General features: G+C 41.4%; 5 protein-coding genes across 9 annotated transcripts; 2 read left to right on the forward strand and 3 right to left on the reverse strand.

Moving 5' to 3' along the window:
* The first annotated feature begins 5,146 nt into the window (after nucleotides 1-5,146).
* On the forward strand, nucleotides 5,147-15,397 carry LOC100194723 (thioredoxin-dependent peroxide reductase, mitochondrial). Its single transcript, XM_014154251.3, has 7 exons — nucleotides 5,147-5,394; nucleotides 9,535-9,646; nucleotides 9,775-9,916; nucleotides 10,131-10,266; nucleotides 11,489-11,592; nucleotides 14,873-15,038; nucleotides 15,124-15,397. Exons 1-7 carry the CDS (start codon nucleotides 5,359-5,361, stop codon nucleotides 15,175-15,177), a joined length of 750 nt encoding a protein of 249 aa, XP_014009726.1. The 5' UTR covers nucleotides 5,147-5,358; the 3' UTR covers nucleotides 15,178-15,397.
* A 282-nt stretch (nucleotides 15,398-15,679) lies between these two features.
* Nucleotides 15,680-30,515, reverse strand: LOC106576812 (transmembrane 9 superfamily member 3). The gene is made up of 15 exons (XM_014154250.3): nucleotides 30,214-30,515; nucleotides 28,810-29,005; nucleotides 28,477-28,599; nucleotides 22,881-23,041; nucleotides 22,596-22,673; nucleotides 22,267-22,398; nucleotides 21,928-22,094; nucleotides 21,692-21,786; nucleotides 21,242-21,372; nucleotides 20,897-21,036; nucleotides 20,614-20,682; nucleotides 19,113-19,259; nucleotides 18,749-18,832; nucleotides 17,500-17,576; nucleotides 15,680-17,320 (listed from the first exon to the last, which is right to left on the reverse strand). The coding sequence occupies exons 1-15, from the start codon at nucleotides 30,304-30,306 to the stop codon at nucleotides 17,253-17,255; spliced, it is 1,761 nt and encodes a 586-aa protein (XP_014009725.1). The 5' UTR covers nucleotides 30,307-30,515; the 3' UTR covers nucleotides 15,680-17,252.
* Nucleotides 30,516-36,315: 5,800 nt separating this feature from the next.
* LOC106576811 (lysophosphatidylserine lipase ABHD12) lies at nucleotides 36,316-51,750 on the reverse strand. 2 transcript variants are annotated; one of them, XM_014154247.3, is made up of 14 exons: nucleotides 51,458-51,740; nucleotides 48,613-48,782; nucleotides 46,156-46,283; nucleotides 45,950-46,055; nucleotides 45,619-45,738; nucleotides 45,512-45,542; nucleotides 45,371-45,416; nucleotides 44,870-44,999; nucleotides 40,026-40,063; nucleotides 39,807-39,886; nucleotides 39,603-39,685; nucleotides 37,779-37,857; nucleotides 37,464-37,588; nucleotides 36,316-37,310 (listed from the first exon to the last, which is right to left on the reverse strand). In XM_014154247.3, exons 2-14 carry the CDS (start codon nucleotides 48,762-48,764, stop codon nucleotides 37,283-37,285), a joined length of 1,146 nt encoding a protein of 381 aa, XP_014009722.2. In that variant the 5' UTR covers nucleotides 48,765-48,782; nucleotides 51,458-51,740; the 3' UTR covers nucleotides 36,316-37,282. The 2 variants fall into 2 exon arrangements, with proteins under 2 accessions (XP_014009722.2, XP_014009723.2); XM_014154248.3 differs by lacking the exon at nucleotides 48,613-48,782 and having other exon boundaries at nucleotides 51,458-51,750.
* A 9,381-nt stretch (nucleotides 51,751-61,131) lies between these two features.
* On the reverse strand, nucleotides 61,132-72,805 carry LOC106576810 (molybdenum cofactor sulfurase). Of its 2 annotated transcripts, none has more exons than XM_014154245.3 (16): nucleotides 72,431-72,805; nucleotides 72,084-72,173; nucleotides 69,491-69,557; nucleotides 68,715-69,359; nucleotides 68,487-68,563; nucleotides 68,007-68,206; nucleotides 67,691-67,807; nucleotides 67,178-67,573; nucleotides 66,767-66,929; nucleotides 66,544-66,631; nucleotides 63,756-63,880; nucleotides 63,462-63,558; nucleotides 63,116-63,254; nucleotides 62,913-63,017; nucleotides 62,475-62,560; nucleotides 61,132-61,990 (listed from the first exon to the last, which is right to left on the reverse strand). In XM_014154245.3, the coding sequence occupies exons 1-16, from the start codon at nucleotides 72,573-72,575 to the stop codon at nucleotides 61,972-61,974; spliced, it is 2,559 nt and encodes an 852-aa protein (XP_014009720.3). In that variant the 5' UTR covers nucleotides 72,576-72,805; the 3' UTR covers nucleotides 61,132-61,971. The 2 variants fall into 2 exon arrangements, with proteins under 2 accessions (XP_014009720.3, XP_082820826.1); XM_082964700.1 differs by having other exon boundaries at nucleotides 62,464-62,560.
* Nucleotides 72,806-109,192: 36,387 nt separating this feature from the next.
* Nucleotides 109,193-120,551, forward strand: LOC106576809 (poly(rC)-binding protein 3). Of its 3 annotated transcripts, XM_014154242.3 has the most exons (13): nucleotides 109,199-109,750; nucleotides 111,005-111,047; nucleotides 112,337-112,459; nucleotides 112,591-112,647; nucleotides 112,801-112,917; nucleotides 113,147-113,278; nucleotides 113,920-114,048; nucleotides 114,300-114,407; nucleotides 115,528-115,569; nucleotides 116,035-116,110; nucleotides 116,791-116,843; nucleotides 117,227-117,396; nucleotides 117,916-120,551. In XM_014154242.3, exons 3-13 carry the CDS (start codon nucleotides 112,382-112,384, stop codon nucleotides 118,274-118,276), a joined length of 1,323 nt encoding a protein of 440 aa, XP_014009717.3. In that variant the 5' UTR covers nucleotides 109,199-109,750; nucleotides 111,005-111,047; nucleotides 112,337-112,381; the 3' UTR covers nucleotides 118,277-120,551. The 3 variants fall into 3 exon arrangements, with proteins under 3 accessions (XP_045556673.2, XP_082820827.1, XP_014009717.3); XM_045700717.2 differs by lacking the exon at nucleotides 113,920-114,048 and having other exon boundaries at nucleotides 109,193-109,750; XM_082964701.1 differs by lacking the exon at nucleotides 115,528-115,569 and having other exon boundaries at nucleotides 109,196-109,750.
* The last annotated feature ends 5,435 nt before the right edge of the window (nucleotides 120,552-125,986 follow it).

Consider the following 125,986-nt stretch of genomic DNA (forward strand, 5'->3'; position numbering starts at 1 on the left):
CATTTTTGATCCTGAATGAAAGCTGAAAATAAGTAATTTATAGACCCCTATGTTTGGGCCAAATCAAGGCTGGTCCAGACCGGACAAAATCTCAATCTAACATGGACGTCTATGATTGGTTCAGATTTCATCCGGACCGGACCAACAACCAATGTCGGTGAATGTGGAAATCAAGTCCAGAACTGCACCAAAAAAAGATGTCCAAAAGGCGTCGGTCTGTGCTTAATGAGGTGTAGTCTATAGTGTTGCATGAAATGGAATTTTATGAATGTCCATCTATGGTACCAGTCAAGAGTTTGGACACACCTACTCATTCAAGGGTTTTTCTTTATTTTTACTATTTTCTACATTGTAGAATAATAGTGACGACATCAAAATGATGAAATAACACATATAGAATCATGTAGTAACCAAAAAAGTGCTAAACAAATAAAAATATATGTTATATTTAATATTCTTCAAAGTAGCCAACCTTTGCACACTCTTGGCATTCTCTCAACCAGCTTTATGACGTAATCACCTGGAATGCATTTCAATTAACAGGTGTGCCTTGTTAAAAGTTAATTTGTGGAATTTCTTTCCTTCTTTATGTATTTGAGCCAATCAGTTGTGTTGTGACAATCCAGGGGTGGTATACAGAAGATACCCCTATTTGGTTAAAGACCAAGTCCATATTATGGCAACAACGGCTCAAATAAACAAAGAGAAATTACAGTCTATCATTACTTGAAGACATGAAGGTCAGTCAATCCAGGAAAATGTTAAGAATTTTGAAAGTTTCTTGAAGTGCAGTCGCAAAAACCACCAAGCGCTGATGAAACTGGCTCTCATGAGGACCGCCCAGAGTCAGTCGCGGTTCTAGCTTGGGGGAACCCCACGGAGCCATACATTTGTGTTGGAACAACACAAACAAATAACATTTAAAATTATATAAATATAAAAATATATACAAAAATAAGACTCATAAATATCAAAAATAAGTAACAAAGACAAATAGAAACAAATTGTAGTATATAAATACAAATAAAAAAGAGAATCGAATTATTACACTATTACCCTATTGCTAAGAAAAAACACACAAATAAAACTAAATTGCACAAATTGTAACGGCTGTCATCGTAATGAGACCAAAATGCAAGCGGGATGTGGATACTCATCTTTTTAATGTAAAGAATGAAGCAAACACGGAAATACAATAAACAATAACGACTCACGACAGGCTAACAGGCTATACATACAAAAATAATAGCAGTGCTAGCGCAACAACCCACAAACCCAAGTGAAAAACACACACCTAATATATGACTCCCAATCTGGAACAACGATAACCAGCTGTCCCTGATCGGGAGCCACACAGACCAACATAGAAACATACAACCCAGAACAAACATACACAGACATCTTCTGCCACGTCCTGACCAAAATACTACACAACTACACCCTCTGCTGGTCAGGACGTGACACAAATCATATATCAAACAAATACACAAATAGAATAACACACTTATAAAGCAGAGAACCTGATTATTACACTATGCACTTCAAACAAGAAACACACAAACTAAATTGCACAACTGCCATCTAAACCCTGACCTTTCTTGCCTTCCTTGATGCAAAGTCATCAATTACATCATCATAAGAAATCTGCCCAGCAATTGCATGGTTAATACTGATGACAGCAAGGCCACTAAGGCGTTCCTGTGACATGGTGGACCTGAGGTAGGGTTTGATGAGCTTCAGCTTCGAAAAGCTCCTCTCTGCTTCAGCTACGGTCACTGAAAGAGTAAGACAAATTCTGAGAGCAGTCCACAAATTTGGATACATTTCTGAGAGCTCCCTTTCATGTATAAATATCAGCAGCTCAAGCAGGGTCATTGTCTTCGATGGCAAGTCAGGAAAGTTCTTCAGTTCCTGTGCAAGCTCTCTGCCATCCAAGTCTGAGTGTTCTTTATAGTGCAGTGTCATACTAAGGGCCTCACATTGTTCTGTCAGCTCCTCATTTGAGAGACTTTGGAAGGTTGACAGCACTCCAAACTTCTTTCCCACATGTTCCAATGGGGAAAATCTTTCCTGAAGGGCTGTTGTAGCATCAACAACGACATTGAAAAATGTCACCTCCAGCTTCTTCAGGGCATCACTCAAAGGCTCATCAAGTGATTCGTATGAAAGTGTTGCTTTGTGGACCTCAGACTTTTTTGTTGTAGAACGGCCGCTACATTCATACCCTCGCAAATATCCTTGGCTGACGTTTGTGCAGCCATAAAGCCCTGTAGTTGCTGAGACCTCTCTTTGTCTTTCTGAGAAGACTGACAGCAACATCCACATGCATACTGGGAGACTGCATCAGCTTGCTCACATGTTGGATCTGGCTCAAGATGTTATACCACACCACTGTACAGATGCTGAAGCGGTATGATCCCACCTCCTCTGACAAGGACTGAGCCTCAATCTTCATCACAGGGTCTTTGATTTGATCCCTCACCTCAATCAGCGACTCTCTCACCGCTGCTGCCTGATACCTCAGTGGCTCGACACTCTTAACTTTACTCTCCCACATCTTCAAAGTGATGTCCACATGTTTTTTCAGGATGGCCCATCGCTGTGTGGAGGCTGAGAACAAGATGTACAGTTTGTGTAAGATGCCAAAGTAACCTGTGGCATTGACAGAACTTTTAGCAGCATCAGCCACAACCAGGTTCAATGTGGATTCATTTGGATTCATTTACATTTTAGTCATTTAGCAGACACTCTTATCCAGAGCAACTTACAGTAGTGAATGCATACATTTCAATTCATTTCATACATTTTTTATTTTTTTTGTATTTTTTTTATCCGTACTGGCCCCCCATGGGAATCAAACCCACAACCCTGGCGTTGCAAACACCATTGCAAACACCGTGCTCTACCAACTGAGCCACAGGGAGGCTCCAGGAGTCGTTTCCAGGAGTCTGGCTTGGACGCCTTTGTTTTTGCCTCTCATGTTGGCCCCATTATCACAAGACTGTCCTCTGCAGTCCTCAAAAGGAATTTTTAGCTCCTCTAATCTTTTGAGAATCAGCGATGCCAAATGTTGGCCCATCCTCTGACTCCAAAAGCCCCATACAATGTTCCTTTATGGGGGGCTTCTCCTTCAGTGACACAATTCTAATCACAACTGACAACTGTGGCTGACATCTAATTGTTTGTGTTTCTGCTGGTCAGAGGGAGCAGGTGCTCCGCGTTAAATGAATGACGCATCGATGACGAACCTTTGTGCATCACTGGGGCCAAGCTTCCTGCCATCCAGGACCTCTATATCAGGCGGTGTCAGAGGAAGGCCCTAAAAATTGTCAAAGACTCCAGCCACCCTAGTCATAGACTGTTCTCTCTGCTACCGCACGGCAAGTGGTACCGGAGCGCCAAGTCGAGGTCCAAGAGGCTTCTTAACAGCTTCTACCCCCAAGCTATAAGACTCCTGAAAAAGCTAATCAAAGGGCTACCCAGACCCCTCTTTTACGCTGCTGCTACTCTTTGTTTATAATCTATAGTCACATTAACATAGTCACATTAACTCTACCTACATGTACATATTACGTCAGCTACCTCTACTAACCGGTGCCCCCGCACATTGACTCTGTACCGGTACCCTCTGTATATAGCCTCACTGTTATTTTACTGCTGCTGCTGAATTATTTGTTACTTTTATTTTCAATTTTTTACTTAACACTTATTTATTTTTCTTAACTTCTTAAAGCATTGTTGGTTAAGGTCTTGTAAGTAAGCATTTCACTGTAAGGTCTACACCTGTTCTATTTGGCGCATGTGACAAATAAAATTTGATTTGAAGATATGTGAATTGTTTCGCTCTCAAGAAAAGGGCGCCATTGAAAGGAGTGATTACTGGGGTAGCGGTAAATGTGAACGTTGACTGAATGGGAAGATTCCCGGTGTTTGTGATTCTCATCGTTTGGTGCAACACAGACAGGGTGGTGTTAGAAACAGAAGAGTCGTTGCCTGTTCTTTTGAGTTTTGATGTTGAGTCTTTGCCCGACAAAGTGATGTTAGGATATATAAGTTATACATTGTTTTTACAGGTGTCAAGCGTATGGGCATGTGGCAGCAGTGTGGTTCCAAGGTGTGAGAATTGTGCAGAAGGGCACGAGACAAAGGAATGTGTAGCATTTTGGAAAGTAGTGGTATGTGTTAATTGTAGGGGTGCCCATGGAGCTGGAGATCAGAAATGTCCAGTGCGAGAGAGGCAGGTTGAGGTTTCCAGGGTTAGAGTAGTGCAGAAGTTGTCAAATGCTGAGGCAGTGAAGAAAGATGGGTCAAGGGATCCCAAGGGGAGTAATAGATCTGTACCAGTACAGAGGGAAAGGGAGATACCTAGTCAGTTGTACAACTGAATCCCTTCAACTGAAATGTGTCTTCAGCATTTAACCCAACTCCTCTGAATCAGAGTGGTGCAGGGGCTGCCTTAATCAACATCCACGTCTTCAGCACCCGGGGAACAGTGGGTTAACTGCCTTGCTCATGGCCAGAACGACAGATTTTTACCTTGAAGCTCAGGGACTCGATCCAGCAACCTTTCAGTTACTGGCCCAACACTCTAACCACTAGACTATAAGCCAACAGGTGCTATATGCTTCAGTAAGATTGGATTGTTTGCATTTTATAGCAATGATTATCAACTGTGCTGCATGGATGGAATGTAAGTCGCAGAACATTTTGGTTGTGGCGGCAGCTGCAGAGGTATTTGGGTGTATGAAACTTGACGTCAGAAGAGTTACAGGGTGTGTTGAGTGGTGGTGTCCCGTCCTTTCACGCTGTTGGCATGAAGTAGGACTAGATAGATTTAAATAGTGGAGCAGGGTGGTGGGTTTTTAGTGAGTGTTGGGTTAGATGGTAGTGTATTTGTTGATTTATTTTAATTGTAAAACTTTTTTTAAGGCAAAGTATAAGGAAGTTATATTCCAGTCTGGTAGGTGGAAGTAATGCAACATTTATTGAATGCCAGCCACCGTTCAACCTAATCAAAGAAGAAGAAGAAGAAGAAGAAGAAGAAGAAACAGCAGCAGCTCACATGGCAGGGGCGTGTTTGCCATGTTCATGACAGCCTGCGAGCTGAGCGCTGCGCAGATTGCCAAGCGTGATCAACAAAATCAAGACATTTGCAGAAACTGGCGAAAAAACCACAGCATACTATTTCTCTGCAATATGTTTATTTTTTTTTAATATATATATATATATATATTCAAAAAGCCAATTTTACAAGGGATTGCAAATGTGTTTTACCTAGCTACATAAGTTAACTGCCATTACGCAGCCTACCTGCGCAAACCATTTGTATGACGCCCTAAAGCAACGTCATAATACAAGATGGCAGCCACCGTTGGGAGACTACTAAAGACCTCTGTAAGTTCATTTAAAAATATATGTTCATGTTACCAGTAGTAAATGCAAACTGTATAATGGCAATTTATAATTTCGTTGAGCAATATAAATTGGCAATGCGAATTGTAAGAAGAGTTGCAATGTGCCTCATCTGAGAGCTTGACCGCAACGTCACTGTGACTGCGTGACCGTCTTCAGAACAGATCCCTCTGCTCAAAGGCTTAGCAGCTAATGCCAAATTAAGTAAAAACTCTAAATATACAATCATTTGTTATACTAAGTGTCTAATGCTCTTCAGCGCCAATAACAGTTGTCACGATGTGCAATCTATCTCTCTTGCCCTCTTTAACGTCAGTGTTAATTTTGGCCCTCTTAAAACAAATGTTATTTAGTCTAGTCTTATTCGATTTGACCAATATATATATATATATATATATATATATATCTCATTAAGTCTTAGGGCCATTTTTTGGCATTTGAATAATGATTTAATCTAGGTATTTTCAAAATCACAAACAGTGGGCCATTTTAGTCAACTAAATGCCCTTTAATATTTGTCACATTTTCACATCACATTTGTATTGCCTCGTTAACCTATAGTAAACACACAGTGCCTTCAGAAAGTATTCACATCCCTTCACTTTTTCCACATTTTGTTGTGTTATAGCATGAATTTAAAATGGATTAAATTCAGATTTTTTTTTGTCAATGCCCTTCACACAATACCTCATAATGTCAATGTGGAATTATGTTTATTAAATTTACAAATGAATAAAAATGAATCTTAAATGTCTTAAGTCAATAAGTATTCAACTAATTTGTTATGGCAAGCCTTAATAAATTCAGGAGTAAACATTTGCTTAACAAGTCACATAATAAGTTGCATGGACTCACTCTGTGTGCAATAATAGTGTTTAACATGATTTTTTAATGACTACTTAATCTCTGTACCCCACACATACAATTATCTGTAAGGTCCCTCAGTCGAGCAGTGAATTTCAAACACATATTTAACCACAAAGACAAGGGAGGTTTTCCAATGCCTCCCAATGAAGGGCACCTATTGGTAGATTGGTAAAATTTTAAAAGCAGACATTGAATATCCCTTTGAGCATGGTGAAGTTATTATAGTGAACAAAAATGCGACAATTTCAAAGATTTTACTGGGTTACAGTTCAAATAAGGAAATCAGTTAATTTAAATAAATTCATTAGGCCCTAGTCTATGTATTTCAAATAACTGAGAATACAGATATGCATCTGTTGGTTGCATCTTTATAAAAAAATAAGTAGGGAAGTGGATCAGAAAACCAGTCAGTATTTGGTGTGTCCACCATTTGCCTCATGCATAGCGACATATTTTTTGCATAGCGTTGATCAGGCTGTTGATTGTGGAATGTTGTCTGTTCGTCCACACGACACCATACACGTGGTCTGCGGTTGTGTGGCCGGTTGGACGTACTTCCAAATTCCCGAAAACAATGTTGAAGGCGGCTTATGTTAGAGAAATTAACATTACATTTCTGGCAACAGCTCTGGTGGACATTTCTACAGTCAGCATGCCATTGCATGCTTCCTCAACTTGAGATATCTGTGGCATTGTGTTGTGTGACACAACTGCACATTTTAGAGTGGCCTTTTATTGTCCCCAGCACAAGGTGCACCTGTGTAATGATCATGCAGTTTAATCAGCTTCTTGATATGCCAAACCTGTCAGGTGGATGGATTATCTTGTCAAAGGAGAAATGCTCACTAACAGGGATGTAAACCAATATGTTCCCAATTTCAGAGAAATACGTTTTTTTGTGTGTATTGAACATTTCTGGGATCTTTAATTTCAGCTCATGAAACATGGGACCAACACTTTACATGTTGTGTTAATATTTTAACTGTAATTAAACTTTGGATGGTGTATCAATACACCCAGTCACTACAAAGATACAGACTTCTTTCCTAAATCAGTTGCCGGAGAGGAAGGAAACTACTCAGGGATTTCACCATGAGGCCAATGGTGACTTTAAAACACGTACAGAGTTTAATGGCTGTGATAGGAGAAAACTGAGTATGGATCAACAACATTTTAGTTACTCCACAATACTAACCTAATTGACAGAGTGAAAAGAAAGAAGCTTGTACATAATAAAAATATTCCAAAACATGTATCCTGTTTGCAACAAGGCACTAAAGCAATACTGCAAAAAAATTGGCAAAGCAATTCACTTTTTGTCCTGAATAAACATTGTTATGTTTGGGGCAAATCCAATACAACACATTACTGAGTACAACTCTCCACATTTTCTCCGTACTTATATATATTGCAAGACCTGAAAATGGTTGTCTAGCAAAGATCAACAACAAATTTGACAGAACTTGAAACATTTTGAAATAAAAATGGGCAAATGTTGCACAATCCAGGTGTGGAAAGCTCATAGAAATTTACCCAGTTTACAGCTGTAATCACTTCCAAAGGTGATTGTAATATGTATTGACTCGGGGGTTGAATACTTATGTAATAAAGATATAGTGTCTTACTTTTTATTCATGTTTTACAAATGTTCAAATTTTTCTGCCACTTTGACATTACAGTATTTTGTGTAAATCGTTAACAAAAAACGACAAATCCATTTTAATGCCACTTTGTAACACAACAAAAGGTGGAAAAAGTCAAGGGGTGTGAACTTTCTGAAGGCACTGTAATCACTGACTTCCATGTGCACAAACATACATCGCCTTGTCCTACCAACATATTTTTCTGCATAACATCCTATTCTCTTCCCAACAGCAGACATATGAAAATCATATTCAGTATAACAATTATCTGGCCATGTCAATTCCTAATTCAGCCTACATAGATATTACATACAAAACAAACAGACGTGTAGCACAATCACCAGATCCGTCACTCGGTCGCTTTGCCGTTGTTATCAACGGTCGACAGACACCGCAGCCACATTGATGTCCAAAAGTAGAACGGGAGTTAATGACTGTTCGCTCAGTGATACAGTCAAGTCACTAAATCTTGAGTCACGAGTACCAATGGCTGAAGTCCGAGTAACAGGGCTCGAGTCCTGGTCCAAGTGCTCAAGTCTGTGGACTGTCTATGTCACGGAGTCCACATTAACTCAAAATATAGTTATTTACCCAGTCAGATGTAGCGTAGTGGCAAGAAGAATTGTCAAATTGTTTGCTATCCCTTTTCTTTTCTTTATGTGCCACCAAGTATTTGCATATAGGCTACTGGTAATGTTACCAGGGCCATGCTCAGTTGCAAAACGTTCTCGAACGTTGCAGATAGAAATTCCATGAATAGAGCAGACGTTATTCCCTTTTCAACATGTCAGAGAGGCATGTTTGTTCTACGTAGCATTTTTCAATCTGAACGTTCCAAAACGTTGCGTCCTTCTGAACGCGCCCCCAGGTTATTAGCTATAGCTAACTAATGAGGTAACATGATTGAAAAAGGTGCAGCCTAAACAAATGGTTAACGGTTCTGTCCGCAAGTAGCCTAGTTTTAGAACGGCCCGCTATAGGCTTTATGAATGTAAAATGCTGCTGGCCAATGCACAATAGAAAAAAACATAGCGCAGGTATTATGAGTCATATCTTTTTATGGTAAGGGCTAGAATCAATACGTTTTCTCTGAGGAAAAGAGGGACAATTGGCTATATTGACACCAAATAACCTTGTAATAAAATGCAGTGGGGAAAGTGGGAGGTTTGAGCGAGACTACAAATTAAAAGACAGCCTACTTTTCTATACTCAAGTGAGAGAAAAATATATACGTAGCCTTGCTGTTTTACTATTAAACTCAATGCTGCTATTGTTTTTAATTTCGTAAAGAGACGTGTTTCTTAACTAGGAAAAGGGTATCTAACTAGAAGGCTCGTGGTGACTGGTTAGCTACGGGGAAGCAAGAGTCGCCTTATTACTTATTACAGAAAGTCTCTCCAAAAACTCATATCCAGTCCATTTAGTAGTCCGATTTTAGTCCCACAGATAATTTCATCTCGTTTTAGTCAACTGAAATGAAAAATAATTTGAGTTCATTTATATTTATTTTCTGGGTCTATTTTAGTCAGTCTCGTAAATTGCCACAGAAAAATACATGTTTGCCGGATATTTTAATCCATTTTTGTTGATGAAATGAACACTTCACATCAAGGTAAAAGTTGCATCTGGAGGACTGAAAGCAGCTTTGCCACATGGAACTTCAGTGAGCAAGGCCTCAAGAATTCTCACCTGTCCTGCACTGCAGAAAGCCTGTTTATCCACCAGTAGGTATTGACTGTAGACCTTCAGGACAGGGAATGAAGTTGATCAAAGTGAGAGAGAGATGCACTTCTTGTCATTGTGATGTAAATATAGAATCAACATTATTCATTTAATATCTTTCTCCCTATAGGTACTGCTAAGTGGGCTCCAGCTGTCACTCAACATGCACCACATTTTAAAGCAACAGCTGTCCACAATGGCGAGTTTAAGGAGATGGGTCTAGATGACTTTAAGGGCAAATACCTGGTTCTTTTCTTCTACCCACTCGATTTGTGAGTACCGCTATTCCTCTGGAAAGACAGGAATGAATTGCTTTGATTAGCTGCATGTGGTGTACACAGTAGACAATCTGTGACTTTATTCATCTTCAGAATTTAAGGAATTATTTAGCGGCCTATGCTCTTTGCACTACAGATACCTAAGCAAGAGATTGTGGATGTGACATTCAATATATGTTTTTGTAAACATTTCTTTGTCTCCTTACAGCACATTTGTTTGCCCGACAGAGATCATCTCGTTCAGTGACAAGGCCAGCGAGTTCCATGACATCAACTGTGAAGTGGTGGGCGTGTCAGTGGACTCTCACTTCACCCACCTGGCATGGATAAACACCCCACGCAAGGTACAGTGGATGTACATAGACTTACCATTATTCTATATACATACAGCCGCTAGTGAAAGTCAACACACCCCTTGCACAGTCTTCACATTTTTGCTACCTTAAAATTCAATCTAAAAAGGGAATATGTAGATTTTTTTTGGTTTCTAATTAATGAAACATTTAAAAACATAAGATGTCTTCACACCGTAGAGTTACTTGGTGGAAGCGCCTTTGCCAGCCATTACAGATGTGAATCATTTTGAATAAGATTCTGCCAACTTTGCACAAGTTCTGTAAATTTGATTGGGAATCATTAATGGACAGCAATATTCAAACCTTGTCTCTGATTTTCAAGCAAATTGAAGTCAAATCGGAGACTGGACCACTCAGGAACACTCGACACCTCTTGTAAAGCCATTCTGGTGTGTCTTTGAACTTAAAGGTCCAATGCAGCTGTTTCTTTCTCAATATCAAGTAATTTCTTGGTAACAATTAAGTACCTTACTGTGATTGTTTTCAATTAAAATGATCAAAAATAAACCAAAAGAGTTTCTTAGCAAAGAGCAATTTCTCAAGCAAGAATTTGGCGAGGACTGTCTGGGAGTGGTCTGGGTGGGGAGGGGAAAACTGAAAAACAGCTGTTATTGGCAGAGAGGATTGGAACTCTCTTGTCTATCAACTAATTTACTGCCGGAGGCAGGCCAAAACTCCATCCCAACAAAATAGGCTGAAATGGTGCTAATAGACAGGCACTGTACCAATAGATCCTACTGCTCACCTACAAAGCCCTCCATAACTTTCTGACCTGCTCCACACACACACACTCCCTCCCACTGTCTCTGCTCCTCTGACTCTGGACTACTCACCATCCCAAAGACAAGACCATGGGGGACTGGGCATTCAGCTCCACTGCCCTCAAACTCTGGAACTCTGCAACTCTGACTCCATCACCAGTTTCAAAACCAGCTTTCAGAACCCACCTGTTCAGTCTGGCTTTCCCCTCAACTTAGCTTGCCCCCTTACTCAGCCCTAGCTTAAGCTAAGTAGCTTCTATTTCAATTTGAATTGTTTTATCCCTGTTTTTCGTTTTTTACACTCTTTGCTCTACAGTGTCCTTGTTTTTTTTTTTTGAAAGGTGCTTTAAATCCCATATAGTATAATTATACAGACAGTGTTCCATAGAGACACAAACAGCAGTTGTGTGGCTACATGCTAATCATTTGTCATGGCGTCTTATTCTCAGGCTGGAGGTTTGGGTGAAATCCACATCCCCCTGCTGGCAGACCTCAACAAACAGGTGTCCAGAGACTATGGTGTACTTCTGGAGGGCCCTGGCATTGCACTGAGGTACAGTAACTATGGGTGCGTCCCAAACGGCAATATACAGTGCATTCGGAAAGTATTCTGACCCCGTCAATTTTTCCACATCTTGTTACGTTACAGCCTTAATCTAAAATGGATTAAATTGCTTTTTTCCCCCTCATCGATCTACTACACACAATACCCCATAATGACAAAGCAAAGACATTTTTTTCGAAAGTTTTGCAATTTTATTACAACAAAAAAAACATAAAAATATGACATTTACATAAGTATTCAGACCCTTTACTCAGTACTTTGTTGAAGCACCTTTGGCAGCGATTACAGACTTGAGTCTTCTTGGGTATGACGCTACAAGCTTTGCACACCTGCATTTGGGGATTTTCTCCCATTCTTCTCTGCAGATCCTCTCAAGCTCTGTCAGGTTGGATGGGGAGCGTCGCTGCACAGCTATTTTCAGGTTTTTCTAGAGATGTTCTATCGGGTTCAAGTCTGGGGTATGGCTGGGCCACTCAAGGACATTCAGAGACTTGTCCCGAAGCCACTCCTGCTTTGCCTTGGCTGTGTGCTTATGGTCATTGTCCTGTTGGAAGGTGAACCTTCACCCCAGACTGATGTCCTGAGCGCTCTGGAGCTTGTTTTCATTAAGGATCTCTATGTACTTTGCTCCGTTAATCTTTCCCTCGATCCTGACTAGTCTCGCAGTCCCTGCCGCTGAAAAACATCCCCAAAGCATGATGCCACCACCACCATGCTTCACCGTAGGCATGGTACCAGGTTTCCTCCAGATGTGACACTTGGCATTCAGGCCAAATAATTACATTTTGGTTTCATCAGACCAGAGAATCTTGTTTCTCATGGTCTGAGTCCTTTTAGGTGCCTTTTGTCAAACTCCAAATGGGTTGTCATGTGCCTTTTACTGAGAAGTGGTTTCCATCTGGCCAATCTACCATAAAGGCCTGATTGGTGGAGTGCTGCAGAGATGGTTGTCCTTCTGGAAGTTTCTCCCATCTCCACAGAGGAACTCTGGAGCTCTGTCAGAGTGACCATTGGGTTGTTGGTCACCTCCCTGACCAAGGCCCTTCTCCCCCGAATGGTCAGTTTGGTCGGGCAGCCAGCTCTAGGAAGAATCTTGGTGGTTCCAAACTTCTTCCATTTAATAATGATGGAGGCCACTGTGTCCTTGGGGACCTTCAACTCTGGGACCTTATATAGACAGGTGTGTGCCTTTTTCAAAATCATGTCCCATTCATTGAATTTACAACAGGTGGACTTCAATCAAGTTGTAGAAACATCTCAAGGATGATCAATGGAAACAGGATTCACCTGAGCTCAATTTCGAGGGTCATAGCAAAGGGTCTGAATACTTATGTAAATATGTTATTTGTTTTTTATTTTTAATACATTTACAAACATTTCTAAAAACCTGTTTTAGCTTTGTCATTATGGGGTATTGTGTGTAGATTAATGAGAAATCAGTTAATCAATTTTACAATAAGGCTGTAATGTAACAAAGTCACTTTCCAAATGTACTTTCCAAATGCACTGTAGTGTATAGGATGTGTTCATGTTACAGTTGAAGTCAAAGTTTACATACACCTTAGCCAAATACATTTCAACTCAGTTTTTCACATTTCCTGACATTTAATCCTAGTAAAATTTCCCTGTCTTAGGTCAGTTAGGATCACTACTTTTATTTTAAGAATGTGAAATGTCAGAATAATAGTAGAGAGAATGATTTCTTTCTTTCAGCTTTTATTTCTTTCATCACATTCCCAGTGGGTCAACAGTTTACATACACTCAATTAGTATTTGGTAGCATTGCCTTTCAATTGTTTAACTTGGATCAAACATTTTGGGTAGCCTACCACAAGCTTCCCACAAATAGCTGGGTGTATTTTGGCCCATTCCTCCTGACAGAGCTGGTGTAACTGAGTCAGGTTTGTAGGCCTCCTTGCTCGCACACACTTTTTCAGTTCTGCCCAAACATTTTCTATAGGATTGAGGTCAGGGCTTTGTGATGGCCACTCCAATACCTTGACTTTGTTGTCCTTACGCCATTTTGCCACAATTTGGGAAGTGTGCTTGGGGTCATTGTCCATTTGGAAGACCCATATGTGACAAAGCATTAACTTCCTGATTGATGTCTTGAGTTGTTGCTTCAATCTATCCACATAATTTTCTGTCCTCATGATGCCATCTATTTTGTGAAGTGCACCAGTCCCTCCTGCAGCAAAGCACCCCCACAACATGTTGCTGCCACCCCCGTGCTTCACGGTTGGGATGGTGTTCTTCAGCTTGCAAGCATCCCCCTTTTCCCTCCAAACACAACGATGGTCATTATGGCCAAACAGTTCTATTTTTGTTTCATCAGACCAGGGGATATTTCTCCAAAAAGTACAATCTTTGTCCCCATGTGCAGTTGCAAACCGTAGTCTGGCTTTTTTATGGCGGTTTTGGAGCAGTGGCTTCTTCCATGCTGACCGGCTTTTCAGGTTATGTCGATATAGGACTCGTTTTACTGTGGATATAGATACTTTTCCTCCAGCATCTTCGCAAGGGCCTTTGCTGTTGTTCTATGATTGATTTGCACTTTTCGCACCAAAGTACATTCATCTCTAGGAGACAGTATGCATCTCTTTCCTGAGCGTTATGACGGCTGCGTGGTCCCATGGTGTTTATACTTGCGTACTATTGTTTGTACAGATGAACGTGGTACCTTCAGTCGTTTGGAAATTGCTCCCAAGGATGAACCAGACTTGTGGAGGCTTTCAATTGTTTTCTGAGGTCTTGGCTGATTTCTTTTGCTTTTCCCATGATGTCAAGCAGAGGCACTGAGTTTGAAGGTAGGCCTTGAAATACATACACAGGTACATCTCCGATAGGCTAATTGACATCATTTGAGTTAATCAGAAGCTTCTGAAGCCATGATGGAATGTTCCAAGCTGTTTAAAGGCACAGTCAACTTAGTGTATGTAAACTTCTGGCCCACTGGAATTGTGACACTGAATTATAAGTGAAATAATCTGTCTGTAGACAATTGATGGAAAAATTACTTGTCATGCACAAAGATGTCCTAACCAACTTGCCAAAACTATAGTTTTAACAAGACGTTTGTGGAGTGATTGAAAAACGAGTTTAATTAACTCCAACCTAAAAGTGTTTGTAAATTTCCAACTTCAACTGTAAATACATATTCAGACCATAAACTGCCTCGAGTAAATCAACATCGAATTTTAGACGCTGTATATCATATGGATTTCTACTATGACATTTAATACTTTTCCATTGTCTGTTTGTCAATCAGGGGACTGTTTATCATTGATCCAAATGGGGTGGTGAAGCACATGAGTGTCAACGACCTGCCAGTGGGCCGCTGTGTGGACGAGACCCTGCGTCTGGTGAGGGCCTTCCAGTTTGTGGAGACTCACGGTGAAGTGTGCCCTGCTAGCTGGACCCCTGACTCTCCTACGGTGAGGCCACTCCCCTTCACGCCCTCCGACGTCAGAAATAAATACAAGCACCAAAGTCTTGGTCTCATCAGTTCTTCTTTTTCAGATCAAGCCAACTCCCGAAGGTTCAAAGGAGTACTTTGAGAAGGTCAACGACTAGAGGACACACTTCACAGCTTAATATTCAATAAATTATCCACAACTGGAAAATAAAATAGATTCACCAAATATTTTCTATTAGGTTTAGATTAAAAAAAAGGTGCATTTGTGTTCAAAGCAATCAGAAATAAAGACTAAGTTGTCAGAGTTGAAACATTTCATCCTGTTAGCTAGCTTCATGAACTTAATGTAATAAAGTTTCCCTTTCATCACATTGCAAATATTGAGCCTACATGTGTTTGCATGGTTCTAAAATTTAAAAGGTGAATGAATATTGTAAAGAGATTAGAGGTCTGACAGTGTCAAAATAAGGAACAAAAGCCACCACACCAGTTTTATTCTACTGATTTTAAAAAGTGTGATCATACAAAGACTGTATTTTCCCAAAACAGTGTTCAAAGAATGTTGCTTCTGGTCTTTGATAGTTGAAAAAAAGAAAGGAATCAGTTACAATGTATAAGCCAGACAATGTAACCATTTACAAACCATGCCTGTATAACCCCTGTACATAAAGATGTTTATTTCGTTCATTTTTTACAGCAAGTTAATTAATATGCAGGTTTAAAATGTCTTGACATATAGTACACAACATGAGGTGCCAAAAATCAACTTCAGTATTGGAAATGAGAAAGGTATTGCCACTTCTCATACATTAAGGTACATACTGTATTTACAGCAACAAAAAGTTTAAAACACTGCAGCACTGTATGTAGCTATGAACACATCTAGTTAAGTGTACATAAATGTCACTTCTGTGGAAACTAGCACAATTGCCTCTTTGTCTGACATTCACGTTTCAGGTTATGAAAACCAAAGATAACGTGAGGGACATGGCTGACCAAAGAATGGGGAGCCGTTTAAAGCATACAGCAAACCAAATAAACAGTCAGTTTGTCATCTCACTCTTTGGCAAGCAGCCAGCACATACTTCTTTGAATTTGAGACTGCTACATGAGATGTCCACAACCAGGGAAAGTGAAAGAAATGTAGATATATACCGAATGGCCAAACAAAATGAAATTTGATAAGCATATGTTTCAATGGAAACTTCATGCAATTTCAGGCAAGATAACAGCGCCACCCTCCCCATCCCAAGCACCAAAACAGAAAAAAACTAAATATATATTTTTGTTTATAACCAAATGATTTAAAAAAAAGCCCCCCAAAAAACCCTGTAGTAAATCTGTACAACCAAAATACATTTGAGATCTACATCTAAAGTTACATTATTAAGGTTATATACACTTTTTCCCCCTATCCATATATTATCTTTACAAGTAGACTTCATTCAAACCCAAACATTAAGAAAACATAAGCCTAAGTGGGAAATTGAATCACATCAAACATCCATTTAAAACAATCTGTCATTTATACTGTACTTCAAAACTAACTGTTGATCACTCGTTCCTTTCGCAAATGTTTTTTTCCCCCATCTATACAGCAAACTTCAGATCTAAAATATTTATCTTGGTTGGTTGATTTTAAACTACTGTATTTGGAAATTAGATCGAACCATTCCCATATTTTGACTAACTCGGATAAGTTAGTATAACATCCAGTATATGTTAAATGTCTAGTGTAGCTAGTAAAAATGAATGTGAAAGTCAGAATACAATAATATAATGGAATTCTGAGTGACAGTAATACAAAATAGAATCAAGTCAGAGCATGGACGCAAACCCAACTCTCCAATATTCTAATACAATAGAACAAAGGCTTTCGATATGGCCTCTTCACTGAAGAGAGCTAGACTAATCCATAATAAAGATCTTTATGTTCTCTGGTGGTGGGTGGGACTGGATTGGAAAGGAGAAGCCATGTTACGTTTTGAACAGCATGTGCTTCAGAACGTTGGTTGAATGCAATTGATAAAAACAGAACCGGTTAGAATTTTCTTTTTCCCGCAGTTTTGCTCTTGTACAATCTTTGTTTTGCAACATTCAAATTCATTCAGAAAAAGGAGAACTACATTTGTACAAAGTGAGATACCGCAAAAAAAAACGTAAAAAAAAAACTTAAAAAATGTATGTTGGGGAAAGCGTCAGCTGATCTGTGGATCCCTTGCTTGCATCTGTCCTAGTCAATTTTCACATTTGTGTAGATCTTCCTCACGAAGGCACTTGTTCCCACATACCCAACAGCTCCTACAAAAGATATTGTTGTAATGTGTCATTGCATCAATAACCATGTAGGTTTGCCACGCTGAGCTACATTTAAAGATTATTGCGTTTACGGAATAACCTCCAAAGCCTAAACTGTAATATCATAAGAATTCCAATACTCGGATCAAATCAGATGCTGTGAAAAGATAAGTAGAACTCACCACACATAATTCCCAGAGAAGAACTAAACACTGCCATGTAGCCAAAGTAAAAGGATGTCTGGAACAGACCATACATCCTGAAACAGATGGGACAAAACAATTGTCAGCGGAAGTAATACACAGGAAGACACTGCTGAAACATCTTTCATACACATACAGTACTGTATGTGGGGATGGGCATTTGAAAAAAAATGTCTATGTTCGAGCACTTTCATGAAAATATTGGAGTACTCGCATGTTAGCGTGAAATGAGGCTGAAGGCAAAAAGTTTGCTGCATACTATCCAATTACACAACTGAAAACAAAACTTATGGTCCAAATGCAGATCTCAATATCAAATCATTTCAGTGTAACAAGTATCTTATTGTAATTGTTTTCAATAAAAAAAATATATATCTTAAACGGGAAACGAAGATTCTTAGCAAAGAGTAATTTCTCAAGCAAGAATTTTGATAGGACTGTCTGGGAGTGGTACCTGAGTGGGTAGGGTAAAACTGAAAACTAGCTATTATTAGTAGAGAGGTTTGGAACTCTTTCTTATTAGTCTATTAACTTAATCACCAGGCAGCCCAAAACTCCATCGCACAGCAGGCTGAAATTTCAGGTGGTCTTTTCAAACAGCTCTTACACTAAATGGGCATGATCATAATTTTCACAATTTCACAGTATTATTCCAACCTCAGATGGGTTAGCTGACAACGTCACGAAAACGATTCACACGCTTCAATGGGACAGTGAAGTCCGTGAGTTGTGATTCTGGATGGCCAGATATCTACCAACAATGACAAGAAACTGCCTTGTGGGGAATCGTAAGTGACTTGTTTTAGCTAGTTTCATCTAGTTCTTGATACCATGTCTTGTTTTTAGGTGTTTTAACTATTTCATGTCAATGCTAATATGGCTAAAATTAGCTAGCTAGCTAACCAAACAACTAACAATGTATTTGAAAGACAAAAAAAAGTGCCCATTGTGCAAATATACTTATGATTTCAATAAAAATGTTCACTGTACCTGACATAGTACAAACAATAAACACATCTCAAGAGTGAAATTCTGTCAGTGATTATATATTTACCTGCTAAACAGTTCAATTTGTACATTGAGTATTTGAATTGAGTACTAGCACCCATCCCTAATCTATGACAGAATGCTTTAGGGTTACACAGTCTGTTTTCTACAGTCAACAGATGATTTACTTCAGTTGTGTACAATATGTATTTTATATAATAAAAATTATATTGGAACTCACTTTGTTTTGAAGAAATAGTAGTAAAAGGAGTACATGTAAACATAAACTGCAGTGGATGCAGCAGAGAGAAAGCTTGTCCATTGCCTGAGAGGAGAGAAAACATGGAGAACTTAAATTAAAAAGCACAGATACCATAGCCAGCCTGAGGATAGTGTGTTACAGTATATTTTGTGTTCAGGAAAATCCTCAATTCAGCTGTGTTGTAGTTCTTAAGCTAGACATGCAATTATACTTACGCCTAATCACACCAAGTGGTGTATAAGGACCCTCCATTTAATTAATGGAATTAATCAATTTAATTCATTAATGATTCATGTAATCATAGAGACAAGTACATTCATTGCTGGCTCTGTCTTTAACTCACCATCTGTAGTCCTCAGCATTGAGGAGGAAGTAAGTGCAGACAATTGTGACACACACGGTGACAATGCAGAGGATAACCAGGACCAGCATCATGAACCCGTACACGTAGTAGATCTTGTAGGCCCAAAATGAAGTGAAGATGAAGTACCTGGAAAATAAGAAGCAAACAATGCATTTCCACTTCCAGCCATGCACAGGTTTTATATGGTGAATTATCGATCTGCTAAATGCAGACGTACAGGTAACTGCCAAAACAAAGGAAACATCAACATAAAGTGTCTTAATAGGGCATTGGGCCACCAAAACAGCTTCAACGTGCCTAAGCATAGATTCTACAAGTGTCTGGAACTCTATTGGAGGGATGTGCCAGCATGCTTAAAAAAAAAAAAAAAATCCATAGAATTTGCTGTTTTGTTAATGGTGGTGGAAAATTCATAGACGCCGCTCCAGAATCTCCCATAAGTGTTCAATTGGGTTGAGATCTGGTGATCGAGACGGCCATGGCATATGGCAGGGTTCACCAACTGGCGTCCGCGGGCGAATTTATTTGGCCCCCCGAAGTTCTTCGCAAAAACATTGTTGGACATAAAAGACTGAAAAAATTAAATCAAATCGGCTCCAGGTGATTTTAATCTAGGAAATCTGTTCCAAAGTATTTCCACGCATAATATAGATATATGTGTGACCGTCTACAAAATGTAAGCAAGGTGTGAAATGATTATGTTTTAGTCAAATATTATATCTGTTTGGGCTGCTTGCGGTCAATTTACAGTCTACAAATTGTTTGTAATTATGTTCCAGCCTCCTGACCATCCGCTCAATACAAAAATTGGCCCGCAGCTGAATCTAGTTGATCCCTGGCATATGGTTTACATCATGTCAAACTCATTCCACGGAGGGGCGAGAGTCTGCAGGTTTTTGTTTTACTGGATTGATGAATTAAGGTCGATGATTAGTTAGGAACTCCCCTCACCTGGTTGTCTAGTGCTTAATTGAAAGGAAAAAACTAAAACCAGCAGACACTAGGCCCTCCCGTGTAATGAGTTTGAAACCCCTGATTTACATTGTTTTCAGGCACATCAAATTATTCAGTGACCACTCGTGCCCTGTGGATGGGGGCGTTGTCATCCTGGAAGAGACCACTCATCAGGATAAACATGAGTCACCATAGGTTGAAGGTGATCACTCAGAATGGTTGTGTATTTATTTGCATTTACCTTTCCCTCTAAGGCAGGGTATCCTAACACTCCTCGTGCCCACCCCAGATGTTTCATATTTTTGTTTTAATCCTAAACTGGCACACCTGATTGAATTAATCACCTAATCATCAAGGATTTGACTATTTGAATCAGGTGTGCTAGTTTAGGGTTAAAACAAAGGTGTGAAATGTCTGGGGGGGGGGGCTATGAAAGGGTTGGGAAATTCACCAGAACCCTAATTTACTCATGTATTTCCTTTATTTAGGTAGTTACCTGTTTCTAGTATAGTGAGGCAGGACTTACATTTCAATGAAAATTGAACCAAATGGAAGGATTCCTCCCAGACAGACAATGACAGCTGGCTCCATGAACCTGGAAAATGTGATCATTTACAATCAACCCCCAACACTAACAGAGTGTCACCAATAGTCTACAATCAGAGATAGGAGATAAGGAGAAAACACAGTCCATATCAGCACCCAAATAAACAAACACTTGGGCCTCCAATAAATATTTTAAAAAAATGTCACACATACATAGCTATAATTCAGTAATGCTGTACAAAAAAGATCAGAGTCATAGATACCATTTCTTCTCAGGGATTGGCCGTGGCACGGCATTGACTCGACAAGGAAAGTTGGGCTGGCCAGAGAGGTTTCTTCCCAGAATGGTCCCCACAAGATTGAGTGGCAGGATAACAAACAAACAAATACAGCAAACAGCCACCTGATAACAAAATGCAATAGTAGAATCCATGAGAAAGGTTTCATAGTGAGAGCAAACAATTCCAAAAAGAAACCTTTTAGTTAATTTGATTTACACACTAATAGGAAGACGGAATAAATCGGCATTTCTAGGAGAGAACATTTGCTAGTTGTTTAGGCAGGTGTTGGCTAAGCGGAGGGAGTGGGCGTCTACACTCTAAACTCACCATGGTGCCAAAGGGGATGGCTCGGGAGGCATGATAGTACATGGCGATGAAGTTGATGAAGAAGGCTGTCCCACACACCATGGCAGGGATCAGGAAGGCCCCGATAAACATCTGTTTAATCCATCGTCTGCCTATAGGATCAAATATCATCAGTTATCATAAGGGTGCACATTATGGGTGAATTACAATAATCCACCATGTGTTATTTACACAATCACACTGACAATGTAGCCTAATTTGTCAATACCCATGTCAATAGGTTTCAAACAGTATTATTCTACACCAGGTATTACAAACAATGGTTTGACAACCCAAGCTGCATGTTCAGGTTAAGAAAATGTCATTGGTGACAATATTCTGTCGGCAAAACTGCCCTTGCAGAGTGCAGTAACAATAGAATTGTGCTGTGTAGGAACTGAGTTTCTATTTTTAAGAAAAACCCTTACATACCTCCTTGTTTTGCATACAAACTTCCGCCAAAATAGCCATTGACGGGAGAGGTGGCAGCATACACAAAGATGGCTGTGCTCAGCATGGATCCTCTCCTGTAGAGACAAAATGCGAAGCGGCAGTGTCCCCCCGCGCTCACACACACACACACACACACACACACACACACACACGTTAGACAGCAGTGAAGAAACACACTATTAGGTTTCTATCTGTAGGTGGCGCTCATCACTTACTCGGTGTACAGATCCTCAATCATGGCCACGATGATGACGATGAAAGAGACCGAGAAGATCTGGCATCCAGAGCCAATAAGGGAGGAGAAGATCATGGGGTGACTGGACGGCCGGAACACGTCTCCATGGACCTGCTTCCACCCATACTCATCCCCCAGGTCCCTGTCCTGCAGCAGGAAGAAGCGGGAAAGGGCCAGGTGTACATTAAGACAAAAGGACATGCAGCTAGCCAAAATCAGACGAAGCACTGGAGCCTAAACTGTTACAGCAAAATATTAAAGTGCATGTTGTTCAATGTAAGTTCCTGTCATTAATGCTACCGAGGCCATGAAACGTTACCATGTCATCCATTTCCTCCTCTTTGCTGTATCTAGCATAGTCTTTTCTTAGCGTTCTCATCAGGATCATGGACACCAGGCCAACCAAGAAGATAACCATCATGAAGGAGTTGAAGATGGAAAACCAGTGAATCTAAAGAAGAAAAAAATTGTTTCATTACCACACCACGGGGAATATCAAAAATACACAAGCAGAACCCATCCCTAGATTCTTCTGCTTGATTATAGAACATGACACCCTTGAGAATTGTTCAAACAGGCTGACCACTTTTCCTGTATTGTGCAGTTCAGTGCAAAATTGCATTATTTTTCTGATAAGAAGAAACTTACTCGGTGTTGGAAAAAAGATGGATCAAGATACTTGTCAAATCTGTCTTCAAACTTCACATCTGACTTCTTCCACTTCACCTGTGGTAAAAAAAATAGTTTTACTCAATTGTTCCTTTGGCGAATGAGCCACGTATGGATGACGACGTAGGTGACCTTACTTTATGTAAAACAATATAAAGCTCTGTGTGGGAAATTTCACCACACTTCAAATACGTATTCAACCCTGTCTATAATAGAAAAATAGTCCCATTTCCCCATCTCTGACAAGAAAATGCAAATACTTACAGAGTATGACATTGCAATTCTTGTGTTGGGCACAAGCTTGACTTTGCCTTCACTTGTCAGGTTGACATCGACAATACGGTTGCCATTGAAGCCGATCTCCAATTTCTTGTAAGTCCACAGATAATGATCCTCTCCATTTTCATCTGCCTCACCGACAATTCCTAGAATATAGAGAGGTGTGGGATGAGTGCACTGCTACCAGAAATGTACTGGTAACTTGGCAAGTCTGGTGTGGAATGCAGTAAGCAGATCCAGGGCCAAAGTCTATATTTATTCATTCTCAGAATATTCTACACAAAACTCTGTCAAAGTAGAAAAAAAAAAAAAAAAAGATTTTTTTTTATATAAGTAAAATAGTCGTTGCATAAGTAGTGAGCCCATTTGTTTAAGCAAGCCTAAATTCAAGAGTCAAATTTGGCTTAACAAATCACATTTTAAGTTACATGGACTCACTGTGTGAAATAATAGGGGTTGACATGATTTTTGAATGACCCTTCCTCGGTCCCCCAAACAAATCAAATTTTATTGGTCACATACACACGGTAAGCAGATGTGTAGCGAAATGATTACGCTTCTAGATCCGACCGTGTAGCAGTATCTAACAGGTAATATCTGACAATTCCACAACAAAACCTATTACACACAATATAGTAAAGGAATGGGATAAGAATATATAAGTAGAAAATATATGGATGAGCAGTGACAGAGCGGCTAAGATGCAATAGATAGTGACGGATACAGTATTTACATATGAGATGAGTAATGCGAGATATGTAAACATTATTAAAGAGGCATTATTAAAGTGACTAGTGATCCATTTATTAAAGTGGCCAGTGATATCAAGTCTGTAGGTAGGCAGCCGCCTCGCTGTGTTAAACAATCTGATGGCCTTGAGATTGAAAAACAGCTTCTATCTCTCTGTCCCAGCTTTGATGCACCTGTACTGACCACACCTTCTGGATGGAAGCGGGGTGAACAGGTAGTGGTGGTTATTGTCCTTGATGACATTTAACATAACATTTGTAAAGGTCCCTCAGTCAAGTATTGAATTTCAAGTCAACTACAAAAGACCAGGGAGCTCTTCCAATGCCTCATAAAGGAGGCCAGTGATTGGTACATGGGTAACAATAACAAAATCAGACATTGAATATTTCTTTAAGCATGGTCAGTTAATAATTATGCTGTGGATTATGTATGAAACCACCCAGACACATGAAAGATCGCCATCCTTCTGAACTGAGCAGCAGGACAGGAATGAAACTGCTCCAGTGATGTTATAATGAGGACATTGGTGATTTTAAACATCTACAGAGTTAAATGGCTGTGATGGGAGAGGGTTGAGGACGGATCAACAACATTGTAGTGACTTCACAATAATGACCTAAATGACAGAGTGAAAAGAAGAACACAAATATACAAAATATTCCAACAGACGATGCAACAAGGCACTAAAGTAATACTGCAAAAAGGAATACACCTTTCGGCCTAAATGCAAAGTCTTATGTTTGGGGCAAATCCAACACGTCACCGAGTAACTCCCACCTTATTTTCAAGCATGGTGGTGGCTGCATCATGGTATGGGTATGAAGAGGGCATGACAATGCCTCTCGCCTCTAGGGAGGTGGAAAAGTTTTAGGATGGGCCCTCAGATCCTCGAAAAGGTTATACAGCTGCACCATTGAGAGCATCTTGACTGGCTGCATCACAACTTGGTATGGCAACCGCTTGACATCCGACCCCAAGGCGCTAGAGGGCAAAGTATGTCTGGTGAGTATGCAGGCCATGAAAGAACTGGGACATTTTCAGCTTCCAGGAATTGTGTACAGATCCCTGCGACATGGGGCCATGCATTATCATACTGAAACATGAGGTGATGGCGGCGGATGAATGGCATGACAATGGGACTCAGGATCTCGTTACGGTATCGCTGTGCATTCAAATTGCCACCGATAAAATGCAATCGTGTTCATTGTCCATAGCTTATGCCTGCCCATACCATAATCTCATCGCCACAATGGGGCACTGTTCACAACGTTGACGTCTGCCAACCGCTCGCCCACACAACGCCATACATGTGGTTTGCGATTGTGAGGCCGGTTGGACGTACTGCCAAAATCTCTAAAACGACATTGGAGGTGGCTTATGGTAGAGAAATTAACATTTAATTTTCTGGCAACAGCTCTGGTGGACATTCCTGCAGTCGGCATATCAATTGCACACTCCCTCAACACTTGAAGACATCTGTGACAAAACTGCACATTTTAGTGTGGCCTTCTGCCCCCAGAACAAGGTACACCTTTGTAATAATCAGCTTCTTGATATGCCACACCTGTCAGGTGAATGGATTATCTTGGCAAACGCTCACTAACAGGGATGTAAACATATTTGTGCACAACATTTGAGAGAAATAAGCTTTATGTGCATATGGAAGATTTCTGGGATCTTTTATTTCAGCTCATGAAACATGGGGCCAACACTTTACATGTTGCGTTTATATTTTTGCTCAGTGTATCTGCATTTACCGTTTTTGCACTCATCACATACGTTGTTGCTACTGTTTATGATCGGTCACTTTATTTCTAGTTATATGCACATATCTACCTCAATTACCTTGTACCCCTGCACATTGACTCGGTACTGGTGCTCTGTGTCTATAGCCAAGACTCATTGTGTATTCATTATTGGGTGTTTAACTTTTCTATTTTTTCTCACTGCATTGTTGGGAAGGGCCCGTAAGTAAGCATTTCACTGTTAGTCTACACTGGTTGTTTTTAAGAAGCATGTGACAAATATAATTTGATTTGGATGCTTGACATTGGAAAATACTGGGGAGTTCCAGAATAAAAAGTATACGGGATAAAGCTAAGTACATGCAAAATCCTTGAGGAAGACCTGCTTTACACCAGCGACTGGGAGAAGAATTCATCTTTCAGCAGGACAATAACCTACAACACAAGGCCAAATCTACACGGGCTCTGCTTACAAAGAAGACGGTGAATGTTCCTGAGTGGCCATGTTACCGTTTTGACTTAAATCTGATTAATCTATGGCAAGACAAACTGCCATCTAGCCATGATCCCCAACATCTTGACAGAGCTTGAAGAATTTTGAAAAGAAAAATAACAGAGTGTTTTGTGTAGATGAAAATAGTTTAAAAAAGTGACAAATCATTCTCACTTTGTAACACAAAATGTGAAGGAATCCAAGGGGTCTGAATACCTTTGCAAGGCACGGTATATAATGGCAGCTGTTTAGCCAATGTATACTACAGGACCAAGAGTATATGGACACCTGCTCGTTGAACAGCTCATTCCAAAATCATGGGCATTAATATAGAGTTGGTCCCCTCCTTGCTGCTAGCCTCCACTCTTCTGGGAAGGCTTTCAACTAGATGCTGGAACATTGCTGCAGGGACTTGCTTCCATTCAGCCACAAGAACATTAGTGAGGTTGGCACTGATGTTGGGCGATTAGGCCTAGCTCGCAATTGGCGTTCCAATTCAATTGGCGTTCCAAAGGTGTTTGATGGGGCTCCGTGCAGGCCAGTCAAGTTCTTCCACACCGGGGCCTCCCGAGTGGCGTAGTGGTCTAAGGCACTACATCGCAGTGCTGAGGCACCACTACAGGCTCAGGTTCGATCCCAGGCTGTGTCACAGCCGGCCGTGACCCCCATGAGGTATCTTACAATTGGCCCAGAGTCATCCGGTTTAGGGGAGGGTTTGGCAGGGGGGGATTTCCTTGGCTCATCGTGCTCCAGAAACTCCATGTGGCGGGCTGGGTGCCTGCAAGCTAACTTTGGTCGTCAGTTAGATGGTGTTTGCTCCGACACATTGGTGCAGCTGGCTTCCGGGTTAAGCGAGCAGTGTTAAGAAACAGCGCGGCTTGGCAGGTCAAGGACGCATGACTCTCGACCTTTGCCTCTCCCGGGTCTGTTGGGGAGTTGCAGCGATGAAACAATTGGATATCACAAAACCGGGGAGAAAAGGGGGTAAAAAATAATAAATTGTTCTTCCACACCAATCTCGATAAACCATTTCTCCATGGACCTTGCTTATTTTGTAAGTCGCTCTGGATAAGAGCGTCTGCTAAATGACTTAAATGTAAATGTGCACGGGGGCACTGTCATGCTGAAACAGGAAAGGGCCTTCCCCAAAACTATTTCCACAAAGTTGGAAGTACAGAATCATCTAGAATGTCATGGTTTGCTGTAGCGTTAAGAATTCCCTTCACTGGAACTAAGGGGCCTAGCCCAAACCATGAAAAACAGCCCCAGACCATTATTCCTCCTCCACCAAACTTTACAGTTGGCACTATGCATTCGGGCTGGTAGCGTTCTCCTGGCATCCGACAAATCTAGATTCGTCCGTCGGACTGCCATATGGTGAAGCGTGATTCATCACTCCAGAGAACGTGTTTCCACTGCTCCAGAGTCCAATGACAGCAAGCTTTACACCAATCCAGGCGACGCTTGGCATTGCGCAGCCTTCCCTGTAGCTCAGTTGGTAGAGCATGGTGTTTGCAACGCCAGGGTTGTGGGTTCGATTCCCACGGGGGGCCAGCACAGAGAAAAAAATAAATAAATAAATAAATAATGTATGAAATTGTATGAAATGTATGCATTCACTACTGTAAGTCGCTCTGGATAAGAGCGTCTGCTAAATGACTAAAATGTAAAATTGCATGGTGATCTTAGGCTTGTGTACAGCTGCTCAGCCGTGGGAACTAATTTCTTGAAGCTCCCAACGAACAGTTATTGCACTGACGTTGCTTCCAGAGGCAGTTTAGTAGTGAGTGTTGCAAATGAATAGACAAAAACATTTTTTGGGCCTACCACTTCGCGGCTGAGACGTTTCTACTTCACAATAACAGCACTTACAGTTGACCAGGGCACCTCTAGCAGGGAAGACATTTGACCGATTTACTTTTTGGAAAGGTGGCATCCTATGACGGTGCCACGTTGAATGTCACAGAGCTCTTCAGTAAGGCATTCTACTGACAATGTTTCCCTATGGAGATTGCATGGCTATGTGCTAAATTTTATACACCTGTCACCAATGGGTGTGGCTGAAATATCTGAATCCACCAATTTGAAGGGGTGTCCACATAAATAGATACTTTTGTATATATAGTGTATGATTGTTTCCCTTTAAAAACAGGTCATAGACCATGATTGATGTCTTGGTTACCTGTACCAAGTTGAAAACATAATAAATCTGTAGTAAGGCTAGGCTGATTCACATTACAACTATAGGCCCAATGACAAGATCTGCTGTGAACCCAAATACAATGAAGTCCAGGAAAATGTGGTTTGTAGGCACCATTCAATGTAGAAGACCTCTATGTTTAAGACCTTCCTCAATACAGAACTGGGCCCTTCTCAGCCATGGTGAACTAGGCTTTTCCATAGATAACCTTTGTAATGGTCAAACTACTTGCTATAAAAACCAGTGTGAGGCAACAGATAAGCCCAGAAAAGTAGAATGTTCGAAATCAACATTTGGATGCTTTCTTTTCAACTGCCTCTGGAGCATGACTTTGAATCCTCGTAACTAAATTACAGGACAAGTCGCAACAGGCTGTGTAGCAAGATCACTCACCCCAGATGGGTAAGTCATCAATGTACATTTGGTACCAATAGTGATTCTTAATGGCATATACAAAGGCATCCCGTTTGGCTTTGTCCAGCTCGATTTCACAGTACGTTGTTTGCATGACTTCATCTGTGAGAACAAAACATAAAGTGTTGGTATTAGTATGGCATAACACACTACAAGAAGAAATGCAAGTGTAGGCTGCTTTTGGATCTAACCTCATGCTAGTTAAGAATATATTGACTACTCCAACTCAAACAATGCTGATCAAATAGTGACTAATAATATGACTCTTTATTAAAAAGGTACAGCTTCCTGTGGGTGTAGCTTTTTGGATACCTTTGAACTTGATGTCTAGGCCACTGAACTCCAGCTCGACTCCCTGCAGAGCCTCTCCTAGCGTTTCATGGTAGTGGCTAATGGTCTTTTTGGTGCCCACACAGAAGGGCAGGGAGAAGTACTTGTATGTTTCTTGTCTGTTGTGGTAAGGCCCCACCGTATTCATCCATAACACCACCTCTTCTTTATCTGTGTACTACAAAGGGGAAGAAAGACATTACACATTTCAAACATGCTATATTTGTTTTACTTGTCGTCAGATGGCACCATTCGGTATTCTATTCAGTCAACATGGTAGTCTATTCCAAGCAGCTTCCATCCATAAAGATAATCAGGTATCAGCTGTCTGTGACAAAAATACATAAAGTTACTATTTAATGACCCATGTCAAAACCAATGCACACATGACATACAAGCACGAGTCAACAGCAACGAACTGCATACAGGTCTTTTCAACCTGAGTGACAGCTATCAAGTTCAAGCACTGTCGTTAGTCGTTTTCATCTTGCCAGTTATGGGCAGAGCACAATGTAGATACAACAACGTGCTTTATCAATGCAAAAACTCTACTGATCACATTTACACTGACAACATGGCATTGGTAACTAAGGATGTCTGCATGCAGCTAGCTGGTTGTGTAGTCAGTTAACGTTACCTAGCCAGATTTTCCTTCAGCGCTAAATGCGGATGCAAACTTATTAATAGATGGCTACGGTACTAGATCAGGTTGAAGCATGATCCAACCACAAATCAAGACGTGCAAAATAATGTCATTCCCAATTGTACCAGAAAACACGGAAGGCGGTTTGCGTTTGTCTTGACCATTGGATGTCCTACATAGAATGACAGGCCTGAATAGCCGGATATGCAGTCTTCGCACTGACATACTAGCTAGTTGGCTAGGGCATATTCCTAGCAGATATTTTTGAATATTTAGCTAACTAGAAAGTAAAGCAACTAAATAACCAAATGCTATGGATGGCTTGTTAAGCAAATGATTGCCCTCAATCAGATGTAGCTAGGCCTACTACTATGCACGGATGTCACTGGCTGGCTAACTACTGTTTGCTAGCTTCTTTACTTGCTAGTTAGCTTCTTTACTTGCTAGCTAGCTTCTTTACTTGCTAGCTAGCTTATTTTCTAGCTAGCTTATTTTCTAGCAAACGTTAGCTAGCTAATGCTACGTGGTCCCCTACGTTAACTTGTTCGCGAACGTTAGTTCTTGTATTAATTATTTATCAACCTTTAAAGTGTTTAACCTAAAATATTAACTGCATACATTATTCCTCGTATCTCAAATATAAGCTAATCGGTTGAATAATATAGCTAACGAGCCACAACGTCCATTATTTTCACCACCACACACAAGGCTTCTCATTTTCAATCGGCCTCAAATGATCTTACCGTGTGTTCGTGTTCATCTGCCTCGATCGGCATTAATAACTCGGCAAACGAAAAAAAGGCCACAACTGCAATCTTCCACCTGGAAGACCCCATCCTTTTCTGGGGGAAAGTTTACAGATTTGGGATGTTAGCTTTCTTAGGGCTATCCCACCTTCTTCCTGGTTGTATGACAGTGGCAGTTTTTTAGGATGCTCTTCAGACGCATATGGCGTAAATTGCATCACGAGCTCACATCGCATTCGCATGTGATTGATGCGAACATGTCACATGGCTTGTACTCGCCAATCAAAGTCGAAGACGATGAAGAAATCGTTGAATAATGTAACTCCGGTTGTTGGCTTACACGTTCCGCCACTTTCAGCCACGTCATCCGACTGCGAGAACCAGAATTGCCTCACCTTTGTGTGCATATAACCTGAAACCTGGTCCACTCAAGTGTGCAACTGCAGCCCGTAATTCGGGGCGTTCCTGCATGTGGCCATCCTTGGATCTGCAGGAACGCCCCCCCCCCCCCGAGAATCCCATTGGTTCCTTCATGAACCCCGCAAGCAGAAACCCCCCTTATGAATGTGGGTCAAAAGGGAAATAAAAGTATTATCTGAGTTTTTTTCACTCACGCATGGCAGGTCCGTTGTTAACAGAACTGCGAGAAAACATTGCCCGACGGGTGGGGCGAAGGACACTGTATACCGGTCGCCCCCCGCCTCCCGCTAGTACAGCAGGTGGGAGGCTGGAGCGACACAGTGTGCTAACTAGCTAGTTTAGTTATACACATTTTTGCTACTGGTGTTTAATAGCTATTGGTAGCTACTGTTGTCGCCTCGCCTCTTCTTCTGCAGGGTTAATCGGCAGTTGGCATCCAATGTTATGGTGCATTACCGCCATCTACTGTACTGGAGCGCCCCTGCCTCCCGCCTATGTACTGGAGTCATAGCTTAAAAATGGACCAATAGACGTATAAAGAGAGGTTCCTGCAGATGCAGGAATGCCCACATGCAGGAACGCCCCAAATTGCGGGCTGCAGTTGCACCCTTCTTGGGCCACTTCTCATGTATGATTATTGCAGCGTTGGAACTAGAAAACTCAGCAATTTTCGACAGAGTTTTCTAGTTCCGACTAGTACTTGAACGCGGCATACACTGGTGATATATAACTAATTTAACAGATTTGTCATCATCATCATCATATCTGCTTGGAATGCTAGGTACATCTCATTACATCATGTGACATAAAATATGTATAACTGTATCATGTTCCACTGTAGGGATTTGTGTCTCTTTTAGTCTTTATCTCAGACTTAGCCAGCCATGTAAAACATCCAACAAGGACTTTTTAATTTATTTGATTTAACCTTTATTTAACCATGCAAGTAAATTAAGAACAAATTCTTATTTACAATGTCGGCCCAGCAAGATAATAACACGGCAGCAGCGCAAACATTGTTAGGCACAGACAACAGCACAAAGACAAAAAATGGTAGAAACAAACACACATCAAGCGAAGCAGACACAAATTACAGTAAGAGTGTCCATGATTAAGTCTTTGAATGTAGAGATGGAGATAAAAGTGTCGAGTTTGTGTTTTTTTCCAGCTCGTTCCAGTCACTAGCTGCAGCGAACTGAAAAGAGGTGTAACCCAAGGATGTGTGTGCTTTGGTGACCTTTAACAGAATGTGACTGGCAGAACAGGTATAGCATGTTTGTTTTGTCATTTAGCAGACACTCTCATCCTCAGCGATTTACACAAGCAATTATGGTTAAGTGTCTTGCTCACGGGCACACCGACAGATTTTTCACCTAGTCGTCTGAGGGATTCAAACCAGCGACCTTTCGGTTACTGGCCCAACTCTCTTAACCGCTAGGCTACCTGCTGCCTATGTGGATGATGAGCGTTGTAGTAGGTATCTCAGATAGGAGGGGATTGAGGACTAAGAGGGTTTTATAAATAAGCATCAACCAATTATCTTGTGCCAGGTATGCAGAGATGGCCAGTTTATAGAGGAGTACAGGGTGCAATGATGTGTCTTATAAGGAGCATTGGTGACAAATCTGATGGCCGAATGGTAAAGAACATCTAGTTGCTCAAGAGCACCCTTACCTGCTAATCTATAAATTATGTCTCCGTAATCTCAAATCAAAAATATAATACCATTTTATTTTTATGCATTTTTTATTTAACCTTTATTTAACTAGGCTATTTGTCACATGCTTTGTAAACAACAGGTCTAGAGTAACAGTGAAATGCTTACTTACAAGTCCTTTTACAACAACGTAGAGTTAAAGATAAAGATACAAAATATAGTGAAATAGTGACATGAGGAATAAATACACAGTGAATAACGAATAACAATAACGAGTTAAAAATACCGTGGCAATATACAGGGAATATTAGTCAGTGCAAGAGAGTCAATGCAGGTAGTCTGGGTTGCCATTTGATTAGCTATTTAGCAGCTTTGTTTAGCAGTCTTATGGCTTGGGGGTAGAAGCTGTTCAGGATCCTGTTGGTTCCAGACTTGGTGCACTGATACCACTTGCAGTGCTGTAGCAGAGAGAACAGTCTATGGCTTTGGTGGCTGGCGTCTTTGACAATTTTTTGGGCCTTCCTCTGACACTGCCTGGTATAGAGGTCCTGGATGGCAGGGAGCTTGGCCTCAATGATGTACTGGGCCATGCTCACCACCCTCTGTATCGTCTCGCAGTCAGGTGCCTTGCAGTTGCCATACCAAGCGGTGATACAGCCAGTCAAAATGCTCTCAATGCTGCAACTTTTTGAGGATCTTAGGGAATGTGCCCTCTTCACAACTGTGTGGGTGTGTGTGGACCATGTTAATTCCTTAGTGATGGACACTGAGAAACTTGAAGCTCTCGACCCGCTCCAATACAGCCCCATCGATGTTGATGAGGGCGTGCTCGCCCCTCCGTTTTCTGTAGTCCACGATCAGCTACTTTGTCTTGCTGACGTTGAGGGAGAGGTTTTGTCCTGGCACCACACTGCCAGGTCTCTGACCTCATCCTTATAGGCTGCCTCATCATCATCGGTGATCAGTCCTATCACTGTCGTGTTGTCAGCAAACTTGATGATAGTGTTGAAGTCGTGCGCGGCGATGCAGTCGTGGGTGAACAGGATGTACAGGTGGGGACTAAGCACACACTCCTGAGGGACCCCCGTTTTCATGGTCAGCGCGGCAGATTTGCAGTTGCCTACCCTTACCGTCTGCGGACAGCCAACCAGGATGTCCAGGATCCAGTTGCAGATGGAGTTGTTCAGTCCCAGGGTCCTGAGCTTAGTGATGAGCTTGACGGGGACTATGCTATGGTGTTGAATGCTGAGCTGTAGTCAATGAACAGGATTCTTATATTCCTTTTGTCCAGATGGGTGAGGGCAGTGTGTAGTGCAGTAGAGATTGCATCATCTGTAGATCTATTGGGGAGGTAATCAAATTGGAGTGGGTCCAGTGTGTCTGGGATGATGGTGTTGATGTGAGCCATGACCAGCCTTTCAAAGCATTTCATGGCTGTAGATGTGTGCTACGGAGCTATAGTCATTTAGGCAGGTTACCCTAGCGTTCTTTGGTCTGCTTGAAATAAGTTGGTATTACAGACCGGGTCTGGGATAGGTTGAAAATGTCAGTGAAGACACTTGCCAGCTGGTCAGCGTATGCTCTGAGTACGTGTCCTGGTATTCCGTCTGGCCCCGCGACCTTGCGAATGTTAACCTATGTAGCCCTTTCCTGCAGTCAAATGACCTAGTGGCCTCTTAGGTGGAATGTTATTAATATTTTTCATAATTCAATAATTAATAAACTTTTCATTTTGTTAATGCTGACAATCCAGTGTTTCTATGTCAAAAGGTTTTGTTCTATTTCAGTCTTCTGTGATGTATATAAAGTGTTATATAGTGACGCAAACTCAAAATTGAATACATTTCAACTCTATATCTGAAATGGTACAGGTACTAAAAAAAATAATACAACAAATTGTATATTTTCGTATCAAAGTAGATTTGTTTAAGACCACAAAGAAACACTCTGTGTGACCCTGATTTAGCCCACTGCAGTAAGAGGTCTTACTCACATTTAAAGGGCTTACTCACATCGGCTACAGAGAGTGAGATCATACAGTCATCCGGTACAGCTGGGGCTCTCATGCGTGGTTCAGTGTTGCCTTGGTGAGCATAGAAGACATTTAACTCGTCTGGTAGCCTTGCGTCACTGGGCAGCTCTCGGCTGGGTTTCCCTTTGTAATCCGTGATAGTTTGCAAGCCCTGCCACATCCGTCGAGCATCAGAGCCGGCGTAGTAGGATTCGATCTTAGTCCTGTATTGATGCTTTGCCTGTTTGATGGCTCGCTGGAGGTCGTAGCAGGATTTCCTTTAGGAGGCCGGATTAGTGTCCCACTCCTTGAGAGCGGCAGCTCTAGCCTTTAGCTCAGTGCGGATGTTGCCTGTAATCCATGGCTTCTGGTTGTGGTATGTACGTACGGTGACAGTGGGGATGACGTCGTCGATGCACTTATTAATGAAGCCGGTGACTGATGGGGTAAACTTCTCAATGTTGTTGGATGAATCCCGGAACATATTCAAATCTGTGCTAGCGAAACAGTCCTGTAGCTTAGCATCCACACCACTTCCGTATTGAGCACATCAGTGGTACATCCGAATTTGAGTTTTTGCTTGTGAGCAGAAAGCAGGAGGATAGAGTTATGGTCTGATTTGCCAAAGGTAGGGTGAGGGAGGGCCTTGTATGCGTTTCTGTGTGTGGAATAAAGGCAATCTAGATTTTTGTCACCTCTAGTTGCACGGGTGACACAGCAGATGTTCTGATTTTACACATTGCACTCTTTGAGAGAGGTAGTTAGCAAACCATGCCAAAGACCCTTCAGAGACACCAATACTCCTTATCCGACCCACAAGAATGTAATGGTCTACTGTTTTGAAAACTTTGGCAAAGGCAATAAAGATAGCAGCACAACATTGCTTAGAGTCAAGGGCAGTGGTGACATCATTTAGGGCATTTAAGGTTGCAGTGAGACATCCTTAACTTCAGGATTGGTGGGTCCCTTGCGGGACGGTTGAGACAGGTTAAAAAGGTGAGAGATAGGCTTAGCGATAACAGAGGATGCAATCTTAAAGAAGAAAGGATCTAAACCATCTGACCTAGATGTTTTCTTAGGGTCAGGTTTAAGGAGCTCCTTTAGCACCTCAGACTCTGTGACCGCCTGCAGGGAGAAGCTTGGCATGGGAAACAGAGGGAGGAGCATCAGGGCTAGTCATATTAGAAGGGTTGGGAGATGAGGAAGTGTTGGACGGGCAAGGAGGTGTGGATGAGTCAAATAGAAATACTGACTTAATGAAGTGATTAAAGACCTCAGCCATACGTTCCTTGTCAGTAACAACCACATCATCAACATTAAGGGACATAGGCAGCTGTGAGGAGGAGGGTTAATTATCCAGGTATCTCTGTCACGCTCTGACCTAGGAGAGCTGTGTTTTCTCTGTTTAGTTAGGTCAGGGTGTGATAGGTGGGTGGGCATTCTGTTTTGTTTTCTATGTTTTGGCTGGGTATGGTTTCCAATCAGAGGCAGCTGTCTATCGTTGTCTCTGATTGGAGGCCATACTTAGGCAGCCTGTTTTTCCCTTTGTTTTGTGGGATCTTTATTTTGTACTGCTTGTTATTAAGCCTACAAGACGTTACGGTCGTATTCATTGTTTGTTCCTTTTGTTTGTAGTTTTCTGAGGTAAATAAATACTACGATGAACACTTACCACGCTGCACTTTGGTGCACTCCGTTTGACGATCGTGACAATCTCACCATTTTCCAGAACTTCTTGTGGTTGGACCCAGAGAGAACAGCTCCTTAAAAGTAACTGACTTTGGCCTTTCAGATAGCCTGAGTGGGCGCTTATCCAAAAAAAACCAAAAACTCCATTAATTTTCCCATAGGCTTTGTCCAATGAACCACGGTGGCGTTATAGTGCCTACAAAAAGACAGCATTACTATTGCTCTCTATTGGGGCTATCAGCAATAGACAGGCCAGGGTGTACATGCACATTTCCAGATATCATCAGCAGTAATACAATCAGGGCACAGCAGAAGACAGGGAGAGCTTTGCAGTGTAGATTTTTTATGACATTTGAATGTGCATCAGATGGCAACAAGATCATATTGTACAGCAATTTCATCAGGTAACATGAATACAAAGCCGGCGAGAGAGGGTTAGAATAGGATGGAAGGCCTTGTCTGCGTAACCAATAGAGTCAGAGTCGTGAGTTTGGAAACAAACATTCCCACTGGGCACAGGCGTCAGTTCAACATCTAGTATTGATTTGGTTGAGTTGTCAACTAACGTGAATTGAAATTGAAATCAACAAACAATTTCACCCCGTCATTAGATTTTGATGAACATTTTTGCTAATTTAACCAGTTTTCCATGTTGATTCAACATCCTCACATTGAATTATTTGGTTGAAATGACATGGAAACAATGTTGATTCAACCAGTTTTTGCCCAGTGGGTAGTCTTTCCCACGGTCGGGTAAACAAGCAAGTTCATAATCAACAAAGAAGCAGGAGTCATGGAGTAAGATTCATGAGCATCGATCAGGTTTTACTTGTACTTGCAAACATGATTTTGGAATCTGGGGATAATACTAGCCAAAAAGAAAAGTTTTCAGCAGTAACTTTTCTGTAATCAATACAAAGAATTCACCTAAGTTTGACACTTTAAACATTGATTAGTCATCATTCTTCACATGTGTCATTCATAAACCGACAGTCAACAAATTAATTGCTTCCATCTCAGACGTTTTGTAATTTGCATAGGCTATAGCTAGATAATAATGCATTGGATAATAATGCACCCCCCCCTTCGGCTAAGTAACTGCTTAACTTTACTAACAATGTAACTTTTATCTGATATTAGGTCAATGATTGGACCATGTGATTGAAGGTCACCCTACTGATTTGCCATAAGGTAAAGAGACACATTTATGTGCAAACTGTGCATCTAGGGTTTGCAGTCCTCTAGATATGTTGAAACACTCCAAAGGCTCTTCTGCACAGGTCACTGGATTAGGGGGCCAACGTATGTACAAATTCCCTGTAACAATATGGATAAAAACATTTTTACCTTTATTGTTAGAATTAAATTATTTAGAATCAGAATAAATTATTAGAATAAATTATTTAGAATCAGCAATTTCTATTTTGCCAAATAGAAATTGCAACTGAATAGTTGACAAGATTTTCTAACCTGATGATGCCTGGCAGGTGAGGGTCTTTGTATAATCCATTGTGATGGTACCCAAGGGATCCGGCGAACGGTATCATCTTCACTTGATTTTCTGAGTTCTGGGCACTCTGTGCTATTTCATACAGCTTGATAGGAACACAACAAAGAATTAGGGGTGGAAACTTCCTTTATTGTAAATATCATGTTTCCAGGAACTCTTCTTGATATATACTCATTCAACCCATACAGATAATATCAGAAATGTTGCTTGGGATACTATGGACAGATGACAATAGAGGAATTATTGTCAGTTACAGTAAAAGTATCATGCCACACCTGCTGAGCCATGTGGATGGGCACTATGTGGTCATCCTCTGCATGAAGGATCAGAAGACGACTCCTCATCCTCTTCAAGCTGTGGAGAATTGATGAAGCATCACTTTACATGAACAGTCAACCTCAATCTCTCAGAACGATTCTCAAACACATTTGGTTGCAGTGCATTCAGAAAGTATTCATACCCCTTGACTTATTCCACATTTTGTTGTATTAAAGCCTGAACGTGATCAAGACTAAGTAGATGATTGTGGACTACAGGAAAAGGAGGACCATTCTCATCGACGGTGCTGTAGTGGAGCAGGTAGAGAGCTTCAGGTTCCTTGGTGTCCACATCACCAACAAACTAACATGGTCCAAGCACACCAAGACAGTCGTGAAGAGGGCACGGCAAAACCTATTCCCCCTCAGGAGACTGAAAAGATTTGGTATTGACTCTGTACCGGTACCCCCGGTATATAGTCTCGCTATTGGTATTTTACTGCTGCTCTTTAATTATTTTTTTTATGTATCTTTCTTAAAACTGCATTGTTGGTTAAGGGCTTATAAGTAAGCATTTCACTGTAAAGTCTACCTGTTGCATTCGGGCGCATGTGACAAATACAATTTGATTTTAATTGAATTCAACATTTCTTTCACCCATCTACCCCATAATGACAAAGTCAAAACATATTTTTAGGAATGTTACCAAATTTATTTAAAAATTAAATACAGAAATATCTAATTTACATAAGTATTCACACCCCTGAGTCAATACATGTTAGAATATATATATATATATATATATATATATATATATATTAGAATCCATATTCCTTGCCAATGACAAGCATACCCATAACATGATGCAGCCACCACCATGCTTGAAAATATGAAGAGTGGTACTTAGTGATGTGTTGGATTTGCCCCAAACATAATGCTTTGTAATCAGGACATGAAGTTAATTTCTTTGCCACATTTTTTGCAGTTTTACTTTAGTGCTTCATTGCAAACAGGGTGCATGTTTTGGAATATTTTTATTCTGTACAGGCTTCCTTCTTTTCACTCTGTTGTTTAGGTTAGTATTGTGGAGCAACTACAATGTTGTTGATTCATAGTCAGTTTTATTCTATCACAGCCATTAAACTCTGTAACTGTTTTAAAGTCACCATTGGCCTCATGGTGAAATCCCTGAGCAGTTTCCTTCCTCTATGGCAACTAGGTTCGGAAGGATCCCTGTATCTTTGTAGTGACTGGGTGTATTGATACACCATCCAAAGGGTAATTAATAACTTCACCATGCTCAAAGGGATATTCAATGTCTGCTTTCTTTTACCAATCTACCAATGGGTGCCCTTCTTTGCGAGAAATTAAAAAATCTGTGTTTGCAATTCACAGAAATGAGGTAGTCATTCAAAAATCACATTAAACACTGTTATTGCAACTTATTATGTGACTTGTTAAGCACATTTTTACTCCTGAACTTATTTAGGCTTGCCATAACAAAGGGGTTGAATACTTACTGACTCGAGACATTTAAGCTTTTCATTTGAATTAATTTGTTAATTAATTTAATTTCACATTATGGGGTATTGTGTGTAGGCCAGTGACATAAAATCTCAATTTAATCAATTTGAATTCAGGCTGTAAAACAAGGTGTGAATACTTTCTGAAGGCACTGTAACAGTTAGTTATTTTGATTTGATTTGTTATCGCATATTGCAAACCTGTATTAATAATCTCAAAATAAAGGATGATAAGTACACTGAAAAGTTGCATAAACCAAAATAAATTTACAACAAAATGTTTTGTTTTCATTTGAATCTAAATCGAGAAAATACGTACTTTTCATCATTAGGGAAGATGATATTGTTTTCTGCCATTGTGTCCAGGAAAAAGTACTCAAAACCTGGGAACTTCCAATAAAACTGAGGACACAAGGAAAATTAAAGAGGAAGAGAAGTGCAGTTTAGTACATTAATAAATTCTAAATCATGGCATTTTAAGATGTACTGTACCACCATGGAGAGGAGGGTATGTGAGTCTTACCCAGGCAAACGGATGATGGGCACCCCCCTGTCGAATGTTGGTGTATGCTCCCTCAATGATCACACCATCAACAACAATCCCTGATTAAAGCAAAATATTCTGAGTCTAAGTACATCAGGTCAACTTCCATGAACTGAGTCACACAAAAAACATTCATGAAATGTGTATTGTACTGTAACTAGAGGGTATAAAAAGTTGAATGGGTTCAGTAAAGCCTACCTTGTTCAATTAGTTTGACTGCAGTGTTAGTGGCCACTCTGTGAGGGGTAAAATGGTGTTTACTGATCATGTCTCGTACTTTGAGTCATTGTCAAAATGTTCTGTCATATTTCTAATTATTGATTGGAGTATTTCAATCATCACTGTTAGTGGTGGTAGATACGTAGTAGTAGTAGTAGTAGTAGTAGTGACAGATTCTCTAACTTAAACATCTCACAAATATATATATTGTGTATGAGGGGTGGAACAAGAACAAAATGAAACAAATAAGTGTTAATTAAAAAAATATGTTTTGTCACATACACCTGATAGGTGCAGGGAAATGTGTTGTTTTTTACAGGGTCAGTCATAGTAGTACGGCGCCCCTAGAACAAATTAGGGTTAAGTGCCTTGCTCAAGTGCACATCGACAGATTTCTCGCCTTGTCGGCTCGGGTATTCGAACCAGCAACCGTTCGGTTATAGCTAGGCGAACAGTCTCTTGTACGGACAATGTTACTTTTCAAATCAAACAAACAGTTAAATATGATATGATTTAAATCATGAAAAGCCTACCAGTGGAATGAAATACATATCTATTTGGAGTGTAAGGCAAAGGTAATAAAACGTACAGGTCAAGCTAATCAAGGTAAATGTAAAAATGCTAAAAGTAATCATAGGTAATATTGTGTTTGCTTACTTAGTAACAGACACAATATTACCTTTGATTACTGTAATGTAATTTTAATGTTTGGGCTTTTCTTATAACTAATTTCTGTGTTATATTCATGTGCTGTTCTATAGACCAATTTCTGTGTCCAAATCCTCACTATCAGTAGCTGCAATTTGGCAGTACGCCCAGACCTTGTTTTAAGAATGAAAGATATCTCAGTTTCAAGGTCTCAGATTAGAGAGGAGAAGCCTGGTCAGGTATTGGTCTGTCACATGTTATGAACCAGTATTGGTTTGTCACATGGATGAAACAAAAAAGGATAATGATTAATTCATTATGCTAAATCATGCAAATATAACTTGTCTGTGTATAGCCGTATATGAGACAACTGCTGGGTCTGCCCAGGTAGAGCTCGTGATTGACATGTGTACTATGGTGCATTGAGTTGGTTGGAACCTTTCCAGTGCGCTGACAATAAAGAATGATTCATTTCAGATTGACTTTGAGTGTCCCTGTGTAAGAATTTCCGCGACATTACCTTTACAGATAAAGGATCGTCATTTGAGCCAGTTTGCTACATCAGGATAATAATCCTGCAGTAACAGGAAATGTGAATTATTATGTGGATTATAATTAATGGACATTTTCTAGCGGTTGATACATTTTTTGTTAGGTCAGATCAAGTCTGAAATTTCAAAGTGGAAATCACACTTTAGAAGTCTTTATAAAACTGAAATACACTACAAGTTTGCATTGCAGGAAAATTCTCAGCAACAAAACAGTGATCAAATTAAGAATCCTACATCTGTACCTTTGTACCTTTGCCTTACACCCCAATTTCCTTACATTGTGAGATGTGCATTTAATTTGAAGGTTTTTCATGATTCGAATCGTGGTTATATGATTTAACTGTTATTTGTTTGATTTGAAAGCTCACATTGCTCATTTAAGAGTCTAAAGTGTATAGTTTAAAGCTTGCTTGTTTCATTCGATTTTTTCCCACCCCTCATAATTGTGTGAAACTGTGCATCAGATCTGGGATAACTACAGTGCATTCGGAAAGTATTCAGACCCCTTGACTTTTTCCACATTTTGTTACGTTACAGCCTTATTCTAAAATTGATTCAATCTTTTTTTCCCCCTTATCAATCTACACACAATACCCCATAATGACAAAGCAAAAACAGGTTTTTAGAAATGTTTGCAAATTTATTTAAAAAAAATCAAACTGAAATATTACATATACATAAGCATTCAGACTGTTTACTCAGTACTTTGTTGAAGCACCTTCGGCAGCAATTACAGCCTCAAGTCTTCTTGGGTATGACGCTACAAACGTGGCACACATGTATTTGGGGAGTTTCTCCGATTATTCTCTGCAGATCCTCTCAAGCGCTGTCAGGTTGGATGGGGAGCATCGCTGCATAGATATTTTCAGGTCTCTCCAGAGATGTTCGATCGGGTTCAAGTCCGGACTCTGACTGGGCCACTCAAGGACATTCAAAGACTTGTCCCGAAGCCACTCCTGCATTGTCTTGGCAGTGTGCTTAGGGTCGTAGTCCTGTTGGAAGGTGAACCTTCACCCCAGTCTGAGGTCCTGAGTGCCCTGGAGCAGGTTTTTATCAAGGATCTCTGTACTTTACCTCGTTCATTTTCCCATCGATCCTGGCTGGTCTCCTAGTCCTTGCCACTGAAAAAAATGCTCCCAGCTCCATGCTTCACCGTAGGAATGGTGCCAGGTTTCCTCCAGATGTGACGCTTGGCATTCAAGCCAAAGAGTTCAATCTTGGTTTCATCAGACCAGAGAATCTTGTTTTAGGTGCCTTTTGGCAAACTCCAAGCAGGCTGTTATGTACCTTTTACTGAGGAGGGGCTTATGTCTGGCCACTCTACCATAAATGCCTGATTGGTGGAGTGCTGCAGAGATGGTGGTCCTTCTGGAAGTTTCTCCCATCTCCACAGAGGAACTCTGGAGCTCTGTCAGAGTGACCATCGGGTTCTTGGTCACCTCCCTGACCAAGGCCCTTCTCCCCCGATTGCTCAGTTTGGCTGGGCGGCCAGCTTTAGGAAGAGTCTTGGTGGTTCCAAACTTCTTCCATTTAATAATGTTGGAGGCCACTGTGTTCTTGGGGACCTTCAATGCTGCAGACATTTTTTGGTACCCTTCCCCAGATCTGTGCCTCGACACAATCCTGTCTCGGAGCTCTACGGACGATTCCTTCGACCTTATGGCTTGGTTTTTGCTCTGACATGTCTGTCAACTGTGGGACCTTATATAGACAGGTGTGTGCCTTTTCAAATCATGTCCAATCAATTGAATTTACCACAGGTGGATTCCAATCAAGTTGTAGAAACATCTCAAGGATGATCAATGGAAACAGGATGCACTTAAGCTTAATTTTTAGTCTCATAGCAAAGGGTCTGAATACTTATGTAAATAAGGTATTTCTGTTTTTATTTGTACATTTGTAAAAGTTTCTAAAAACCTGTTTTCATGCTGTCATAATGGGGTATTCTATGTAGATTGATGAAGAAAATGTTTTATTTAATCTATTTTAAAATAAGGCTGTAACGTAACAAAAGGTGGAAAAAGGGAAGGGGTCTAAATACTTTCTGAATGCACGGTATAGTTTTAACTATGCTTTGTGGAAAGTAACTAGTTTTGGGGGGAATAAATAGTTACTTTGACTACATCTATTTGAATAGAAATCACAAAAAAATCACTACTTTTTAAAACTATTTGAATACAGATATGAGAAAGTACCCACTTTTTAAAACTATTTGAATACATTTCTGAGAAAACAACTACTTAAAAAAACATTTGAATACTACTTTTCAGAAACTATTGGAATTGGCTGCCTTCAACTAATGGCACAGTTGTGTGGAATTGCATATAGAAAGAGAATGAATAGAACACAATCTCCTATGCTATTCCAATCTGACAGTCATATTTGATCTACACAATACATTTATATATGAACATTCTGTAAATGTAAATTCTCCTGAATGTCCACTGCCTCAGGTGTACATAATCAAGTCAAACCAATTAACCAATTATATTTAGTAAATATGTATAAATAAGTTGTGAGTGACTCTTTCAACATGCCACTGAAAAGGTTGAAAGCAGCAATTCATTTTATGATACCTGATAATCCTGAAGAGAAATTCAAAGTTTAAATTCAAGTTGGATGCTTAGCAAAAACAACTTTGAACTTCTTTGTCCATCTGAGGGGAACGGTTCTTATTTCAAACACACACTATACCATCTTTAAAGGGATACTTTACTCTGAATTTTACTCGAAATACAAACTAACATGATTTTCCACCTACCTTGGCTGTAGTTAATTCAAGAAGGCCGTTTTGGGATATGTTTTATACTTAATGGAGCAACATTTATTAGCATGTTGTTACATGATACTTTGGTAATTGCATTGTAATTACATAGCAATGAGCTGAGCATTTTTGAAAGTACTGTACACAGGAAAAGTGACTGTTCCTTATTCCACTTATGTAATCACACCATTATTATTCAATTATAAAGCAATTTCCAAAGTTCTATGTAACAACTATGTTGCTATTGTAATAATCACAAAGGTACTAGTACTATACATGTATAAGAACTTGATGTTTAGTGTTACTGTATTACTTGTCTCACTCACTGTGAAAATACATTTGTTAGTCATTTTGAAGCTGCAAAAGTGGTATGCTCAAATGTTGAGGTGATTGATTCCATGTCCCTCATGTATTTAATTCTAGGCTATAAATGATATTAAGATTCATATCTATATCGGAGAGCCCTCCAAACCATGTGCTAATGATGATATATTTAGACTAATTCAACTAACTGTTCTTCATCAAATACTTGGCAGCCATCAAATGCATCATTTTTTTCAAATACCTTCAAATATTATTTGGTTTTCTGAGAGGTATTCAAAATACTTGAAAATATTATGTTTTTTTTGAGACATGTATTTGAATATTAAAGAAAATAGTTGCCATTTAGTTGATACTCTACATAAACTATATTAGACTACCTTGAGTATTTGAAAAGTTAGTATTTTAAAATAAACTTCCAAAAACAACTATGGTTTGCCCAGGTCTGCTGCGCATTGACATAAAAAATCATTTCTACTCGCTTATCTCATCTCTACAAACTGAACCATCCACCTGAAGGCACACATTGGGTCACTCACCCAGTGCCAAGGGAGTGTCCCCATAATACCACCAGACTTCTCCCACTGTGGGCTTTTACCCACTGGTACAAGTAGAGGGTGTCAGTGGTTAGACCAACTTCAGTGGGCTCTCCGGTGGAGTCCCCAAAACCTGTTAGAGTTTCTTATATCAATGGTTGTTCACTATGCAAACATACTAGACTATGTATAAGCCTATCATGTCATGTCTGTCTGCCTGAGGTAAACTTGATGCAGATTTGTGCAATGATTTGTATATGACCACAAGGGGGAAGTCACAGCGAACCCACGCCAGAGGCTGAGCTCTACTGCAGAGTAAGGAATTGGGACTTGGTTATCGGACTCTCTTCACAGCAAGCAAGGTAAAATAACACTGTCACAATACAAAATGTAGACTAATGCTAGGTTATCAAGGATGTGTATAATGATTATAAACATTTATTCAGACTAAATAAATAAAGCAAATATGTTTCAACAGTCTAGTCAAATGTAAGTTTAACCAACCTCTGTAGTCCAAAGCCAAAACATGGCAACCTATTGCACTCAGCACCTGTGGACACAAAGGCCAATCACCAATTTATCAATCACCAATGTCATTTTTCTGCCATGATGAAGTAACTTTTGATGTAGTCGACAGTCACTTACATGTATTAATCCCACACGGTGACTTGCTGCCCTGTTTGAAAGAATGTGTACTTTTAGATTCAAAGTGAGAACAATATCATTGTATAGGAATCCATTGTTCTTCCTACCTTGTGCCTCCATTGCCATGGAGATAAATGATAATCGGAATTCCAGCTCCCAAAGAATCTTGGTACCATTCCAAGTCCTTTCCCTGTGCCTCCTTCCACTGACTTTCAGGGATGGTGTGCCTTGAAGGTATTGTACAGTGACAACACTTGTAAGTGACAACATTAGGAAGTGACAACACGTGGAAGGGACAATGTATAGATTTTGATGTTTAAAGTTCAATGCTGTCTTTATAAAAGCTATACTGTCCAATGGCAGTGAGTGTACTTCCGAAGTAAGGTAGGTCGGCTACATTACCCTGCTCACAAAGTAACCTGGAGAAAGCCTACTCACCAAACACCCAATGAGATCCCTTGCTCAGAGTTAAGGTACATGTTCACAGTGTGGTTAAGATACAGGTCAGCTGGCTGGCTAAGGTTGACAAAGAATGGGACGCTGACTAAAAAAAACAAGGAGAGAAGCAGACGATATGTTATACGATTTGTTATTCCTGATTTGTCCAGTATTTTGGAAAATGATCATGATTAGCTTACACTCACCTCTGTGAGAATACACCAGGTGTTTTATGATGTCAGGGAACAGTCGCATCATGAAAGGCACAGAAACATAAATGACACATACGGCCAGGAGACCTCTTTTGACCCACCACAACAAACGGGAGCGAGGTCTGAGAGATAGAGAGAGAGAGACAAAAAGCGTCAACATTGCAATGACAAAAGGTCCATGCTGTGTCAGCAGACCTTACTGGATATTGGCATTGAAGCACATTTTAGGCCAATAATAGGGCGCAATAGTTATGGAGTCTTTTTGTAGGCGCTAATGGAGACTAACTCCGCTATGGCTCGTTGGCCATAGCCTATGGAGAAATAAATGGGATTTTGGATAAACACAGAAAATAAGGTCTGTGGCAAACATAAGCTTAGAAGATCTTATAAGTTTTGTTCTATGAGATAATATTCAACAACTAACATCACTTTTTGAATTTTGAAGCTTACGTAATTAAAATAAGCACATAAAGGCTTCATAATTAATAAAGGTCATGTTAACTGGCTGATATTATCTGATAGAACAAACCGAATAAGATCTCCTAAAGGCCTCTACGAAGCCGACGGAGTATCGCAGTGTCATTTTACGTCACAAAATTGGCTGCTCCTTGTATGCACAAGTGCGCCCCAAGAAATTTGGAACGCAGCGTATAGCTCCTTGCGAAGACTTGAGGGGCAGTATTGAGGAAGTCTTGCAACGGAAGTCCTGTCCCTGTGTCTACATCACAACCCGTATGGTATTTATAAACACGGAAGCAATGCTTGCTTTTATTTTCGACTGTCGCTACACTCAATTACAGTGCGTTCTGAAAGTCCTCAGACCCCTTGACCTTTTCCGCGTTTTCTGACGTTACAGCCTTATTTTAAAATGGATTCAATTATGTTTTTTTTCCCTCATCAATTTACACAAAATACCCCACAATGACAAAGCAAAAACTGGTTTAGAAATGTTTGCTAATTAAAAAAAAAAAAACTGAAATACCTTATTTACATAATTATTCAGACACTTCACTATGAAACACAAAATTGAGCTCAGGTGCATCCTGTTTCCATTGATCATCCTTGAGATGTTTCTACAAGTTGGAATTCAATTGATTGGCCATGATTTGGAAAGGGGTACAACTGTCTATATAAGATCCCACAGTTGACAGTGCATGTCAGAGCAAGAAATAAGCCATGAGGTCGAAGGAATGGTCCGTGGAGATCCGAGACAGGATTGTGTCGAGGCATAGATCTGGGGAAGGGTACCAAAGAATGTCTGCAGCATTGAAGGTCCCCAAGAACACAGCGGCCTCCACCATTCTTAAATGGAAGAAGTTGGAACCACCAAGGCTCTTCCTAGAGCTGGCCGCCCAGCCAAACTGACCATTCGGGGAAGAAGGGCCTTGGTCAGGGAGGTGACCAAGAGCCCAATGGTCACTCTGACAGAGCTCCAGAGTTCCTCTGTAGAGATGGGAGAAACTTCCAGAAGGACAACCGTCTCTGCAACACTCCACCAATCAGGCCTTTATGGTAGAGTGGCCAGACGGAAGCCACTCCTCAGTAAAATGCACATGACAGCCTGTTTGGAGTTTGAAAAAAGGCACCTAAAGACTCTAAGATCATGAGAAACAAGATTCTCTAGTCTGATGAAACCAAGATTGAACTCTTTGGCCTTAATGCCAAGTGTCACATCTGGAAACCTGACACCATCCCTACGTTGAAGCATGGTGGTGGCAGCATCATGCTGTGGGGATGTTTTTCAGTGACTGGGACTGGGAGACTAGTCAGGGTTGAGGGAAAGATGAACGAAACAAAGTACAGAGAGATCCTTGATGAAAACCTGCTCCAGAGCACTCAGGACCTCAGACGACCCTAAGAACACTGCCAAGACAACGCAGGAGTGGCTTCGGGACAAGTCTCTGAATGTCCTTGAGTGGCCCAGCCAGAGCCCGGACTTGAACCCGATCGAACATCTCTGGAGAGACCTGAGAATAGCTGTGCAGCGATGCTCCCCATCCAACCTGACAGAGCTTGAGAGGATCTGCAGAGAAGAATGGGAGAAACTCTCCAAATACAGATGTGCCAAGCTTGTAGCGTCATACCCAAGAAGACTCGAGACTGTAATGGCTGCCAAAGGTGCTTCAACAAAGTACTGAGTAAAGGGTCTGAATACTTATGTAAATGTATATTTGCAAAAATGTATACAAACCTGTTTTTGCTTTCTCATTTTGGGGTATTGTGTGTAGATTGTTGAGGATCTTTAAAAAAAAAAAAGTTTTAGAGTAAGGCTGTAACGTATCAAAATGTGGAAAAAGTCAAGGGGTCTGAATACTTTCTGAATGCACTGTATGTCTGTATGGCGTTGTGGACAGCCAAGAGACCGAGCAGAGGCCAAATGGCCCATCAACAGGTGGTTCATCATCTCCCCGACCTGACTCATCACTTCCCTGGCCCTTCTCACCAACGCACCTTCCAGATGCGCCATCGCTCTCTGACCTCCGCCCCATCTGCCCGACCCAGCTCCAGTGGCCGAAGAAGAAGACAGTTGAGAGTCCTTTGGAAGCTGAAATAATGCAACGGCAACAGAGTCCAGCAAGTGCCCTCTGACGCCATTGAACCATGGATGGCGCATCTTCCTCCTGACAACCATATTGCATTTGTCAGGGACATGACATTGAACTTTTTCAGGATCATCTAACAGTACCTTGAGTCCGCGCCGTCCGGTTCCGAGTGCGACAGCCTAAGTCTCAACCCAAAAACTGAACTGAGGTCTCCCCAAAAACGGATGTTGGGTGCTCAAGACATTTGTGTAGATGTTGGTGGTGAACACGTTTTTCTGTATTATATATATTTTTTCTTATTCACAAGTTATGTTGGTGGGTAATTTACATGTTAAGGTGGTGGGTAATTTACTAGTTTGCCTTTGCAAATTTCCCCTCTTGTGATATTTTGTTCATCGAAAGAAATACATTTCTAGCAAAAGGTCAGCAAATCTCTTTATCTGGTTATTTATACATACGGCAGAAAATATTGCTGTATTCTGAAGCAGTCACTCAGTAAGCTTGTAGCGCTTCGTAGCGCTTTGTACATGGGCTATGTAGGGGTCTGTTCTTATTGTCTACAGTTGGACAGCCCTTCTCACCCATGTGCCATAGCAGGGAGGTCCTCATTGAAATGGTTGAAAGGCCACTACACAGCTTGTACATAGCCATGTAGATGAGGTTATTGTTTACAGCTGGACGGGCATTCTAACCAACGTACCATAGCAGGAAGATCCTCATTTGAAATGGTTAAAAGGCAATTGAAAATTCAAGCCCCTTGGGTGTTGCCATAGAGTTACATTAGAAGTGCCCATCTAAGAAGGCTCAAGGTCATTGGCCACAGATAAAAAGACGTCAATTCACGTTACATCTACCATAGCTTTGATTGGACTGACGATGTCAACATCATACTTCAAAACCTTAGTTAGCAAGCTATAAGTCATCATCATGAACCAAGTTGACAATCTATTGGCAAATCCTTTTCAATCCTTGTCATATGAAGAGAAGTTATGAAGAGAAATTATAGATAAAATTAATTGGTGCTCATCGGTCATTAAACAAACTTTACACAAGTAGGAAATCGCAAATTCAACGAGTGGTTTGGAAGGAATCAGTGGCTAACTGCAAGCATTGCAAAGCAATCACTAGCCTACTATTCAGTGGTGTGGATGTGTGAGCCAAGTCTGGGATTAAGGGTCACTTTTCCAAGCTTAAAAAGGATAAACATTCAACCTTGGCCATGCTGTCAATCCAGCATGACTTCTGCCGCGTTCAAAACTACTGGAAACTCGGAAATCTCAGACTTCAGTGAGTTCAAGACAACTGGGAACTCAGAAAAAACGAGCTCAGACTGGAAAAATAAGTTTTGAATGGTCATCCAACTCGGAATTCCAAGTCGGGAACTCTGGCCTCTTTCAAGAGCTCCGACCTGAAGATCACTGACATCATGATTAGACCTTGTTTTATTCCGAGTTCCCAGTCTTGAAAGCACCATAAATCCAGAAAATGCTAGACTTTGACGACAAAGATTGATGACAAATTTGCCCACGAAGGACAGCCGTGCCACCTTCCTGTTCAAGTGAGCACAGCACAACAAGGTGAGTCCAAAAATGTATTGTATGCTGCTGCATAAATTATGTAATATGCCAGGGAGACATGTATACCATAGCTAAGAAAGTAATGCTGAGTGTATGTTTCTTATTTTTATTTATCCATTATTTAACTAGGCAAGTCAGTTAAGAACAAATTATTATTTACAATGAGAGCCTACTGGGGAACAGTGTGTTAACTGCCTTGTTCAGGGGCATTATGACAGATGTTTACCTTGTCAGCTCTGGGATTTGATCCAGCAACTTTTGGTTACTGGCCTAATGCTCTAACCACTAGGCTACCTGTTATGTAGTAAGCTGTAAGTAACCCATGATCCTCACCCTAATAATTTAGTCCCTTTCCTCCTCATAACTTAGCCTATTGTTCTGACTTGGTGGTGCACATGTAGCCTATAGCCTGTTTTAGAGAAATGTCATCAATGAATATTGTAAGAGCTTTCATTGTCTGCTTATATGCCCTCTTTATTTATCGTACAGTTCTGACTTGGTGTACAGGGAGAATACTGTAAGAACGGCCCATGTTCTGAATTCTGTCTCTGTACATTTCAAAAGTGCTGAACAAATACCGATTTTGACTGTCCATCCTAGCTCGCTCATTAATGTCTTCATCTAAATTACGGATTGCCTCTCATCCACTCGTCGTCCCCTTATGCCATAGTTTGTACATCTCAATTTTCAGTAGAAACAACATTTGTTTAAGCAAGTCAGTCATATCAGCAATGTTTTTTTTAAGGCAGTAAATGAGGCTGAATGAATTGTTTCGCTGCCAGTGTAGCTGTGGTAACGTGTTTGGGCTGCTGTTGGGACGCTGCTGTTGGGACAGCTTTATGTAGGCCCTAACCGTTTGAGGGCACCGTTTGTCACCGTTATAGTTCAATTAATGTATTGTTTAGTGTTGTGTTGTATAGTGTAGTGGCTTTGCTGGCATGCATCAACAAAAAAATTGTGCGTTTGCTCCACAGAGATTTACATTATAAATCGCCACTGCTCAGACCTTATTTTCATTCGGCCTTTATCCCAAAACCTCATTCATTTCCCGCATAGGAATGGCTGAACGAACCCGAGGTTTCATTTCTGTTTTTTAGGACTACAAACTGGCGTACTCCTAACAGGCTTATTTATTTACTATACTCTAGTCGAGAGCATAACTTTACGCAATTTTACCTCGGCTGCGCACTCGATGACACACAAGCTTCGCCTCCGGCAGTCTTCTGCTTCTTGGAGTCACGGTCACCAGTCCTCTTCCTCATCCTGAGACGTTTACTAAACTGTTTACTATAATGAGCCTCCAGTCCTCTGCATAATCAATGCAGCCGGTAAAAACACGGTCGTGAAACAATATGGTCTGATCTAGATGGACATCTAGGCTTTGTGACTAACTACTGTACTTTGTCTTTGTCGCCTACTGTATGTCTGTTCTTTTGTCGAATGCTGCGTTCGTAACCAAGTGGGAAGTTAGCACTATAGAGTTAGATAGAGAACTCTAGATGATAAAACCTGTTTGTCATTGAGGGCTTCCACCATTTCCCACTAGCAATTTCCAGTTAGAGGGCCATACAAATAGATGTTTTCCCCCAGTCCTATGTTGTAAACAGCGAACCAAAGAGATATAATCTTTATATATGTCCTATGATGGCATTTGTGAGCACACAAGCAGCACCATTGAGGTTATCTCCATTTCAAAGTAGTCCGGTTTCTTCTTTTACTGCTTCTATGAGTTGGTAAACAAACTGAAAGGTTGAATACTGCCACCTAGAGTGTGTTATTTGAACAGTTATGAAGCCAAGGATCGCGATTTACTACCACCCACAATTATGGAATATTTGCTCACAAGTGTAATTCATTGGCTGATCCCTTATGATGACCCGGATGGAATAATGGGATCATTCCTTCCAACATAGGGTTGTCCCACCCAGTTGACTACTTTACAATGGTTTAAGCCCTCAATGGCAATGTCCATGTGAAAACATGTTTAATCTATCTAGTCTACTCAGACTCTAAGGTGGCACATTCCCACTTCCCAATTGGTTATGAATGCAGCATAACTCATAGGCTCTATAATATGTGGTCAAAGAGGGCGGATAAAGTCAGTTCCTGTCTGCTTAAGGGGGTGGTTCTCCCATAGGCACCAATGCAATAGCAGCTGGGTCTGGTCTTTTTAGTTCATTGACCTCCTTTGTAACAGAAAAAAATGAGGGAGTGGGATGTCTCGCTTCCTCTTCCGTCTCTGATGTGGGTGAAAGTACTGTACAGTAATCCCACATTGTTGATAAAGAAATTAGGGAGGAGTAAAGGTTTAAGGTGACCCAGAGTAACCTATGTACAAGCCACACAAGAACAACTCCGGTCAACCTTATGAATTTATAAATTAGAAATATGTGTGGCAATCATTGAGAGTAAGGAAAACAGTCTTTCATAGAACACAATCCCAAAGGCATATTGCATACTTCAGTTTGTACACTAGATGGGGATTTAAAATCATTTTGTTAGAGGGATCTTTTCACATGGCACATATACAATTCAGTCGTATAGCTACAGTGTAGGCCTATACTACTACTACTACTACTACTACTACTACTACTACCACCACCACCACCAAGTCAGAAAACTATTTCTTGACCATCATTTTTAGGCACTGGCTCAAACCACACTATTTCTGTGTGAAAGCGCATAACTTGCTAAATGTAAATTCTGCCACCCAGGGGCTTTTTACAATAAAGGCTACTCCCTTGCATGTTGTTATGCAATGAATGATGATGAGTATTTAAATAACACATGCCCTAAGCTACATCTCACAAAACCTACAAGGTAGGCAACATATCATAACATGAACATATTTAAAGCATTATATTGTGTCATATACAGTGCATTTCCTCAACCTACACACGATACCCCATAATGAAAAAACAAAACAGTTTGAAATATCACATTTACATAAGTATTCAGACCCTTTACAAGGTACTTTGTTGAAGCACCTTTGGCAGCAATTGTAGCCTCAAGTCTTCTTGGGTATGACGCTACAAGCTTGGCACACCTGTATTTGGAGAGTTTCTCCCATTATTCTCTGCAGATTGTCTCAAGCTCTGTCAGGTTGGATGGGGAGCGTTGCTGTACAGGTATTTTCAGGTCTCTCCAGAGATGTTCGATAGGGTTAGAATCCGAGCTCTGGCTGGGCCACTCAGAGACTTCCTGCGTTGTCTTGGCTGTGTTCTTAGGGTTGTTGTACTGTTGGAAGGTAAACCGTCGCCCCAGTGTGAGGTCCAGAGCGCTCTGGAGCAGGTTTTCATCAAGGATCTCTCTGTACTTTGCTCCGTTGATCTTTCCCTCGATCCTGACTCGTCTCCCATCACTGCCGCTGAAAAACATACCCACAACATGATGCTGCCACCACCATGCTTCACCGTAGGGTTGGTGCCAGGTTTCCTCCAGACGTGACACTTGGCATTCAGGCCAAAGAGTTCAATCTTGGTTTCATCAGACCAGAGAATCTTGTTTCTCATGGTCTGAGAGCCCTTTAGGTGCCTTTTGGCAAACTCCAAGCAGGCTGTCATGTGCCTTTTACTGAGGAGTGGCTTCCGTCTGGCCACTCTACCATAAAGGCCTGATTGGTGGAGTGCTGCAGAGATGGTTGTCCTTCTGGAAGTTTCTCCTATCTCCACAGAGGAACTCTGGAGCTCTGTCAGAGTGACCATTGGGTTGTTGGTCACCTCCCTGACCAAGGCCCTTCTCCCCCGAATGGTCAGTTTGGTCGGGCAGCCAGCTCTAGGAATAATCTTGGTGGTTCCAAACTTCTTCCATTAAAAAATGATGGAGGCCAATGTGTTCTTGGTGACCTAAATTGCTGCAGAAATGTTTTAGTACACTTCCCCAGATCTGTGCCTTGACACAATCATGTCTCAGAGCTCTACGGTCAATTCCTTCAACCTGATAGCTTGGTTTTTTCTCTGACATGCACTGTCAACCTTGGGGCCTTATATAGACAGGTGTGTGCCTTTCCAAATCATGTCCAATCAATTGAATTTACCACAGGTGGACTCCGATCAAGTTGTAGAAACATCTCAAGGAAGATTAATGGAAACAGGATGCTACTGATCTAAATTTCGAGTCTCAACAAAGGGTCTGAATACTTACAGTACCAGTCAGAAGTTTGGACACACCTAGTCATTCAAGGGTTTTTCTTGGTTTTTACCATTTTCTACATTGTAGAATAACAGTGAAGTCATCAAAACTATTAAATAACACATATGGAATCATGTAGTAACCAAAGAAGTAGCCAACTTTTGCCTTGATGACAGCTTTGCACACTCTTGGCATTCTCTCAACCAGCTTCATGAGGTAGTCACCTGGAATGCATTTCAATTAACAGGTGTACCTTGTTAAAAGTTAATTTGTGGAATTTATTTCCTTCTTAATGCGTTTTAGTCAATCTGTTGTGTTGTGACAAGGTAAGGGTGGTATACAGAAGATAGCCCTTGATTAAAAGACCAAGTTCATATTATGGCAAGAACCGGTCAAATAAGCAAAGAGAAACGACAGTCCATCATTACTTTAAGAAATGAAGGTCAGTCAATTTGGAAAATGTCAAGAACTTTGAACATTTCTTCAAGTACAGTTGCAAAAACTGTACTTGAACAAAAGTGCTATGATGAAACTGGCTCTCATGAGGACCGCCACAGGAAAGGAAGACCCAGAGTTACCTCTGCTGCAGACGATAAGTTAATTGGAGTTACCAGCCTCAGAAATTGCAGCCGAAATAAATGCTTCACAGAGTTCAAGTAACATACACATCTCAACATCAACATCAGCTATTTAGAATTCAAGGCACACTTAACCAACATGGCTACCGCAGTATTCTGCAGCAATACGCCATCCCATCTGGTTTGGGCTTAGTGGTACTATCACTTAACAAGCATCCAAGATGGCATAGCAGTCGGACGTGTGTTTGTCTTGTCCCGTGTAAATAAAATCGGTTTCATCGTTTTTTTTTTGTATATATTTTAATCTCACTTTCCACCTATGATCTAAATATACTTCCTGCAACCCGCCTCACCCAATGTAGTACGGATCTGCTATTTTTGTACGTTATAACTGAAACCTCCATCAGAAGCTAGCCAACTAACTAGCTACCTGCTAGTAGTCACTGTTAGCCATGGCTAGCGGTCTTCACCTTTAGCTAGGACACCAGCCAGCTTTAACTCGGTCAAAACCTGCCAGTCTGCATAGCGCAATATCAACCCTGAGCATATCGGACTGCTTTTCTCCACCACATCACCGGATTCCTGCCGCAAGCTCTGGGCCGTTACACCAGATCATCGCAGCTAGCTAGCTGCAACCAAGTGGCTACCGCTGGCTAACACCTCTGTCCTGAAGCAAGCACCAGTTAGTCTTGAGCTAGCCCCATCTCCCGGCTAGCCGAAGAGGTATACCTGCTAATTCGTGGGCTACAATACCTCTTTTGCCAATTGGCCTGGACCCTTCATTGCCGACACGGAGCCCCGCCGATCCATCATGACTGGTCTGCCGATATAATCGTCCGATGTGGTTTCAACAGGCTTTTCCATTGCGATGTCGCCAAAGACCCATCTGCTAGCCCCGGCCCGCTAGCTTTCTGAACGCCGTGCCTCCCGCTCGCCTAGCATAGTAACAACTACCGAATGGCTCCCGGACTCACCTATTGCTGCTCATTGGACCATATGATCAATCAGCTACACGTGCCTCCCTCTAATGTCAATATGCCTTGTCTTCTGCGGTTTGGTTAGTTATTGTTTTATTTCACTGTAGAGCCCCTAGTCCAGGTCAACATGCCTTAGATAGCTCTTTTGTCACACACCCCACACATGGGGAGACCTCACCTGGCTTAGCTGGTTTCTCCAGAAATGCAAGCTCTCTCATCGTCACTCAATGCCTAGGTTTACCCCCACATCCTACCATACCCTTGTCTGTACATTATGCCCTGAATCTATTCTACCACGCCCAGAAATCTGCCCCTTTTATTCTCTGTTCCCAACGCAGTAGACGACCAGTTCTTATAGCCATTAGCAGTACCCTTATCCTACTCCTCCTCTGTTCCTCTGGTGATGTAGAGGTTAACTCAGGCCCTGTAGCCCCCAGCATCACACATATTCCCCAGGCGCTCTCATTTGTTGACTTCTGTAACCGTAAAAGCCTTGGTTTCATGCATGTTAACATCAGAAGCCTCCTCCCTAAATGTGTTTTATTCACTGCTTTAGCACACTCCGCCAACCCTGATGACCTAGGCATGTCTGAATCCTGGCTTAGGAAGACCACCAAAATTTCAGAAATGTCCATCCCCAACTACAACATTTTCGTCAAGATAGAACTGCCAAAGGGGGCGGAGTTGCAATCTACTGCAGAGAAAGCCTGCAGAGTTCTGTCATACTATCCAGGTCGATGCCCAAACAGGTTGAGGATCTACTTTTAAAAATCTACCTTTCCAGAAATAAGTCTCTCACCGTTGTCGCTTGTTATAGACCCCCTTCAGCCCCCAGCTGTGCCCTAGACACCATATGTGAATTGATTGCCCCCCATCTATCTTCAGAGTTCGTACTGCTAGGTGACCTAAACTGGGATATGCTTAGCACCCCGGCCATCCTACAATCTAAGCTAGATGCCCTCAATCTCACACAAATGATCAAGGAACCTACCAGGTACAACCCTAAATCCGTAAACAAAGGAACCCTCTTAGATATCATCCTGACCAACTTGCCCTCTAAATACACCTCAGCTGTCTTCAACCAGGATCTCAGCGATCACTGCCTCATTGCCTGTGTCCGTAATGGGCCAACGGTCAAACGACCACCCCTCATCACTGTCAAACGCTCTCTAAAACACTTCTGTGAGCAGGCCTTTCTAATCAACCTGACCCGGGTATCCTGGAAGGATAATGACCTCATCCCGTCAGTAGAGGATGCCTGGTTATTCTTTAAAAGTGCTTTCCTCACCATCTTAAATAAGCATGCCCCATTCAAGAAATGTAGAACTAAGAACAGATATAGCCCTTGGTTCACTCCAGACTTGACTGCCCTTGACCAGCACAAAAACATCCTGTGGCGTACTGCACTAGCTTCGAATAGCCCCCGCGATATGCAACTTTTCAGGGAAGTCAGGAACCAATATACACGGTCAGTTAGGAAAGCTAAGGCTAGCTTTTTCAAACAGAAATTTGCATCCTGTAGCACTAATTCCAAAAGGTTTTGGGACACTAAAGTCCATGGAGAATAAGAGCACCTCCTCCCAGCTGCCCACTGCACTGAGGCTAGGAAACATTGTCACCACTGATAAATCTACGATAATCGAGAATTTCACAAGCATTTTTCTACAGCTGGCCATGCTTTCCACCTGGTTACCCCTACTCAGGCCAACAGCTCTGCACCCCCCGCAGCAACTTGCCCAAGCCCCCCCCATCAGAGCAACTTACCGATCACTGAACCTGTACACAGCCCATCTGTAAATAGCACACCCAACTACCTCATCCCCATATTATGCATTTTTTTGCTCTTTTGCACCCCAGTATCTCTACTTGCATATCATCATCATCTGCACATCTATCACGCCAGTGTTAATGCTAAATTGTAATTATTTCGCGACTATGGCCTATTTATTGCCTCACCTCCCTAACCTTACTACACACTGTAAATATTTTTTCTATAGTGTTATTGACTGTATGTTTGTTTTTCCCATGTGTAACTCTGTATTTTTGTCGCACTGCTTTGCTTTATCATGGCCAGGTCGCAGTTGTAAATTAGAACTTGTTCTCAACTGGCCTACGTAGTTAAATAACCCCCCCCCAAAAAAAATTTTCAACAGGACAATGATCCAACACATCTCCCGAGTTACCTCTGCTGCAGAGGACAAGTTCATTAGAATTGCCAGCCTTAGAAATTACAGGCCAAATAAATGCTTAAATAAGTTCAAGTAACACACACACACACACATCTCAACATCAACTGTTCAGAGGAGACTGAGTGAATCAGTCCTTCATGGTCGAATTGCTGCAAAGAAACCACTACTAAAGGACACCAATAAGTGGAAAAGAATTGCTTGGACACAAGCAATGGACATTAGACCAGTGGAAATCTGTCCTTTTGTATGATGAGTCCAAATTTAAGATTTCTGGTTCCTACCGCCGTGTCTTTGTGAGACGCAGAGTAGGTTAACGGATTATCTCCCCATGTGTGGTTCCCACCGTGAATTAGGAGGAGGATGTGATGGTGTGGGGGTGCTTTGCTGGTGACACTGTGATTTATTTAGAATTCAAGGCACACTTAACCAGCATATCTACCACAGCATTCTGCAGCGATATGTCATCCGATCTGGTTTGCGCTAAGTGGGACTATCATTTGTTTTTCAACAGGACAATGACACACCTACAGGCTGTGTAAGGGCTGAATCAGATGACGAGACCTCCACATTCACCTGACCTCAACCCAATTGAGATGGTTTGGTATGAGTTGGACTTGAAAGTGAAGGAAAAGCTGCCAACAAGTTCTCAGCATATGTGGGAACTCCTTAAAGACTGTTGGAAAAGCATTCCAGGTGGAGCTGGTTGAGAGAATGCCAAGAGTGTGCAAAGCTGTCATCAAGGCAAAGGGTGGCTACTTTGAATAATCTCAAATATATTTTGATTTGTTTAACACTTTTTTGGTTACTACATGATTCCATATGTGTTATTTCATAGTTTTGATGTCGTCACTATTACTCTACAATGTAGAAAATAGTAAAAACCCTTGAATGAGTAGGTGTGTCGAAACTTTTGACTGGTACTGTATGTAAATAACGTGTTCTGTTTCTTATTTATAAGACCTTTTTTGTATAAATACCTGCTTTCGCTTTGTCATTATGGGGTATTATGTGTAGATTGATGAGGAAAAACATTTATTTAACAAATTTTAGAATAAGGCTGTAATGTAACAAAACGTGGAAAAAGGGGTCTGAATACTTTCCGAATGCACTGTATATATGTACAGATGTGTTCATGTAATGTATAGTTTGTATTCTGTAATGTAATTTTCTATTAAGAAAAAATAAAATGTACTTCAATTTCATGTCCTGTTTACAATGTGCCCTAAAGTTTGTCATCTGACATGTACAGTTGGAAGTTTACATACACTTAGGTTGGAGTCATTAAATCTCATTTTTCAACCACTCCACAAATTTCTTGATAACAAACTATAGTTTTGGCAAGTCGGTTAGGGCATCTACTTTGTGCATGACAGAATACATTTTTCCAACAATTGTTTAGACAGATTATTTCACTTATAATTCACTGTATCACAATTCCAGTGGGTCAGAAGATTACATACACTAAGTTGACTGTGCCTTTAAAAAGCTTGGAAAATTCCAGAAAATTGTGTCATGGCTTTAGAAGCTTCAGATAAGCAAACTGACATCATTTGAGTCAATTGGAGGTGTACCTGTGGATGTATTTCAAGGCATACCTTCAAACTCTGTTCCTCTTTGCTTGACATCTTGGGAAAATCAAAAGAAATCAGCCAAGACCTCAGAAAAAAAATTGTAGACCTCCACAAGTCTGGTTCATCCTTGGGAGCAATTTCCAAATGCCTGAAGGTACCACGTTCATCTGTGCAAACAACAGTACACAAGTATAAACACCATGGGACCACGCAGCAGTCATAACGCTCAGGAAGGAGTCGCGTTCTGTCTCCTAGAGATTAACATACTTTGGTGCAAAAAGTGCAAATCAATCCCAGAACAGCAAAGGACCTTGTGAAGATGCTGGAGGAAACAGGTACAAAAGTTTCTATAGCCACAGTAAAATGCATCCTAAATCGACATAACCTGAAAGGCTGCTCAGCAAGGAAGAAGCCACTGCTCCAAAACCGCCATAAAAAAGCCAGACTACGGTTTGCAACTGCACATGGAGACAAAGATCGTACTTTTTGGAGAAAATAGAACTGTTTGGCCATATTGACCATCGTTATGTTTGGAGGAAAAAGGGGGAGGCTTGCAAGCCGAAGAACACCACCCCAACCGTGAAGCACGGCTGTGGCAGCATCATGTTCTGGGGGTGCTTTGCTGCAGGAGGGACTGGTGCACTTCACAAAATAGATGGCATCATGAGGGCAGAAAATTATGTGGATATATTGAAGCAACATCTTAAGACATCAGTCAGGAAGTTAAAGCTTGGTCACAAATGGGTGTTCCAAATGGACAATGACCCCAAGCATACTTCCAAAGTTGTGGCAAAATGGTTTAAGGACAACAAAGTCAAGGTATTGGAGTGGCCATCACAAAGCCCTGACCTCAACCCTACAGAAAATTTGTGGGCAGAACTGAAAAAGTGTGTGCGAGCAAGGAGGCCTACAAACCTGACTCATTTACACCAGCTCTGTCAGGAGCGGAATGGGCCAAAATTCACCCAACTTATTGTGGGAAGCTTGTGGAAGGCTACCCAAAACGTTTGACCCAAGTTAAACAATTCAAAGACAATGCTACCAAATACTAATTAAGTGTATGTAAACTTCTGACCCACTGGGAATGTGATGAAAGAAATAAAAGCTGAAATAAATCATTCTCTACTATTATTCTGACATTTCACATTTTTAAAATAAAGTGGTGATCCTAACTGACCTAAGGCATGACATTTTTACTAGGATGAAATGTCAGGATTTGTGAAAAACTGAGTTTAAAATGTATTTGGCTAAGGTGTATGTAAACTTCCGACTTCAACTGTATATTGTCTATGTATTCTATTTCTTTATGTATGTATCCTTTTTGTAATACGGAAAGTAGATGCCAAAGTATCCAAAAGCTCTTGAGAAAACAGGTTAGAAATGAAGACAATAAATGCAAAGATGAATAATGAAAATAATTAATTAAAATGAATACATTCTCTCAAAAGGTGTTGGTGCCTGACACCACTCTCTCCACATGGCAAATATGATAATTATTCAGAAGTCAATGGCCTACAGGATGGATACATTTATATCAGAGAATATATTGTACTGTAAATATTTGGTTAATTGTACAGAGGCTACCAGTATTTACCATGTCCTCTCTGTCAGGTAAAATTTTCATTTTTCCAAAGGAGTCTGACATTGATCATGTGAGGCTACTGACAAAAAGGGAGAAAACTATTCTTCTGTGACAGTATGTCTAAGGTAATTAATGTGATATTCCATACTTCCATATGTGTTTGTATTTCACATTAAAAAAGCTTTGCAATGCATATTGGCAAATACCATGGTGTGAGCAGCAGTCAAAAACCGTTGAAATTATTATTTTCTTTATCAGTGGTAGTGCTTGGTAAATAAGGTGTTAATAATATGTATATTTAGCATTTAGTTAATTTCAGCTGCATAATGTAATTCCAAGGTCTAGCTAATGTTTGTATTATGAGCCTCTTAAATGTATTTCACAGATGTCAAGTGGGTGTTCTCTCTTCTCCATGGCAACTCCAACAAGCACCAATGACTTTCTATTGTTCAAAAGAGTCCAATGGTGCCATGCAGCTACCTGTCAGATATGTGGGAAGTGCATTCACAGGGCTGCCAGGCAAGCAGAACATGTGGATGTCTCTGTGTGGGAGCTGGGACTCCGCCACCGGACTCAGTCAGGTTTGGATCAATGGGAAGCAAAGTGCAAGGAAGCTGGGATACACTGCTGGGAGTGTGGTGAATGGAAAACCCATCATAATCCTAGGTCAGGAGTAGGATGCTTATGGTGGAAAAAAAAGGGAAAGCAATACTTTCCTAAAGTAACGTCCTCCAATGAATTTAATGAAATTATTTTAAGGCAAGTCCCCAGTCTTTCTAACTGGGTTCAGGAACAGAGGGGATGGCAACATGATTGAGAACGGTGTGATTGCTTTTTAAGTTGGCACCCTGGTAAAGATAAAAAACGTTCTTTGGGAAGGCAAACACACTCAATTTATTTAAAAAAAGAAGTCAACCAAATCAGTTATTCAAAGACAACTGAAACTGTTTTTTTTGTTGGTTAATTTACAAAAACATTAAAATCATGTAAACTAAAAGGTACAGTAATTGATGTACACTGGTCTGTATGAGCTCTGTGATTACCTGGGTTGTCTTCCTACAATATGCAAACACTTAAGTTAAAACGGTAACCTAACCATGTTTGCTTAAAATCATTTTGAGTTCAGATAAATAAAAACATCTGGAAATGGTAACCTTATCCTGACCATTGAGACATTACAGGAGCGCCAACAGATAGGGTTGCATTAGAGCCATCCAGTGATTGGTGGACAAGGTACACACCAAAGGTCACCTAAAAAACAAAAATCACAACAACACATTTACAGCATACTCACTGAATGGCCAAAATGGTAATGAGAACAACAGACAACAAGCCTAAAAATGTATCCAAAATGGGGTCCTTCGGGGATAAGGGATACTGTATATTGAATACTCTGCTGTGTGCTTTCCTTGTCAGTTAATGCTCTTGTTTTTTTATGTACTCTACCTACCTTTAGTCTAAGGTCAATGACACGGACCGTTGCAAATGCAGTCGACCCAGTAGTAAGTCAGATAACGTGTCATGGGATAGGGACTATCTGACACACCAACCCTGGAACATATTGTCACACTTTGAAATGAAACGCAACCCCCCCCCCACTGACCTTCCCCTTGCGATAGGCAGAGAGAGACAGAAGAGGCTCTTTGGTCTTGACTCCTGTGTTCTGATCAACCCCGATCATCTGGCATCTGCCACACCGACCTGCCACCTTCACGTCATATCACAAAGAGTTGATGCAGTTAAAGATTTTTGTTACCATTTCAGTAATACCCGTCACCATATATGAAAACCAAACTGCATCCTCACCTGGAAATGGGTGTTTCCAATAATCAAGTGTGACCAATCATCTTCCTCAAATGGGTCCAACCCAGAGATGACTAAATTGGCACGAAACCGACTAATAAGCTCATGGATGTCAAGAGGCTGATGGTCAGAGGATTCCTGTCTGTCCCATAGTGGTTAGATAAACCACAAGGAACAAGAAAAAAGGATGGCTCACATTAATCAATAACAAAAAGGTTTACCTATGACGATCTTTGTACATGTAATTCACTAGGCCTACATACTGTATAATTTAGTATGTCACAAATTCCAAATGTGCTCCACCAGGAATGTGTGAGGCCCGTAGGCATAATAACATGTTATACTATACCTGCTGGTGATGTGTCTCTGAAGCAAATCAACACTGGCATGGTTGATCATTAAGTACTGGGCTTCATTCACCAAGGAGAGGGCAGTGGACGAGACCCCTGGGGCAATCACAAAAAAGTAAAAATCATTATGAATTAAAGTGAGCAAAGAAATCCCATTGGGGTAAAGTAAATTCCAACATTCTTGCATACAAAATAGATTTTTGCAGACAATAGGAATTACTGAAGAAACCATTATGATGGATACCCTAGTATGGTATCTGAACTTAAGTTTACCAAGGACATTTCCCTTTCACCTTTTTCATGGCCCTTTTTCATGTTGCGAATGAAATCAGGACTTTGCCTCTTCAGACGACAAGGCTGTCCAAGGAACTCTGAGAGCCATGATGCAGCTTCATCGCCACAATCTACTGTTTGCACCCTTGGGAAGGAGAGAATACAATAACAACCACTACAACATTTCTGAATCAAGGTGATGGTCAAATACAGTGCCTTGCAAAAGTATTCATCCCCTTGGCGTTTTTCCTATTTTGTTGCATTACAACCTGTAATTTAAATAGACTTTGAACATACCACGGAGCACCATTAAATCCAAAGAATATGGCACCACAACAAACCTGCCAAGAGAGGGCCACCCACCAAAACTCACAGAGCATGCAAGGAAGGCATTAAAGACAACAAAGAGACCAAATTTTATTTTATTTTTATTTAACCTTTATTTAACCAGGAAAGGCTCATTGAGATTTAAAATCTCTTTTTCAAGAGCGTCCTGGCCAAGATAGGCAGCGCCAAGTCAAGTCATTACAAAAATTAGACAAACAACATGAAAAACTACAAGTAATCTAGTAAAAACCATAGAATTAACAAAGAATATAACAAAATCAAAAACAGCAAATTAAAAACATTGACATGTCAGGGAATCAGTCTCAAGATCATTCATCAGTGATTTAAAAATACCAAATCGGGACAAGTTCTTCCAGTTTCAAAGTATTTTGTAAGGCGTTCCAAGACGATGGCGCAGAGTACATAAAAGCCCTTTTACCAAATTCAGTTCGGACATTTGGAACAGTTAGCAAGATAAAGTCCCTCGAACGAAGAGAGTACCCACCACATTTCTGAACAATAAAAATGCCCAAATAAAAAGGTAGTAAACCCAAAATGGCTTTGTAAATAAAAGTATACCAGTGACTGAGCCTACGAGTGACTAGAGAAGGCCAGCCAACCCTGGTATATAAAGTGCAGTGGTGCGTAAGGGTTTTGCAATTTAAAATAAATCTCAAAGTGCCATGGTAAAGGGTGTCAATTGATCTCAAACACTGATCGGAAGCATTTATATATAAAATATCCCCATAGTCTAGTAAAGGCATAAATGTAGCTGATACTAGCCTCCTTCTGGCTTCAAAAGAAAAACAAGCCTTATTCCTAAAATAAAATCCTAATTTCAGCTTCAATTTTTTGGTAAGTTGTTGAATATGCATTTTAAAAGAGAGGCCATCATCAATCAAAATTCCAAGATATTTATATGAGGTTACAACCTCAATCTCCTTGCCCTGACAGGTAGTAATAGGTGAAAGGTTCAGAGGTCTATTTCTTGCTTTAGAAAACACCAGTAGTTTAGTTTTGTCAGTATTGAGGATAAGCTTCAATTGAGACAAGGTATGTTGAACAGTATTAAAAGCAGTTTGCAAGTTCTGGAAAGCTTTTGTAAGAGATGAAGCACAACAGTAAATAACAGTATCATCAGCATAAAAATGAAGTTGTGCATTTTGGACATTTTTGTCTAAATTATTTATTTAAATAGTGAATAAGAGAGGACCAAGTACAGAGCCTTGGGGCACACCATTTAAGACAAACAATTTAACAGACCTAAGCCCATCAAATTGAGTGCACTGTCCTGCAAGATAACCCTGAAGGAGCTGCAAAGCTCCACAGCGGAGATTGGAGTATCTGTCCATAGGACCACTTTAAGTCGTACACTCCACAGAGCTGGGCTTTACGGAAGAGTGGCCAGAAAAAAGCCTTTGCTTAAAGAAAAAAATAAGCAAACACGTTTGGTGTTCGCCAAAAGGCATGTGGGAGACTCCCCAAACATATGGAAGAAGGTACTCTGGTCAGATGAGACTAAAATGTAGCTTTTTGGCCATCAAGGAAAACGCCATGTCTGGCGCAAACCCAACACCTCTCATCACCCCGAGAACAACATCCCTACAGTGAAGCATGGTGGTGGCAGCATCATGCTGTGGGGATGTTTTTCATCGGCAGAAACTGGGAAACTGGTCAGAATTGAAGGTATGATGGATGGCGCTAAATACAGGGAAATTCTTGAGGGAAACCTGTTTCAGTCTTCCAGAGATTTGAGACTGGGTTCACCTTTTAGCAGGACAATGGCCCTAAGCATACTGCTAAAGCAAACCTTGAGTGGTCTATGGGGAAACATTTAAATGTATTGGAATGCCTAGTCAAAGCCCAGACCTCAATCCAATTGAGAATCTGTGGTATGACTTAAAATTGCTGTACATCAGCAGAACCCATCCAACTTGAAGGAGCTGGAGCAGTTTTGCCTTGAAGAATAGGCAAAAATCCCAGTGGCTAGATGTGCCAACCTTATAGAGACATACCCCAAGAGACTTGCAGCTGTAATTGCAGCAAAAGGTGACTCTACAAAGTATTGACTTTGGGGGGTGAATAGTTCTGCACGTTCAAGTTACGTTTTTTTGTCTTCTTTCTTGTTTGTTTCACAAAGAATATTTTGCATCTTCATAGTGGTAGGCATGTTGTGTAAATTAAATGATACAAACCCCCCCAAAATAAATGGTAATTCCAGGTTGTAAGGCAACAAAATAGGGGTGAATAGTTTCGCAAGCCACTGTATGCTTAATTTAAGTGATATGTTATACCACCTGAAGTCAATGTGGCAGACTTCTGGTAGACCAACGATTATGAAAAAGTGGATTATAATAAATACTGTATGTCATTCCTGACACTGATCATACATGTCTTTCAAGCCTACTCTATGGACTTTCTACAAAGACATAGCTAGTAGTTTAATTATTATTATAAAATTAAAATAAATAAAAAACTCACCTGTCACCACACACCTTGCTTTGACACACCCCATGACTCTGGTGTGGCTCACTGTGGTTTTCCAAAGGGACAGAAATAGTGTCCATTCCTGAAAGATAAGAGGAAGTCCTTTAGAAGAGTTTAAAAAAAATGTATGACTGAAATGTACGTGAGGGGTGCTGCTGAATAAAGATTCCTGGAGTGTCACAACAACAAAAAATACTATATATTTATGATGTCTGACCTGAGGCCTGCAGAAGCAGTGTGTTTGAGGGCAGGTAGATCTGCGGATGAATGAGGCATAAGCGTGGTTCTCTCTTTTGGTTCAGACACACTCCATTACCATTCACCACCATCCAGCCCCGGTCATGGAGCAGACCCAGAGGGCCCACTGGCCAGTCAGTCACCTGCATAAACACACATCACAATTAAAAACACAGAAGAAGTAAGAAGTCAATTGATACAGTATACCGATAGGCGCACACATTGTAATTGTGTTGAGTTGATGAAAGTCATTCTTACCACAAATATCCAACAGGTAGATAGATCTCTGTGACTTTTATCCAAACATAACACGGGTATTGGAGAACGATCATCATTTGCATTGTAGATTTAATAAGAGCAAAACAATACTGAAAGAGAAATGTGCACAAACCTCAAACGCTGCACAGGATTTGATTGGATATATGTAGATATTAGTCAGATACTGGGCCTTCCCTTGGCTCTTTGCTTCCTTGGTGATGGCCTTGCCTCCATATTCGTTCACAACTGGATCTGTAGAGGCATGCTCTCTATTGTCTATGTGGTTAGGTTTCCCATTGGTAAGCATAGTAAGCAGACACTGACTGGAACCTTTAGAAGAAGTGTTCGATTTCAGTCTGTCTAGTTTCTCTTTGTCCACTTCGACTGGTTTCTCCACAAAGCAGTCCACAACGAAGTTCAAGAAGTTTTGGCAGTCCTGGAAGGTTGACATGTAGCCGAAGGATACACGCACAGATCCTGTTGGACGACCATCAACCAGGTCTATGTTGTCTCCACAGACATGACCCGCCTTGAAGAAAACAGGAGTGAACAACAGTATATTAGGATGAATATTTATCTTTATCGTCTTTTATCGTCGTCTTTTGCACAAACACACGCGCAATGACACCTCAAATTCACTACTCACCTGTAGGTTGCTCTTCACGTCTTGATTGGTGATGCCAAGGAAGAGCTGACAGGCACCTGTGTTGCAGAAGCAACCTGTCCGCACATGGATATTGAAAAGACTAGCCAGCTTGTCCACCTGAGAAGAGAAAAAGAAAAATGGTTAGAAATGTTAATCAATCAGCAGATTTTTGTTGTTGTTGCATTCATAATACCCAGGCTATGTTAATTATGAATTGACTTGGTGAACTCCTCTTTCACATATCTTTGGATGTGCGAAATTACTAAACGCAAACACTGTAGGGCGCAGTGAATCAAATAGGCTCATTTGAGAGAACCTGAGAGTATCCAACTATTTCTCCGTGACAGTCCGTCAAGTTGAAGTTGAGGATGGCTCCCTGCGTGCTCGGGTTCTCAAACTCGCTGTCCGAGTATATCTGAGCAACTGGTTGTCCGTTGCCATGGCAAAGGCTAGACAGCAACATGTAAGTATAGCGTGCTAAACCAAATGTATGCAGCTGGACCTTGTCCATGCCTCCTGAAGGTGAAAAAAAAGGAAACAAGGTTACAATACAATAAAAGCTTAAAAAGGTTATATTGACTCAATTCAATCTCTGTAGAATATTGGTCCGTTCCTTACTGATGTTCAAAAGATTTCTGTCATACTGATGTAATGAACAACCACTCAACCAATTGAATTATTTTAAATGCGCAGGTCTTACTTTGATACTTAGTGTAATGGCAGATGATACTGATGCATTATAATAGCAACTTCACTTTGTTTCATCCGTGCCTTTAAATTATTCATATGTACATACCTGTGAGTGTGTGTAGAGCATCAAAACTATGATTTAGAGCAATGATGTCCAGGAAAGAGATAGTGCCATCTTCAAACCTTAAATCAGAAAACAAACAAGGTTTTATCACAAAAAAAAGTATCAAACAATACAATATTATCCTCTCTAAGCCAGGCTCATTCAACTTTATAAAGAATTTTTGTGCATTCACATCCATGATATAATTGCAAGGCTCATGGAATAGTTTACCGGTGAGCAATATTTGGCGTTGGCACATAATAGCTCTCCCCTGCTAGGTAGGCCGCTGCTGTCCCCCCACCAAAGTACGCTTTTCTTAGGAGGGCAGCTGTATCATTCCGGACCAGAAGAGCCCCTAAACCTGTCGGGAAGCCAAACATCTTATAGAAGGAGAAGGGAACAAAGTCCGCTGGGTGCTCCTGCAAATCCAGCGGAGAGCAGCTGGCAAAAGAGGCAGCATCCAGCAGGACAAACCACTGGCCCTGGCTGTCACACGCTGGGTAGAGCTTCCTCGCCTGGATGCCCCTCACGTACCCCAGGGAGTACTTTCTGCCAGAGAAATTGCTCTGTGCTGGATAACAGAAGAGGTGCGGTGTCTGGCAACTTCTGCATTCACTCTGGGCTACATCTTTGGCTCTGGCCTCTATCTCCTCGGGGGAGACAGGTAGAGAAACTACTCCCAGTGCTGAAGTAACTCCTCTTATACCGACCACCGAGGTATGGTTATCAGTCAGATAGCAGAACTGACTGGCTGCCTCCGTAGCAGTGGGAGGTCTCCAGGGAAAGCTCTCAGCGACTAATTTGAGAGCTGCCGTACAGCCAGAGGTGAAAATCACTGAGTATTTGTCAGGAGTGGTGTTAAAATGCTGCAATATCCTGCAAGAAAATACATTTCTGTTCAGCACATATCCTCAATAGCAGGGCATAAATAAGTGTTCACACAGTCACATTCATTCGGATGAATAATGATGAGTAATTCTTTCTGCGAAAGGAGAGGCATTAGCTACCTGTATCTGACATGCTCTACTGTGTCATGCGTCAGTCTGCTGCTGGGGTTATGGCTGTGAGGGTTGCCTAAAGACAAAAATATTAAAAGAATAGAAGAATATATTAAAATCGGGATACAGGTGTATTCATACACACAATTGAAGTCGGAAGTTTACATATACCTTAGCCAAATACATTTAAACTCAGTTTTTCACAATTCCTGACATTTAATCCAAGTAAAAATTCCCTGTTTTAGGTCAGTTAGGATCACCACTTTATTTTAAGAATGTGAAATGTCAGAATAATAGTAGAGAGAATGATTTATTTCAGCTTTTATTTCTTTCATCACATTCCCAGTGGGTCAGAAGTTTACATGCACTCAATTAGTATTTGGTAGCATTGCATTTAAATTGTTTAACTTGGGTCAAATGTTTTGAGTAACCTTCCACAAGTTTCCCACAATAAGTTGGGTGAATTTTGGCCCATTCTTCCTGACAGAGCTGGTGTAACTGAGTCAGGTTTGTAGGCCTCCTTGCTCGCACACGCTTTTTCAGTTCTGCCCACATTTTCTATGGGATTAAGGTCAGGGCGTTGTGATGGCCACTCCAATATCTTGACTTTGTTGTCCTTAAACCATTTTGCCACAACTTTGGAAGTATGCTTGGGGTCATTGTCCATTTGGAAGACCCATTTGCGACCAAGCTTTAACTTCCTGACTGATGTCTTGAGATGTTGCTTCAATATATCCACATCATTTTCTGTCCTTATGATGCCATCTATTTTGTGAAGTGCACCAGTCCCTCCTGCAGCAAAGCACCCCTACAACATGATGCTGCCACAGCCGTGCTTCACGGTTGGGATGGTGTTCTTCGGCTTGCAAGCCTCCCCCTTTTTCCTCCAAACATAACGATGGTCAATATGGAAAATAGTTATATTTTTGTTTCATCAGACCAGAGGACATTTCTCCAAAAAGTATGATCTTTGTCTCCATGTGCAGTTGCAAACCGTAGTCTGGCTTTTTTTATGGCGGTTTTGGAGCAGTGGCTTCTTCCTTGCTGAGCAGCCTTTCAGGTTATGTCAACATAGGACTCGTTTTACTGTGGATATAAATACTTTTCTACCTGTTTCCTCCAGCATCTTCACAAGGTCCTTTGCTGTTGTTCTGAGATTGATTTGCACCTTCGCACCAAAGTATGTTCAACTCTAGGAGACAGAACGTGTCTCCTTCCTGAATGGTATGGTGGCTGCGTGGTCCCATGGTGTTTATACTTGCGTACTATTGTTTGTACAGATGAACGTGGTACCTTCAGGCGTTTGCAAATTGCTCCCAAGGATGAACCAGACTTGTGGAAATCTACAATTTTTTCTTCGCTGATTTATTTTGATTTTCCCATGATGTCAAGCAAAGAGGCACTGAGTTTGAAGGTAGGCCTTGAAATACATCCACAGGTACACCTCCGATTGACTCAAAAGATGTCAATTAGCCTATCAGAAGCTTCTAATGCCATGACATAATTTTCAGGAATTTTCCAAGCTGTTTAAAGGCACAGTCAACTTAGTGTACGTAAACTTCTGACCCACTGTAATTGTGATACAGTGAAGTATAAGTGAAAGAATCTGTCTGTAGGAAAAATTACTTGTGTCATGCACAAAGTAGATGTCCTAACTGACTTGCCAAAACTATAGTTTGTTAACAATAAATTTGTGGAGTGGTTGAAAAACAAGTTTTAATGACTCCAACCTAAGTGTATGTAAACTTCCAACTTCAACTGTATATACATACACACACACACACACACATATAAACAAACAGAAAACACAAAGGCAAGTACGATGGAATACCAGCCTTTGAAAGGGTGTTAATAAAGGACCCGGCAGCCTATTTAGTTGATGAGGAGCAACAACAGTCTCAGAGTAGGAGGTTCAGCTGCAAAATTAGGAGGCATTTATTTACAGTGCAGGACGTGAAGAAGACTGGATACAAAGTTGAATATTTAAAAAGTGTATTAGGAAAAAATAGTTGACAAAAATACTTTTTGGAAGAAAAAAAAATTGCACGGCAAAACACCCATAAACTCACACATCTGAGTTTGGCAGAGGTAAAGAGCGTAGGGCCTAGCGGTTAAGAGCGTAGGGCCAGTAATTGAAAGGTCGCTGGTTCGAATCTCTGAGATGACTAGGTGAAGAATCTGTCGATGTGCCCAAGAGCAAGGCACTTAACCGTAATTGCTCCTTTAAGTTGCTATGGATAACAGCATCTGCTAAATGACTAAAATGTAACAGAATGTTAGCTCAACAAACAGCTCTCCATGAATAAGGAGAATGGGGATCCTAAAAGGACCTGCCCTAACCTGGCATACAACTTTAAACAGGTCAATTCTCAATAGACAGTGTTAATAATATGCTTGAATGGTAATACAATTGACATGCAATGGCCAATACTTAACTCGTTAATGAAAACAAGGGCATCATTTACATAAACAGTCCAAAAAGTACGTAGCAATTCCAGATTGCCCCTTCAATAGAATTATGTCATTCTTTTTACACTTGTAACAACTCAGCACATTATATCAGTTGAACCTAATTATAATTGGTATGTGAGGAAAGACTCACCATATACATTCCTGGAGATATCCTGATAGAATTCTCTCACCAGTGACTCAGGGTATAGTGTTGTTCCAGCATGATCCAGGTAAGTAATGCCTGTCAAAAAGTTGGTTTTGGAATTTGAGAAATCTTAGTAATGACTTTCTTTGTGGATAATCACTTATGTGCATCGAATAACAACACGTGCACCACTTAGTGGTAAGTAGACGTATTGCCATAAGCACACAACAACATATACAGTAGGCCTGTGTTACAATGTGCTTCACCGGTTTGCGTTGAATCAGCATAAGTTGATTTACTAACTTTAAACACGTTTGGCGCTGTGACTGAAGCCCTACGCAAAAGTACTGTACCTTTAGTCCTTGAGAACTCCCGTTCTATTACGTCTTTGAAGTCACTCTTATAACCGTAATGACTCCAAACTTCCTCGAAGCTCTCAAACGTGCACAGTTGATTAAAATTCAACGATTCCTTCCCGGTGGCCTCTTGCAGTGGCATTTTCGCGTCTACCTACCTAAAATGTAACTTTGAAGTTCTGTCTACAACGTAACTTGCACATGTCGAATGACAGTAGTGGTAGCTAAGAGACAAACACTTACTCATTGACAAAGTTCTAAGTCCACACTGCATCTCTGACGGACAGTAACAGTCATTTGTATCTTAACGATTTACCTCGCGTTCAACAGATCAAGATAAGGGGACTAAGATAATACTAGGTCTATGACTGAGACAGCAGGAAATGGAATACAACATCAACTACAGTACGTATGGAAGTGGACTGAGTCTGTCAATAGGGGGCAATAAGTGAGAAAAACACATTACTGGCTAATGAAAATTAAATACTGTTGCTGTTATCAATGATTTAGTGTGTTAACCAGAACAATTAAAATTCCTATTCAGTCAAGACCAATTATTTAAATGATTACTTCATTGGCAGTTGGCAAATTTAGGCAGGAAATGCCAACAACGAACAGTGAGCCATCATACTCATGCATTCCAAAACAAATAATGAAAGAAAAAGCATTGTAAGTTTGAATTTTGTTAAGTTAGTGTGGGGGAGAGGTGGAACAATGATTGTTATCGATCTCCTGGCATTGACAACTTAGATGGAAACCTACTGAGGATTGTAGCTGACTCTAGACACTCCTATCTGTCATATCTTTAATCTGAGCCTAGAGGAAAGTGTTTGTCCTCAGGCATCAAATCACATTGTATTAGTCACATCCGCCGAATACAACAAGTGTAGACCTTACAGTGAAATGCTTACTTACGAACCCCTAACCAACAATGCAGTTTAAAAAAAATATGGATAAGAATAAGAGATAAAAGTAACAAATCATTAAAGAGCAGCAGTAAAATAACAATAGCGAGACTATATACAGAGGGGTACCAATACAGAGTCAATGTGCGGGGGCACTGGTTAGTTGAGGTAGTATGTGCATGTAGGTAGAGTTATTAAAGTGACTATGCATAGATTTGGCATGGAGGGAAGCCAAAGTCATTCCGCTACCCAAGAATAGTAAAGCGGTCTTTACTGGTTCTAAAAGCTGACCTATCAGCTTGCTGCCAGCTCTTAGCAAACGGTTGGGAAATAAATGTGTTTGACCAAATACAATGCTATTTCTCTGTGAACAAATCAACAACAGACTTTCAGTATGCTTATAGAGAGGGGCACTCAACATGTACTGCACTGACACAAATGTCAGATGAGAAGATTGTGGGAGCTGTACTGTTAGATTTCAGTGCAGTCTTTGATATTATTGACCATAACCTGTTGTTGAAAAAATGTATGTGTTATGGCTTTTTAACCTCTGCCATGTCATGGATTCAGAGCTATCTATCAAATAGAACACAGAGGGTTTTCTTTAATGGAAGCTTCTCTAATGTTAAACATGTAAATTGTGGTGTATCGCAGGACAGCTCTCTTGGCCCTCTACTCTTTTCTATTTTTACCAATGACCTGCCACTGGCATTAAGCGAATCCTGTGTGTCCATGCCAATGATTCAACCCTATATGTGTCAGCAACCACAGCTAGTGAAATCACTGCAACACTAAACAAAGAGTTGCATTCAGTTTTAGAATGGGTGGCCAGTAATGAACTGGTCCTGAACATCTCTAAAACTAAGAGCATTATATTTTGTACACATCAAGTTCTAGACCTCAGCTGAATCTGGTAATGAATGGTCTGGCTGTTGAGCAAGTTGAGGAGACTAAATTACTTGGTGTTACCTTAGATTGTAAACTGTCATGATCAAAACACCACACTCCACAAAGCAGGTCCTGCAGGCCCTAGTTTTAGCTTATCTTGATTGTTGTCCAGTCATATGGTCAAGTGCTGCAAAGAAGGACCTACTTAAGCTGCAGCTGGCCCAGAACAGAGCGGTACGTTTTGCTCTTCATTGTAATCACGGGGCTAATATCAATATGCATGCCAGTCTCTCTTGGCTAAGAGTTCAGGAAACACTGACTGCATTGCTTCTTGTTTCTATAAGAAACATTAATATTGTTTGTACAGTGAACTTAAACACAGCAGTGACAAACACAAATACCCCACCAGGCATGCCACCAGGGGTCTTTTCCCAGTCCCCAGGTCCAGAACAAATTCAAGGAAACATACTGCATTATACAGAGCCATGATTGCATGGAACTCCCTTCCATCCCATATAGCGCAAGTGAACAGCAAACCTGGTAAAAGAAACAACTAATAAAGCAATACCTCACGGCACAACGCCTCTCCCCAATATGACCTACTTTTTTGTGTTTATACTGACATGTATACTACTAGTCAAAAGTTTTAGAACACTTACTCATTCAAGGTTTTTTTTTTTTTTTACTATTTTCTACATTGTAGATTAATAGTGAAGACATAAAAACTATGAAATAACACATATGGAATCATGTAGTAACCAGAAAAGTGATAAACAAATCAAAATATATTTTATATATTTTACCTTGTCACAACACAACTGATTGGCTCAAATGCATTAAGAAGGAAAGAAATTAAACAAATTAACTTTTAAGAAGGCCCACCTGCTAATTGAAATGCATTCCAGGTGACTACCTCATGAAGCTGATTGAGAGAATGCCAACAGTGTGCAAAGCTGTCATCAAGGCAAAGGGTGGCTATTTGAAGAATCTCAAATATAAAATATATTTTGATTTGTTTAACACTTTTCTGGTTACTATATGATTGCATATGTGTTATTTAATAGTTTTGATGTCTTCACTATTATTCTACAATGTAGAAAATTGTAAAAATAAAGAAAAACTCTTGAATGAGTAGTTGTTCTAAAACTTTTGACCGGTAGTATAACAAAAAAGACATTACTGACAAAATACTTTACAATATACATCCATTTAAAAATGTTGACATGTAGTGTACGTGTGTATTTGCATCTATCAGTTACACATACACTACATGTCAACATTTATAAATGGATGTATATTGTAAAGTATTTTGTCTGTAATGTATTTTTTGTTATTTGGTATATTATTAGGATCCCATTCGCTGTTGTAAAAGCAGCAGCTACTCTTCCTGGGGTCCACACAAAACATGAAACATGACATAATACAGAACATCAATAGACAAGAACAGCTCAAGGACAGAACTATATACAGTATATTTGAGCCCAGTAAGTCTGAGCCCAGTAAGACTAGCTGTTGCCACTGGCGTTGGCTAATGGTGCCCACAAACTGTTAAGGCCTACATAAAGCTATCCTAACAGCAGAGCTTTCTTTTCAGCACCATGGAGTGAATGATTACCACTGCTACACCTGGCTATCAGCGGAGCCTTGTCTGGCAGCGAAACAGTTAATTCAGCCTCATTTACTGCCTTCTCAAAAACATAGCTGATATGGCTGACTTGCCTAAACAAATTTTGTTTCTGACAACACACTATGGCATAAGGGGACGAGGTGCGGATAAGAGGCAATCCGTAATTTCGATTAAGACATTAATGAGCGAACTAGGATGGATGTAGTCAATATAACTATTTGTTCAGCACTTTTGAAATGTAGAGTGACAGAATTCAGAACAAGGGCCGTTCTTACAGTATTCTCCCTGTACACCAAGTCAGAACTGTAGGATAAATAAAGCAGCTCTTACAATATTTGATGATTACATTTCTCTAAAACACGCTGTAGGCTACATGTGCACCACCAAGTCAGAATAGTACGCTAAGTTATCAGGGGGAAAGGGACCAAATTATTAGGGTGAGGCACATTGGCTACTAACAGCTTACTACACAACATACACTTAGCATGTCTTTATTAGCTACAGTATACATATCTCCCTGGCATATTACATAATTTATGCAGCAGCATACAAGACATTTTTGGACTCACCTTGTTGTGCTGTGCTCACTTGAACAGGAAGTTGGTGCGGCGGTCCTTGTCATCAAACTTTGTCATCATAGTCTGTGATTCTTTGGATTTATGGTGCTTTCAAGACAACTGGGAACTCTCAGGTTGAATCATGACGCCAGTGATCTTATGGTCGGAGCTCTAGAAAGAGCCCCGAGTTCCCTACTTGGAATTCCGAGTTGGATGACTGTTCAAAAAGTATTTTCCCAGTCGGAGCTATTTTTTCCCGGGTTCCCAGTTGTCTTGAACTCACTGATGTCTGAGATTTCCCAGTTCCAAGTTTTCAGTTGTTTTGAACGTGGCAGAAGTCATGCTGGTTTGACCATGGCGAATGTATTAAACCTTTTCTGGCCCATGTTGTTGAATGTTTATCCTTTTAAGCTTGGAAAAGAGACCCTTAAACCCAGACTTGGACCACATATCTACTTCACTGAATAGCAGGCTAGTGATTGCTTTGTAACGCTTGCAGTTAGCTACTGATTGAATTTGCGATTTCCAACTTGTTGTAATTTTTATGTCCAATGGCCGATGAGCACTCGGGCTCCCAAGTGGCACAGTAGTCTAAGGCACTGCATCTCAGCATTGTCCGGGTTTGGCCGGGGTAGGCCGTCATTGTAAATAAGAATTTGTTCTTAACTGACTTGCCTAGTTAAATAAAGGTTAAATTAAACAACAAAATATTATGTAGCATGTAATAACACACTACATAAATTGTCAAGCAGACTGTGTAATAACAGTTATTAATAATAGTTGGCATTATAGTATATGACAACAGTGCATGGGCAGAGTGTGGGGTGCATGGGGACAGTCAGATGAGCTGAAGCCATGAGCTGGAGGTGATCGTCTGTACATTATGCCCTGAATCTATCCTACCACTCCCAGAAATCAGCTTCTTTTTTTCTCTGTTCCCAAAGCACTAGACGACCAGTTCTTATAGTCTTTAGCCGTACCCTCATCCTACTCCTCCTCAGTTCCTCTGATGATGTAAAGGTTAACCCAGGCCCTGTGTGTCCCCAGGCGCTCTTATTTGTTGACTTCTGTAACCGTAAAAGCCTTGGGTTCATGCAAGTTAACTTCAGAAGCCTCCTCCCTAAGTTTGCTTTATTCACTGCTTTAGCACACTCCGCCAACCCTGATGTCCTGGCCGTGTCTGAATCCTTTGGAAGGCCACCAAAAATTCAGAAATTTCCACCCCCAATTACAACATTATCCATCAAGATAGAACTGCTAAAGGGGGCGGAGTTGCAATCTACTGCAGAGAAAGCCTGCAGAGTTCTATCATACTATCCAGGTCTATGCCCAAACAGTTCGAGCTTCTACTTTTAAAAATCCATCTCTCCAGAAATAAGTCCCTCACTGTTGCCGCTTGTTATAGACCCCCCTCAGCTCCCAGCTGTGCCCTGGGCACCATATGTGAATTGATTGCCCCCATCTATCGTCAGAGTTCGTACTGTTATGTGACCTAAACTCGAATATGCTTAACACCCCGGCCGTCCTACAATCTAAGCTATATGCCCTCAATCTCACACAAATTATCAAGGAACCTACCAGGTACAACCCCAAATCCGTAAACATGGGCACCCTCATAGATATCATCCTGACCAACTTGCCCTCTAAATACACCTTTGCTGTTTTTAACCAGGATCTCAGCGATCACCTCCTCATTGCCTGCATCCGTTATGGGTCCGCGGTCAAACGACCACTCATCATCACTGTCAAACGCTCCCTAAAACACTTCTGCGAGCAGGCCTTTCTAATCGACCTGGCCTGGGTATCCTGGAAGGATATTGACCTCATCCCGTCAGTAGAGGATGCCTGGTTGTTCTTTAAAAGTGCTTTCCTCACCATCTTAAATAAGCATGCCCCTTTCAAAAAATGTACAGTTGTGGCCAAAAGTTTTGAGAATGACACAAATATTAATTTCACAAAGTTTGCTGCTTCAGTGTCTATAGATATTTTTTGTCAGATGTTACTATGGAATACCGAAATATAATTACACGCATTTCATAAGTGTCAAAAGCTTTTATTGACAATTAGAGGAAGTTGATGCAAAAAGTTAATATTTGCAGTGTTGACCCTTCTTTTTCAAGACCTATGCAATCCGCCCTGACATGCTGTCAATTAACTTCTGGGCCACATCCTGACTGATGGCAGCCCATTCTTGCATAATCAATGCTTGGAGTTTGTCAGAATTTGTGGGTTTTTGTTTGTCCACCCGCCTCTTGAGGATTGACCACAAGTTCTCAATGGGATTAAGGTCTGGGGAGTTTCCTGGCCCTGGACCCAAAATATCGCTGTTTTGTTCCCCGAGCGACTTAGTTATCACTTTTGCCTTATGGCAAGGTGCTCCATCATGCTGGAAAAGGCATTGTTCGTCACAAAACTGTTCCTGGATGGTTGGGAGAAGTTGCTCTCGGAGGATGTGTTGGTACCATTCTTTATTCATGGCTGTGTTCTTAGGCAAAATTGTGAGTGAGCCCACTCCCTTGGCTGAGAAGCAACCCCACACATGAATGGTCTCAGGATGCTTTACTGTTTGCATGACACAGTACTGATGGTAGCGTTCACCTTGTCTTCTCCGGACAAGCTTTTTTCCGGATGCCCCAAACAATCGGAAAGGGGATTCATCTGAGAAAATGACTTTAACCCAGTCCTCAGCAGTCCAATCCCTGTACCTTTTGCAGAATATCAGTCTGTCCCTGATGTTTTTCCTGGAGGGAAGTGGCTTCTTTGCTGCCCTTCTTGACAACAGGCCATCCTCCAAAAGTCTTCGCCTCACTGTGCGTGCAGATGCACTCACACCTGCCTGCTGCCATTCCTGAGCAAGCTTTGTACTGGTGGTGCCCCGATCCCGCAGCTGAATCAACTTTAGGAGACAGTCCTGGCGCTTGCTGGACTTTCTTGGGCACCCGGAAGGCTTCTTCACAACAATTGAACCGCTCTCCGTGAAGTTCTTGATGATCCAATAAATGGTTGATTTAGGTGCAATCTTACCGGCAGCAATATCCTTGCCTGTGAAGCCCTTTTTGTGCAAAGCAATGATGACGGCACGTGTTTCCTTGCAGGTAACCATGATTGACAGAGGAAGAACTTTGATCCCAAGCACCACCTCCTTTTGAAGCATCCAGTCTGTTATTCGAACTCAATCAGCATGACAGAGTGATCTCCAGCCTTGTCCTCGTCAACATTCACACCTGTGTTAACGAGAGAATCACTGACATGATGTCAGCTGGTCCTTTTGTGGCAGGGCTGAAATGCAGTGGAAATGTTTTTTGGGGATTCAGTTCATTTGCATGGCAAAGAGGGACTTTGCAATTCATCTGATCACTCTTCATAACATTCTGGAGTATATGCAAATTGCCATCATACAAACTGAGGCAGCAGACTGCGAAAATTAATATTTGTGTCATTCTCAAAACTTTTGGCCACAACTGTAGAGCTTAGAACAGATATAGCCCTTGGTTCACTCCAGACTTGACTGCCCTTGACCAGCACAACAAGATCATGTGAAATACTGCACTAGCTTCGAATAGTCCCCGCGATATGCAACTTTTCAGGGAAGTCAGGAACCAATATACACAGTCAGTCAGGAAAGTAAAGGCTAGCTATTTCAAACAGAAATTTGCATCCTGCAGCACTAATTCCAAAAAGTTTTGAGACACTGTAAAGTCCATGGAGAATAAGAGCACCTCCTCCCAGCTGCCCAGTGCACTGAGGCTAGGAAACCCTGTCACCACCGATAAATCCACGATAATCAAGAACGGCTGGTCATACTTTCCACCTGGCTACCCCAACACCGGCCAATAGCTCTGCGCCCCCCGCAGCAACTGCCTTACCTCCTTACTTAATTTGCACACACTGTATACAGATTTTTCTATTGTGTTATTGACTGTACGTTTGTTTATCCCATGTGTTTTTTTTTTGTCGCACTGCTTTGCTTTATCTTGGCCAGGTTGCAGTTGTAAATGAGAACTTGTTCTCAACTGGCCTACCTGGTTAAATAAAGGTGACTTTGAGAAAAAAACACTTAATTTCAGAATTCTGCCTGGTCATCACTAGTTACCACAGCCACAAAATCATAAACCCCTACCTATTTCTACAATTTCTGTTCTTAAAATGTGATTGTAAAACTAACCCTAATCTTAACCACACTGCTAACCTTATGCCTAACCCTAACCTTCAATTAAGAGCAAAAAGCAACAAAAACAATTCTGGATTTTTTCATTTGTGGCTGTGGTAAGTAATGGAAGCCGTTGTGCCTTCTCACACACATATCTGCCCTCTCATTGGCTAGAATGGTCCCTCCCGATCTTGCTCCCTCCCTTCCGTTTTTTAAGACATTTATTTTCATAGTTACAGCGGCCACTAGAGTATCTGGTCAATATAATGGATAATCTGTGGCTGTACCCTGATGTCACTGTTCTCATTATCCAGAGCAACATTGCACATGCGCTATTTGTTGAAGCAGACAGCGAGCCTCCTGTTAAGTGCCATTTGAAGGGTTACCTTGTGGACTGGGAGAGATTGGTTATTTTTCCTTTTCCACCACTCTCGACCACCATGTGTCTGCATGTGGAGAAGAGACACCCCAGCTAGCAATGAGGAACCTGCCCAGAAGCGGCCCTCTTCCGGGGGGCTCGGAACTGATTGAATTGTCCCGGAGTCCGGTGTCGGACTCGGCCCGCAATCAAAATGAATGACTGCCCAGAATCGGCCCAAGTACATCGGGCCGTTTCCGTCTATTGGAATTCAGCCGACTTTGCCGGCATCTTACCAGAATCCCCCCAGAAGCGGACCGAAGCAATTTTAAATAAATGTATACAAAATTAACAGATTTAGTCATTTCAAAAATTACTATTATACATTTCATACATACAAATTATACCCATCCACAATTTTTAAAAATAATTGTATTTATTTATTACCCCCTTTTCGTCATATCCAATTGTCTTGTCCCATCGCTGCAACTCCCATACGGCCTCGGGAGAGGCGAAGGTTGAGAGCACCAATGTACACCTGGTGACCGTGTCAGCATGCATGCACCTGGCTCGCCACAGGAGTCGCTACAGCGCGATGGGACAAGGACAACCCGGCCAGCCAAACCCTCCCTTAACCCGGACGGTGCTGGGCCAATTGTGTGTCGATTCATGGGTCTCCTTGTCATGGCCTGCACGGTATTGAACCAGCATCTGTAGCGATGCAGTTTGCACTGCGATGCAGTGTCTTAGACTGCTGCGCCACTCTGGAGGCCCCATCCAAAGTTTTTAGTGCTTATCAATTGCCTTGCACAAAGTATCAACATACTAAAATACTACTTAAACAGGACACTTAAAGAATTTAAATTACATGTAAATTGTATTTTTTTATCAAAAAAACAATGAGAAAATATGGAAAAATAATGAAATAATGAAATGTTAATTATATAAAGCAGCCTGTGTAATCATCTGCCAGAGATTAGCCACAATCGTCCCAAGCCTCAAGTAATACATTTGGGCCAGATACCTCACACTGGAATCGTCCCGAGCTCAATCCCCGCATCCTAGCCATAAGTAATACTGCCGAAGGTGGCCCAGACTCGGGCCACATGACGTCGGCCGAGTCTGACTCTCAGCTGAGTTCCCCATCTCTCAGATCTACTGTGCTAGCTGGGACTTTTCATGTGGGAGACGCAACCCTTTTGACACCCATGAACACTGTGGAACTTTGGGTTGACACAATTGTGTTTATGTGCCAAGGTTTGCCCGAAGCCCGGTCCACTCTGTGTTCGGTGGCTCCGGCATCAGTGACGTACCTCGATTGGCAGTGCCCCTTGGGGGTACTTCTGTCACAACGGACTCACTTTTACACAGTGCCCCTTGTAGACAGAGAGCAAATCAGCCAACTTATTACTCACCCTGGGGAGATGGATATACCCCTTGAACCCGGTGAACACCATGGAACACGGGGTAACAGAGGGGGCTTTAAGCATGGAAAAGCCTCCAAACTAAGTTGTGCATCCGTGAGACTGTATAGCCTGGGTGAAGCCCGGCACCTTATGGACACAGGGGCTGACATAGCACCCCATTTGGCCATAACCACTGATGTCACAGTAATGTTTTTGTGGAGTGGCTCACCGGTCACTTGGCCCTCGCTCCAGGGGTTACCCGAGCCAAGTGCTCGGAGGCTTCTTCCTCATCGGAGGTGCCCGCAAGCCCCGCTTCCTCCACCTTCAGGAACTGGCAATAGGAATATGATTGCCATAATTCCGGGGGAAAGCTAGTAAGCTTCATTAGACGGATATTATGCATGCTAGCCGATGTTAGACATGATAACCTAGAATAACCAAGCGACTCAACGCTAGCTAGCCACGTACAGTATACTAAACATAAGAGCTACCCAAGCAATTACACCATTGGGACGCCGGAATAGCTAGCAGTAGCTAGCTTGCCTTGTCAAGTTAGCAAACCTGGCTAGCACACTATGCAGCGCTTGTAGGCTAGCCTGGTCTCAAAAGTCCACATAGGATCGGATCACCGAGGTGGGACTCAAACTCTTCTGGGAAGAGAGGAAATTGGTGCTTAACCAAGGCAGACACAGGCTGCGGGGAATACCCACAGAAGCTGGTTCCCCTTTCTCTTCGAGTAACCTCCCGTAACCGGCAACAGCGCACACAGGAGTCAGGAGACATTCGACCCAAACCAACGACCAAATCCATCTCCGAGTCCAGCAACTCAGACCCAGCCATGGTACGGGTGATTGATTCAGTGTGATTCGGTGCAGTGAACAAGTGACTTTGTGAATTTGTTTGTTGTACTCCGTCAGTTGAAAATGTAATTAGAGTTTTGAAACGTTTGAAGATTTTGATGATCTGTTTTGATTTTTGGGTACTGTAACACTTTACTGTAGGTGTCCTTATGCATGCATTTATAAAGCCTTTATAACGGCTACATAACACATAACATTTGTCATAAGCTGTCTTAAGTAGTTTTAAATAGTTTTGAGTCATGGCATGAGATTATAATGGGTGTTAAGAATTACTGTTCATCCTGCCCTTACAAAAAAGACTGACAGGAATCCTGCAGGAATTCAACCTTTTGTGAAGGAATAGTGTAGGTGTCCTGCAGGAATCCTGTATTATTGACAAAATCCTGCAAGAGTATGACTTGTCCTGCAGAAATTTTGAAAATCCTGCACAAACATGACAATTCCTGCAGGAATCCTGTAGGACCGAAACCTGCAGGATTTTGATAATCCTGCAGAATATGGCAAATCCTGTAGGACATGACAATTCCTGCAGGAATCCTGCAAGACCTAAACATGCAGGACTGTGATATTCCTGCAGGATATAGCAATTTCTTCCTGCAGGATATAGCAATTTCTGTGGGACCTGGCAATTCCTACAGGACTAGGTAAATCCCAGCACGAATTCTGCAGAACCGAATCATGCAGGATTTTGATATTCCTGCAGGACACGGCAATTCCTGTAGGACCAGTTTCAGCACGAATGGTCCAGGGTTTTGATATTCCTAGGGTCATATCAGATAGTCAAACTGCTAGAGGAGATAACGTGTGTGGGAGGGGGTGCACATTCTTTTCTATATAGCTAACTCGTTTTTGATTCCAAAAAATCTTTTAAACTCTTCTTTACAATTTACAACAAGAAGAGGACTGGTCATGTGACATCTTGGTCACCATAGCAACAGTTGACAGTTGAGGAAATGGCTGCCAGGCAGTTTAGCTAGCTAGTTCAAGTACTGATCATATTAAAAATAATTTTTACAGGTAAGAAGTCAGAGAAACATACATAGCATAGTAATTTTTTTATGTGTTGTGTTTGCAGAATATTAGTTATGAGTAAGTTAGCTAGCTTAGCTAGCATGTTCTCTACCACTGCACTGGCTGCTAGCTAGCTAGCTTTGACAAAAACTTTTGCTTCCATGGTAGTGACAAATAAGGTTTGATATCCCTCTTGCTCTGTCTCTTTGGTACTGTTGTCACAAGTTAGGCTATACTTTTGAAGTGTTTTGAAACAGATGGTGGTGATAGATTCGATTTTTTGAATGACTAGGCTATTTTTAAAAATTATAATACACTAACAAAAAAACATGGGTCATCACTACACATATATTTTCTCTGAAGAAACATAAAATAACATTAAAGTAAATAATAAAACCACTACACATTAATTGAGTTTCAAAAGTTGGGTCAGGGGCTACAAATGTACAAACCTATGATAGAGTTCTAAGAATACAGTGTTTTTTTGTTATTGATTAATTCTAGAGATTTGATAAATATTGGATTTCAAGTAAAACATATTGCATTTGGGGACAGATTTCAAATATTTATTTTTGTGTGTATAAAATTTACCAGAGAGAATTAAGAAATTAATGACTAATTCAGTAGTTTTGTTTTCATTTGAATAATAACATATTACATCTTTCATTATAAATACATGGGTCTTATTAATGAAATAAAAAAATGTGTTAACTTGCTCCAAAATAACTTCACAGTCACACTCACAAAAAAATGTGTAGTTATAGTATAGTTTCCCCTTCTTTATCACAGAAAATGCATATCAATCAATCAATCAATCAAATGTATTCATAAAGCCCTTTTTACATCAGCCGATGTCACAAAGTGCTGTACAGAAACCCAGCTTAAAACCCCAAACAGCAAGCAGTGCAGATGTAGAAGTACGGTGGCTAGGAAAAACAAGACCAGAAGCTAGGAAGAAACCTAGAGAGGAACCAGGCTGTGAGGGGTAGCGAGTCCTCTTCTGGTTGTGCAGGGTGGAGATTATAACAGAACATGGCCAAGATGTTCAAAAGTTCATTGATGACCAGCAGGGTCAGATAATAATAATCACAGTGGTTGTAGAGGGTACAACAGGTCAGCACCTCAGGTGTAAATGTCAGTTTCTTTTTCATAGCCGATCATTCCAAGTTAGAGACAGCAGGTGCGGTAGAGAGAGAGAGTCCAAAACAGCAGGTCCGGGACAATGTCCTCTAAGTCCATAAATTTAGACAACAAGTTATTGCAAGGGTATATTTTGTGCAAGATTTGAAAGTGAATTTCTTTTACTTTATTTGATATACACAATTTGTGAGGCAGCAACCAAACTTTCTTCCATTCAATTTCAGTAATGTATGCATTCCAGCAGAATTTCCCTCTAGGAGAGATCTTGTTCTTGGAGTTAGAGTTATCTTAAGAATGTATTATTACATTCTTATCCAGCAGGGGGAAACCTTCTAACATAAATTGTTCATCTATATTAACATGTTGTCCAAAACACAAATGAGCTTTAATTAATTGAGTAAGTCCTGAAGGTATTGCTTTGCATATAGAATTACATTCTTTATAATGTATTGGGAAGTTATATGTTCGTAAGAACTTTCTATAAGAGAGTATATTTCCTTCTTTATCAAATAAATCAAGCACAAATATCATATTTCTAATCAAACCACTTAGGGAAGAACAAAGACTTGTTTATAACAACAATATATGTGTGCCTTGTGTGGAGAGAAGTTGTGGACATAACATCGTTTCCAGGCTAAGAGGGCTTGTTCATGAAATTTGGACAGTTTGATGGGTAATTTTGCTGGAGAATAGCTGCACTTCCACAGAAATTGAAGACCACACAATTTCATAAAAATATGACAGGGAACTAGTATCGTATAGATTCAGAGCTAAGCATACATATTTTTTATCCAGTTTTCTTTAAAGGCATTGGTGATATCAATGAAATCTAGTACTTCAAGCTCACCATCAGCTAGCTCTTTGGTTTGATATTACAGACTTCTTAAGTTTGTGATGTTTATTTTTCCATATAAAGTCAAGGAAAGTTTTGTTGATATCCTTGCTGGTTTGATCAGATAGGGATAGAGCAGGGTAGACAAAATGTGACTTGTGCTTTGGACAATAAAACCCTTCCAGTAATGGAGAGGTCACACTGGAGCCAGTTATTAAAGATGGATTTTGTACGGACAATATGTTTTTTTTTGCCATGTGCACCCCTAAATATTTCACATTATCTTTCACTGGAATATTCTCAACAGATTGGTAATTTGAGTTATATATGGACAATATTTAGCATTTATTTAAGTTAAGTTCCAGACCAGAAGCAGATGAGTGATTTGATAATATTAAGTGCAATAGCAACTTGATCCTTGTCTTTTAGAAACAGCTGTATTGTCTCGTAATTGAGATATTTTTATTTATTTTCCAAATATTTAAATACCTTTTAATTCAGGGTTGTTTAAAATGCTAATAGATAGTAATTCTACAACTTAAAGGAATAAGAAAGCTGAAACAGGACAACCCTGGCGTACACTACGGTAAATATGAAATATTTTAGATGTGTTACGATTAATCATAATAGAACTAGTAATATTCTTATAAAACATATTGATAACAGAGACAAAGCTAGTCCCGAAACCAAACCTGTACAACGTATGTATTGGGAATTTGTGTTTAATTGTATCAAATGCTTTACAAAAGCGAGGAATAAAATAGTAGCCTCTGAGTCAACTGAATCAGCGTAATCAATCAAGTCTAAAACTAACCTAATGTTACAGCTGCTTTAGCAACCTTCCGTGAAACCAGTTTGGGTTTCATTAATAAGGTGGTTTAGGCTAATTTTAAATCTATTAGCAGAGTCAAAATCCCTTTCTGAGTCAAAATACATGCTGAGATCTACCGCTCAGATTTTTTATTAACATTACTTAAAAAATGTAAGCCTATGCAACATTAACCAATTAAAAACAGTATTGTAGCAATGAGGTTTGAGCAGTAAGCTATAGGCCATTATCACCACACACTGGCTTTGCTTTAATTTACCTGCCAATGCATTGTTGTTTCGGGACATTTAAAAAAATATATATTTCAAAATTTGAGGTAGGCTATATAATCACACCGGTAATAGATCCATTGTGGTATTACTTGTGAGGCACAGCTTAGTGAGCATACATTTAAATAATTTGCTTTTTATTTTACTGGGCTGATGGTACCTGCATCTGATGGTCAGTCTCAGGAGGGAGAGCGCAGCAGACTGAGGGTCCGTCTCTCAACATCCATCCGCTCTCCCTTTCCTCCACTGACACTGACCAAAAAGGGACAGCTGATGTCGAAACTCGAATCGTACCGCATTATTCTGTTACTCCTATGAACAGAGAAAGTGAAATATTCCTTGATATTAAAAAAGACCCAAGCCGCTAATAATAACAACAACGCCTATAGATACACTTTTCTACTCATTACTGCTGCACTTCTTGTTGTAGCGCTGAGTGGAAATAGGAAGAACGCGCATTTTATGGCTTATAAAAGTGTTGAATACAAAGTGTTGACAGTGCTGAGTAAGAACTTGAACAGCAGCTCTTTGTTGTATTCGTTGAGTCTCTCTCTAGTCATGGTTTTAAAAGTTTTGAAATCTCAGTGTCAATTTTGCCGTAGCTTTCTTCTACGCCTGCTACGTTACTGCAGACTCCGTCATCTGAGCAATCTGATTGGCCAGCGGTAGCCTAGTGCACTTCATTTCCTCTCCAGGCCTACCGGGAAGGCAGAGTTTGTACCTTCAGACACATGAAATGGCAACAGTTTGTCTACCCGGCGCGCAGGGCAGCTGAATTGGTTGCACCTACCAACAACAGCCCGAGACGAATACAAAAAAATAGGAACACAAGGCTTTATCGTTGGGTTTTTTACAGAAATGTTTGGCGATCGACTAGAAATGCCTTGGAGATCGACAAGTCGATCGCGTTCGACCGGTTGGTGACCACTGTGCTAGTTATCAATGTATAATCTGTATTTAATAATGTAATAGGTTTCCAATTATCTATAAAAAGGGGATCTTTATCAGGTTTTGGTATTAAGGAAATCACACCTTGTTTCATGGTAGTGATCATCTCACCCTTAAATAGGCATTCTTGGAACATGATGAATTCTGGTCCCTCTAAATGTTCCAAAAAGTGTAAATTAAATTCCACAGAAAGCCTATCTGTTCCAGGTGTTTTGCCCTTCTTCATAGATTTAAACGCATCTCTAATCTCTACAATAGAAAAGTCACCTTCACATATCGACTTGAACTCATCAGAAATAATTGGACCATGACCATGGACATGTTTCATAAAGATTTATACACATTTTCATAGAAAGAATACACAAAGCTAGAGATGATCTTGGGGTCTTTACACTGGGTATTGTCATTATTAAGGCAGTTTCTTTTTTTAAGAGCAAAAAAATGGCTTGTGTTTTTCTCACCCTCCTCAACCCATTTTGCTCTAGATCTAACAATAAATAAAACATATTACGAACATAAAGTAAATGTCTCAAAAGAATAGAACATTTTTTTGTTCCAAAGTGAGGAACATCAAGGAGATTAACATTCAAAAGCTTGTTCAGTACACTTCACTCAAGTCATTGTGGTCTAAATTGTAGACGATGAATAGTTGAACATGGTGTTTGCTGGGCAGGAATAAAAACTTGCACACAGTGCAGTACCAAAGGGGGCAGAAATCACCCACATCTGTATTTTAGAATAAGTGTCATATGTTACAATGAGCTGACAATTCTGCATGATAGAGAATAACATGTGTGGATCTACTTCTAACATAGTGACGTTGCACACTGCTGAATAAACTCCTTACTAAACTCCTGGGATAGGGTGATTTTCCTGGTGGATGGGAGGTTTACATCTGTCTGGGCGATGGGGTGGGATGTGCTTCAACCTGAGGTGAACAGAGCAGAAACATAAGGCCAAGGGAGGAGAAATTAACCTCACTGCTCAAATTTCAGTGCTGGTTCAAGTTGCTGAGACCCACAACTACCTTTGTTAATGTGCAATGGTTTTGTAAACAGTTTTTCATATTCATAGGCTTGATCAAGTTTATTTGATAATTTCATGATTTAAAATATTTTCTTTGTATGCAGTGGTGAAACACGAGGGGAGGGTGTCACGTATACTCCCCCCTCTGGCCTCTAGGTCACCAGACTGCTGATTATTACGCACACCTGTCACCATCGTCACGCGCACAAGCGCTTATTGACACTCACCTGGATTCCATCACCTCCTTGATTGCCTGCTCTATTTATGTCACTTCCTTTGGTTCCTTCCCCAGGTGTTAATGTTTCATGTTGGTGTTCTGTTCATGTTTGTTTATTAAATGTATTCAGTCCCTGAACTTGCTTCCCGACTCTCAGCGTACATCGTTACAGAGGGGAAGTGATAAGAAGAAAGTTAGGTAAACAGTCACTGCATGATTGTATTTACTAATCATGTAAAAATGCACAAATAACATGGCATCCCTAAACAGCTGATAACCAGGATGAGATCGTCTGCTAGCTAGCCATTGTGTCCCACGAGCTAACGTAGCTTGGCCCAACGTTTAAATTTCAAAATTCATATGAAAGCAATTTGTTGAACATTTTAACATAATTTGCTGAATAAATAAACATTTAAATTTTACAAAGTTATTCCTTATTCCACTGGAACATTTACTCCAAAGCAGGGACTAGGGTTGGCAACTGTTCCGTATTAGCCGGGAAGTCCATTATATTGGGCTGAATTGGTTTGTCCCATACGGGAAAAAGCTGGAGGAAACAACGCTCTGCATCACAGATGTTTACGAGGAAGTCCAAAAGTTCAAAATTAAGATGCTTCAGCTGAAACAGGACAGTTTTTTTCTGATACCAGACCAAGCAGCTGATGGACAAACAATTGTCAGCACAAAGGTCCAAGCAGCAACAGGACTTTGAAGTTCTGTGACAGTGTCATTACATACATTGACAAGTGGTTTAATTTCTCACCAGAAAATGTAATGGTGAAACTGATTGGCCTCTATGAGGAGCTCTCCTTCACAGACCTGGAGCAGGTGGTGGTGGTTGCCCTCAAAATGACAGACAGTCAGTATGGACCAACTCTATGAAGAGTTTTGTGCTAGCCAGGAGGAAATACAGAAAGCCAGACAGGATACCACAAAATCCGCCAGTGAGAAGTGGGTGGCAGTTTTCCAAAACCTAGGGAAAGCCAACAGGATCAACATGTTCAGGATTGTCTCATTTGTCCTCAGTGTGCCAGGCTCAAATGCCTTTGTAGAGCGGATTTTCTGTCTGATGACCATTAAATGGTCAGACTCAAGAAACAGATGTAGCACAGAGCTGATCAAAAATGAACATCAAATATCTGTGAACTGTGACTTGTCATGTAATGACTTCTCTCTGGCTATGCAAGACGAGAAAGGACTGCTTGAATCAGCCAAGAGCAGCAAAAAACAAGTAGACTTGGTGAATGACTCATGCCCCTCTTTTCCTCTTTTGCATTTGGACAGTTGTGTTTTTGCTGTAAAGGTCCAAATTGTGATTTCTTTTATCATTTCTTTTGAGGTTTATTCACATAAGTTTACATAATGATACAGTTTTAGTAAAGCTATAGACTAAATGGAATATACAAATGTTTTGCCTTTCCAATTGAATATGAATATACACTATATATTCATTCACACAACACCATACCCATACCGCCGTGGCACCGTGCACTGGCACGTGACCTTTTGTCCCTTCAGTCTGCCATTAATTCAGCAGTTTTGGGAATTTTCGTGGTGTTGCAAGGGGTTATGGGATAGCGTCCCTGACGAAGGGAACGGAAATGTGTGATATGCAGGCTTTATTTTCCAGACCACCCAAGTATGCTTATAGAACTTCCGGCAAACCTTGTACATACTTGCCATTTCGCGTTCTTAGGTTTGGAATCGCAGTTGAAAAATTACAGTTGACTTTAGTACTAGCTATACGCTCTAGATAGAACAAGTATGCAATGTGGAACAGAGACAATGTTTATGAATTATCACATTATTTTCACTGAAATATATTAAGTCACAATTGAATATACAAATAGTTTAAATAGGAATGGATCATTTTAACATGACTTTCTCTTTCTTTTTGCTTGCTTGAACAGTTTCACCACTGCTGTGAGTTCTCTTCTTTTCGCTTACAACTTATAATACAGGGAGCACAGAAAACACACACACACCTAGTATTTCACTCTAATTCTTTACCTTGTATTTCTAACAGTTTAGCAGAAGGCCACCACAAAACATTAGAGTTGCTAACTGCATAAGAAAATTATAGATTTACGAAGTCATCTTTTTCCGATTGTCTCATTTGGAGATCAATTAGTCCAGTAGTCTACTAGATAAAGGTGTGTAGGTTGTCTTTCACAATATATCCTTTACACTATTTTGTTGCGGTTTTTCATGTAACACACGATGTTCTGCAGTTATATTCTGAACTCTGCCTCATCTCTCTCCTGTCCTTCCCAGTTAAGACAGAGCCGGTAAACAGTGAGACTGACTACCACAGAAGGCAGCACTGGACTTCCATGCAGGCGAAAGGAAACACCACACACAGTTTCAGCCTCTCATTTCTCCCTTGAAAACATAGCTCAACACACATGGATACTCACAGATGTTGTTGGTGTACCAGCCACATTAAAACTAACTACCACCAAGTTTACCATTGCAGTCGTCTGTTTCCCTTCACACTAATACCCATACACTGTTCATGTGATGTCACCATTACTCTCACTCTTGTTACAAAATATGTTTTTACCATATTTATTCCAAATAATATTTTATGCAGTGCGTGGGAAATGGACAATCAAACACGTCAGCTGTTGCTTCATTGGATAATAAAATTGCCATGCAATCTTATCTTGTGCAATCTGTCCATTCTGTTGAAAGAATGATTGTCCTACATGAAATTCTCTGAAGGATGAGAAAGGAATCCAGCAGGTTTTCCGACAGGAAAATGACCCTGGAAATCTTGTGGAATTATCTGCAGCACCCACAGGATTTTGGGTCCCTTTTGGTGTAGGAAAATTCCTGTAGGTCGTCCTTCAGGAAACAAACCTGCAGGATTTATTTGAGAACTATCTGCAGGATTCCTGCAGGATTGCTTTCCTGAAAGAGTACCTGCATGATTCCTACAGGATCCTAAAAGATTCTTGCATGAATTTTCCTATAGGAAAGTGGCCCTGAAAATCCTGTGGGATATCCTGCAGGACTTCCTATTCCTGCAGGATATATATTCTGGGGGATTCCTGCAGGATTGTTTTCCTGAAAGACTACCTGCATGATTCCTACAGGATTCTTGCAGGAATTGTCCTACAGGAAGTGGCCCTGAAAACAATTTGGGATATCCTGCAGGACTTCCTTTTTTTGTGCAGGAATGCTGTATGACTTTTTGGTAAGGGATCGTGCATCCTGTGATTGGTCAGATGCTCCTAACTAGCCCAGCGCTGGCCAGTTCGGTCCGTTGCATGCTCTCTCAAGCGTATAAGTATTAGCCGGGCCTGAACTGTGTTTTTTTCCAGTGTCAAAGCGTGGGTGGACATACAGTACATAAAGGAAATCATTCAGACCCCTTGACTTTTTCCACATTTTGTTACGTTACAGCTTCATTCTAAAATTGATTAAATCGTTTTCCCCCAATCTATACACAATACCCCATAATGACAAAGCAAAAACAGATTGCAAATAAAAAACAAACAAAAAAACATCACATTTACATAAGTATTTAGACCCTTTACTAAGTACTTTGGCAGCGATTACAGCCTCAAGTCTTCGTAGGTATGACGCTACACATATCTGGGGAGTTTCTCCCATTCTTCTCTGCAGATCCTCAAGCTCTGTCAGGTTGGATGGGGAGTGTCACTGCACAGCTATTTTCAGGTCTCTCCAGAGATGTTCGGTTGGGTTCAAGTCCGAGCTCTAGCTGGGCCACTCAAGGACATTCAGAGACTTGTCCCGAAGCCACTCTTGCGTTGTTTTGGGGTCGTTGTCCTGTTGGAAGGTGAACCTTCGCACCAGTCTGAGGTCCTGAGCGCTCTGGAGCAGGTGTCCATCAAGGATCTCTCTCTGTACTTTGTTCTGTTCATCTTTGCCTCAAAACTGACTAGTGTCTCAGTCCCTGCTTCTGAAAAACATCCCCACACCATGATGCTGCCACCACCATGCTTCACTGTAGGGATGGTGCCAGGTTTCCTCCAGATGTGACGCTTGGCATTCAGGCCAAAGAGTTCAATCTTGGTTATTTCAGACCAGTTTCTCATTTTACTGAGGAGTGGCTTCCGTCTGGCCAATACCATAAAGGCCTGATTCTTTGGGACCTTCTATGCTGCAAAATTATTTTGGTACCCTTCCCCAGATCTGTGCCTCGATACAATCCCTTCGACCTCAGGGCTTGGTTTTTGCTCTGAAATGCACTGTCAACTGTGGGACCTTATATAGACAAGTGTGTGTGCCTTTCCAAATCATGTCCAATTAATTTAATATACCACAGGTGGACTCCAATCAAGTTGTAGAAACATCTCAAGAATGATCAATGGAAACAGGATGCACCGGAGCTCAATTTGGAGTCTCATGGCAAAGGGTCTGAATACTTATGTAAATAAGGTATTTTTTTTTTTTTTTAACTTGCTAGCATTTAGAAAAACCTGTTTCGCTTTGTCATTATGGGGTATTGTGTGTAGATTGCTGAGAAATAAATAATATTTTATCAATTTTAGAATAAGTCTGAAGGGTAACAAAATGTGGAAAAAGTCAAGGGGTCTGAATACTATATGTACAACAGCAAGCAATATCTGTACCACAATGCAATTATGAACATACTAGGCATTCTACATTATACTACAACATCAGTCTAACTGAATATGGATGTTGTGTTGGTTGAATGTTCCAGGCAGGTTCCAGAATGTTCTTCAGCTGGTGAACCTCTTGTGTTGGAAAGGCGCTGTGGCGATGTTGGCAGGGATGTTGGGTTTGGGGGGCTGTGACTCTGGCTCCTTGTAGACAACCGTTTTGGTCCTTTCTGCACTCCACAGCCAGGTGGACATGCCTCACGTACATCTTCAGGAAGAATCAACACCTACTGCTTTGACCTCTTGCAGAGGATTTCTTTGTGCTGCAAGTCCCCTGGAAAGACGTGAAGACTGATCATGAGGACGTGGCTAAACATGAAGACTGATCCTGAAGATGTGTAACCATGCAATAAACCATGTTCATCTGGGTACAGTAGACTGGTATGTGTTTTGTTATACTCAATCAATAGAGGCAACAGCGCCTCTTCAACCTCAGGAGGCTGAAAAAATGTGGCTTGTCACCAAAAACCCTCACTAACTTTTACAGGTGCACAATTGAGAGCATCCTGTTGGGCTGTATAACCACCTGGTACGGCAACTGCACCGCCCGCAACCGCAGGGCTCTCCAGAGGGTGGTGGGGTCTGCACAACGCATCACCGGGGGAAAACTACCTGCCCTCCAGGACACCTACAACACCCGATGTCACAGAAAGGCAAAAAAGATCATCAAGGACAATAACCACCCGAGCCACTGCCTGTTCACCCCACTATCATCCAGAATGCGAGGTCAGTACAGGTGCATCAAAGCTGTAACAGAGAGAAGCTGTTTTTCAATATATCTCAAGGCCATCAGATTGTTAAACAGCCACCACTAGCAAAGAGTGTCACGCCCTGACCTGAGAGAGACGGTTTATTTCTCTATTTTGTTAAGTCAGGGTGTGGGGTGGGCATTCTATGTTTTGTATTTCTTTGTTTTGGGCCGAGTATGGTTCCTAATCAGAGGCAGCTGTCTATCGTTGTCTCTGATTAGGAATCATACTTAGGCAGCCTTTTCCCACCTGTGTTTGTGGGTAGTTTTATGTTTTGTTATTATATGTGACCTGACAGAACTGTTGGCTTTCGTTTTGTTTCTTTGTTCTAGTGTTCTCAGCATTAAATAATTATGAACACTTACCACACTGCGCTTTGGTCCCCTCTCTACGACAGCCGTTACACAGAGAGGCGTCTGCCTACCTACAGACTTGATATCACTGGCTACTTTAATAAATGGAACACTAGTCACTTTAATAATGGCACTTTAAGAATGTTTACATATCTCGCATTACTCATCTCATATGTATATACTGTATCATTCACTATCTATTGCATCTTAGCCGCTCTGTCACTGCTCATCCATATATTTTATACTTATATATTCTTATCCCATTCCTTTACTATATTGTGTGTAATAGGTTTTGTTGTGGAATTTGTTAGATATTGCCTGTTAGATACTGCTACACTGTCGGATCTAGAAGCATAAGCATTTCACTACACTGCTAACCATGTGTATGTGACCAATAACATTTGATTTGATGAGGCACTGAGATGGGCTGTTGGCAAAGATGTGAAAAGTTTGAGGGGGGCTTGACTTGTAGACAGTCTAGTCGTGTGTTGTTGTGTATGAGCACCTACAGCAGACAAGCACTGCCAATAATAGTGAGTAGGCTAGAATAATATACTACACTCTTAGAAAAGAAGTGCTATCTAGAACCTAAAATATCTAACAAGTAATATCTAACAATTTCACAACATATACCCAATACACACAAATCCAAGTAGCGGAATGGAATTAAGAATATATAAATATATGGATGAGCAATGTCAGAGCGGCATAGACTAAGAGATGGTAGAATAGTATAGAATACAGTGTATACATATGACATGAGTAATGCAAGATATGCAAACATTATTAAAGTGAATAGTGTTCCATTTATTAAAGTGGCCAGTGATTTCAATTCTATGTATATAGGCAACAGCCTCTAATGTTTTAGTGATGGCTACTTAACAGTCTGATGGCCTTGAGATAGAGACTGGAAAACAGCTTCTCTGTCCCAGCTTTGATGCACCTGTACTTACCTTTCCTTCTTGGATAATAGCGGGGTGAACAGGCAGTGGCTCGTGTGGTTGTTGTCCTTGATGATCTTTTTGGCCTCCTGTGACATCGGGTGCTGTAGGTGTCCTGAAGGGCAGGTAGTTTGCCCCCGTTGATGCATTGGGCAGACCGCAACAACCTCTGGAGAGCCCTGCAGTTGCGGGTGGTGCAGTTGCCGTACCAGACGGTGATACAGCCCGACAAGATGCTCTCAATTGTCCATCTGTAAATGTTTGTGAGGGTTTTCGGTGCTAAGCCAAGTGTTTTCAGCCACCTGAGGTTGAAGAGGCGCTATTGCACCTTCTTCACCACACTATCTGTGTGGGTGGACCATTTCAGTTTGTCAGTGATGTGTATGCCGAGGAACTTGAAGCTTTCCACCGTCTCCACTGCGGTCCCGTCGATGTAGATAGGGGGTGCTCCCTCTGCTGTTTCCTGAAGTCCACGACAGTCTCCTTTGTTTTGTTGACGTTGAGTGAGAAGTCATTTTCCTGGCACCACACTCCCAGAGGTCTCACCTCCTCCCTGTAGGCTGTCTCTGTCACACTCTGATCTGTTTCACCTGTCTTTGTGCTTGTCTCCTCCCCCCTCCAGCTGTCACCCGTCTTCCTCATTATCCACAGTGTATTCATACCCGTGTTCTCTGTTTGTCGTTTGTCTTGTCTTGTCAGGTCTTACCAGCGTGTTTTCCCATCTCCCTGCTTTCTCAAGTTCTTTTTCCTAGTTTTCTCAGACCAGCTCCACAATGCTGTCTCCCTGCAAGGCGTCACCATTGGATGACACGAGGAGTTACTGCAATGTCACCATTGGATGACACGAGGAGTTACTACCCTGGCAGAACGCCATGACCAGGCATTCGATACATCGCTGGAGAAATTCTGCAGATTCCCCACTGGGCAGTGGGTCACACCTGTAATCTCCCAGCCTACCCCAGTGTCCCGAGAACCCCGCTTACCTCCTCCAGAGTGCTACACTGGAGATTCCGGAACATGCCGGGCTTTAATCTCCCAGTGCTCCCTCATTCTCGAGCTGCAGCCTTCTTCATTCCCCTCGGACCGCTTGAGGATAGCGTACATCATAAAGCTGATGTCCGGGAGGGCACTCGCCTGGGTCATGGTGGTGTGGGAGCAACAGTCTGCCGTCTGCCTCAGTCTGGAGGAGTTTGTGGTGGAATTTCGGTAGGTGTTTGATTTTCCGTTGTTCGGGAGAGAGGCTTCTCGTAAGCTGCTCCAGCTACGTCAAGACTCCCATAATGTGTCAGACTCCGTAGTGGTATTTGCACATTGGCGGCTGAGAGTGCCTGGAACCTGGAAGCATTGTTCGACATGTTCCTTCACAGATTATTGGAGGTGATCAAAGAGGAGCTCGCAGCACGGGAGCTGCCCATGGACCTTGACTCCCTCATAGCCTTGACCATCTGGATCAATGGGCGGCTTAGAGAATGTAGGAGGGAGAAGGAATCTGTGCCCTGTTGCCCTCATTTGCCCTCGATTCCCACCCCGCCTCTGAAGAATCCCGGAGACCCCCAAAGTCCGAGAGAACCCGACGTCATCCGAGTTCTCTAGGGAATCACAGAGGGCTGCCGACTTGTCTCCTTCGGAGTCCATGCACCTGGGCAGGGCTAGATTGACTCTGGCTGAGCACTTACGCCGACTCCACACCAAGAGCTATCTACAGTTGAAGCCAGAATTTTACATGCACTTAGGTTGGCGTCATTAAAAGTAGTTTTTCAACCACTCCACAAATTTCTTGTTAAGAAACTATAGTTTTGGCAAGTCGGTTAGGACATCCACTTTGTGCATGATACAAGTAATTTTTCCAAAAATTGTTTACAGACAGATTATTTCACTTATAATTCACTGTATCATAAATCCAGTGGGTCAGAAGTTTACATACACTAAGTTGACTGTGCCTTTAAACAGCTTGGAAAATTCCAGAAAATGGTGTCATGGCTTTAGAAGCTTCTGATAGGCTAATTGACATAATTTGAGTCAATCGGAGGTGTACCTGTGGATGTATTTCAAGGCCTTCCTTCAAACTCAGTGCCTCTTTGCTTGACATCATGGGAAAATCAAAAGAAATCAGCCAAGAAAATTGTAGACCTCCACAAGTCTGGTTCATCCTTGGGAGCAATTTCCAAATGCCTGAAGGTACCACGTTCACCTGTACAAACAATAGTACGCATGTATGAACACCATGGTATCACGCAGCTGTCATACCGCTCAGGAGGGAGACGCTTTCTGTCTCCTAGAGGTTAACATACTTTGGTGCAAAAAGTGCAAATCAATCCCAGAACAACAGCAAAGGACCATGTGAAGATGCTGGAGGAAACAGGTACAAAAGTGTCTATATCCACAGTAAAACGAGTCCTATATCGACATCACCTGAAATGCTGCTCAGCAAGGAAGAAGCCACTGCTCCAAAACCGCCATAAAAAAGCCAGACTACGGTTTGCAACTGCACATGGGGACAAAGATCTTACTTTTTGGAGAAATGTCCTCTGGTCTGATGAAACAAAAATATAACTGTTTGGCCATAATGACCATTGTTATGTTTGGAGGAAAAAGGGGGAGGCTTTCAAGCCGAAGAACACCATCCCAACCGTGAAGCACGGGGGTGGCAGCATCATGTTGTGGGGGTGCTTTGCTGCAGGAGGGACTGGTGCACTTCACAAAATAGATGGCATCATGAGGACGGAAAATTATGTGGATGTATTGAAGCAAGACATCTCAAGACATCAGTCAGGAAGTGATAGCTTGGGTTGCAAATTTGTCTTCCAAATGAACAATGACCCCAAGCATATGTCAAAAGTTGTGGCTAAATGGCTTAAGGACAACAAAGTCAAGGTATTGGAGTGGCCATCACAAAGCCCTGACCTCAATCCAATAGAAGATTTGTGGGCAGAACTGAAAAAGCTTGTGTGAGCAAGGAGGCCTACAAACCTGCCTCAGTTACACCAGCTCTGTCAGGAGGAAGGGGCCAAAATTCACCCAACTTATTGTGGGAAGCTTGTGGAAGGCTACCTGAAATGTTTGACCAAAGTTAAACAATTTAAAGGCAATGCTTCCAAATACTAATTGAGAGTATGTAAACTTCTGACCCACTGGGAATGTGATGAAAGAAATAAAAACTGAACGAAATCATTCTCTCTAGTATTATTCTGAGATTTTACATTCTTAAAATAAAGTGGTGATCTTAACTGACCTAAGACAGGGAATTCTTACTTGGATTAAATGTCAGGAATTGTGAAAAACTGAGTTTGAATGTATTTGGCTAAGATGTATGTAAACTTCCGACTTCAACTGTATATTGTGGAGCTATGGGACAGTTCGTAGCTACCTGCCCATTAAACACCCAGGCTCATCAAGAAGGTGCGAGGACTCTGGTGGGCCAAACTGATAACTTTTCCTCTCCCCTTACTCACACCCCTTTCCATGCCATCCTGCTGTGGGGGAACCAGTAGCAATCTCTCCGGGTACTCATCGACTCTGGGGCCGATGAGAGTTTTTTGGACGCTACCCTGGCGTCCGAGCTGGGCATCCCCACTCAGCCTCTCTCCATTCCCATGGACGTTAGATCGCTGGCCGGGTGCTCTATAGGCCGGATCACTCACAATACCACTCCCATCAACCTACGAGTGTCAGGGAACCACAGCGAGGCAATCCAATTTATGCTGATTAAGTCTCCTCAGGTTCCAGTGGTATTGGGATTCTCTTGGCTCCAGTGACACAATCCCATCATAGACTGCTGATGCCATTATGGGCTGGAGCCCGTTCTGCCACGCCCATTGTCTGAAGTCAGCGCAACCTGCCCCGGGAAGTCTTCCTGTGGGCTCGGAATTTGCCCCGGACCTCTCCGCCATTCCTGCAGAGTACCAGGACCTATGGGAGGTTTTCAGCAAGGCGCGGGCCCCTTCACTTCCTCCGCACCGACCCTATGACTGCGGGATTGACCTTCTCCCAGGCACCACACCGCCCCGGGGATGACTGTACTCTCTGTCGGGTCCGGAGACGAAGGCAATTGAGACTTACATCGAGGACTCCCTAGCTGCAGGGTGTATCCGTCCTTCTGTCTCCCCAGCCGGCACAGGGTTCTTCTTTGTGGAGAAGGACAAAACCCTATGCCTGTGCATCGACTACCGGAGCCTCAATGACATCACGGTGAAGAACTGCTACCCACTACCACTCATCGCCTCGGCCTTCGTGCCGCCACAGGGCGCCACCGCTTTCTCCAATTTGGACCTGCGGAACGCCTACCATCTGGTGCGGATACGGGAAGGGGACGAGTGGAAGACTGCCTTCAACACGGCCAGCGGCCACTACGAATACCTGGTCATGCCATTTGGACTTACCAACACTCCTGCTGTGTTCCAGGCCCTGGTTAACCTCTTGTTAATGAGGTTCTCCGCGACATGTTGAACCGGTTCGTTTTCACCCACTCAGCCGAAGAACACGTGCTCCACGTCCGACAGGTCCTCCAGCGCCTCCTGGAAAACCAGCTTTTTGTGAAAGCGGAGAAATGCAAATTCCATCGCTCCACCATCCCCTTCCTTGGTTACATCATCGCAGCAGGGAATGTATAGATGGATCCCAGGAAGGTGAGAGTGGTGGTGGATTGGCCCCAGCCTACATCCAGAGTGCAGCTGCAACATTTCCTGGGATTTGTCAATTTCTATCACTGCTTTTTACCGGGGTTACAGCACCCTGGCTTCCCCCCTGTCTGCACTCACCTCTCCCAAGGTTCCGTTCACATGGTCCCCAGCTGCTGACCGGGCACTCCGGGACCTCAAGCACCATTTCACCACTGCTCCCATATTGGTTCATCCTGACCCTTCCTGTCAGTTCGTGATGGAGGCCGATGCTTCTGATGTCAGAGTGAGGGCTGTCCTGTCCCAGTGTTCTGCCCTGGACCTCAAGTTACAGCCCTGCACCTTCTTCTCCCATCGCCTCAACGCCACAGAGAGAAACTACAATGTGGGGAATCGTTAGCTTCTCGCTGTGAAGATGGCATTGGAGGAGTGGAGACACTGGTTGGAGGGGGCGGAACATCCTTCATTGTGTGGATGGACCACAAGAACCTGGAATGGTCTTCTGGCTGGTCTTCTTCAACCACTGCCTGTCCCTCACCGTTTTTGGTCTCACATATCCCTGGACTTCCTCACAGGTCTTGCCCCATATGATGGCAACACCGCCATCCTGACAGTAGTGAACCGGTTTTCCAAAGCCGCCCACTTCATTCCTCTCCCCAAGCTACCCTCTGCCAAAGAGATGGCCCAGCTCATGGTGCATCACGCCGTTCTGCACGCTCATTGGGTTGTCGGCCAGCCTGTCCTCCGGGTTTCACCCGCAGTCCAACGGCCAGTCGGAGCAAGCCAATCAAGACCTGGAGACAACTCTTCGCTGCCTTGTCTCTGCCAACCCCACCACCTGGAGCCAGCAACTTGTGTGGGTTGAATACATCCGCCACACCCTCCCCTGCTCTGCCACTGGGCTCTCGCCTTTCGAGTGTTCCCTGGGGTATCAGCCCTCGCTCTTCCCAGAGCAAGAGGAAGAGGTCGGCCGCTATCGCTGTACCTGGAAAAGAGCCCGGTCGGCTCTTCTCAAGACCATCTCCAGGTATCGACAACAAGTGGACCACCACCAGACACCGGCTCCACGGTATTGTCTTGGGTAGCATATGCCTAATTACTGTACATTGATATCCTTTGGAATGTCTAGCCAGCGTATTATGAAAGCTAGCTAGCTAGCTAGATTTTGTTTTAGGTAAACAATTGTAGTTCACTAGCTAGCTAGTCAGCTACGTTACCTCCACTTGACTTATTTTCTGCTGCTCTGATGTTGATTGATTGGACAGCTCCCTCTTTGAAGTGAAGGGGAAAATCAATAGAATAGCATCAGTTTTCAATGTCCGACAACATAGCAACCCCAACAGTTAAGACTTCCGTTCCTTTTCGAAATCCTCTGGCTGAAAGTGCTGGCTACAAACACAGACATTTTGATATTTGTCACACCTCCACGGGGCGGCCATTAACGTCTTGAACAATCTACATGAATTCTGGATATTGTGGTTTGCTTACAACCAGGCAACGGTGAGATGCAGAAACTCTCGTATTTGCATGTAGTGAGGAAATTCAACATATATGTAAATAACATTAATGGACATACACAGTGAAAGATTAGAAATGTCCCTTTAATGACTAGATTACTAATCTACTCCCTTCCCTGAAAATCCCACCCCCAATAATGAATTGACAGGTCTGAAACCCTACCAGCCCTGTGATTTACAAACATCCCGCTCCCTTCCCTGAAAACCCCATCAATAGTGATTGATTGACAGGTTTGAAACCCAACCAACTCTGATGCTCTCACAAATATCCTACTCCTCCCCTGACAGTCCCACCCACAGTGATAGATTGACAGGTGAAATTGTTAAGAATGTGGTCAGGATAACGTATTGACAATGAGGAAATAAAATGGGAGGAATAATATTGTTTTACCCAATAGGAATTCAAATGTTGTTCTTGGTAGCTTAATTAAGAAAAATAATTGTTTCATTTTATTTTTGTCACAATGATATGATCACTATCATGTAGTACAATTTCAAATGAGAGTTTTGATTTATCTTTTTGTATTGAATACTCAGGGAGAGTAGATTCACACACAGAGCACGGGAGGTGTTTATTTCGCCTTCGCAGAAGGCAGGAATCGTGGTCACAGGCAGGCAATGGTCATACACAGGTAGGCAAACAGGCAGGTGAATCAAAACTAGGACTGAAGGCTATAACTGGTTCTCACAAACGAGCTAGGAAAAGGCTTGGTAGGGTCAAAACAAACAATACCTCACAAAGGCACAAACAGAATGAACTGAACTAAATAAGGAGCTGATGAGACCAGGTGAGTAACTAATACAGGTGAAATCAATGAACAAAAATGAAAGACAGGGCTACGTTCAAGAACACAAAGAAACGGGGCTACGTTCAAGAACACAACGAAACAGAACACAAGGTTGACTAAGCAAATAAACACAGAACCTTACACTTTTAACACTTTTAACAATTGTCTTTCTCAATATGGCAGTGTTATCTGATAGGGCATTGAACAAGAACTGTCAACTTGAAAATGCAAACTGGAGTTTTGCATTTAAGTTTGGTAATTGATTATGTTCACATAAAAACAATATTGCATACATATTATTAATTAATAATTAGCATTATTCAATGTGATTCTTTTTTGGCCGCTATATATATCCTGAAATTGCGCCTCTGCAATGAAAATAATCAAATGCATCTCCGTTAATATGTGTCAAATTTGAACGGTTTGGGCAAGACGAGCAGGGGTCTCCAACCTTTTCTTTCCTAAGAACATAGAACAGCACTGTCTGCATACATAATGTAATTGCGTTTTGGTTCTTACTGTAACCTAAATTGAGAATTTTTCCTTCTTAAGATGACAGAAAATAAATCGATTTTACGTTTGAACAAATCTGTAGCCTTCAATTACAGAACTAAGCTACTATAAATTATTTTCCAGTTATTTTTTAAATGGTCATTCTGTTTAATAGTGGCCTTTTAACCCTGTGTGGTGTTCGGGTTTGTGGGACCCATTTTCAATGTTTACTAAAAGAAAAATGATACCTGAGACTCATTGGCCTTCGCTCATTTTCTGTGAAGAACATGTAAAATAACACATTTTCATTGAGTGCACACTGTGCACCCCCCTACACATTTTTATTACATATGTGGTGTTCGGGTACACTGGAAAAGTGTGTGTGTAGGTGAAAACAAGTAAAAATGAGCTAAAATGTTTGCTGTGTTCCTTCACTCTGTCTTCCTCTTCCCTTGGCCTGCTGTTTCAACATAGCACCAATAACCTGTCTGTCGCCCTGCCTGTCTGCCTGTCTCCCGCTTTTCTCGCACTCTTTACCCTTTGTAGTGTGTGAAACTACACAATGTATTGCGGGAACTTGCACAATGTTATTACAATACATTATTTCGATACATTGTCAAAAAAAAATCTGTATTTTCCCACTCTACCACAGCCAGGTGCAAATTGTGGGTGGGGCACAACAAATAAATAGCTTTGCATGTGTGGCACCTTACCACAATCAATCAGTATGGCAAAAATAATGTCTGCTTAGAGGACCTTAGAAATAATTTTTGCAGAGTGAGAAGCTAGTGTGGAAGGAGCGTCTTCCACTTTGGAAGATGAAGAATTTTCAGAATATGAGGATCTTGTCTTTGGTAATTCGGAGTCTGACAGTGAGTTGGAAGAAGAGGATGAGATTGACCCTCAGCCAGCCCCAGGACCAGCCCGTCAGCAGCCAGCCCCAGGACTAGCCCGCCAGCAACCAGCTCATCAGCAGCCTGCAGGAGGTGAAATATGGATGTAAAAAAATGGTGGAATTGAATGGTCTTCTTGGCCAAGGAATGAGCCACCCCGCATGGCTGCCTATGTGATAAGGATGCAACCAGAGCCAACTTGGATGACGGTTATTCATATGCAGGACATAGTCAAATTTTGAACTGTTCATCCCAGACACCATCCACAAAATCATTCTGGACTGCACTAATTTGGAGGGAAGGTATGTTTTTGGAGGGAGATGGACTAAACTCATTTACATTCATACTTTGGGGTTGTTATCCTTGCTGGTGTTTTCATATTTTCAGATCCAATGGGGAATCCACAGAATCCCTGTGGGATGCAGAAACTGGCAGAGTTTCCACATTATTTCCAGGATTATCCGCTTCGATAATCGAGACACCAGACCAGCTTGGCGGCAGAGAGACAAGCTAGCTGCAATCAGGTCAGTGTGGGACAAGTGGGTGGACCGCATTCCCCTATGTTACAACCCTGGGCCCACCGTTACCGTTGATGAACAGCTTATGCCATTTAGGGGCTGCTGCCCCTTCAGGCAGTACATATCGTCTAAACCTCGCAAAATCTGGAATCAAAATCTGGGCTGCCTGTGATGCTGCTGCTTCATATGTGTGGAACTTGCATGTGTATACGGGGAAGCCAGATGGAGGAGCCCCTGAGAAGAACCAAGGGATGCCGGTTGTCCTGGACGTGACACAGGGACTCCGTGGCCACAACATCACGTGATAACTTATTTTACTTCGCACAAGCTGGGACAGGAGCTCCTCAAGAGGAAGCTGATGAGGTTAGGAACAGTACAAAAAAACAAGCCAGAACTCCCACCTCAGCTGTTGAGTACACGGAACAGGCCTATCAATTCCTCTAAGTTTGTGTTCACGGCCAACTCGTCCCTAGTGGCCTACGTGCCAAAGAAAGGCAAAAATGTGGTTCTCATGAGTACGCTGCATAGGGATGGGAGAATCTGTGAACAGGAACATCAAAAAACAGAAATCATAGTGAATTACAAAGCCACAAAAGGAGGGGTGAATAATTTAGACAAGCTGGTAACTGGCTACAGCTGCAAAAGAAGAACCCTACGCTGGCCACTTGTGATATTCTTCAACATCTTGGACATCTCAGTGTACAACGCGTTTGTCGTCTGGATGGCGTTCAACCCAGACTGGAACAGAGGAGATGGCTCTTTCTCGAGGAGTTGGGCAAGGCATTGGTAAGACCTCAAATCCAGAGGAGGCAACATATCCCAAGGACCTCAGCTTCTGAAGCCATCGTGAGGAGGATGTTTATGCTGCAGTAGTTTGTGTCGGGGGGCTAGGGTCAGTCTGTTATATCTGGAGTATTTCTCCGGTCTTATCCGGTGTCCTGTGTGAATTTAAGTATGCTCTCTCTAATTCTCTCTTTCTTTCTTTCTCTCTCTCTCTTGGAGGACCTGAGCCCTGGACCATGCCTCAGGACTACCTGGCATGATGACTCCTTGTTGTCCCCAGTCCACCTGGCCGTCCTGCTGCTCCAGTTTCAACTGTTCTGCCTGCGGCTATGGAACCCTGACCTGTTCACTGTGATTACTATTATTTAACCATGCTGGTCATTTATGAACATTTGAACATCTTGGCTATGTTCTGTTATAATCTCCACCCGGCACAGCCAGAAGAGGACTGGCCACCCCTCATAGCCTGGTTCCTCTAGGTTTCTTCCTAGGTTTTGGCCTTTCTAGGGAGTTTTTCCTAGCCACCGTGCTTCTACACATGCATTGCTTGCTGTTTGGGGTTTTAGGCTGGGGTTCTGTACAGCACTTTGATATATCAGCTGATGTAAGAAGGGCTATATAAATACATTTCATTTGATTTGTTGGTGCCCCATCCGCCTGACCCACAGAACCAAGAACTCCAATACCGGAAGTAAGTATTAGTGATGTTGTTGCATGTGTGTGTGTCTGAATCTCCTACCTTGGTCTGCTGTAACTATATATGTGTGAGTGAGATGTTAGTAAAATTCCTGAACTAAGGGTTTTCATCATTCTAGCTGGTAACGTAGCGAAGAAGCGCTGCAATGTGTGTGGACCCAAGAAGGACAAGAAGACACAGTACACATGCATCAAGTGCAAGAAATACATTTGCAGCCCACACACAGTAAAAACTCTGTGGTGTGTAGACCGGCCTTCTTTTGTGTTCGGTGGGACTCATTTATCATTTCCATAAAATACTGTATGTAAAATTTGTCCTTCCAATTTGTTCAGTTCTAAGCAATAAACAACAATAGTAATGAAAACCTTGTTTCATTTATATAATTGATTTTTGTAAAAAAAAAGTGTTTTTATTGATTAAATGTGATCTAGCATAGGTAAATGGCAAATATTAACCATGTATGCTGTCTATATTGCTTGTAATTGATATAAGTCAACATCTAATGGCTGTATCGTTTTAAAAACCCAATAATGTGGGTACATCAGACCCGCAAACATTTGGTGAATAACCAAAACATGAACACACAAGGGTTAAACAACACACCACATTGAATAGGCTACATATCTTAGGCTACATATTTGCCTATTCTAATACAGATTAGCTCAAAACATTACTAATCATTGAAAATTACAAATGACCCAATGGATCATGAGTCTGCGCCACTATTTTGAAAGTGGGGGTGCAGCTGTTCTGTTTGTTCCATTGCTCAGGTGCCTATGAATAGAGGTGTTACGTTTCTGTAAGCTAAGCACTCGGACAGTAGGGCAAGTTCAAGTGCGTCGTACATGAGCCCCATGTCCATAACTGTTTTGGTGACAGTCATTTTAACAACCACTCGTCGAGGTTTCTGTCTGTGGCTTGTTACATCAGATTTGTCCCACTCGAAGTAGTGCAGGCCAGCCCCCTAAGAAGATCCGCCCATAACGCCAGCTCTGTATTGGAGCATATTACATTCAAATGCCAATTTTGAAACATGTACAGTATGTTGCATTTCTTTCTATTGAATTAACTGGCTGTTAAAATAACTCAATTGATGTTCATTATGTTGTGTTTTGGTGATTAAATCAATGTTCTCCTGGTATTTTGGATGATCAATGGCAGTGAAAGATGTCTTCAAATAAAATGAATGCACAACAAAACGTTTTGAATATGACACTTGCTGCGTTACATGTGTTAACTGTTTGGAGTTTTGCACAAAGAGAATTGAAAATTCCACTAAAGTGATTTTAAAAATCTGTAATGTATATAGTTTAACAGCTGAACAATTTCTATATTTAAATGTATCAATTTGACATCAATTTATGTTAGAAGGTAAAACCAAATCCTATAAGGATGTGAATGTAAATACTACATCATCATTCCCATCAGCCAGTGTGCTTCAAAAGGACAAAGTGTAGTCACTGTACAGTATGTGCTACCATTTGGAATTATTATGTAGTGTACAATGCACTGCTGAAATACCTGGGTTGTATATAACAATAGTACATGTTTTACACTGTAAGCTGATGAATTTCAAGCAGAGATACAGGTGATACTGTATCAGTTGACAAGTTATGTAGAAAAGGTGATCTCATACAATGGTGCATGTGGCAGAAATGACATACAACTCGTGCTACATTTTTACAGCAGCCAACTGCTTTACAATTCCCCTATTTCTGATGATTTGTCCTACCTACCAGTCAAAAGTTTGGACACACACCTACATTCCAGGATTTTTCTTTATTTTTACTGTTTTCTACATTGTAGAATAATAGTGAAGACATCAAAACTATGAAATAACACATATGGAATCATGTAGTAACCCCCAATTTTTTTTGTATATATTTGAGATTCTTCGCAGTAGCCACTCTTTGCCTTGATGACAGCTTTGCACACGCTTGGCATTCTCTCAACCAGCTTCACCTGGAATGCTTTTCCAATGGTCTTGAAGGAGTTCCCACATAAGCTGAGCACTTGTTGGCTGCTTTTCCTTCACTCTGTGGTCCAACTCATCCCAAACCAACTCAAGTGGGTTGAGGTCGGGTGACTATGGAGGCCAGGTCATCTGATGCAGCACTCCATAACTCTCCTTCTAGGTCAAATAGCCCTTACACAGCCTGGAGGTGTGTTGGGTCATGGTCCTGCATGTACTGTATCATTATAATGAAACTGTAAGACTGACATATTTCTCAACATGCTCACAACCTGCCATTAGAAACAAATTATTTAAAAAATGGTACATGTCAAGTGTTATCAGTTTAGAGATTTGTAGTTAGAGTTGTGAAAATATACCACTTACATTGAAAAAAAAACTGTAAACACATACACACATTTACACCAACTCATGGGACATTGTTGGAGACAAATTGCATTTTTTTTGAAGTAGGGAGACCAAAGCACGTGGTCTGGAAGCATGTGACATGAGAAGTTCACAGAGGCCATTATTGTCTCCCTATCATGCAGTGATGCAGCAGTAATTAAATATTCCACTTATGCTTCACTGATTAATTTCCCTTCACAAATTGGTGGCTCAGCTGAATGCAGCTTTATGGGCAGAAGGGCTATATTGTATCCATTATTGCCTCATTACTGGTTGTAAGGTCTTGGTGTGGGGGAGGGGCAGAGTGAGGGTAAAGCACCCCATGAAGACATTATGGTTGTCTCTCCGAACATAACTCTACTCTCCATTGTCAGTTCTGTCTCCATTTTTCTAATGTGATGCGTTTTACTTTATTGAAGTAGGGAGCAGCTTGCTAATCTGCCAGAGAATCTAAACAACCAACAATTTAATGATGTAGTTTACAAAGAGTTTCTACGGTATTTTCTCGTTTATGCTTTTGTTGACTGTAAAGGTTAGACTTCTACAATGTCTTGCACGCAGTCACTGTAATTATAGCTCTCTCTGGACAGTGTCCTGCAGAAGAGCCACTTTGCTCTGCCCTCAGGCCTCAGCAGCTAGTGGATCACTCCACAGAGCAATGCCTCCCTTGTGTCACTGACATGGAGAGATGCAGGTTCACTTGCCCTGCGTAGGGGCTTATCTAGGGCTAAGCTAGGGGGACGGACAAATAGCAAAGCCAGCCTCAATCCAGCCAGCCGGTCTAAGGACACAGAGAGCCATCTGTCCCTTCTCTGTGCAATAACTGACAACAAAGGGGGTCAAACATTTAACGAGGACTGTAAAACTAGAGGACTATTCATTCTGGAGTGACAAAGAAGAGAGGAAGAGGAACAAATATTTATACTAAAACAGCAGGTTAGTGTTTTATACTTTATAATAGTTCTTTTTACATTACAGGCGCCTCAACCAATGTGGCTAATAGAGGATTAGGCTTTGCAGCTATTCATGTTTCCCTTGGTAATAATATTGCAAATAAGAAAACTACAGAAGTCGTATTCAACCTTAAACTTTAATCCCCTGTTCTTTTAACAACTTACAAATGAATTGCCCTCAATTGCCGGCTGCCCAGAGTTGACACAGACTTAGCTACCCATGTCATTGAATTTCTATACCCTTATTGTTAGATGCAATGCAATTCCATTTAATCTACAGTACTGAATTTAATTGATGGAACTAAAGCAAGGCTTTTGGTCAAATATTGTGGGTTTGAGTATACATATATTTGCCCAAAGTTCTATGCCCTTGTATACGAGGAGGAACTTTTATCCACACATTAAGATTGGCCTAATCTCATTTCATGATGTGAGAGGAATGTTTTAAAATGATCCGATGTAATACAATGCTATGTAGGCCCTATAACACACAATTAAGGGGTGGAGAGTGTTAAAGCGCACAACATAGCCTCTGAGCAAAGTCACTTGTCTCATGATAAGCTTTCAATTTCAATATTAATATCGTTCCATTTCTTCAACAAGATCAAATTCAAAATCCTCATATTGTCCTACAAATCAGTTAGTCAAGTGTACATGTGTTCCCTGTAGTTTAATTCCAGTGTAATTCCAGTTTGCTGATAAAGATGAGATTTTTATCAACACCTTTTGTCACTGAACATTTTCAGTTGTTAAATCATGCTCATGGCTGCTCCTGTGTAGCGTTTTTGTTCTGTAGTCTTGAGTGGGTGCTGACATGCTAGAGGTGACGGAAATGGGTCAAAAGGGTCTTAAGCATTAACCAAACAAATCCGGGCCTATAGGATTAGGCTGGGATGTTGCTGTTTGTTGGATGCATTTAGTGTAATTATAATGACACAGAGAAGGGAATCACTCTTGTTAGGCTATATATACCCTGCTGCTCAACAACTCTTTGAATTCCTAATATTATTGTCTGCAGCAATATTATATTATTTTCTATATGGCGTGAAGATGTGTGAAGATGTTGGCATTGCTTGCTGGGAATTGACCCAGGCTTGACTAAGCAATGAATGTTGAAGTAATTATAATTAAAGAATCATGTACTGTTTGAATGTAATGACATGTTATTGTCAAACTCAAACATTATGTTACCCATCACCATTGTGTGTAATCCTTGTTGCTTCCATGTCTTTCTTAGGTGTGGCATGCCGGCAAAGCGTTGTCTTCATCTATTGGTGTAGGTAAGTATCTGAGTTGGGGCAAAGGGTGGGGCGGAATTGGACCAGAAATCGGCCCTGGCATTTCTAACAAACCAGACCATTTATTTTCCTCGAGACCCCCACACCGGCCCATTTCTTTCCTTGAGGCCCACATTATTAGCCAGATAATGATCATTTTGTGCGAAAAACCCAAGTTAGACAGGTCCACTGGGCTTAAAATTGACCCGCCCATCTGGCATTTGCCCGAAATGCCAGATGGCCAGTCCGCTCCTGGTCAAAGGTCATGCATGACACACTTGGTAAGATACAAAAAGGACAAATACAGTTATGTTTAAAGCATTGGTGTACAGATGTAGGATCTTAATTTGAGCCAGTTTGTTATGTGGATTGTAATTAATAAGGGGAAAATGTAGGGGTTGATACATTTTTCATTAGGGTAAATCAAATCTGACGTTTTAAAATGGAAAGCCTTTTTAAACCTCAAAGCAGCAAAATAGTGATAAAAAAAATGATCCTACATCTGTAGATTTGGGCAAGTTTTGATAGAATTTTGGATTGTGGAAAGAAGGATTCTGTCAATTCTCACTCACCGACAGAGTAAAGTAGTATGTTCATAGTTGCGTGTACCACTCCTGTCTGTCTTATATTCAGAGACATTCCTCTGTGGTTCTGGGTATAGGATGAAGGGTACATGGGAACAGTGGGACATTGTGTTCCCACAGAGTGATATTACTTGGGTATTATTAGAGACGGTCACACAGACATCACTTGATCGCCAGCCCTGTAGGACACAAACAGCTTCTTTTGTATTTCTATCTAATCAAAGAACAGTCTCACAAGTTCTGTTTAGCTGGAACTAATGAGGGAGTCCCATGTGAGCATCACACCAGCAGCAAAGCGAATTTTACCCAGTCACAGACATCAACCACTAAAACAGGATCATAATGATAAGCCTTGCATCATAGGGCAAATGATAAAGCAATATGTAACCATGCATGCTTACAGGTACGTGGACACAATTAACTCTGGAGGCTTGGATTTCACTTTTAAGTGATGTGGCAAAAAACCTGAGGTCAAAATCAAAGAAAACTGCATTCACTCTAGGGACAACTCTCTAATCGTAAAATGACAAATTCATTGTGTCATTCATTCTGGGAAAGCCTCCACATATAGTTGTATTGATTGCATGTTACATTGGATACACTTCAAGGGTCGTGAAGGGCTTTCTAATTTCATTTTATGACTGACTGAACAAAAAGCAACTGACTATGCCAGTTTCATGTGAATTGGGTCCCTGTTTGTGTCTACAGAGTGTTGTATGAAGCTGAGTGTCTAGACCATTGATAAGTGTGAATATGTCTGACAAGGAAGGTGGGGCCTCAGAGGGGGGGCTGAATGTTACCCTCACTTTACGGCTTCTGATGCATGGGAAGGTAAACACGTCTCATCATTGCAACATATCCCGATTCTTTCACATTATTCCGATTGTCAGATCACGTTAAAAATGTTTGAATGTCATCATTTTATTGATTTATATATTTGTTTGGTGTCTCATTGTTAACAGGAGGTAGGCAGCATAATTGGAAAGAAAGGGGAAACCGTCAAAAAGATGAGAGAGGAGGTAAGTCGTGTCCTTACAACTGTATATAAAAAAATATATATTTTCTGACAAAACAAATGCAATAAAATGCTAATTTCAATAGAATTGGAATATGTTTTTGAGGAAAAAGGGTATTTTTACATGATTCACCTAAAATGACAACTGTGTTTCTAGAGTGGAGCTCGCATCAACATTTCGGAGGGATCTTCTCCAGAGAGGATTGTTACCATCACCGGACCAACAGAGGGCATCTTCAAAGCTTTCTCTATGATCGCTGAGAAGTTTGAGGAGGTAACAAAAGACTCTGGTACCATGTAATCTGTTGTGTCCTTATGTTAATATCTTACAAGTAAAAATGTACTTAATTTCCTCACTTTGGGCAACGCTTCACACAAAACTTCCTTTGACTTCAATGAACGATACAGTACAGAAGATTTCGTCAGGACCATGTTAGAATTTCTAAGATTTTACCCCCTAGATTTTGATAACCTGAACACTGTTGTCTTAACCTCTATTTCAGGACATCACAGCTGCAATGACAAACAGCACGGTAACAAGCCATCCTCCAGTGACACTCCGCCTTGTGTTCCCAGGGAGTCAGTGTGGCTCCTTGATAGGCAAAGGAGGCTCCAAGATCAAGGAGATCAGAGAGGTAGAAGAAGCTAGGCCCGAAGCATCTCTCAATTACTTTCTTTCTTTTGACAACAATTTTGTCCTAGCGGGAGCTCATTTGACTTAGCCTGGTCCCAGATCTGTTTGTGCTGTATAGCCAACTAATGACTGTAGGAGTTGTTTATACAGCATATATCTGGGATCAGGCTGCATTTGATGATCCCATCCTAACCTTTCAATCACCCAATGAAACAGCCTCAGGTAAATGAATTACAATGAAGCACCAGCACAACACAACACTATTCAGGGAGACTGATAAGCCTGGAGTACCAAACAATGTGGTCACGCAAACATTCTTATTCATCAATGGAATTGGGTGCTAAATCCTCATAGTAAACATAGTAAATTAACTATGAAGGAGCATTGCACTCTCCAAATAATTGGGTGTCAAATATTTATGTTGACATAATCTCGGAACACAGAAACCAAATCGTGTGTGCACTGGCTAGCAGTGTCAGAAGAGACTAGTTTGTACAACATATACATTGGGCATGTCAATTTTTTTTTATTTTTTAAATCAGACGTTGTACAATTACATATGAATAATACATGATCAAAAGGAATCTTTTGACAAATAATGGCCTCTCTTTGTAATTGACTCCCATTGTATGTGATGTTCAGACCACAGGTGCCCAGGTGCAGGTTGCAGGGGACATGCTGCCAGAATCCACTGAGAGAGCTGTCACTATCTCAGGCACTCCTCAGGCCATCACGCAGTGTGTCAGACACATCTGCTCTGTCATCCTGGAAGTAAGCAAGCCAATACAATTAACATACAGTATTATTATAGCATCCAATTATCAGTTGGTTCAAATTGATATCCAGACCTGAAACGACTCAAGGCTTGATAATTATGGTATCTAACTACACCATAATAATGGAGGCTACAGCCATATCAGGGCCAAGTAATCTAAGAAACAATGGAATCTAACTAGCTGCAGTTGATAGTGATGTGCTCGTCTGATCAGCCATTGCTGTTTGTTGTTTGGTTGTGTCTTCAGTCACCGCCCAAAGGAGCAACTATCCCATATCGCCCCAAGACCATGCCAGGAGCCGGACATCTAGTATTTCAACAACAACAACAACAACAACAACAACATGCTTCACAAGTGAGTTTTTTTGTTGTTGTCTGTACAAAAGTTACACTTGAATACAATACAGTAAGATAGAAAAATAGCCCTTTGGCGCTGATGATTGGCAAGTGATGGCAGGTCATCAAATAGCCTTCTAAGGGTGATGATATTATGTTCAGGACATTTACGATAACCTTGTTCAAAAAGCCTGCATGTCCGTTAGAATTGTTTACGTGTCTGTATATTCCAATTCATTCCTTGAAAAAAAGGCCCTGTTATATGACGACGGAAGGCCGGAAGGACAGCTACTAGCCACATAATGTTGTTGTTGTGTATTCATTACCATACCTGCTTGTAATTAAAGATGTAATTACAATGAGCTCTGGGAAACCTGCAAACTAGGCACTCATTCCGCTCATTCTAGGAATTTCATGGAAATTAATTTCCTGTTATTCCAATTAAACTGTAGATTCTGCATCTTCCTGGCCTTTTTTGATTCAGGGTAATCAAGTTAAGAAATGTAATTGGAGTTTAGGCTACAAAAACATTCGGAAATGGCACGCAATGCTCATTTAGCCCAAAAAACATCCAGTGCATCTTTTCACCACTAGAGGGAAGCATCCGCATATATTGACGTCTCTCCACCATTTGAAATATGTGAGTGGCCAGGTGAGAAATTGCTGCTACAGCCAGTTGACTTAAACATCTATAGTCTCTGGTCAGAGCTGTCATATAATTACACAGCAGTTAGTAAGCACATCGCCACTTTACAAATTACGGCAGTGTACCGATGGGCATCAACGCTAGACAAAATACGACACTTAAACCTCTCGCTTTGCCATGTGGCATTATCCGTTAATGGCTCCCATTTTACATATAGAAAAATCCATTATGACCTTTCACAAACGTGTGTATCCGATTGGACATCCTAGGCAAAGCGAAACCAAAAAATGAAATGGATAACCTTTCGATTAAATTAGGTGGATTGAGACATAGACGTAGTAGCGGCTACAGATTTTGGGAACGTGACCAAAGCGGCATGGGACCTACATCAAATCCTCATGTGTTGCAACCATTTAGAAAAGAATCAAAAAGGAACAAGAGGAGAAATGGTCAAACAGTTATAATACCCCACTCGTGTATCCCATTTTTGCAGGCCTTCACAATTCAAGGACAGTATGCGTTTCCACATCAAGATGTAAGTGCATTTGTCTGATCCAATAACACCCACCCCAATGACCCACTCCTGCCTACAACCACCACCACCTTCCAAGCCACCACTATGCCCTCAGTGCACTCACTAGCAAGGAGGAAACACTAACACTATCCTGCACTGTGGTGTTTATTAACACTAACATAGCAGCTTGCTTTGTTTCAGAAGAGTGTGAGAAAAGAAAGGGACCATAACAAAAAAGCTAACGGTAACTTGGCACCTCTTGCTCATAGAAATACCACATCTAATATTGAAGAATCTCATCACTTCCATGACAAGCCAGCATAATTCTGATTCTGATGTCAAACGTCGAATTCTTCACCAACCTAACACACATTTTGAACTCTGTGTTTGAATTTAAGATTGGCTCTGTATTGTAGCTATAGCTGTCAGCTCCGCTGAAATAATCCAGTTTGATTGGTTAGTTCTAACTTCCTTCCTACCCTGCAGTTGACCAAGCTTCACCAGTTGGCTATGCAGCATATCCCCCTCCCTTCCCTTGGGCAAAGCAACCCTACCTTCCCTGGTACGTACCCAAGGCTCCCTGGGAAAGTCCATCTATCCCTCTCTCTCTCTGTGCTCCTCTTTCTTCTTCTGTGCTCATCACACCAATCAAAAATCCTCTTCTGCTTCTGGAAGGACCACGTCTTCTTTTACATGTTTATGTTTTACTGTGTGTCTGTAAAGATAGAGCAATTTTTACGAGGTGGTAGCCTACATCTTACAGAACCCTCATCTCACAGACCCCTCTCCTTAACCTTGGCAACGGTTCTCCTCTGTCTCTAACATCCTCCCTACCATCCCTGACCCATACCACCCCATGTATTCTATCCCGCAACAAAGAAGCAGCCAACTGAAATAACACAATATTCAAACAGTGAGAATTATTGAATTATTCCAATTGTTTGATAAAAAAAAAGACAGGGTATTGCTGAAAATGTATGTATTTCAAAGGATAGATTCACAGATTGAAATGCTAAGGTATATTATTAATTTATCATTATGTATAATTGTATGCATTTTACATCAAAGCTGTTAAGTCACTTTGTGCTTTCATGTTAGATGTACATGCAATGTGATTTGAATTCTTTAATTAAGGTGACCAAATAATGGATGAATGTAATGTCTCAGGGATCATACATACAGTGACATGCAATGCCATGACTTTCAGTGCATATGGAAACAGTACTATGTCCTACTCTGCAGGAATGGATGCCTCTGTCCCCACAAGTTCTCAGGAGCTGGCAATACCCAATGATGTAAGTCTTGCTCAGTCCTATCAGCATCATACAATGTACAGTCTATAGATCACAGTCATTTAGGCACCGGTTTCGCTGCTCTCAAATGAGAATGACAGCTGAAATGGATGGTTTTTTTTGTGATATGTAAGCCAACTGAATGCTGTCTCTTTACATAATGTTCTATTCTTATCTTTAGGACAGATTTCCAATTGGCACGTGTCCAAACTGGCGAGAATATTTTTCTAGATGTCCAAATTGTGGAGATAACATTTTCAGATGTTCCAACTGGGGAGATAACATTATGGAGGATACAGATGTTTTAATTGGACTGATAATCCATGAGAAACACGTGACACATCTTTTGACTTTCATTTTTCACTTTCCTATCTTTTCCTCCTCAGTTTATTGGCAGCATAATTGGCAGACAAGGCAGCAAGATCAATGAGATTCGCCAGGTGTCAGGAGCTCACATCAAGATAGCCAGTGCCACGGACGGATCGCCCATGCGCCAAGTCACAATCATAGGCTCTCCTACCAGCATCAGTGTGGCACACTACCTCATCAATGTCAGGTAAGACTGTCTCACTACCACTAGTAGGTCAGTTGTGACTTGTGACCCATGAGGCACTACAGTACATGACAGGCAACTGACAAGACACAACTGAAAATAGAGAACGAAACAGGCAAGATAGTCAAACAACGTAAAACAGTCTAACAACAGACGCGACAGTCAAACAACAGACAATATAGTCAATTTAACAGTGTTGACAGGAAGGATGGATGGAATTGTTTTGTTTTAGGGAAAAGCATTACATATTATCTAAGTGCCTTGGGGTCTCAATACAATCCAGTGATCCAAACTCACAAAAGCATGAACACCTTTTTTGTCTTACTGCTTTTTAACACATAACATTCCTCATTTGATTCTTTTTTTTCCCTTTCTCTCACTCTCCTCCCATGCTTTACCCATTCTCTTCCCGCCTTTCTTTGGATATGCCTCCCCTTAACTCCTTTGCTGAACCCTACCTTCCCATCTTCTCCCAACCCCCTCCTTTCCAAAAATGGCTACCTTCCCTGTATCTGTTTACAGCTTAGAGATGGCTAAATACACCATGCAGGCTGCTTCCTCTGCGTCATCTGTTGACCTCAACAATATGAGCTTCTCTCAGTCTGCTCCCACTGTCTCCACACCCACCTCTATGGCTGTCATGGCCGCCACCACCCAAGTCCCTGGCACCATTAACATGCATTCCCCCTCCACCTTACAGTCCATCCCCACCCAGCACTATGCTGTCCCCGTTTCCAGTCTGCTTGGCATGAAAACGCTCCCTATGCTGGCTATGCACCCAGCAGCTGCCTCAGGGCTCCCGCAAGGTCTATCCCCTTACACCACTAAGATTCCTACTGCTGGCATGAAAAAATCTGAGCGGCAGAAGTTTGCCCCATATTGACAAATGGGATAAGAATTGAATTCCCCTTCCAAAAACAAGTTTGGGGTCAGTACTGCATAACACTTGTTCCCTGTTGAAAAGCTTGATTAAGATATGTTGACTGTATGCAGAGGCCTCATGCCCGTAGGGGGGACAGGGGCGTGTTCCCCCTCAGATTTGTCTTGTTGAAAAATATTTTTGTTGTTGTTTCTCTGTGATACTACTAGCCACCTAGCAATTTTATGAAGTTGGCTTCAGGTAGCACAGATAGGTTCCCAATCTTCCACCCTCATTACTAGCTACCAAGAAGCCATTTCAGGATATAAATAAAGTTAGAGTAGCTAGTTGGCAAGGTTGCCTGCTCACATTAATTTCAATATTTTATCAAGACTTTAGCAGAGCTGCAGGAAAGCATATAAGAGGTATGCTGAGATATGCAGAAAAATAAACATATTTTTGGCATATAATTAAGCATAATGATTATTCTCTAGATTTCTGGAAAAAGCTTTCAGCTGTTTGACAAACACACACACACACACACACACACACACACACACACACACACACACACACACACACACACACACACACACACACACACACACACACACACACACATTGTAGTGTAACAGTATTGTTTGCAACTGTAAGTAAAGCTAAATACCTACTTGTGTATCTGAACATACATAACAATACACAGGCATTTCTCAAGCTTACAGTATGTGATGCACAGAAACAGCTGATCCTTCCAGCAGAACAGTTTTTTCAGATATTATGTACTGTCTTTTGTTTTGAATTGCTGTAAATAGTTGGCCAATGATGTTGTTAGGAAAAGGCCAGTTCCAAACAGGAATTGACACTGTACCAGCTACTGACCATTGGTAGGGTAACTGTTTGGTAACACTTTACTTTACACCCAGTGTCATAACATGTTATCATACGGCCATAACCATGTCATAATATGTCATAACAGCTGACATAATGTGTCATAACCTGTTATAATATGGTCATAACACTGTCATGACCCATATATTTACACCTGTTGTGACATATATTGCGTTATTTTATGGCTGGTTATGACACCTACAAGAGTGTCAAAACCCACATTTATTCAAATGGGTTTTTTCACTGCCAAGAAGTTCCTTTTGTTTGAATGTTCCTTTCTTAAATCCTTTGTTGTTGTTGTAATATATTTTTTACAGTCATGTTTCTTTTTTATCATCATTTTTCAAAAAGGATCTTGTAGAAAATAAAGTTTATTGCACTGCCGTGAAGCATTATGACCGTCCTGTGCCACTTTACTTGGACTAACAAAATACAATTTAGGAAACTGTCAAGAGGCATTATGACCATCATAATCATACAAGCCAGATCGGCCTATCACGTACATGCCCTTATATCAGTCATCAATCAAAAATAGGGTGTCTTGTCCTGCTCCTGCATTTATCCCAGTCATCAGCAACAGAGCATTGGGGTAGGTGCATGTCTGACATCAATGTGTGCGCAATTAAAATGATCATTTAACATGGTCCATTTATTTATTTTTTATATAACATACATAAACATACTGTTGACACGTAGGCTAGGATGTAATGGAATGTTTTGCATTGTGTGGTAGGTTTTGAGGGTTTTGACACTCTTATGTAAGTGTCATAACCAGCCGTAAAATAACGCAATATATGTCACAACAGGTCGAAATCTATGTGTCATGACAGTGTTTTGACCATATTATAACTGGTTATGACAAGTTATGTCAGCTGTTATGACATATTATGACATGTTTATGACCGTGTCGTAACATTTATGACGCTGGGTGTCAAGTAAAGTTATTACAGTGAAGTTTACTGTAACAATGGTTTTTCCGCTCGGTCATATTTCCTCCTCTCCTCCAATAGGCTCTTGTCAGTGGTTACAGACTTGGGTGCTCTGTAGTATTGTTGCACATGCAGTGCTGATGGGATTACCCTAAAGCCACATTGGATTCTTGTGGCTTTGAATCTACACAATAATCCTGTAGAGTGGGACTGGCCTAACTAATTCCTATAGTTCTGTTTTTGCCACTTGGTTTTCTCAGAACTGAAGTCAAAATGAACAAAACTCTACAGTCCAATTCATATTCCACTCTGCTCTCAATATCTGTGGTTGATGCAGCACGATATTGTAACAACGTTATATTTATGTTTGTGTTTTTAATTAGGTTCTACTCTTAGTTTTGTTGATGAGCTCTTATGATTTGTTATATTTGTCACAGACATGAAATTACTTTGAAATAAATCAAGCTTTTTATGAATACAAATGAGAAATTTCTCCTTTTTTATTGCACAGCGAAATCAAACAATTTACACACTTGAGATTAGACTACCCCTCACTATTAGTAATTATTGTTTTCATATACAGTATCTTTCTCCTTCACGTGAAGAGTGAGCCACAATTCAGATATGGCAGGGCTGTGCACAGACCTTTCAGGGGACAAGTGCTCAAAATGAAAAAGCCCAGGTGTTAATCAACTGTTCTGCTGCTGTGACAGTACTGTCGATATTTAAACTAGGTAGCTAGCTACACACACACTCGACAGGTGACCGCATGTCTCAAGCCATGCATGTTTGGATACCGGTCACGCGCAATCTCCTACAGGGCAGACTGGGAAACAGGCATAACCGGGCGCACTCGAGCTCTGTACAGGGCAGATCAACAGGAGCAACCAACAGACTGGGTGGGCCAGGGCGAACCTGATGACGTCACGACGACTTGCGAACAGTGGGTTGTGAACAGCAACGTTAAAACATCTATACACAACATTCTTTTGTGTGGGGGAAATATACCACCACACAAAAGGGCACTTTGGAGACTGGAAGGCCTAAGGGGCATGTGCTCTGCACAGGTAGAGACCCTGTCTGTGCACATGCCTGTCTGCCTGAGATATGGTATGGTAATTTAGTCGACATGCCTTTCCACTTTGCTAGACTGTTTTTCAATAATTCATTGTATATTAAAGTCTGGGTTATTTTTGTCAAAATAAACTTTCTCTAGGAACTAAGCCACATTTATATATACTGTAGCATTCCTATGGGGATTTTTTTTTTACAGAGTTGCATGACACAGTGTTCAAGATATGGAGTTACAAGACTGTTATATCTTGGCTCGAGTTTGTCATAAGACTTTCTGAACATACTGTTGGGTTTTGAGAATATGAAATGTTACTTATTCATGTCCCTGATGGAGCGATAAGGTTTAGGGGCTACAACAGAAGCCAAGGGTTGTAGGAGGTAGGTATAATAGTGTGTGCTGACTGAGCTTGGAATGTGTTGAGTGCAGGGAAACGATTACACGTGGCAGGCATTGATAAAGGGGAGATGGGTGGAGATCGTATCAAATGTCACTGAGGGAGAGTGGGTAATGTATAACTTTTACACGTTGTCAGGATATGTTATTGTTAGCCATCGGGGATCATCTGGGAGGAGAAGAGACACAGTCTGGTATCAATAACCATGACAGCCTTGAGTTGGGGAGGAGCGATCACTTTGGGGTAGAGGTCAGGACAGATGAAGTGAGGAAGAACAGATATCACTAAGGTTCTGTCTAGAGCAGGGATGCATTGGCTGTGCGGTTGTGGAGGAGGAGGCTCAGCCTAGGAGAAAGGGTTAAATATCAGTGCTTGGGTGAAATGTTTGTTTTTTTGTCTGAGTTACAGCTGTAACGACCCTTTTGGAAGAATTAAACTTGGTTAAGCTTCTCTAGTGTCCGGGAGTTATTTACTCTGAATAATAAGAACCTAACACTACTATACAAAGTCTAATATAGGTAAACAGCTAACTGCCAAATAATGGAAACATTTGAGCAAATTAGAGATACAAAGTATATTGTAAGCAGGTGCTTCCACACAGGTTGGTCCTGAGTTAATTAAGCAATTAATATCCCATCATGCTTAGGTCATGTACTGTATAAAATGCTGGGCAGGCCATTCTTTTGGCTACCATGGCTATGTCCCCATAGGATGACAATGCCCCCATCCAGAGGGCACGACTGGTCCCTGAATAGTTTGATGAACATGAAAACGATGTAATGGCCATATGCCTTGGCCATCTCAGTCACCACATGTGAAGTGAACACTTATGGGAGATTCTGGAGCGGTGGCTGAGACAGCATTTTCCACCACCATCAACAACCAAATGATGCCATTCCTCATGGAAGAATGGTGTCCCAATCAAGTTCCAGACACTTGGAGAATCTATGCCAAGGTGCATTGAAGCTGTTTTGGCTTGTGGTGACCCTATTAAAACCCTTTATGTTTGTGTTTGCTGTATTTTGGTAGTTACTTGTAGTTCAGGTTGGTGCATGATTGGATACGCAAACCTTTTAAAGATACTATAAACATTGTTTTGCAAATAGAGTACTCTGTAGTCTCACTGGTGAAATCTCTGTTGATCGATATACAGTACCAGTCAAAAGTTTGGACACACCTACAGTACTCATTTCAAGGTTTTTCTTTATTTTTACTATTTTCTACATTGTAGAATAATAGTGAAGACATCAAAACTGAAATAACACACATGGAATCATGTAGTAACCAAAAAAGAGTTAAACAAATCAAAATATATTTTACATTTGAGATTCTTCAAAGTAGCCAACCTTTGCCCTGATGACAGCTTTGCACACAATGTAGAAAATAGTAAAAATAAGAAAAACCCTTGAATGAGTAGGTGTGTCCAAACCTTTGACTGGTACTGTATATCTCTGTCTGACTCTTGTGTATTATATATTTGCATTTTTGGTTGGTCACAAATCACCTATCTGCCAATACCCGAATCAAAATGTGTTGGGATCATCAAACATTTCTCCTTAAATAATATTGTTTACTGTCAAAGTATATGTACTGTACCTTTAAGCTACAAACAGTAGGCAAACGTTTTTCAATACTATATTTTTTTTATGATCTGGGCTTAACCCAAAACATCAAATGAATATTCAACACATAAAAATGTCCTCTCGGGTGCTACAGGAACAGCTTTCTCTTGTCTTGCCTATTCAAGCATGTTGCTTTTAATGGCTAGGTATACTGTAGTCCTCACTGTTTATCTGCCCTCTTCCTTTCAAGAATGAACCCTTGTGCCACTGCATACAGTGCACTCAGAAAATATTCAGACCCCTTGATTTTTTCCACATTTTGTTACGTTACAGCCTTATTCTAAAATTGATTAAATTGTTTTTTCCCCCTTATCAATCTACACACAAAACCCCATAATGACAAAGCAAAAACAGTTTGTAGAATTTTTTGCTAATTTATATATATAAAAAAAGAAAAATCACCTTTACATAAGTATTAAGACCCTTTACTCAGTATTTTGTTGAAGCACCTTTGGCAGCAATTAGAGCCTTGAGGCTTCTTGGGTATGACGCTACAAGCTTGGCACACCTGTATTTGGGGAGTTTCTCCCATTCTTCTCTGCAGATCCTCTCAAGCTCTGTCAGGTTGGATGGGGAGCATCGCTGCACAGCTATTTTCAGGTATCTCCAGAGATGTTAGATTGGGTTCAAGTCTGGGCTCTGGCTGAGCCACTCAAAGACATTCAGAGACTTGTCCCGAAGCCACTCCTGCATTGAGTTGGCTGTGTGCTTACGGTCATTGTCCTGTTGGAAGGTGAACCTTCGCCCCAGTCTGAGGTCCTGAGCGCTCTGGAGCAGGTTTTTATCAAGGATCTCTCTGTACTTTGCTCCGTTCATCTTTGCCTCGATCCAGACTAGTCTCGCAGTCCCTGCTGCTGAAAAGTATCCCCACAGCATGATGATGCCACCACCATGCTTCACCATAGAGATGAAATTGGCCAGGTGATGAGCAGTGTCAGGTTTCCTCCAGGCCAAATAGTTCAATCTTGGTTTCATCTAGAGAATCTTGTTTCTCATGGTCTGAGAGTATTTTAGGTGCCTTTTGGCAAACTCCAAGCGGGTTGTCATATGCATTTTACTGAGGAGTAGCTTCCGTCTGGCCACTCTACCATAAAGGCCTGACTGGTGGAGTGCTGCAGAGTTGGTTGTCCTTCTGCAAGTTTCTCCCATCTCGACAGAGGAACTCTGGAGCTCTGTCAGAGTGACCATTGGGTTCTTGGTCACCTCTCTGACTAAGGCTTTTCTCCCCCGATTTCTCAGTTTGGCCGGGCGGCCAGCTCTAGGAAGTGTCTTGGTTGATCCAAACTTCTTCCATTTAAGAAGGATGGAGGCCACTGTGTTCTTGGGGACCTTCAATGCTGCAGAATTTTTTTGCTACCCTTCCCCAGATCTGTGCCTTGACACAATCCCTTCGACCTCATGCCTTGGTTTTTGCTCTGACATGCACTGTCTACTGTGGGACCTTATATAGACAGGTGTGTGCCTTTCCAAATCATGTCCAATCAATTGAATTTATCATAGGTGGACTCCAATCAAGTTGTAGAAACATCACATGGATGATCAATGGAAACAGGATGCACCTGAGCTCAATTTCGAGTCTCATAGCAAAGTGTCTGAATACTTACAGTTGAAGTCAGAAGTTTACATGCACTTAGGGTGGAATCATTAAAACTCGTTTTTCAACCACTTTACACATTTCTTGTTAACAAACTATAGTTTTGGCAAGTTGGTTAGGACATCTACTTTGTGCATGACACAAGTAATTTTTCCAACAATTGTTTACAGACAGATTATTTCACTTATAATTCACTGTATCACAATTTCAGTGGTTCAGAAGTTTACATACACTAAGTTGACTGTGCCTTTAAACAGCTTGGAAAAATCCAGAAAATGATGTCATGGCTTTAGAAGCTTCTGGTAGGCTAATTGACATCATTTGAGTAAATTCGAGGTGTACCTGTGGATGTATTTCAAGGCCTACCTTCAAACTCAGTGCCGCTTTGCTTGACATCATGGGAAACATCATGGTTCATCCTTGGGAGCAATTTCCAAATGCCTGAAGGTACCACGTTCATCTGTACAAACAATAGTATGCAAGTATAAACACCATGAGACCACGCAGCTGTCATATCGCTCAGGAAGGAGATGCATTTTGTCTCCTAGAGATGAATGTACTTTGGTGCGAAAGTGCAAATCAATCCCAGAACAACAGCAAAGGACCTTGTGAAGATGCTGGAGGAAACAGGTACAAAAGTATCTATATCCACAGTAAAACGAGTCCTATATCGACATAACCTGAAAGGCTGCTCAGCAAGGAAGAAGCCACTGCTCCAAAACCCCCATAAAAAAGCTGGAAAACAGTTTGCAACTGCACATGGGGACAAAGATTGTACTTTTTGGAGAAATGTCCTCTGGTCTGATGAAACAAAAATGGAACTGTTTGGCCATAATGACCACCGTTATGTTTGGAGAAAAAAGGGGGAGGCTTGCAAGCCGAAGAACACCATCCCAACCGTGAAGCACGGGGGTGGCAGCATCATGTTGTGGGGGTGCTTTGCTGCAGGAGGGACTGGTGCACTTCACAAAATAGATGGCAATTTGAGGTAGGAAAATTATGTGGATATATTGAAGCAACATCCCAAGACATCAGTCAGGAAGTGAAAGCTTGGTAGCAAATGAGTCTTCCAAATGGACAATGACCCCACGCATACTTCCAAAGTTGTGGCAAAATGGCTTCAAGACAACAAAGTCAAGGTATTGGAGTGGCTATCACAAAGCCCTGAACTCAATCCTATAGAAAATGTGTGGACAGAACTGAAAAGGTGTGTGCGAGCAAGGAGGCCTTCA

Source organism: Salmo salar, chromosome 18 (assembly GCF_965601325.2).
Source record: "Salmo salar chromosome 18, fSalSal1, whole genome shotgun sequence".
Lineage (NCBI taxonomy): Eukaryota > Metazoa > Chordata > Actinopteri > Salmoniformes > Salmonidae > Salmo > Salmo salar.

Excerpts from the sequence above, each read along its gene's own strand:
- LOC100194723 (XM_014154251.3), top strand. The coding sequence starts at position 5,359 with ATGGCAGCCACCGTTGGGAGACTACTAAAGACCTCT. Across the intron at positions 10,267-11,488 it reads GGATAAACACCCCACGCAAG|GCTGGAGGTTTGGGTGAAAT; the intron begins GTACAGTGGATG and ends TCTTATTCTCAG. Across the intron at positions 15,039-15,123 it reads GGACCCCTGACTCTCCTACG|ATCAAGCCAACTCCCGAAGG; the intron begins GTGAGGCCACTC and ends CTTCTTTTTCAG.
- LOC106576812 (XM_014154250.3), bottom strand. The coding sequence starts at position 30,306 with ATGGGGTCTTCCAGGTGGAAGATTGCAGTTGTGGCCTTTTTTTCGTTT. Across the intron at positions 28,600-28,809 it reads CCTAGACATCAAGTTCAAAG|ATGAAGTCATGCAAACAACG; the intron begins GTATCCAAAAAG and ends TTGTTCTCACAG. Across the intron at positions 22,674-22,880 it reads GAATTGCAATGTCATACTCT|GTGAAGTGGAAGAAGTCAGA; the intron begins GTAAGTATTTGC and ends TTTTTACCACAG.
- LOC106576811 (XM_014154247.3), bottom strand. The coding sequence starts at position 48,764 with ATGGTTCAATGGCGTCAGAGGGCACTTGCTGGACTCTGTTGCCGTTGC. Across the intron at positions 45,739-45,949 it reads GGGATCTCATTGGGTGTTTG|GCACACCATCCCTGAAAGTC; the intron begins GTGAGTAGGCTT and ends AATACCTTCAAG. Across the intron at positions 45,417-45,511 it reads ACCGTGTGGGATTAATACAT|GTGCTGAGTGCAATAGGTTG; the intron begins GTAAGTGACTGT and ends TTGTGTCCACAG.
- LOC106576810 (XM_014154245.3), bottom strand. The coding sequence starts at position 72,575 with ATGCCACTGCAAGAGGCCACCGGGAAGGAATCGTTGAATTTTAATCAA. Across the intron at positions 67,808-68,006 it reads AAATAGTTGGATACTCTCAG|GTGGACAAGCTGGCTAGTCT; the intron begins GTTCTCTCAAAT and ends TTCTCTTCTCAG. Across the intron at positions 63,255-63,461 it reads CAGAGACACATCACCAGCAG|ACAGGAATCCTCTGACCATC; the intron begins GTATAGTATAAC and ends ACTATGGGACAG.
- LOC106576809 (XM_014154242.3), top strand. The coding sequence starts at position 112,382 with ATGTCTGACAAGGAAGGTGGGGCCTCAGAGGGGGGGCTGAATGTTACC. Across the intron at positions 113,279-113,919 it reads AGATCAAGGAGATCAGAGAG|ACCACAGGTGCCCAGGTGCA; the intron begins GTAGAAGAAGCT and ends TGTGATGTTCAG. Across the intron at positions 115,570-116,034 it reads ATGCGTTTCCACATCAAGAT|TTGACCAAGCTTCACCAGTT; the intron begins GTAAGTGCATTT and ends CCTACCCTGCAG.